Below are 125,326 nucleotides of genomic sequence, written 5' to 3' on the forward strand. Positions count from 1 at the left end.
TCGCCCTGACCCAGGCTCCCCGGGACCCTGAGACACCCAGGAGGACCCCCCAGCTGCTTCTGCTCGGGGCCCAGCACCCCCGAGTCTGTGGAGAGGTCACATCTGACTGCGTTTCCAGGTGGCTGCCCCGGCGTGGGTGCATGGTCGCTTCCGGTTTCCTCCACACACCTGCTCTGTCCTGGGCTTTCTGGAGGGGTTTTCCGAAGTGAGACCGTGGGCTCCCTCCAGGGCTGGGGGCGGGAGGACGCGTGGGGAATGTCAGCAAGCGGCCCTAGGCTGAGGGAGGCCTCCCCTGGGGAATGTCAGCAAGCGGCCCTGGGCTGAGGGAGGCCTCCCCTCTGCAGCGTCTGTTAAATCATTTGTTCGTCTCCAACACTGTCTTGGGCATCAGGGAGAACAGGTGTCTCTGGTCCATATGCAGAAGAGCCACCACTGTGGCATGACTGGGTGACTCAGACCCGGGGGGGCAGGGACGGTTTGGACACAGTCATTGTCCAGGGACACAACTTTGCCTGGACCAGAGCTTCGCACCCCAGGCCATTTTAAACCCCAGGGGACCCTTGACAAAGTCCAGAGACACTGGGTTGTCCCTCTCCAGCCCCAGCTATGGTGGGGACGTGTCTGTGTCTATGTCCCTCCTTTCACTCTCTCTGACCCGCTCCCTCCCTGGGGGCAGCTGCTGTCAGTCCTCCCTGCCCCCACCTCATCATCCTGCCTGTCCTTGTGGGTCTGCACATTTGCTGTGGTTGGAAGGAGCCTCTGAGGAGGAGGACGTGAATGTGCGTGTTCACAGGGAAGCGGCCGCCGCCTCCGTCAGTGTCTTCCGTCCCCAGGAAGAACCCAGGCCTGGGTGATTCATCGGGGCCTCAGGGCCGGGAGAGACTAAATCTTCTGCAGATGCGGTGAGATCCTATCACAGCGGAAAGGGAAGGGCTGGAGTCTCAGGGAAGGTTTTGCTGAGGAGACGGGCTTGGAGGGGGCTGAGGCTCACGGGAACTGCCAGGGTACAGGAGGGGAGGGGATCTCAGGGCAGGTGAATGGACACCTGGGGGGGTAAGAAAAGGGCCTTTCAGGGGGTCACGGAGGGCCAGGGAGGGAGCAGTGAGCCCTGACTGTACAAGCTTGACTGGCTGGCCTGGTCCTGCAGGCGGTGGGGGCTGTATGGATTTTGGATGTGGGCCCATAACATAGCTGTATTGCTGGAAGGCGAGTGAGGCTGAGGCAAGAAGAAGGCCCAACCTTGGGAGGCTAACCTGGAGGGCAGGCAGAGGCAGGTGGTAAGGACCTGCCCTACTTGTTGAGGTGAGAGTGGGGGACATATGGCAAGGAAGGAGGCTCTGGATCCTCAGGATGAGGATGGTGGGTATACGGGTGACAGCTAATGGATGTCCACCTCCACAAATGCCCATCTGCATGAGTGCCCACCGGTACCAATGTCCACCTGTACCAATGTCCACCTGTATAGATGCCCATCTGCACTGATATCCACCTGCACAGATGCCCACCTGCACTGATGTCCACCTGTGTCCACATGCACAGATGCCCACCTGTACCATCTGCATGGATGCCCCCCTGCACGAATGCCCACCTGCACAATTATCCATCTGAACAGCCCTCTGGTGCCCTCCTTTTGCTCACACATGGTCAAATCCTCCCAGTCTTACAGCCGGTTGTTCCTAGTGGGGTCATTCTGGGCATGTTATTCTAAAACTTGTTTTTTCGTGTCTCCACATCAAAGGAGAAAGGCCTAGCTTGTTTCTTTGCTATAGAGCAGGGCCTGAGTGAGGTCAGGACCACAGAGCAGACCCTGTGAGGGATGGTCAGGACACAGAGCAGGACCCCCTTAGGGTCTGGAAGAGGGTTCCCCAAGCTCCTGTTCAACCTGAGTGAGAGGCTCAGGCTGCCCCCCTCCACACTTCACAGAAAAATGGGCCATTGACTCAGAGCCACCCATGCCATGACCCACACTAACAGCAGCTCAGCTCCAGCCCTCCAGCAGGCAGTCCCTGGGAACACTAGGAACCTGAGACCCTGTCCCTTCCTGACAGTGGGACGTGGTGACATGAGGGGAGACAGAGTGCCTCCATTCTGCTCATGAAAGTCACAGAGGGCACCGGGGACCCCAGGCCCCTGACAATACCAGCACCCCACACAGTGCCTTTCTGGGCACACCCCACCAACACAGCCTGCCCAAGGAATCAGGAGCTTGTGTAGCGAAGTCAGCTGGGGGTGGCAGAGCCCCAGGGAACAATCATGGGTCGCTGGCAGATGAGCCAGGGGCCCACACAGCACAGGCCCTCACCCCTGCAGCTGGGGGAGCCCTCCTTGGGAGTGGGCCCAGGATCCGGGCAAAATGACACAGACCGGATCCAGGAGCAGACCGAGCAAGAGTGGCAAGCGTTCTCCAGGTTAAGGGAACATTTTCACCAACTGAGAGATGAGCTGGCCCTCCAGACCCGAGGGTTCCACATCCCTGGAGGCAACCAACCCAGACGCAAACTATTTGAAAAAGCAAAAAGGAAAAAAAAGAAGAATACAGCAATAAAAGAGAACACAAATAAGAAATACAGTATAGCTATTGACAGAGCATTGCGTTGTGTTAGGTCTGATGAGTGATCTAGCAATGGTTCACAGGATACAGGAAGACATGCGGGAGGCTGGGCACAGGTGCTGGGCAGACATTGCGCCATTTTATTCTGGGGACTTCAGTATCCACATGGGTCCTGGGACTTATCCTCAGAGGATACTGAGGGACAACTGGATGTTATTATTTTATTTTAGAAACAGGTCTTGCTGGCCGGGCGCGGTGGCTCAAGCCTGTAATCCCAGCACTTTGGGAAGCTGAGACGGGTGGATCACGAGGTCAGGAGATCGAGACCATCCTGGCTAACACGGTGAAACCCCATCTCTACTAAAAAATACAAAAAACTAGCCGGGCGAGGTGGCGGGCGCCTGTAGTCCCAGCTACTCAGGAGGCTGAGGCAGGAGAATGGCGTGAACCCGGGAGGCGGAGCTTGCAGTGAGCTGAGATCTGGCCACTGCACCCCAGCCTGGGCACAGAGCAAGACTCCGTCTCAAAAAAAAAAAAAAAAAAAAAAAAAAAAAAGAAACAGGTCTTGCTATATTGCTCAGGCGGGTCTCAAACTCCTGGGCTCATGTAATCCTCCTGCCTCTGCCTCCAGAGTAGCTGGGACTACCAGTATAAGCCACTATGCCTGACTTATGTTACAATTTTAAAAAGTAATCCATCAACCTGAAGAAAAGTCCACTGTCCTTCGCCTTTGGAAGTTCCTACCCACCATGGGTAAGATTTCTGCATGGACAGGCCCTGCTCCCCCAGTCTGTCTCCAGAGTCCACTGATCAGCTGTATTCCCCCACCCACTGTGGAAGAACATTCTGGGTTTCTCCATCAGCCCCAGACCCACCTCTTGGGGAGATGACTGGTGACTTACATGTGTCTGTCTCTCCAGCTAGGCATGGTGCCACAGCAGGGAGTGTGAACACTGCAGTCCACACATTCTCGGCACCCAGGACAGGAGCAAACAAAAGGATGGCTGGCTGGATGGATGGATGGATGAACGGAGGGAAGGAGGGAGGGATATAGGAATGGAGGGATGGAAGGAGGGATGATGGAGGGAGGGAGGGATGGAGGGGAGGGAGGGATAGGTGGCTGAGAGGAATGGAGAGATGGAGGGATGGAAGGAGGAGGGATGGATGGATGAAGGGAGGGAGGGATGGGTGGAGGGAGGGAGAGAGGGAGGGATGGACGAGAGAGAGGGAAGGACGGACGGGAGGGAAGGAGGGAGGGATGGATGGAGGGATGGAGGGAGGGATGGATAGATGGAGAGATGGAGGGATAGATGGAGGAAGGGATGGATGGAGGGAGGGAGGGATGAATGGGAGGGAAGGATGGAGGGATAGAAGGAGGGAGGGAGGGATGGATGGATGAAGGAATGGAGGGATAGAGGGAGGGAGGGATGGGAAGGAAGGATGGAGGGAGGGAGGGATGGAGGGAGGGAGGGATGGATGGAAGGATGGATGGATGGAGGGAGGGATGGATGGACAGATGAAGGGAAGGAGGGAGGGGGGGAGGGATGGATGAATGGATGGAAGGATAGAGGACACAGGGTCATAGGTTTGACAAATATCACCTCCTCAGAAGCCTCCCTAACACTCACAGAGTTTGATAAGTCCCCTGTTTGACTCTCTCCCAGAGCCCAGGTCACTCCAACACTGTCTTGCTTACCTGCCTTCTGCGTGGCTTGCCCTCTGTCTCCAATTCCTGGAACAGGTCCCACCACCTGCTCGGCCCTGCTGGACGGGGACAGATGAATGTGGAATGAATGGATGGATGCCTGTGAATGAATGTGGGATGAGTGACAAATGAGTGAATGTGGGATGAATGAATGAGTGAGTGAATGTGGGATGAATGAGTGAGTGAATGTGGGATGAATGTGTGAGTGAGTGAATGTGGGATGAATGAGTGAGTGAATGTGGGATGAATGAATGAATGAGTGAATTGGGGATGAAGGAGTGAGTGAATGTGAGATGAATGAATGAGCGAGTGAATTAGATGAATAAGTGAGTGGATGCAGAATGAATGAATGAGTGAATGCGGGATGAATGAATGAATAAATGAATGTGTGAGGAACGAATGAGTGAGTGAACGTGTGTTGAATGAATGAGTGAATGTGGGCTGCATGAATGAGTGAGTGAAGGTGGGATGAATGAATGAATACAAAGCCCCCCACCTCCCGTGTGCTTCAGCAGAACAGCTTCACAGGAAAGGAGATGTCCTGGGCCCTGGGCCTCACGAAGCCTACCTTGGGGCTTCAGCTGAGAGTGTTAAAAATAGAGACCGTTAAAAAAATGTTTTTAAAGAAACGAACGGAAATTCCCTTTATCAAAAGGAGTCACTGTCATTGAATTAACAAAAGTTACACGTTCAGGAGCTGAGGGCCGTGTCTTGAAAATATAACACACCTTTCTAGGGGCTGCCCTGGGGAGAGCCCAGGAGTGAGGCCAGCTGTTTGGGAAAGCCGAGGCTGATGTGGGGGTCTGTGTCCAGGGTGGGGCCTTCGGGAAACAGTCATCCAACAGTCACTAAGAAAGACACTGACAATTCATTCATGGATGTTGCAAATAAACTCTGGGCCCCACATAAAGGATTGTTACTTAAGGAAATGCCCTTGGCCGATTCGTCCTGAGGATTGTTTGGACAAAACAGCATTCATCAAGGTGGAACTTCGCAACAGGAAATGCAAAGATCCAGAAGATCCAGATAAATAATTTGGGCCGGGCACAGTGGCTCACACCTGTAATCCCAGCAGTTTGGAAGCCCATGGCAGGCCGATCACCTGAGGCCATTCTCCTGCCTCAGCCTCCCGAGTGGCTGGGACTACAAGCATGTGCCACAACGCCTGGCTAATTTTTTGTATTTTTAGTAGAGACAGGGTTTCACCGTGTTAGCCTGGATGGTCTCAATCTCCTGACCTCATGATCCACCCGCCTTGGCCTCCCAAAGTGCTGGGATTACAGGTGTGAGCCACCGCGCCCGGCCTTTTTTTTTTTTGAGACCTACTCTTGCTCTTGTTGCCCAGGCTGGAGTGCAATGGCACATTATCAGCTCACTGCAACCTCTGCCTCCTGGGTTCTAGCAATTCTCCTGCCTCCGCCTCCCAAGCAGCTGGGATTACAGGCACACGCCTCCATGCCTGGCTAATTTTTTGTATTTTAGTAGAGATGGGGTTTCACCATGTGGCCTAACCTCACTGCTCTTTATACGCTGATTATAATGTATTAGCATGCTAAGAGACACTCTCCCCAGCACCAGACAGTTTACAAATGCCAGCACAACATCAAGAAGTTACCCTATATTGTCTAAAAAGAGGAGGATGGCCGGAAGCAGTGGCTCATGCCTATAATCCCACCACTTTGGGAAGCTGAGATGGGCAGGTCACTTGAGACCAGGAGTTCGAGACCAGCCTGGTCAACATGGCAAAACCCCATCTCTACCGAAAATACAAAAATTAGCCAGGTGTGGTGGTGCACATCTGTAATCCCAGCTACTCGGGAGGCTGAGACATGAGAATCTTTTGAACCCAGGATTCGGAGGTTACAGTGAGCCGAGATCACACCGCTGCACTCCAGCCTGGGTGACAAAGTGAGACCTGTCTCAAACAATAAATAAATAAGTAAATAAAAGAGGAACCCTCAGTTTCAGGAATTGCCCACCCCTTTCCTGGAAAGCTCGTGAATAATTTGCCCCTTGATTAGCATATAATCAATAAATAACTATAAAAATAGCCAACCAGCAGCCCATACTTCTGCTCTGCCTATGGAGTAGCCATTTTTTTATTCCTTTACTTTCTTAATAAACTTGCTTTCACCTTATGGACTCTCCCCAGATTCTTTCTTGAAGGAGGTCCAAGTACCGTCTTGGAGTCTGGATTGGGATCCCTTTGTGGTTAATACCTTTCCATAACTGCTGTTAATGGGAAAAAACAGACTCTAAAATATTTCACAGAGGTTTATTCTGAGCCTGTACATGTGACTGTGGCCTGGAGAAAACACAAACCCAGGAAGCCTTGAGTGAGTGGCCCTGAGGCGGTTGGGTTACAGCTTGGTTTTACTCATTTCAGGAAGACACAAGTTACAGGCAAAGACATAAATCAGTGCGCGGAAGGTGCACACTGATTTGGCCTGAAAGGCAGGAGATCTTGGCTTGGAACGGGGTTTACAGGTCATAGGTAGGTTCCGTGATTCTTTGTTTTCTGAGACTGAGTCTCACTCTGTCACCCAGGCTGGAGTGCAATGGCGTGATCTCAGCTCACTGTAACCTCTGCCTCCTGGGTTCCAGTGACTCTCCTGCCTCAGCCTCCCAAGTAGCTGGGATTACAGGCGCCCATCACCACGCCTGGTGAATTCTTGTATTTTTAGTAGAGACGGGGTTTCACCATGTTGGCCAGGCTGGTCTCGACCTCCTGACCTCAAGTGATCCACCCGCCTCGGCCTCCCAGAGTGTTAGGATTACAGGCGTGAGCCACTGCACCCGCCGGTTCCACGATTCTTTAGTTGATGGTTGGTTGAAAGCGTGAAGCTTTATCTACAGAGGTGAAGTCGGAAGGAAGGCTGGAGTTAAGATGACCGGTGTGGGGGCCGAGGCCCTTGTTTTGCAGATGAAGCCTCGTAGGTTGCAGCCTCAGAGAGAATAGATGGCAAATGTCTCTTTTCAGACCTTAAAGATGTCAGGCTCTCAGTTAATCTCTCCTAGGTCCGGAAAGTCCTAGAAGGGGAAGTCCTGGCTGCATTCGTGGAGATTCTCTACAGGCGCTAATTTCCCTGAGAAAGGACGGCTCTGGGGGGCCATTTCAAAATATGTCAAATAAATATATTTTGAGGCAAAATATTCTAATTTCCTTCAGAGTCTGGTGATGCTATACACAGAGTCAGGCTGGAATTTGGTGTCTTATTGCCACACAGAGTGTGTTCCGTCCGTCTTAGGATCCCGATTTGAATGTCAGGGCCGGCCAGCTGTGCCTCAACTCTGAAAGGGAAGGTTGTGGCTGCAACGGCAAAGGTCAGGCTGTTCGCCGCTTAAAAAGAAGCCATGATGACAAGGGTGGGGTGTGGCAGAAAGAGAGTGAGCTGCTGGACGTGGTGGCTCACACCTGTAATCCCAGCACTTTGGGAGGCCAAGGCGGGTGGATCATGAGGTCAGGAGACCAAAACCATCCTCACTAACACGGTGAAACCCCATCTTTACTAAAAATACAAAAAATTAGCCAGGCGTGGTGGTGGGCGCCTGTAGTCCCAGCTACTCAGGAGGCTGAGGCAGGAGAATGGCGTGAACCTAGGAGGCAGAGCGTGCAGTGAGCCAAGATCACATCACTGCACTCCAGCCGGGGCGACAGAGCGAGACTCTGCCTCAAAAAAAAAAAAAGGAAAAAAGAAAGAGAGTGAGTTTTATTCTCCGTGCTAGCAAGGAGGAGATTGACCGGAATTCTTTCCAAAAATGGCGACTCTTCAATTTGTAGAGGGACGCATAGAGGGGTCTGGAATGCGGGAGAGGCAGGGGCTAGGAGGTGCCAGGTGACCTGCTCTGATGGCTTCTCTTGCGTTATTGTTCCATCTGTTACACTAGGCAGCTGGTCAGCCGTGAGCAGGGCAGGAGAGGACTCTCCCAACCAGGAATGTCAGGCGACCATCAGGGTTGGTCGGGTGGCTGTTAACCGTCTCTCTAAAATAATACTTGGTCACAGCCAACGCCAGGGAAAGGCAGTCTCCCAACAGACAGAAAAATCCTGAAACTGGTGATCAGCAGCTTCCCCATAAGACCTCAGGCACTGGGTGAGTGGGCTCAAGCATGTGGATTAAAAGGTAAAACTATGGAGTGTAACTGGCCTATGGCCTCCTAGGGACATTGACAGGTAAGGGAACAACGCCTCAGGTGAGCAGGTGCACAGCTCCAGTAAACACACAGTGCATGCTCCTCCCGAGTGCTGGCAGCCGCCGCACGTGTGGACAGCCCAGCCCAAGGGAAGAATCAGGGGAGAAAGCATGTCAGACCCCGGACGCGTGCCAACGTATAAACCCAAGTCGAAGGTCAAACCACACACTTGTCCCTCAAGTCACCCGCTCGGCGCCCTTCCAAGTGTCCTTTCCTTCCTTTCCTTCCTGCTCTGAAGCTTCTTAATAAATGTCACTCCTGCTGTAAAACTTGCTCAGTCTCTCCTTCTGCCTTCTGCTCCTTGGTCGAATGAATTCTTTCTTCTGAGGAGGTGAGAGCTTCGGTTGCCGCAGACCTGTACGGATTTGCCACCGATCACACACTTCGGTGCCGTGTCACTTGGATAACTTCCACCACAAACACATCTGGGGAAGGGGCCGTGCCATCGCAGGTCGCCCCCAGATTACAAATCAATCGCAGTCAATCTTGCAGTGAATCTTTAGCCAGGAGTGAGCTCCAGCCTCGAAGTAACCCGCCTGCTGGGGAGGGAATTCCAGAGGTGCCTAGTTTGTGCCAGGATCTGGCCCCCGAAGCTTCTAAGAAAATAGATGACCAGATAGGTGAGCATGGTGTGCACTTAACCAGCATCCAGATAACCAAATGTGCACAGGGCCCGGCAGCTGCAGGTGGCAGAGGGAGGGCAGTGGACTGACAGCTCACTCCCAGGCTGGCTTTCAAGATGAAAGGAAGCACATCTGTAGTTTGCTCAAAGCCACGTCTTGAGACCGGGGAGACAGGAGGAAAGAAAAACAGTGTTAAAACGCAGCTCGAGGCTGAGCTGCTCGGGGACATAACGAGGCCTGTGTGGCCACCCGTGAGGTTTTCCAGGCTTCTCTGGGGTGAACGTGGTCAAGCGGGGGTCACTTCAGTTGACTGAGGACTTTGGGTTTTATTTTTGGTTTACGCTGGCCTGGGATGGAACCGGGCAGTTCTAACGTGACCTGGGTGTGTACTGGTGGCTTCACTCACCCAGGGCAGGCAGGCGCCTGGAACTGGGACTCAGAAAGTGGCAGGAAGGTGGAGTGAGAAGATGGGGCTATTAGGGGCGTGGCAGGGGCAGGTCAATCACCCCGAGGCTTCAGGAGCTTCCGGCTTCTGGAAGGGCGGTGTGCTTGCCCTCCCCTGTGCACGGTGTTGATAACAGTGTTATCAGGAGTGTCCACTGAGCTGTGGCTTTGCCATGCCATGCACACACTCACAGGCAGCACTGCTGTCAGGAAGATGGAGGCTGGGCTGGGAGGCTTGTTTTCAAGGCCGTGAGTGTCAAACCCACAAACCGCAGAGCAGAACAGACTCAGCCGAGCAGATGAAGGCCTCATCCTCCATCTCCCACCTCCATCCTCTTCCCAGCTGAAGTCAGAGGCAGGGAAGTGGGAAGCCCTGTGGGAGGCCGGGGGTGGGAAGCCCTGTCGGAGGTGGGACGTGGGAAGCCCTGTCGGAGGCGGGAGGTGGGAAGCCCTGTCGGAGGCGGGAGGTGGGAAGCCCTGTCGGAGGCGGGGAGGTGGGAAGCCCTGTGGGAGGCGGGGGGTGGGAAGCCCTGTCGGAGGCGGGGAGGTGGGAAGCCCTGTCGGAGGCGGGAGGTGGGAAGCCCTGTCGGAGGCGGGAGGTGGGAAGCCCTGTCGGAGGCGGGAGGTGGGAAGCCCTGTCGGAGGCGGGAGGTGGGAAGCCCTGTCGGAGGCGGGGAGGTGGGAAGCCCTGTGGGAGGTGGGGGGTGGGAAGCCCTGTCGGAGGCGGGGAGGTGGGAAGCCCTGTCGGAGGTGAGGGGGTGGGAAGCCCTGTCGGAGGCGGGAGGTGGGAAGCCCTGTCGGAGGCCGGGCGGGGTGGGGGAGGTGGGAAGCCCTGTCGGAGGCGGGACGTGGGAAGCCCTGGGCCAGACAGATGATCCAAAGCCCTTGATTTTAGGTACCATCTCTTCAGTGTTTCTTGGCTGAGTAAACCAACCCAATCTCTTTTTTATAAAGTGAGATCAGAGGTTGGCCTGAGAGTGGAGAGGAGTGAGGAATCTAGCTGTTCTAGGGCCCCGGGCTGTTCAGAATCCATTGCAAACCATTGGAAAGCAGGTTTGTGTATTTATTTAACTGCATCTTGTGGCTGGCCATTGTCTCTGTCTAAGCTCTCACCCAGCCCGGCTGCCTCCCCCGGGTCCCCACCTGACCTGCACACATGCTGAGGATGAAAGCCTGTGTCCCCGACATGCATGGGAGAGCCGTGTCTTCCCAGGCCCTAGAGTGCCCGGCTGTGTGGGCAGCCCCAGGACATAGTCCTCTAAAGAACCTCATTGAGGGCCGGGGGTTGGAGGGGGTGGGGAGGGTGGGGCTCCAGGGTCTACTCCCAACCTTACAGCTTTTACCGCCGGAATCCCCAGGGTTCTGTCAGGAGGGTCCCTGAATGGCTTACAACAAAAACTTTGCCTATCCCTTTACCGTTTGGGATGGTGCAGAACACCATCCCAAAATCAAGCAATGTGGATTCCAAGTTTTGCCTTAGGCCACACGGGATGGAGTTGCCCCCGGCTGGCAGATAGGACCTTTATCCCCATTGCCACAGGAGGATTCCCCTCTGGGACCTCCCCACAGGCTGTGCCCTAAAATGGGTGCTATGTGCACAGCCCAGCAGCGGAGTCCAGGAGAGACTCCAGCAGGCAGGGGGCTGCTGCCCCAGGAGCACATTTCAGCATCTGGAAACTCCTCCCACTGCAGCTGCAGGGGAAGCGCCTGGAAGAGAAGGACAAGAAGGAGGAGGAGGAGGAGAAGGAGGAAGAGGAGGAGGGTCGTGCCCACGCTCACGGCAAGTGCCACCCTGGAGCTTTCTGTCTCGGTCCAAGCACATCTACCCGCCCTTCCTCACTGCATTCTCCCAGGGGCCCCTGGCCGCACACAGGCACTACCTGCATTTGCATAGAGGGACTGGGCCCTTGGTGGAGGGCCTGGCCTGCCCCATCTTGGGTCCTGGCCCAGTGCTGTGGCTGCCAACCTGCCCTCAGAGCTTCACGGGAACCGAGGGCCCAGGCTCTGAGTGGAGTCCGGGTGGGCCAGGGCAGCCCCTGCCAGAGAGGCTCCTTCCTGACGCGGCCCTGCAGGAGGAGAAAGTGTCAGTTCCTCTTTCAGGCCCTGTAGACAGGTGTCCAGGTAGACAGGAAGTTCCGGAGGTGATTTTAGTTCAAAGTCTGTTGCTTTTCTCCCAGCAGACTGGCTTTACTGTGGTTGTCCCTGCGGCCGTTGGCTGACGCTGCTGAAATTCCAGGCCTCCGGAGTGTCCACACATCCACGGCAGGGAAAGCCTGTTGCAGACCAGCCACCACGCCCCTGCGGCTCAGGACCACGCTCCTGAAGCCGAAGTCCTGCCCTGGGGGCAGTCCTCAGCCAGGACTCACTCCCGAGAAGAATGAGAGGGGAAGCGCCTCCAGGCCAGGATGCCAGCTAGCAGCGCCCTCCAGTAACGTCCTGGAGGAAGCATCGCATTCGTGCCAAACTCGCTAATTCTAATTCGTCATCATGATTCTTCACAATGAAGAAAAACTCCAAGCCAGTGCCTTCCTGGGGCATGGCAGGCCTCCCTCTGGCCTGAGCGGGCAGCCGTGCCCAGACCTGGGCTCTTCCAAAGGCGCGTGACGGTCCTGCACACAACTGGGTTGTGCTTGAGGCTTCATTTACGGTGGAGGCAGAGGGGTTCCTGGGGTTCCCCCATCATCGATCATTTCATCGTGGATACTCTCATCATCGCTAACTTCATCGTTGATACTTTTTTTTTTTTGAGATGGAATCTCGCTCTGTCGCCCAGGCTAGAGTGCAGTGGCTCGATCTCAGCTCACTGCAACCTCCGCCTCCTGGGTTCAAGTGATTCTCCTGCCTCAGCCTCCTGAGTAGCTGGGATTACAGGCATGCACCACCACATCTGGCTAATTTTGTACTTTTACTAGAGATGGGGTTTCTTCATGTTGGTCAGGCTGGTCTCGAACTCCTGACCTCAGGTGATCTGCCCACCTCCGCCTCCCAAAGTTGGTCAGTTTGAAACGAGCCTGACCAACATGGTGAAACCCTGTCTCTACTAAAAATACAAAAATTAGCCGGGCGTGGTGGTGCACACCTGTAATCCCAGCTACTCGGGAGGCTGAGGCAGGAGAATTGCTTGAGCCCAGGAGGCGGAGGTTGCAGTGAGCAGAGATTGCACTCCAGCCTGGGTGACAGAGCAAGACTGGCTCAGAAAAATAAAATAATAAAGTCTCTTGCCTTTGGAGTCGGGCATGAAATCTTCATCCGTGAGTTTTCCACCGGGGCAAGGCGGGCCACTGACCACCTTCAGCCTGGATGCATGCTGGCCCCCTGAGGGTCACCAAGCTTTGCCAGTGCTCCCTGGCCTGTGTGGGGCCTGGCTGAGGGCGAGGGTGACAGAAGTGCACTGTGTCTGGGGCTCAGCAGGACTTGCAGTGCCTGGGCCCTTTGAGCCTGGTGACTCCTGAGTCTGATGCCATCACCTGTGTGGGCCGACGCCAGCACCTTCTACGTTGTGCCCCTGTGTTTGCTGCTGGTCTCCAGGAGTGGCCGCTTCTCCATCAAAGAAGACTCCAGTCTTCACGCCCATGGCTTCCCCCAGACCCCAGCCTGGCCAGAGAACAAAGGCTCCATTTCCCCTCCCTTGCAGCTGCGGTAGTTGCCACCACATGGAAGGCCCAGAGGAAGGAGGTCTGGAGTTGCGGCCTCCCCAGGCTACGGCCAGGACCGCCAGGAGGAAGACCCTTGCAGGCTCTAAGGTTAACACCGCCAAAACAAGTCCTGCTCCTGACAGGTTGGGTCAGGATGAGGAGGAGCGGTGGTGTCACGCATGGGCACCTGAGGTCCTTGGCTGCTGCAGCACAGAGAGGCCCCCACAGAAGGACTCTGCAGGTGCTGGAGCTCGCCCCCTGCATGGACACCCGGCCCATCATGGAAACTCAGACCGGCAAGGCATGGAAGGACGTCACCAAGTCCATGTGGGGTATCCTGGGGACAGCATGGGGAGTGGGAGGGGGGACAGTGGGGAGGGGAGAGAGCTGGGGGAACCTGGGGACAGTGGGGAGGAGGGAGAGCTGGGGGAGCCTGGGGACAGGATGGGGAGTTGCTGGGGGGAGGGGAAGGTGGAGGGAGGGCAGTGCAGGGAGGACAGTGGAAGAGGGAGGCAGTGGTGACAGTGGAGAGGGAAGACGGTGGGGAGGTAGAAGGGAGGAGAGTAGGACAGTCCAGCCCCCATTGGCAGGGGCAGCTGGGGAGAGCAGACCCCACCTTTCTGTGCCCCAGGGCCTGGGCCTGCCTGGTTAAGAGTCCGCACACTCCCAGAGCTGGAGCTTCCCAATGTCGCTCTTGCAAGAGGAGCCCACACTCCGCTGGGGGCAACGCAGGGGACCCCGTGGTCCTCCCCGGGAAAAGTGTGCTTTGCCCTGCCACAGAATTTGTGGCAGAAGCCCCTCCCTTGAGCTCAGGCCACACCTCTGGCCACTTAAGACAAGGAGATGCAGAGAGGTCTCTGGAATCTTACCCCACAACCCCGCACCCCTACAGCAGGGGCAGGGCTTGGCAGCCTTCTTCAAGGTACCCAGGCCTGGACAGCTATTCCAAAGCCACAGCTGCTCTCCCCAGGGTGGGTCCCTTGGTCTTAGGAGCGTCCAAGCTGCAGAGCCCAGTAGACAGAACCTGGTTCCAGCGCCTCACTTTACAGGAGGGGAAACTGAGGCACAAGCACAGTGCTACCTGGCTCGGGGGCCAGCAGGCAGCCGTTTCCCTTCTGTCTCCTGCCCTAGGGATGGACCGCCCCATCTGCCAGCCTTGACTGGGGCCTCCCTGGTGGCTGTTTACTGCACACCTACTATGTGCAGGGTGGTGCAGCTGGCGAGAGTCCCCTCTCCTCTTCCACAGACCGGCAGGGTTCCCCTGAGCCCTGTGGCAGGCAGGACCTTTGGCTGGAGGAGGACGTGCAGGGCAGGGTCTCTGAGGGGAGACCTCAGACTGTGGACTTGCGGGTCGACGCGTCTCTGTGTTGGGGCCTCCTGTGTCCGGTAGGATGTTGAACAGCATCTGGGGCTTCCACCCACTGAAACCCAGGAACAGCCCCTAGCTGTGACAACCCAAGATGCCTCCAGACCTGGCCTCATGCCCCTCGTGGGGGGACAGAACAGCCTGGTGAGGGCAGGGCCCCCCGAGCAGGAGTGGCACCTGTTCCTGCTCAGACCACAGACAGCTGAGCTGGCGGTGCCCAAGACTCCCTGCACCCACCGAAGCCACAGGACACAGGCACCATTTGCATCTTACTCTCTTTTTTTTTTTTTTTGAGATGGAGTCTCACCCTGTCGCCCAGGCTGGAGTGCAGTGGCACGATCTTGGCTCACTGCAAGCTCCGCCTCCCGGGTTCACGCCATTCTCCCGCCTCAGCCTCCAGAGTAGCTGGGACTACAGGGGCCTGCCACCGCACCCGGCTAATTTTTTGTATTTTTAGTAGAGACGGGGTTTCACCGTGTTAGCCAGGATGGTCTCGATCTCCTGACCTCGTGATCCGCCCGTCTCGGCCTCCCAAAGTGCTGGGATTACAGGTGTGAGCCACCGCGCCCGGCGCATCTTACTCTCTTAAGTCCGGTTTCTGGAGACGGCTGTCACAGCACTGGAACTCAGCCTATCTACAGCACAGGAGAACGAGGAAGCTGATGTTTTGGGCTGAGAGGGGCAGGTGTTACAGGGTGAGTCTTACATATCCCACCATGCAGGACTTCTGAGGGGGGCTTCGGGGACCAGCAGGGAGGTGAGACTCAGGCACTAACCCACAGAGGGCATGGCCTTGGACGCGCAGTGGTGACAGCAGCCTCCAAGTGTCCCCTGGGCCCCAGGCATGAGGGGTAGAAGCCTCTGGGGCTCCTGCATCTTTCCTGCCCGTCCCCTGGTGAAGGAAAATCACCTCCAATGGGAAAAGCTGGAGCGAGACTCCCTCTCCCTGCAAGGATGTCGCCATCCTGCCCGTGAGGTCCCTGGGCCCAGGGCACCTCCTGGGACACCTGAGTGGTGATGCACCACCCTCAGTCCTGGGGCTTAGGACCTCTGGATGCCCCCGCAGCTCTGTCCTGGAGTCACTTCACAGTCATCGCAAATGGGCACCACACCCCGCTTTCCAACGCCCCAAATTTCCACACGCAAGCAGCTCCTTGTCCCTGCCAGTCAATGCCCGGTGATGACAACTGTTCTTTTACAAATACCACACATCTTCTAATGCTTTCATGTTAAAAGCAGGAGTGGATTCACTTAAAGGCCCAGGTAGGGACTTTTTTCATAGAAAATCAATTTCTTGTGACACGTACTAGAACCTCATTGTAACCATGAGCCCTCACTCCCCATTTTGTTGTAAGTCTGGGTCTGAGAAGTGCAGGCCTCACACAGCTGTCAGTGCCAAGTGACCAGGGCTGTAACAGGTGCTGGCTGCCCCCAGGAATGTCAGGGACTCTGGGAAGGAAGAAGGAGGGGCGTTTGCCCATAGCCCCGGGGTAGACACTGTGTCCCCAGGGCCAGGCCAGGCCGTCTACTCCATCTCCCTGGGGCAGGTGCACCCTGGGTCACCTGGTAGTGTCCTTTCCAGTCCTCCTGGAGACAGTCAGCAGCTGATTCATTCCAGGCACTGGCACGGTGCTGGGGCGTGTCAGGACCCAGGGCCACACCCCTCAGCACCGGCCCACCCTGTCTCCTGCGCCCTTGGGACTGTTGAGCTCCGAGGAGCCTGGTGCTGGGGTCAGATGTCTTCATCAGGACCCTGGGGACCCTCATGGTTGAGTGGGGTGGGGCTGCTGAGAGCAGTGGAGGACGGGGGGGCCACCCCTCACTTTGGGGATCACTGCTGCAGTGAGAAGGGGGACCATGGTCACCAGGTGATGCCCTCTCAACTTCTGCTCAGGACTCTGGGGATCGTGTTGCCAGGCCTGCACCTACTGGACATGGGCATCTCCAGCCCTGCTGGGCTGTGCCCGGGGCTGTGTCTCACTGCAGAGCGAAGAGCCCGGGCAGCCTCTGCAGCTGGCCAAACACGGCCCTGGCACAGCCTTTCTTCTGGCAAACTCCACCAGCGCCTCTTCCAAAGGCGGCTCAGCTTTTCACCAGAACAGCCGAGGGCCACTGTTCCTCCCGGGGAATGTGGCAGAGGACAACAAAGCCCAGTGGGGCCTTCCAGGGGCTCCTTGGTGTGGACGGCTGCCTACACTTGTGGACACGCACATGTGTGGGTCCTGTGGCCTCCGGGCAGGAGGTAGGTTGGGAGCATCCAGGGCAGAAGAGCTCCTGGGACCGTGCCTCCTGCAAACAGCCTCGCGTGACCCCAGCAGCACAGAGGCCGTCCTGGAAGAGTGGACACCCAGAGTCTTCTTTTGAAACCAAACACCCTTCAGTCTCAGGGCCCCGCATCCCACGGGAAGACCCACAGTAGGTCTGGGGTACTGGGAAGAGCCTGGCGTTGAATCCCGAATGCTCTGGGTGGGAAGAGCCCATCACCAGTCCCTTTCTGTGGGTGACTGGCAGTGATGGTGGGGATTTGCCTTTGGTGTGGATGACGATTTTGAAAGGGCCTCATTCCAGGATCACAGCCAACGCCAGCAGGTTCTCCCTGGGATCCAGCAGTGGTCCCTCTGGGGGCGGACCCAAGTGCTCCCCTGCAGTCTGGGAGGCACCTGTGCGAGTCCATTCTCAAGCTGCCACCTGGCCTCTCATGGTGGCGTCTCACGGAAGCCCTATCCACTCTCTGGGCGGTGAGCTCCGGTCAAACATGGCCTTGGAAGGGAAGTGAAGAAGAGAGAGGAACATGAAGCACCCCTTTCCATTCTGCAGGCAGACATCCGTTTTCTCAGGACTCAGCTTGGTGGAAACAAAGGGTTTAGAGCTTCGGAAACAGCCACCTGCACAAGGGGCTTCGACTGGCTCTGGTAGGAACAGGCTGGCCGTGTTTTCAGCAAGCTGTGTTCCTGTGTCATCTGGACGGGCTGACCTGGCCTTGGAAGTGAGTTTCTGCAGTCAGCCATCAGCTCGCCAGGGTCCACAGGTGACACCACAGTGTGGTGGCTGTGCACACCCTGAGCCCACTGTCCCTGGGGAACCCCTGCTCATGGATGGCAAACGGGGCTCAGAGGGGATCCTGGTCCATGGAGGGGAGCCCAGATGGCCTGCCTGCGAAGCCAAACGCCCCTTGCAGCCAGAGGCACCTGCCAGGTAGGTGACTGTGTGTGGACATTTTTCCCAAATTGGACAGGAATCCACATCTATGTTGCTCCTGGGACTGAGGGGCACACCTCCACCGGGAGACAGGGAGCCGCCCGAGAGCTGCAGGAGTGGCTGCCGCAGAGAGAAGCCAGCAGTGCCTGGACCCGCTCTGGACATCCTGGTAGGGATGGGCGCAAGTGCCTGGACCCCCTCTGAACACCCCATGGGGGCTGGGTGCCACTGGCTGGACCTGATCTGGACACCCCGGTGGGGGCTGGGTGCCAGTGCCTGGACCTGCTCTGGACACCCCGGTGGGGGCTGGGCACCAGTGCCTGGACCTGCTCTGGACACCCCGGTGGGGGCTGGGCACCAGTGCCTGGACCTGCTCTGGACACCCTGGTGGGGGCTGGGCGCTGGGGAACACAGGGATCCAGCACTCATCTCTCTGCTTCTGTGCATGTTGGGAAAATCCCATTGCAGTGTGAGAAAGTGCACACCAGGATGCCATCCCATGCCAAGGGGAGGCTGCAGGAAGTGCCAGGCGTGCCATCGAGGGCTTCACTGCGTCTCTGGGAGCAACAGTTGTTCAAGGCAAAGGACTTTTGCCTTTTGAAAGTTTTTTGACAATCTGAAAGACAGCTGCCAGCCAAGCCTCCCTCAGGCACCCCAGAACCTGCTGCTTCCCATGGCAGACTCACCAGCGAGCTCTGGCTCCGGCCTCATAGCCCAGACACCTGGGGGACAAACGAAAATGGTCAGGGCAGCAGCGGTGGGGGGTGTCCCTAAAGCCCCTGGTGCTCCTTAGCTCTCAGCAGCCCCCTAAACGCCCTGCTTGGAAGTCTCCCCGAGGCTCCCAACTCCAGGCGGGGAAAGCACTCATAGATGAGGGGCTCCCCAGGCTGCACGGCTTTTGAGGAAGATCCTCTTAAAGGAGCAAGTGCCTGGGAAGCACTTAAAATGCTGCGACCTGGCTCTGAGGCACGTCTGTGGCCTGGCCAGCCAGCAGTGGCATCACGGCCACAGAAGATGTTTCTGGGATGACTGAGATTGGCCACAAATGGGAGAGCCGGGGCAGCCCACAGGAGCTGCCCCTACTCCGTGGCCACTGTGCCTGCACCCCATTGACTGCCACCCTTGGGGGGGTCTGGGACGAGTCCCCCCGTCCCCGTCATCAGGACCATCACCGCAGCCAACGTTCGGGGCTTCCTGTGCTACTGCGTTCTGCTGCTGTGTCTTACGTGGCTGAAACACAGACCTCCGGGCTCTGTCGTGGAGCTGGTCGGAGTCACAGACCCATAGCGCAGGTGTGCTCGAGGCAGCCTCAGCGGCTTCCCCGGAAATGACCGCCGCCTGGCCTCTACATGCAGAAGCCGCCCTCCCCGCCCAACCTGCAGGGCGGACTCCGCAGCGCCCTTTGGGCTTGGCAGTGTCAGGAACGTCAGAGATGCTGGGTTTCAAAACCACTCCGTGGGAGAGCTCGGGTTGCTAAGGCTCATGAGTGCTGATGCTACCACAACAGTTTCAAGCTAAATCAGTATCAGTGAGGGAAGTTAAAGCAGGCAAACGTTCACACCAACAGAACAAACATTAACATCCACAATATGGGGCTGTCTCTACCTGCATAGCTGCGGCGGAGCCATCGGTCCCTGCACACCCAGCCTATGGCCACCGCCACAGCCACAAGCAGGCACAGGACAGCCAGGACGCTCCACGTGACCTTGGTCTTCTCGTGGGTACTGACTGGATTCTCTGTGATCTTGTCTCTCTCTCCGATGTTGTTTCCTATAAGAAAGAGGTAAATAACCCAACTTAAAGGATCTTAGAGGAAAGGGGTCTTTTTTTTCATCCTTGAGTAGAAAGTATTGCAGGGAAGTATTTATTCCAGAGAACTTTCCTGACGTTATTTTGAGGTTTTAAAAACACCAGGCTGATGAGAGGAGGGTTTTCTCCTGCAGAGGGGCTTCATTTCCTGCAGGGATCTTGTTCCTCCAGTCCTATGTGGGAGAGGCGATAACCCTAACCACAGTCAGGGGACCACAGGGCTGGGTGTGACGGGAAGCACAGGTTCTTACTGGATTTTTAAGAATCAAGGTGAGGCCAGGCACAGTGGCTCACGCCTGTAATCCCAGCACTTTGGGAGGCCAAGGCGGGCGGATCACCTGAGGTCAGGAGTTTGAGACACGCCTGGCCGACATGGAGAAACCCTATCTCTACTAAAAATACAAAATTAGCCAGGCATGGTGGCGCATGCCTGTAGTCCCAGCTACTCTGGAGGCTGAGGCAGGAGAATCGCTTGAACCCGGGAGGTGGAGGTTGCCATGAGCCAAGATCGGGCCACTGCACTCCAGCCTGGGCGATAAGAGCGAAACTCCCATCTCAAAAAAAAAAAGAAAGAAAAAATCAAGGTGAAAGTCACATAACATAAAATTAACCATTTCATTTTATTTATCTAGGTTTTGAGACAGGATCTTGCTCTGTTGCCCAGGCTGAAGTGCAGTGGTGTGATCATAAGTCACTGCAGCCTCAACCTCCTGGGCTCAGTCAGTCCTCCCACCTCGGCCTCCCAAGTAGCTAGGACTACAGGCGTGCACCACCAGGCCTGGCTAATTTTTTTTTTTTTTTTCTGTAGAGATGAGTTCTCACTATATTGCCCTGGTTGGTCTCAGGGCTCAAGTGATCCTCTTGCCTCAGCCTCCTAAGTAGCTGTAACTACAGGTGTGCACCACCGTGCCCAGCCAAAATGAGCCACGTTAAGCTTTTTTTTTTTAGAGTCTTGCTCTGTCGCCCAGTCTGAAGTGCAGTGGCGCGGTCTTGGCTCACTGCAGCCTACGCCTCCCAGGTTCCAGCGATTTTCCTGTCTCAGCCCCCCGGGTAGCTGGGATTACAGGCACACGCCACCACATCTGGCTAATTTTTGTATTTTTATTAGAGACAGGGTTTCGCCATGCTGTCTAGGCTGGTCTCAAACTCCTGACCTCAGATGGTCCACCCACCTCGGCCTCTCAAAGTGCTGGGATTAAGTGTGAGCCACTGCGCCCGGTCCAAAATGAACCATTTTAAAGTGAACAATTCAGGGCGCCAGTCCAGGCCGGGCACGGTGGCTCAAGCCTGTAATCCCAGCACTTTGGGAGGCCGAGACGGGCGGATCATGAGGTCAGGAGATCAAGACCATCCTGGCTAACATGGTGAAACCCCGTCTCTACTAAAAAATACAAAAAAAAACTAGCCGGATGAGGTGGCGGGCGCCTGTAGTCCCAGCTACTCGGGAGGCTGAGGCAGGAGAATGGCGTGAACCCGGGAGGTGGAGCTTGCAGTGAGCTGAGATCCGGCCACTGCACTCCAGCCCAGGCAACAGAGCAAGACTCCGTCTCAAAAAACAAAAACAAAAACAAAAACAGGGTGCCAGTGCAATCGTAACTGCTACCTAATTCCAGAGCCTGTAACCCTCGAAAGGAAACCGTGTCCATGAGCAGTCACTCCTGCCTCTTTCCCGTCCTCTGCTATCCTTCTGGGCAGTTCATTGGCGAGAATGTCCATTTCACGGACACGTGAGCCCCTGTGCCAGCAGCAAGAAGGACCAGATCCAAATGGGGGGGTCCCAGAACAGCCGGGGCCTCTAATTTTCGTCTTAAATTTTTTTTTTTTTCATTTAGTGCTTTATAGCACTCCCTTAAAATTTCACTTTTAAAACTCTAGTTTGGGTGTGGTGGCTCACACCTGTAATCCCAGCACTTTGAGAGGCTTAGGCAGGAGCCTCGCTCGTGTCCAGCAGTTTGAATCCAGCCTGGGCAACAGAGTGAGGCCCCATCGCTACAAATAATCAAACATCAGCCAGGCGAGGTGGCATGTGCCTGTAGTCCCAGATACCCAGGAGGCTGAGGCAGGAGAATTACTGTTGTCCTTCCCCTGGAAGCCTCTAGTTTGCTTTCTGTCTCAGTGGCTCACCCTATTCTGGACACTTTGCATAAACAGAGTCCCACAGGCTTGTCCTCAGGTATCTGGCTCTGTCACTCGCATAATGGCCTTGAGGTTCTCCATGCCACAGCGTGCACCAGGACAGCTGCTTCCTTCCTTTTTCAGGCTAATTCTCCCCTGCACGCATGGATCACTTATGGTGCATCGGTCCACCCACGAGGAACACTTGGGTGGTTCCTGCCTTCTGGCTGCCATGAACATTCACAGACAAGCATTTGTTTGAGTCCCTGTTTTGCATCCTCTTGGCGATAACCCTAGGAGAGAACTGCTGGGTCCTACAGTGTTTCCACGCTTAGCTTTTCGAGGAACTGCCACACCGTTCCCCACGGCAGCTGCACCCTTCTGCTCTTCCACCGTGATGCACAAAGGCACCAATGCCTCTGTCTCTATGTGCAATGACTTTGCCCCTCCGAGAGCCGTCCGCACTGGCCAACAAGCAGCAGCATCCCCCGGGAGAGTGTTCTGAATGCCTGGCACGTCTCCAAACACACCTGGAGAAACTACCTGGACGGTGCTCAACCTTGAACCTCTGAAGCTTTTAGACACTGTCCTGATGCCAGGTGCCAGCCCAGAGCTTCAGGTCCAATGTGTCTGGGCATGGGGGCTTTCATAGGCTGCTCAGATGACCCCACTGTGTAGCCGGCGTTGAGACGACGGGTCTGGGAGAAGCTTCTGCTGCCACCTGGGCTGCTCTGCGGGGAGTGTGCTGGCTGGAAGGCAGCGATCGGAGGCCGCTTTGGGAGCAGCCCCTCATCCTGCAGCTCACAGACTCTGAATGTTAAAGTCACAAGGGCTGAGCCCTGATTTCAAGGAGAATGTCCGGCTCTGCCGGGATCCTGGCGGCCAGGCTGGGCTTCGAGGGTGTGCACCTGTGCAGGCTTCTGGGGTTGGGTTCAGAAAGGCCGGCAGGAGGTGCAATGCTTGTGGTCACTGTCTGGAATTCTTAATGCTTCCAAAACAAGGAGCCCTGCGTCCTTGCTCTGTACGGGACCACACGGTGAGTCCTGCTGGCAGCTGCTTTCCTGTAGCCAGCAGGGCCCCAGGACCCCTCCTCGATCATCTCCTGCCTCCACCTTCTGCCTCTCATCCTGACACAGGAGATGGGGACACAAATGGGGAGGGCCTGTGGCCTCTAGGAAGGAGTCCCCGCAGAGGAACCCCTTCCACAGGGCACCCCTTCCACAGGGAGGAACTGGGCACCCTTTCCCCAGGGAGGGGCTGGGTCAGCAGTCACGCCCAGTGGGATTCCCGTGTGTGGGGGCTTCAGTCTTCTCAGGGGACACATGCCCAAGAGGCAGGGAGCTTGGGTGGGGGCTGCACGGGTGTGGCCTTCCGTCCTGGGCTGCGGCTGCCTAGTCCTGCGGCCTCTGAAGCGTTCCCCAGCCTCAGAGTTCGGCCCTCATCTGTAAAGCAGGTTTAACAAAACTGACTCCAGGTGAAGAAAATGGAGCAACGTGCTCCGGGCACGGTGCCCATTCCTGTTCCCGGAGACCGCGGTGGTTCTCACTGTGTGGCGTGTGCCTCCCGCCTCCTCTCCCTTCCAACCACCTTTCGGGTGCTGAGCCGGGTCGAAGGAACGTTTTGTCTCCTGCCTCAGAGGCTCTCCGAAGCCAGCCCTGGCCCCACTGTCTTGGGCTGGGCTCAGCTCAGCACGCAGGCACCGGGACCTTACCTGTTTGGCTGCCGACAGTCAGGTTCTGCCGCAGAAGCACATTCTCTATGCAGCAGCCAATGTTCACGTTGGGGGTCCTCGCGATCCTCAGCACACTGACCACGTCGTACAAGCCCCGCGTGTTCAAGAAGACAGTGTCATTCTGCAGAGCCTGGTCCAGCAGGCTGTTGTCCGTCTTGTTGATCCAGTACACGTTGGGCCTGGGGTAGCCGTTTATGGATGTACAGGTGAAGGTGAGCTCATCCTGGGAGGGGCTGTGGGGGGTGCTGACAACAGGCACGCTGAAGTTTGCTGCAGGGGAGGGAAACAGGTCGTGAGAAATGCCAGGCCCTGCTGGTCAAGAAACAGACGGTACACAGTGCCAAGGCTGGGTCAGAGGGGAGGCGGCCCATTGTGCCCCAACATGGGTGACAGGCCAGGACCAGGGCTGTGGTCTGAGCAGCAGGCTCGGCCCGCTGCTGCCCAAGAGTCATCCCCCAAGCCAGTACCAGTAGCCAGGGACCGCTGAGCCTGGCAGGGAGTGACTGGCACCCACAGACCCCCCACTCCACAGCCGCTGGCTGTGCCAGGACCCCCTCATTTGCATCTGGTCTTTCTCGCTGCTGATGCAGGGGCTTGCAGTCCAACTGAAATGGACACGGCTGTTCTCCCCGATGAACTGCCCAGAGCTCCTTGGTTGCCTCTAATTTTTCTCTTAAATTTCGTTCTCATTTAGTGCTTTATAGCACTCCCTTCAAATTTCACTTTTAAAACTCTAGTTTGGGCGTGGTGGCTCATGTTTGTAATCCCAGCACTTTAGGAGGGTGAGGCAGGAGGATCACTTGTGTCCAGGAATTTGAGACCAGCCTGGGCAACATAGTGAGACCCCATTTCTACAAATAATCGAAAATTAGCCAGGCGACGTGGCGTGTGCCTGTAGTCCCAGATACTCAGGAGGCAGAGGCAGGAGAATTGCTTGAGCTCAGGAAGTCAAGGCTGCAGCATGATCGTGCTACTGCACTCCAGCCTGGGCAACAGTGAGACCCTGTCTCAGAAAACAAACTAACTGGCCAGGCGCCGTGGTTCATGTCTGTAATCCCAGCACTTTGGGAGGCCGAGGCAGGCAGATCATGAGGCCAGGAGTTTGAGCCAGCTTGGCCAACATGGTGAAACCCTGTCTCTACTAAAAATACAAAAATTAGCTGGGTGTGGTGGCAGGCGCCTGTAGTCCCAGCTACTCAGGAGGCTGTGGAGGAGAATTGCTTGAACCCAGGAGGCGGAGGTTGCGGTGAGCCAAGATGGCGCCACTGCACTCCAGCCTGGGTGACAGAGCAAGACTCCGTCTCTAAATAAATAAATAAATAAATAAAAATTAAAAACAAAAACTAACTCAGAAGAGGCAATGACAGCCAGGGTAGGAGCTCTCCCGGGAAACCAAGCAGCCGCAGGTCACGCACTAAGGATTTTTCAGCTGTTTAGTTTCCCTCGAAGTTAGACAGAAGCCATTAACACAGAGGAGAATTTTCTTCCCTGGACAGTGAATGAACCAGGGAGGGGATTTCATGAATACTTTTCCACCATGCAAAGCTGGGACGGACCCAGCTCTCTCCGCCTGGACCGTCTTACCTGCCACATGCAGTGTGACCACAATGCTCAGCACCTCCTGGAATCCCAGGGATTGGCTCAACACCAGGCAGTGAAACTTCTGCTCATCCTGGGGGGTGACGTTGAACAAGCGCAGGGAGAAGTCGCCCTGCCGCATGCCGGCCGGTGACATCAGGGCCCGGTTCCGGTAGTGGCTGTCCACGTTGTCCAAGGAGCTGTTCTGCGGGATGTGATAAGTCACCACGGTTTTCGACTCTCTGGTTTGCCAGTATACGTAAACGTCATTTAAATCAAAACGGCTTCCTTCGGGGCAAGCGCAGCTGAGCTCCACGTCGCTGCCCACCATCGCTCTGACTTCCTTCTCCTGAGTATCTGCAATGACCCAACAGGTGTAAAATCTGTTTTCTGAGGCTGATGCCCAGGCCATGAAGCTACTCTACGAGGCAGGCTTTGGGTTTCAAGCCTCAAACACCAACTGTGGCTCAGAATTTATTAACAAGGCACGTGTAGGAATGCAGTCAAACTTGAAAAACGCGGACATTTCATGGTGAGGTCCGTGTCAGTCTTTGGCTTTGATGACACACTCCCGTTATGTAAGGAGCTGCCATGGGGAGCAGCGACTGGATGCGGCCTGGGCGCTCAGTGTTATTTGTGTTACTCAGCACTATTTTTACTACTTCTTGGGAGTCTATAATTAATGTAAAATAAAAAGCTCTTTAAAAATCAGGCATTTAAGGGAAAACAATTTCTCAGCAATTACATTATCACGCTGCTCACTCTTGCATCAGGAAAGGTCTCATAAATGTAACAGACACAGGGTGGCTTTACTGTTTGTGCAACCGCGTAAATGCCTGTGGGAAAATCTTCTCTTTTTGAGACGGAATTTTGCTCTTGTTGCCCAGGCTGGAGTGCAATGGCACGATTTTGGCTCACTGCAACCCCCAACTCTGGGGTTCAAGCGATTCTCCTGCCTCAGCCTCCCAAGTAGCTGGGATTACAGGTGCCCGCCACCACGCCCAGCTAACTTTTTGTATTTTTAGTAGAGATGGGGCTTCACTATGTTGGCCAGGCTGGTCTCGAACTCCTGACCTCAGGCAATCCACCTGCCTCGGCCTCCCAAGGTGCTGGGATTATAGGAGTGAGCCACTGCGCCCAGCACCTGCAGGGAAATCTGTGTGTGTCCCCTGCCCCCAAAGCCCTCCGGGCTGGAAGGCCCGGCAAGGTTTCGGGTTTGTGCTGCGGTGCCTTGTCCCTATTCCTGGCTCTTCCAGAGGCTGGTGGCCCTTAGGGCTCAGCAGGGCTGCTGCCTGGGACACGGAGACCAGGGGACCCAGGAAGCCCTGGCTCAGAGGAACTGCATTCTGCCCGCAACGAACACGAAATCAAAAAAGAACTCCGGAGTTTGCAGAAGTGTTTCTCTTTAAGGAAACGCTTCTATCCTGTGCAGCAACCTAGGTTTAGGGCCCACTTTTCTCCAAAGGGCCACTTGAGAAGCAAGAAGGAGCCTGGTGAGGCTGCTCCCAGCGCCCTGTAGCCGGCAGTCCACGCAGTCGGACAGCCTATCTCTGAGCTGGGCGCTCACACCCATGGCAAAGCACCCCCTGAACTTACCGGCTCGAAGGCTGCTGAAGAGCAGGAGGAGCAATCCAGGACTGGAAAAAACAACCAGAAAGGCAGGTGAGGCGGGGCCGCCGGTGAGTTACCTACATCTTCCAAACAGGAGCAAGCTGGTTCCAACGGGCAGGAGGCAGTTACGCCCATCACAGAAATGTGAAGGCAGAGCCAGGAGCCTGCCTGCCTCTGCTCTCCATGGGAATTCGGGGTCCGGGGCCAGGACCACCACCCCTCGGCTGAAGGCAGAGCCAGGAGCCTGCCTGCCTCTGCTCTCCATGGGAATTCGGGATCCGGGGCCAGGACGACCATCCCCCTGCCCAGCACAGCAAGTCTGAGGGGCTGGCAGCCTCTCGCCACTCTCTAGTTCTTGTGGTAACAAATCCCCGGAAACACAATGATGCCGGCGTGAGGATGAAGGGGAGCAAGGGACGACACCGAAACTGGTCTAACCTTCCTGGGGACAGATGCCAAGAAATTATAGGAAATCAGAGAGGAAAAAAAAAAAAAAAAGGCTTTCAGGGCACATATAGCAGGAGCGTCACTTAAAATGCTGGGGAGACTAAGAACATCGGGCATGCCTGTGACAGGGTCAGGTGAGTGAGGGGACAGCCCTGTGGGGAACGCGGATCATTTTGAAACCAAACCTGAGCTCCTCCTGTTTCAGATCCTGCTGCGGCTGGTGCCCCTGCCTTGGGCAGCAAATTCCCCTCAAGACTCCAGTGCTCCTGGCCATCTTGGGTCTGGGAGCCTTTGCACCGTGCACACCATAGGCTCACCACCCCCACCTGCCAGCCCCCAGGATGCCTTCCCCAGGTGGAGGCCCTTAGTGGTTGGGTCCACTTTGGTAGCCGTGCTTACCCCAGCCCCCAAAACCATCAGTTTCTGTGACCAGTTCCCCACAAAGTGGGAGTCCTGGGAGCAGGGATATCTCCTTCTCTGATGTCCCTGCACCTCCAAGGTCTGGGAGATGCTCATCCCTCTTCTCTGTGACCTCTGCCTGGGAAATCTTGGGGGCTTTATAAGCCAAAGGCTAGTCTCGTGGGAACCCTCAGTGGGCTGTCCCTGAGCCCTGGGGCCACAGAAACCCCTGCCCCACCCACGATGACCGTCATCTGAGTCCGCATGGAGGTGTGCCTGTGCCAAGTGAGCACACATGCACCAAAGCCAGCCTCAGGTCACCAGGGGCTCTTGAAGCCTGCAGGCGGCCCTTCCTCTCTCTCCCTCTCCTCCTGTTGGGGCCACTATTCTGGCTTGCAAGATGGCTGTGATGGCCTCCAGCAAGCCCCCTGAATCCACCTGGACCTCCCTGCCTCCAGCCTCAGCCCCTTCAGTCATCTCCCCAGAGCCACCATCTAAAAGACAGCTGTGAGAACCCCTCCGTGCCCCACAGGGCCTACGTTCATCACCGGCGCACAAGGCCCGTCCTGTCTACAGAGGCCTCCTCAGGACACCTGGGGGCTTCCTGGGCCGGGGTGTGCCTGCTCCAGGCTCCTTCTGGCTTGTCCCCTCCCTGGGTGCCGCCTACCCAGCGGCCTCTGTGTCCTCTCCTTGGACCCTCAGCACCCCTGCATCTAACCTACCCCCCACCCCGAGTTTTCATCAAGACCCAGCACAGACAGGGTAGCCTACTTGAAGGTGTGGGTGGCGGAGGGCTAAGACATTTGGGAGGGCTATGACATTCCGGGGCTTTTAAATTCCTTATCTGTAGGGCAGGATCATAACTGCATACATTTCTAACGGTGAGGGGTACTGGGGAGTGGGACACCGGTGTGGCCAGGCTCCGGGCTGTACGGGAGGCATCCCTGAGGTCAGGGGCCTCACAGGTTCACCCAGGGGAGCACGGGCTGCAGACCCTACAACGTGGGTTGCCAAGAGCATATTTTCGCAAAAATTGAGGAGGAAGCTGTCACTCCTGGTTCAGGCAGCCCTGCTTTCCTCAGTGCAGATCGGCTGCCGGGCTGCGGGGAATCCCACGTGTGTGGGGGAGGGCGTGTCGCCAGACCGTGGGCACCGGCAGGCCTTGGAGAGAGCTCGGCCGATCACCTCCCTCCTTCTCCCTTCTAGGAAATCAGCGGTGCCAGGGAGTGGAAGGGGCAGCGCCCGTACCCAGGCGTGCAGGGTGTGCCCGCCTTCCCTCCATAGTCTCAGCGTTCGCGCTCCCCCTTCCCCGGCAGGGACCCCGCCCCCAAGACCGCCCCCGCCCGGCTGCGCGTAGTCCAGTGGATGCCGGTGCCAGGCCCCGCCGCCCGCTGCCGTCCACGCCCCGCCAGCAGCCCCGGCGCCTCCGCCGCCCGCTCCTCGGACCCGCACTGCCCGCCCGGCGCCTCCAGGCGAGCCCCGCAGGCCCCGCGTCCGAGCCGAGCCACCCCGCCCCTCACCGCTGCGCCTCCGCTCCTTCCCGGGCTCACCTGCCCAGCCGCATGGTGCGGGCGGAGACCTCTGGCCGCGGAGACCTCGGGGCGCAGAGAACTTGGGGCGCGGGAGACCTCGGAGGGGAGCAACCTCGGGGCGCGGGAGATCGGCTTTAACTGCGCTCCCGCCGCGCCCGAGACTCTGAGCGCCCAGCGCGCGGCGGGCGGGAGGCAGCCGTGTCCCCGCCCCGTCCCCGCCCCGCCCCCGGCCTGGTTCCTCTGGCGATCGAGACCGCCCCGGGACGCAGGAGGAGGGGCGCGGCGGCTCCGGAAAGTTCAGCTCTGCCCAGGCGAGTGTGCCTGTGGGCCGGAGGAGGGACAGAGGCAGGTCGGCCTGTCTGCCTGGACGCGGACCTGGGCGCCGTAGGTGCCCCGGGAAGCGCAGGGGTGGGGGGTACCCGGGAGGAAGGTGGCCAGGGGTGCTGCGGGGGCCGGTGGCGGGGGAGGGGACCGTGGGAGGCAAGGGCCGTTCCCCGCGCGGCAGCAGATTGCGCGGGTCCTGCGGCCCTCCCGAAGGAGGAGTCTGGGGACCCAGGCCCCCACGCTGGGAGAGCGCCGGGCCCCTGGCCTGCTCCGCTCGGATGATCTCCAGGACTTAGGCGAGTGAGCTCAGCGACTGCTGAGGAATGAATGATTGAAGGAATGAATGCATGAATGGAAGAAGGGAGGGAAAGTGGGCGGGCTCTACCCTCTGGGCTAGCCCTAGCCCTCCCTGACCTGGCCTAGCTCCCCTAGCCTTCGAGGGGTCTGAAGGGCACTGGCGCAGCCTATTGCGTAACACTGGCCCTGAGGAGTCCCCGCCGAGAAACTGAGGCAGCCTTGCGGCCCAGGCCTGGTCAGCCTTGGCAGAGGCGTCTGACCTGGAGTCTGGGGCAGCTGGTCTGGGAAAGGCTGCGCCACGCAACCGAGGGTTGGACCCAGGGCCTCTGCTCCCTTCCCACCGCGCCCAGCCCACCCCGCCCTCCCTCCCTGATCCCCGCAAGCCAGGTGGGGCCCAGAGGGGACGTCACTCCCTTTCTGCAGAGGCAGCCCCGGAAGGGCCTAGGTGAGGCTGCTGGACAGGGCAGCGGGGCACCCTCCTCCCGGAGCCCCCGCTTCTGGTCTGAGGCTCGGATCCCCACTGCCTCCTGCGCGCGGAGGAGGTGAGAAGCGCCCGGAGACGGGGGCCACAGACGGCACCCCGCAGGCTGCCATTCCTTCAACCGAGATGTAGAGAACGCCGTGGACAAAAGCTTTTAAAAAAATTCTGAAACCTCTGCCCGTGGAAGTCAACATTTTTGCGGAGCAGAGAGCCCAGGCACAAAATAAGAAGGCGGAAGAGACGGACTGGGGGGGTAGGGGGACTGCGGCGGGGAAGAGCAGGGAGGGCGGCGGGAGGGCAGGTGGTGCGGCGGCGAGGGCGCAGGAAGCCCTGAAGCCGGGCGGCTTCCCCCTCCCAGGTCAAGCTGAGAGATGGGGGTTGGGGGGATTTAAAATCGTGCGCCTGGCAGGGGCGGGACGGGGGCCACCTGCCCTCCGGCGGGAAGAGCTGGGCAGGGCCCGCGGCGCGCAGGGTGGAGGCACCGACTTTCAGCACACGGGTGAGGTGGGGCGCGTAATCCCATCTGAGCCGGACTCTTTAGGACGAGTCCCGTCCCTGGAGCCAGAAAACCCGGTCCAGCGCCTGCGTGGACGTGCGCTTCCCGGAACGCGCTCAGGGACGCCTGCTAGGACCGGCGAGGCTGGAGGGGTCGCGATGTTGGGGGCTGAGGTTCCTCTCCCCCGGGCGGGCGGCTGCTGGTAGGGACCGCATCGCCCGGCAGGTGAGGAGGGCGCAGGTGAGCCGGGCGGGCGGGCTGCGGGCAGCGCCACCTCCTTCCGGAGGCCCTCCCTGGTTGACCGGCCGGGCTCCGTGCGCCTCTGGACCTGCGGCTGAGCTCCGGGGCGGCGCCGCGCTGATTAGCTGACGCCGGGCCAAGCGCTGCACCCCCGGGCCAGACGCACCTGAATCCCGCCGGATTGCGGGGAGGGGAACGGCCCCCGGATACCGCGTGGAGGCTGTGGGAGGATGGGAATGGGTCCTGGAGAAGCAGAGCTTCCCAAATTAAGGTCTCCCAAGAGCGCGGCCGGTCATCCGCGGCGGCGAAGGGTAGGTGCCCCGTCGGTGGGTCCAGACCCCGCAGCCCCCCAGTGCCGCCCGGGGACGGTGGGAGAGGGGCCGACAACGCAGGGCCCGCCGTGCTGTGGCCGAGAGGGCAGGTCCAGGCTCTGCTTCCCGGGCAGACGCCAGAGACCCCAGCAAGCCAAGTGCTGCGGGCAGGTCCCCCGAGAGAGGGGACTCCGCGTGGAGGGCACAGCCAGGCAGGGGGCAGGAATGCATCTGGGCCAGAAGGGGTGGCCGCGGGGGAGGGCGCCAGGACCAGCCCAGGAACCTTGGAGACAAAGGGAGACAACGGTAAGCGGTGGCTGGTTCAGATCCCAGCCCCGGAGCTGTGTGACCTCAGCAAGTTCCTTAGCCCCTTGGTGCCCGCATCCCCTGACCTGTAACATATACGTGAATGCGGGGTGGTTGTGAGTGAACACACACAGCACACGGGCACATGGGTCACGACACTCAGAGGAGTTTGGATGAAGAAACAGAAGAACCCTTGGGAAGTTTCCTGTAGTCAAAGGAAGGTTTTCATTTTCCCCCTCAACCGTGACTGTTTCTTGGACCGGCAGGATACGCTTTGGGCGTTCTAGGGGTGTGGAGAGAAGGCCCCTTGACAGTGTCCAGGGCCAACTGGGAACCAAGCAGGAATCGTATTTGTGCAGCCTGGGGTTTGAGGCTCCGGGTACAAGTCATAGTGCTTAAGCAGGAAGCAGCTGCCCGATGCCCCTAGCCCCAGGCCGAGGGGATCTTCTGATCTCTGCCTTGATGCACCTCCAGGCCCCGGTCCCTTTGGGGTCTGGCACAGCAACCTGCGTTTGACAGCATGGGCATCGGCTGATGCTGAGAGCTCCACTCTTGGTCCGAGGAAGATCTTTTCTCTTCGGGTGTACAGTCATATGTTCATACGTTTGATACAGTCATATGTATCAAAAGGATACATTCCTTCTGAGAAATGCGTCCTTAGGTGATTTTGTCCTTGTGTGAACACAGAGTGCACACACCGACTCTGGTGTCACAGCCTGCTGCTCCCGGGCCACAAGCCTACATGGCAGGTGACTGCGCTGAACAGCGTAGGCAGCTGTGACTCACTGGTATTTGTCTATCTAAAGCCATCTAAACATAGAACAGGTGCAGTAAAAATACTGCATTGTGATATGGGAGCACTGTGGCATTGCTTGTTGACCAAAGGTTGTTATGTGGTGCATGACAGTAGGTTCGTTTCCTGTGGGCGCTGGGAGCTAATGACCTCACACTTGATGGCTCAAAACAACCGCAATCTATTCTCTCTCAGCCCTGGAGGGTGGAAGCCTGCCTGGTGGAGGCGCTAGGGGAGCATCCGACCTGCCTATCCCAGATGCCAGCTCCGGGTGGCCCAGGCATCCCTGTGCTTTGCTCCAGTCTCTGCCTCAGTGGCCATGTGGCTTCTCCTCTGTGTAGTCAAGCCTCACTTTGCCCCTCTCTTATGAGGACCTTTGGGATGACAGGTAGAACCCACCTGGATGATCCAGGGAGGCCTCCCACCTCAATTTAATTCCATCAGCAAAGTCCTTCCTTTGCCACATGAGGTAACATTCACAGTATCTGGGAATGGGGGCATGGGCATCTTTTGGGGGTTATTGTTCGGCTGAGCACGGTGTAAAATTAAAATACCTGGAGGGCCAGGCACAGTGGCTCACATCTTCAATTCCAACACTTAGGGAGGCCAAGGTGGGAGGATCACTTGAGCCCAGGAGTTTGAGACCAGTCTGGGCAACAAAGCAAGACCCCATTTCTACAAATAATTTTTAAAAATTAGCCGGGCATGGCGGCGTGCACCTGTAGTCCCAGCTACTCCAGACGCTGATGCTGGAGGATCTCTTGAGACCAGGAGATGGAGGCTGCAGTGAGCTACGGTTGTGCCACTGCACTCCAGCCTGGGAGACGAGCTAGACCCTGTCTCAAAACATAAAGACTTAAAATACACAGAGAATCTCAAGGTGGTGTGGACAGTTGTGAGTGTTGGGGAGAGAACAAAAGAAGGAAAGTGCATTTTGGGTGGCAGAAGGCCTCTCCCAGCACCGTGGGCCCCTGCTTTGAAGCAACCCTCACAGAAACTGAGCATGAGTTATGTTGGGCCCGTGACACTGGCTCCCTGGGTGGGTGCAGCCTGAGCCCAGCCCGCCCTGTCTGGAGCTCTCACCACCTGCCTGGCCCATGCTCTTGGGCTCACGATGGCCTCAGCTAGAGCTCGTGTCAGCTCCAGCACGGCCTCCCCAGAGGCCTCATTTGCACTTGGATGCCCTCACCTGTTCTCCTTCTGTGGCTTCAGGAACCCCGGGTCATTACAGAGCTCGCTAAATTCATCCCTGGATGTGAGACCTGTGTCCTAGGCAGCCAGGACTGTCCCAAGATGGGAGAGGCATCCAGTCATGTTAATTGAAGTGAAGGCTTCTATTTACTTCCAGATACACATTCTTAACCTTCCTAAGGCCCCATTTTGACCTTTCTTCCACAAAGCATTTTACCTGCCCCAGTGCAGACCCCAAAGTTCCCCTGTAGGATTCATTTCCTGTGATTTGAGCCCAGCCTGAGGCAGAGCTTTCTGCTGGGTTGATCCTCACGCGGACTCAAACTGCAGAGGGCCAGAAGGAGCCCTGCTTTTTGCAATCAATACCACCTGGGGTAGGACCCAAACGTGACATCCTTTGTGTGTGGATCTGGCCTTGGCCTCCGCACCGTGTGTTCAGCAGGTCCCTCCTTTGCCTGCCAAAGCTGAGGTCCTGTACTTTGCAAAGGTCCAGGCCGTTTGGTGCAGCTACAATCAGGGTGCGTGGTTTTCTCTATGAAAGCAAACAGCAGTCTCGTGGGGAAGGCCCTGGCAGAAAGTGCATCATGCAGGACACGGTGCAGGCATTCCAAAGACGCCTCCTGCTCACTTCTGGCCTCCACCCCATGCCCTGCAGGATGACAGGTGGCTGTGCCTATACATAAAACACCAGATGTGACCAATAACTATCTTATAATAAATATACTTGAACTTCTCAACTAGAACACAGAAATGCTTTCGGGAAGTACAACGCGTACCACCACGTGTGGTCCTGTGCACAGCGGCGGGAGCCTCTGCCCCGTGAGCCAGCGTGGTGGGGGGGAGAGACCCTGAGTCTCCAGAACCCAACGGAATGTGGGTCTGCAGTGATGACGCAAAAACCGAAGACGAGCAATAAAATAATAATCCGAAGAGGAAAGAGACAATGTGAAGAAAGCTGCCTTTGTTCTAGGAAAAGTCTTTTTTTCCTTTTCACAGTATAGTGACTCATTTATAAAGAGGAAGTGAGTTCGGTTGAAAAATACTTGAAATATTCTTTTAGGGGGAGAAAGCAGTTCTTCACCAGCTTGGTGGGCCACTTGGCCGCGAGCTTCGATCTCTGCTTGTTCTGAGTCAGCAGGGACAATTCTTCTTCCGAAACCAGAGCCCACTGCCTGCTGCTGAGAGGAGGGAGGGAAGGCTGTGAGCAAGTGCAGTGCCCACCAGGCAGGCCTGGAGATGGGGCTGGGAAGGAATCGCTTCGAGGGGGTGAGAGGAACAGCCTGCCTCTCAGTTGTCCCAGGCGCCTAAGACACCCTGGAACCCCCACCCGATTCTGGGAGTTTTTCTCACGGAGGTGTACTGAGCAGCAGGAGACAACTCCCCTGCCTCCGGCCTCCCCCCGGCAGGGGGCTGGTCCCCTGGGAAGCAGGCTGGGGGTGACTCCGTGTGAACAGCGAGCTCCAGGGCCATCACTAGAGGATGTCACCATCCTGGGCAGCACCCCCGCAGAGGAAAGGACAGGACTCCAGGCAGAAGTTAGCCAAACCCTTGCAGAGTCAGCAACCATTCCCAGGGAATTGTATCACAAAGGCTGTCCCCTGGGTTCCTGGGGCTGCCTGTGCCAGAAGCCTGAGCCCTGAGCGCAGGTGGGGAGAGGAAAAGGTCCTGCCAGCCTGCGGTGTGAGGAGCCCTTGGGGAAGATGGGCTTTGCAGACTTGGCACCAACACCCCCTCTCGTGCTCCCAGCCACCCCACTGGAGGCCAGGAACATTTCTCAGTTTCTTTCGGGGTGAAGGCTGCGAGTGAAGTGCCAGATACAGTGTCCCCCTCCTCCTCGGGCACCCTCCCTATGGCAGTGGGGACTGTCCTTAACCATCCTGGGGGTGACGGTGGCCACCTCTGCAAAATGATTTCTCTTTCAGTGAGTGGGTGTCTCACGTCACTGTTGAGACACGCGGGAGCCTCGGAGGGAAACCCGTGGGAAGGAGCTGCCGGCCTCCTTCTGGGAACCAGGTGACCCCAGGATCACGGCTCAGGTGCATCCAGCCCTGGAAGCCCTGTGAGGAGCTCTGGGGCCTCGCTCAGAAAGGGGGCCTGGGAAGAAGCAGCTCCAGCCCATGGCCCAAGCCTGCAGGGGCCACAGGTGTGGCCACTGGAGTGGAGGGAGGTGCCTTTGGTGGAGGAGCCTTGCAATCCTGGGTCTGGCTACACCTGCCACATAAGAACCCTGCTGGCGTGCTGTTCTTTCGCTGCTGCGTGGACGCATGGAGCCTCTGGGGGCCAAGGAGCCTCCGGGAACAGGCAGCAGGTGAGGCATGGCCTGTAATGCACACAGGTGTTGCTGGGTCTGCCCCCACCTTCAGCCCCGCTCACCCAGCCTCACAGAGCCTGGTATGGCCTCCAAGGAAGTGACATGGGGGGAGCAGGCTTAGGGTGAGGGGGAAGTTGTGGGAAGTCCGGCATGCAAGTGAGAAGGCTTCTGAAGAGAAAGCATCTGGCAAAGTGCTTCAGCTCAGCCCCTCCCAAACTCAAATCCAGGGGAGGCCAGGCCAGCAGGACCTGCGGGTGCCACGCCTTGGCAGGTGCCAGGCAACAGGATCGTGCCATGGTGGTGACATGGGAGAATGTGGGAACCTGAGAGGTGAGAGGGAATAAGTTTCCAGAACTCTCTCTCAGGCAGGAGGAGACATGACTCAGCTGAGCCAGAAAGTGCTCATTCCACACGAATGCACGTATGAGCGAGGCACGCCAGGTAAGTGTGGGAGTGAGGGGATGGACGGGCGGTTGGCTGGAGGGTGTGAGGTCTGGGCCGCCTGGAAGGCTGTCGAGGGGTGGGGGCAGCTGGGAGAGGCCGTGGGGGCAGCAGGAGGGGGTGCTCAGCCGCAGAGGGCATGTGGGGCAGGGCCGTGTGTTCAAGGCCCCAAAAGGTGGAGAGGGCAGCCCAGGAGTGCACCATGGGGGGGGGGGTGTGCAAGCATGTGGGTGGGTGTGAGACTGATGCGTGTGTGCCTGTGTGATTGTGAGTACATGTGACATGCACGTGCTAGTTGTGTGTGTGCTTGTGTGAGCATGTGACTGACGGTGCATGTGGGCATGTGGATGAACATGACCTTGGGAATGACTATGTGTGTGCACATGAGTACACAGGCGTGTGGATGAGTGTGACCGTGGGAATGACTGTGTTTGCACATGAGTACACAGGCGTGTGGATGAGTGTGACCGTGGGAATGACTGTGTTTGCACATGAGTACACAGGCGTGTGGATGAGTGTGACCGTGGGAATGACTGTGTTTGCACATGAGTACACAGGCGTGTGGATGAGCGTGGCCGTGGGAATGACTCTGTGTGTGTGCACGAGTACACAGGTGTGTGGATGAGTGTGACCATGGGAATGACTGCGTGTGTGCACACAGGTGTGTGGATGAGCGTGCAAGTGAGTTGTGTGAGTGTGGCTGAGTGTGAGCACACATGAGCTTATGGGTGTGCAAGGGAGGTGGAGAGACCACACGGAGTGAAAGCCTGGAGGCTGTAGCCAGTCCAGGGCCAGGGCGCCGTGGCGCATATGGGTGTCCAGGGCCTGGACCCCGAGAAGCTGAGAGCCAGTGCTGGAGAAGGTCCCCAAGGGGAAAGGGGCGTCCTTGGGCTTCAGTGCCTTCAGGGTCTCAGAGTGGCCCTGGAGGCCGACCGCAGTCCCACTGGGGCACAGAGGCTGCTCTGGGTTTGGCTCTGCTAGGCAGACCCCATTTCCTCGGTGAACTCCGCTCTGGGTCCACGTCCTCCTTGACCCTGAACGCTTTTGGCTGCCCGGGAAATACCTCCTTATGGCCGGAATGTTGCTCCACACGCGGACAGCATTCTGTAGGGATCCGCCGCGGACATCTGGGATGGTGGTGGGCTCCATCTGGGGGTGGGAGGGTCGGCCGTGGGTCAAGGGTAAGCACCCCCCATGGGCCCCCTGGCCTCAGCCGCCAATGGCCCTGAATGATCAACGGACTTTCTAGCCCGACTGTTCCCTGTGTCCCTTTTTCTTATAAATCACCTTTGGAGAAAAAGCTGACGAATTATTTTAAACCGACAGAACAGACTCTGTGGCAATAAGATATCAAATTACAAACAGGCCCTCAGGCCACAGTAGGCAAGAGTCGAGCCACGTACCCTACACTGAGAGAACGGATTCTGCCCTCACGCCACAGCTGCTTTTTCTCCAGCAGCTAAACACACACTGGCCCGGCAACGAGCAAGATTCAAATGACTGCAGCTCATCCACCCACAGACGCCAACTGACCACATTCCACAGACTTGACCACAGCTCTGACTGGGCAGAAGCCTGACTTCAGGAACCTCCTCCTGATAAGGGACCCCCTACCATGGACCGGCTTTGGCCGATTTACAGAGGCTCCGCCTTGAGTGCCTTTGTGTTCCGAGAAGACCTCTGAGGTTTAGGGCCTCATTGCGACACACTGACATGTTAAGACTCTACCCCAGAGTGAACACAGGTGGTATGTTACATGCATGTTTGTTCAGTATGCGTGCAGCAGGACCCCCTTCATGAATAACTTGCTGCACAGGTTTAGCCAACCCGGTCAGCACGAAGCTCCTGCCCCAGCCACCCCTCCCCTTCGAAGTGCCTCCTCCTGGCTCCTCTGGTCTTGGCAGAGGCCGTGCTTCCCAGCCTGGGGGACAGGGCCTTGCAGGCTGTGTCCCTTTACAGAAACAAAGTCTCCTGTTCTAAAAGCACAGATCTTGTGATTTTCAGTTCATGGCATTTGCTCCCCTTCCCAATGGCTGGGTTTGCATTCCAGCCACTCCATGAGATTCCAGCACCAAGGGAACCTCGACCCCGCCTGGACCCCCAGCAAAGGCTCCAGCCCACAGGTGCTGCCCACTCGGTGGGTGGGGCCCCCGCTGGCTGTGGCCCCTCCATGGAACCTGAGAGCATGAGGAACTTCCCCCTCCCGAACCTCTCCCGCCTGTCTCCTGTGGCTGAGGTGTGGCCGTCCCTCCCCCACCCTGACCCGGCCCGTCAGACCCAGAGGGGACCCGTCAACTGAGCCCAAAAGTGGCTGCTCTGACAATCAGGATTCAGACGTGTGAAGAGAAGGCTGTGTGTACGTGTGTGTGGTGAGTGTCCGTGCATGTAGCGTGCCTGCGTGTGGTAAGTGTGTCCCTGTGTGTGGCACATGTGTACGGTGACTGTGTGCACATGTGCACTGTGGTGTGTGTTTCACCTGTGAGTGTGTGTGATGTGGACGTGTGTGTGTGTGGAGACTGAGGGGGCGGCGGCAGGAGGTGAGCCCCCAAGGCCGTGTTCTGTGAGCACAGGAGTAGTGTGAGGTGGGACTGCCCTCCAAGGCTGTCCTCAAAGGGGCTTCATGTCCCAGGCACCACGGGCCCTGCCTGGACTGCACAGCAGCTCTCCTGGGCCCGGTGCACACCTGGAAACCAGGGACCGCAGGGTTCCAGGCCTGGAGCCTGGGGTGTAGACTGAGCGCCACCCGAAGAGCCCCTCCCTCACGTGGGCAGGGGTAGAGGGAGGCCCACACGGCCCCGCACACACCTCCAGGAAGCGAGACGCGACGTCCTGGTCTTCTTTGTTCAGTACCAGATTGTCCACGAACATCCAGAAGAAGGGTCTGGGGCTGCCTGGTCCGGGCCGCGCGTACTGCAGGAGCCGGTGGAACTGGAACAGGTACCAGCCTGGAGGGGGTGAGGGGGCAGGGCTGGTAGTGGCGGGATGCTGTTCAGGTGCATCTGGGCAGGGGCCCAAGGAAACTGTGGCATGAGAGCAGCACCGAGGGGGTTTATGGGATGCACCGGCTTGGGTCTCAGGGGTCCCCTGACCCTGTTCCTCCAGCAGCAATGGACCCCTGCCCAGTGCCAGGGCCACAGAGGTGCGAGGACCCCTCCTCCCCCAGGCAGGCCCAGAGTTGGGAAGAGACAGACAGGCAACCCCGAGGGAGGCGCGGACGCAGAGCGTGTGCCGTGGCACAAATACCGCCTTTTAGAGGAAGCTCCAGAGGATACGTGAGCTGCAGTGACGTGGGCACGCTAGGGACTGCACGGGGTCAGCAGGAGGCTTGGGGGGCACAGGGAAGCCTAAGTGACGGGGACACTTACTCTGTTGCTCATGATGAGGGGTGCATGGGTGTGGAGCTAGCTCAGTGCCTCCTCCTTTATCGAGGCGCCACTGACACACAGTAAGTTGCACACATTCAGTTGGACACACTGTGTGTCAGTGGTGCCTCAATAAAGCTGCTTTTGAAAAATGCTGACAATTTGCAGTTTCTGCCCTGGCGTGGAGGGGTGGGGAGAGAGGAGAGGAGACAGGGGTGGTGGGGACAGGGTGTCAGGACGGAAGCGTCACTCACTGGGAGGATGGTCGCAGGTGTGGCCCAGGGGAGGTGTGGCGCCGTACAGGAGATCGAAGGGCCCCCACTCCTCCACCTGCAGGACAGACGGGCGTGGGCACCGAGAGGCAGCAGCAGTGGGCAAGGTCGCGTACGGTAGCACGAGATGTCCCCAGGGCTGACCCTGCTCAGCTCGCAGGGCCCACAGGCCAGGGCAAGCCGAGATGTGGAGCCCACTAGGGCAGAGCCATCCCCAGCCACCACCAGCCTCAGGGGCTGCCTGCCTGGAGCCCAGAGGAGAACGCTCCGAATCTGAGGTGAAGACTCTGTGCCACGCGTTTGGGGACTGAACTCTGCCTTTATCTTTTCTTGCTCAAATTCCTTTCTAAGGAGCGTGGGGGAATCACGGCTTACAAACCACAAAAGCTTGTGGAATGGGTGTTTTTGAGCCGGTATATTATGGCTCTGCCATGGCGTCACACGACAGACAGCAGACCTTATTTTAACTCAAGCATTCCTTTCTACTGAGTCCGAGTTTTCAGGCAAAGCTTAACTCTTTCATCCAACTGCCAACTAAAGAATCCCTAATGTAAGCTTCAAGATATCCCACCTTTTGGGGCTGAACCAATGCACACCTATGTATTGATTGATTGATTGACTGAATTTTTTGAGATGGGGTCTCATTCTGTCACCCAGGCTGGAGTGCAATGGTGAGATCTCGGCTCACTGCAACCTCCACCTCCTGGGCTCAAGCAATCCTCCAGCCTCAGCCCCCCGAGTAGCTGGGACCACAGGTGGTCTTGAACTCCTGAGCTCAAAGTGCTGGGATTACAGGAGTGGGCCACCGTGCCTGGCCCATGTACTGATTTCTGATTCTACCTGCAGTTCCCATCTCCCTGAAATGTATAAAACCAAAACTGTTACTGACCGCCTTGGGTGCACCTCCTCAGGACCTCTTAAGACTGTGTTTCCCAGGCCATGGTCACTCTTACTGGCTCAGAATAAACCTATGTAAATACTTTGGCAGAATTTGGTTTTTCTGTCTGTCATCCCATTGCCCTTGGAGAACCAGTCCCGGGAGGCCCCACCCAATGCACAGACTGTCATCCGTGAACACGGCAGGTGCCATCCGCAGCCCTCCAGGAACTAACAGCAAGGGCAGAGCCTTCCCTGCTGAACAGAAACAGCCCCCACAGAGCACCAGTGACCAGGCTGCTCCATGGCCAAGCTGGAAGAAGACAAAACACAGCCACCCAACAATCTTGCCTGAACACAGACATGACAAGGGTGCCCTTTAGTCCCAAAAAGTGACCAAGGGGAGGCTGTGAGCAACGCTGACTTCATTAACAGTGATGGCCCTCACTCTGTCATTCTTCTTAAATAAAAATTAATGGCCGGGCACGGTGGCTAATGCCTATAATCCCAGCACTTTAGGAGGCCAAGGCGGATGGATCATCTGAGGTCAGGAGTTCAAGACCAGCCTGACCAATATGGTGAAACCCCGTCTCTACTAAAAAATACAAAAAATTAGCTGGGCGTGGTGGCAGGTGCCTGTAAGCCCAGCCGAGAGGCCCCCGTGTGTTTGGGACTCCTCCCAGCCCCTGCCGCCGCCTCCTTGCCCACCTCATCCTTGACATTTCCTCTGAGGAAGCTCGCACCCCTGCTCCCAGTGCAGCGTCCGAGAGTGCGCGGCGGTACTCACATCCTTCCTCACTGTGTCTGTGACATCGTCCAGATGCTTCAGCTGTCCCGGCTCAGAACCGCTTTCCAAAAAGCCCAAACTCGTCAGCTCTGGATGGGGAGAGACCAGAAGGGCCCAGAGGGTGAGCGTGGATTGTGCCCCTGCAGGGACTTGAAAAGGCTGACGACTGATCAGAGGACCCAAGGCTGATGGCTGATCGAAGGACCCTCCTACCATTAAGGAGCCAACTTTATATTTTTGTTGTTGTTTTTGAGGTGGAGTCTTGTTCTGTCGCCCAGGCTGGAATGCAATGGTGCAATCTTGGCTCACTGCAACCTCCGCCTCCCAGGTTCAAGCGATTCCCCTGCCTCAGCCTCCCGAGTAGCTGGGACTACAGGCGCCGCCACCACGCCCAGCTAATTTTTTTGTATTTTTAGTAGAGATGGGTTTTCACCATTTTGGCCAGGCTTGTCTCCAACTCCTGACCTGAAATGATCCACCCACCTCAGCCTCCCAAAGTGTTGGGATTACAGGCGTGAGCCACTGCACCCCACCCAACTTTATCTTTTTAATGACGTGGCAGGAGGATTAAGGATGGAGGTTTTTGTCTTGTAACAAGCTGTTTAAACAAGCAAACATCGCCACGTATTGATTTAAGAACGTCAAGCGCGGCCAGGCACAGAGGCTCAAGCCTGTAATTCCAGCATTTTGGGATTCCAAGGCGGATGGATTAGCTGAGGTCAAGAGTTCTAGACCAGCGTGGCCAACATAGTGAAACCCCATCTCTACTAAAAATACAAAAATTAGCTGGGGGTGGTGGCAGGCACCTGTCATCCCAGCTACTCGGGAGGCTGAGGCAGGAGAATCGCTTGAACCCGAGGGGTAGAGGCTGCAGTGAGCAGATCGTGCCATTGCACTCCAGCCTGAGCAACAGAGTGAGACTTCATCTCAAACAAAACAAAACCAAAAAGGATGTCAAAGCACTGTGTTACAGCACCAGGCATTTCTGGGATGTGACATCACCTAGCCAGAGGTGTGAGCTGCAGAGCCCTGGAACGGCCTTGGAGGAGGCCCCGGCTCCCTCAGCCCCACCTGGGCAGCAAGGCCTTGGGCAGGCTGTGTGGGCGCTGTGAGATCAGGCTGCTGGTCAGCTGCCTGGGGCAGATAGGTGCTCCCGCACGAGGCCGCTCTGAGACACTGTGGGCATTAGTGGGTGTCCCGGGGGGACCCATCCCTTACGGACGCAGCCAGAGGAGAGAGAGTGTCTTCATGGATTCTGCTGTGCCTGCGAGGCCCAGAAGACAGTGGGATTTCCAGAGGCCCCAGTGCGGGGTCAGCATGGGCCCAGCGTGGGGAGGGGTGCAGGACACCAGCAGCTGGCCGGCCTGGGGGAGGGTGTGGGGAGCCCAGGGGGGGTGGCCTGAGGGGCAGTCCGGTGTGTGGAGGCATCCTTCCATGTGTGTCTTTGGGACATCACTGACTTACCCTTCTTTATGTCTTCAAAAAGAGACAGCACCCGGACCGGCTCTCTCCTCCACACAGGCACGGTTTCAAACATCTCAAGGGGACTCTCCTATTTATCAGAAAACCAAAACAGGGCATTGTGCCAGCTACTTGGTTACAGAGCCCTTGAGATGCAATGAAAATTATTCCCTGGATGAACACTCAAGGTGAGACTCACCGGAGACACACCTAAGATGCACCTGCCAAGGCCTGACTGGGCCTGTCCTGACCAGCACTGCCCCCGAGGAAGGCCAACTCCACCCCCTGCCCCAGCCTTGGTCTCCCGCTCTGACCTCCAGCTGTCTCCAGCCAACAGACAGTAGGTGTGGAGGGGTTTGCTGATTTATTTTTATTTTTATTTTTATTTTTGAGATGGAGTCTTGCTCTGTCACCCAGGCTGGAGTAAGGTAGTGCAATCTCAGCTCACTGCAACCTCCACCTCCCAGGTTCAAGCGATTCCCCTGCCTCAGCCTCCTGAGTAGCTGGGATTACAGGCACACGCCACCACGCCCGATTAATTTTTGTATTTTTAGTAGAGATGGGATTTCACCATGTTGGCCGGGCTGGTCTTGCTCACCCAGGCAGCTTCCAGAACGTCAGAGAAGAGAGCCCCAAGGCCAGAGATACCGGGGAGAGGTGAGCCTCGGGGACAGGTGAGGCCCTGTGGGTTGCCCTGCCCTTGCCAACCTGATGGACCAGGCGGGCAGCCAACTCTGGCTCACCTGCTCCCTGTTAAAGGGCCAGCCCCCCAGGGCCCAAAACTCAGGGACCTCAGCTTTCAGAGCGCTAGGCTCTGTTCCTACAAAACACCATCCCATCTGACCCTTTCCTTCGAATCGGAGCAGGCTGAAGCTTGCTAGGCAGGGAGAGATGACTTGGTTCAACCTTAACAAATGTGAGCTGGAGGCCAGTGCGGTTTCATGCTCAGCTCAGGGGTCCCTTGCTCCCCGCTGGCTGCCTCACCGGGGGCCACACCCCTTCTGTAGGAGCTTCCCATGGCTGGCCTGCAAATTAAAACAGAATGGAGGGGCTGGGCACAGTGGCTCATGCCTGTCATCCCAGCACTTTGGGAGGCCGAGGCAGGTGGATCACTTGAGGTCAGGAGTTGGAGACCAGCCTAGCCAACATGGTGAAACCCCATCTCTACTAAAAGTACAGAATTAGCCGGGTATGGTGGCGGGTGCCTGTAATCCCAGGTACTCGGGAAGCAGGAAGGAGAATTGCTTGAACCCGGGAGGCTGAGGTTGCAGTGAGCTAAGATGGTGCTACTGCACTCTGGGCTGGGTAACAAGAGCGAAACACTATCTCAAAAATAAAAAAACAAAAAACAGACCAGGGGACTTAGCACAGCAGAAATTATTCTCTCACAGCTCAGGAGGCCAGAGGTTTTGAAGTGAAGGTGTGCCGGCAGGCATGCCTCCCTCAGAAGGTGCCAGGCGAGGACATGCCAGGCCTTTCCCTCAGCTCCTGGGGTTGCTGGCACCCGTGGCTGGTGGATGCCTCACTCCAGTCTCTGCTTCCATCATCACGTGGCTGTCTTCCCCGTCTCCATTTCCTAAACCTCTTACAGTGACACTAGCCACTGCACTGAGGGCCCACCCTAGATCTGGAATCATCTCATCTCGCAACTCTTAACATCTGCAAAACGCTCTTTCCCAGTAAGATCACATTGACAGGTACGGGGCTGGGGACTTCGGTGTACCTCTCAGAGGGACACAATTCCATCTTCTCCGCCTTTGTCTGCGGTTCCTGCCAGGCCCCCCCCGGCTTCTCAGCTGGACTCCCAAAAGGGCCCACCCCTGGCCAGCATAGGCCCAGGCGTTTGCTCCTGAGAACTGGACTTTGAGACGTGCTGAGGACTTGCCAGCCACCCTCTCCTGGCCCCTCTCCTACTGCGACCAGGGCCTCGTTCCTAGGCTTAGAAGCAACAAAACTGCCATGCCAGTTTACCCAAAGCCACCATCGAGTGGAAGCCGCTATCGGAGAGGAAGCCAGCAAAGAGTGTTCGCTCCCAAGCCTGCAGCTGTGGTGCCCGTCGGCGCGCCTGCGTTCTGCAGCAGGAACCGAAGGAAGGCCGTAAGCCAGGGCCTGCTGCCGCCGGGTCCTGCCCCTCCGCGGGCTCCTTACCGACTCTCGGTCGTAGAAGGCCTTGAGCTGACCGCGCCACTTCCTCCGGCGTTGCAGCAGCCCGCTTCGGGAGAAGGGTAGGCACAGGAAGCACACCCAGTTGCTCATGGCATGCACCTTCCCCGAGGTCCCGGGGCCGACCAGGCTATCCACACACTCGAAGCAGTAGCACCTAGGGTCGAACAGAAAACCACAGCAGCAGACATGACAGCCTGCCTATGCCGAGGATGGCGGAGGTGGGGCTGAGCCCTGTTTTGGAGGGAAAAGTCACACTGGAGCTCCCTTTGGGAAGACCAGGTGGCGGACTGGGAAGGGGGACACGGTCCTTCCTAGGGACACAGAGTGACAGGAGCCGAGCCAGGTACAGAAGACAGGGAGATGGATTCGCAGGCAATGACAGATCCAAGGAAGCCCCTAAGGCACCTGTCTGCCCCCAAACTCGAGCCTGCAGAAACAGGGTGGGACTCCCAACAAAACCAAATGTAGTAACACCAGCTGGAGGAGAGAACTTGAGGCGGGGGGAGCCGTAAATACGAGGATGGCCCAGAAGGACCGAGGGGAGGAGCCCACGGAGGGAGTCGAGGCAGGGGAGTAACAAATGAGGGGTGAACATGCCCCTTGTCACCCCGGTCATGACTGGCAGCCTGGGCTGCGGGGTTTCCATCGCTCCCCTGCACAGTGATGTGGCAATACCAATACTGAAAACAAAAATCACAATTGCCAACCACAGACACCCGCCTCCCATCGCTGAGGGCTCTATGCCAAATGACACATTTGAGACAGAAATCAGAAGCTCTCAGGGAAATCATCCATTTGGGAGGAAAATCCACCCACGCTCCAGAATGAGTAGTTGAAAGGATGGGTGTGTCCTCAGCCCCTTCACCACCCTGGGCAGGCCCCTCGCCTCACCGGGTGCAGTCGGGGTTTCCGCAGATGAGCAGCGTCTCTCCGGAGCAGCAGATGGAGCAGTACGATTGGTACCCGTCATCGTCGTACAGGAAGAGGGCATCCAGGAACTTGTCCTTGGAAGGAGCAAAGCAAGGCTGGCTTGTGTCACCCCTGCTCTGAGGCCATGAGGGAGTCACACCCAGTCCCCTTGCCTACCTTACACGGGGCGCACATCCCTCCCTCAAACAGAGGGTGCTGCGTGTGAACCTGGAGACTTCCGCAGCAGAGACAGATGTCTAAAGGAAACATTCAAAACACAACGTGTTAGGCCGGGCGCGGTGGCTCAAGCCTGTAATCCCAGCACTTTGGGAGGCCGAGACGGGCGGATCACGAGGTCAAGAGATCGAGACCATCCTGGCTAACACAGTGAAACCCCGTCTCTACTAAAAACACAAAAAACTAGCCGGGCGAGGTGGCGGGCGCCTGTAGTCCCCGCTACTCGGGAGGCTGAGGCAGGAGAATGGCGTAAACCCGGGAGGCGGAGCTTGCAGTGAGCTGAGATCCGGCCACTGCACTCCAGCCCGGGTGACAGAGCAAGACTCCGTCTCAAAAAAAAAAAAAAAAAACAACACAACGTGTTTTCCCAGTGCCGTCAAATGCAGCGGATGACTTAGGAATAAATTCAGCCAAACAAGTATGAGGCTTACACACTGAAAACTGCAAAGCATTGTTGAAAGATGTTAAGGAAGATGGAACAAAATGGAAAGATATCCCATGTTCACGGATCAGAAGACTTAATATTGGCTGGGTATGGTGGCTCATGCTTGTAATCCCAGCACTTTGGGAGGCTGAGGTGGGCAGATCACCTGAGGTCAGGAGTTCAAGACCAGCCTGGCCAACATGGTGAAACCCTGTCTCTACTGAAAACACAAAAGTTAGTCCGGCATGGTGATGGGTGCCTGTATTCCCAGCTACTTGGGAGGCTGAGGCAGGAGAATTGCTTGAACCTGGTAGATAGAGGTTGCTATGAGCCAAGATCATGCCTCTGCACTCCAGCCTGGGGGACAGAGTGAGACTCTGTCTCAAAAAAAAGAAAACCACTAATATTGCTAACATAGCATGAGTCCCCAAATGGATCTGCAGACTCTTCTCAAAATCCCAGCTGGCTTTTTGGCAGGAGTTGACCCGCTGATCCTAATTCATATGGAAATGCAAGGGATCCAGAAAAGGTAAACCCATGTTGAAAGAAAGTCGAGGAGTGGTTGCCTAGAGTTAAAAGAAGGGAAGCAAGAAGGGGGAATTCAGAGTGACTGTTACTAGATATGGGTTTTCTTTTGGGGGTGATGAAAATCTTCTAAAATTAGATGGTGATGATGGTTGCTGACTCTGTAAATAAACTAAAATACTTTGAACTGTATGCTTTAAACAAAGCTACAGGGGCCTTGGGACGGGGAGAAGGGATACACGTGGCACAGTGGCGTCCACTGCCTTCTTCCAGGATCTCACTGTCACCCAGGCTGGAGTGCGTGGTATTATCATAGCTCATTGCAGCCTCGACCTCCCCAGCTCAAGCAATCCTCCCACCTCAGCCTCCTGAGTAGCTGGGACTACAGGTGCGCGCCACCATGCCTGGTTAATTTTTAATTTTTTTGTAGAGACAGAGTCTCACTATGCTGCCTAGGCTGGTCTCAAACTCCTGGGCTCAAATGCTCCTCCCACCTTGTTCTCCCAAAGTGCTGGGATTATAGGTGTGAGCCACTGTGCCCCACCTCTTTTGCCTGGTGGGGGCAAGCATGCAAATACTCACCTTCTATATTTCGATGGTTAACCTTGACTTCATATGCAATCAGATCTGGAAAAGAAGATAAGAAGTAGCCCCTTTCTTCTTCCTCTGATCTCTTCATTTAAAATCGGCCCAGAGGTGAGCATCACACATTCATTTTCCAAAGTCACAGGAGCCTGAGGTCCCCTGCCATCCCGCCCTCCCACCTTATCTTGGTGTGTTTAAATGACTATGCCTGGGGGAAGGCTGTGGGTGGGGAATCTCCTGCCCCAGTCTTGGTGTCTGAATAATGCATGAATACTACAGAAGCCTGGAACTCCAGACCCTGTCCAGGCCTGGGGTCATCATCCTAAGTGACTGGTCCAATAAGCAGATATGCCCTCACCTCTGCCTTCCCTGGGCGAAACGGGGCTTGAGAGCTCACTGGATCCCACCAAGATCACATCCATGCTGGGCTCGGCCTCTGGGTCCAAGGCTGGGATGGCCGCCATGGGGATGCCGCGTCAGGACACAGGACACGCGAACACAGGTGTGAGAAACCCATCAGCCCCTGCTCAGATCCCCGACGCACCCCAGCACGGGAAGCAGCTTGCTGAGCAGACCCTGCCTAGCTCAGGCCACCTGCACCTCCACAGTGACACCCACCTGCCCAACCCAGGGATGAGGGGCAGGACAGCCAAAGCCAGTGCCAGCCCTGAGAGGGGCTCCAGGGTCCCCTGAGGCGTGCCCCCAACCTGCCTGGCCCTGCTACAACATGGAAGACGGGTGGTTCAATTCACCCCAGAAAGGGGAGGGCAGGGGCCTCATGAGGACGGAGGGCCAATGGCCGCTGCAGCCCCTGCTTGCCTCTGGGGCCAGCCTTCGACCCCTCAGAGACCCCCATGCTCCAGCCACCCACAGTGTCCCCCAGGCTCAGCAGGGACCCCTGGGGATGGTCTTGGCCAGCCGCACCCTTGAAGGCAGGACAGTCAGGCAGTGGAAGAGAGACTCACAGGTTTCACAGGGCTGCTGCCACGGCTCCGGGTACAGCCAGCTGGTGGGCTCGAGGTTCCAGCGGTCCAGGGCCTCCAGGCTCAGGGTCCCCGGGGAGGACTGAGCCATGGAACAAGGGACGGCGCAGGCAAAGAATGAGCTGGAAGGATCCAGGCCCACCTGGGACAGCGGGAGGCCAGAGGGCACCAGGCTGTGGGGGCGAAGAATCTGGGCGTGTCCCGCGGGGGCGGGAGGGGCGCGGGGCGGGGCAGCCCTTCAGTGCCGGTGTGCAGTGGGAGGGGCGAGGAGCTGCTGGGGGTCACTTGGGGTGGGGAGCTAGGAAGCTGGGGGAGGGGCAGGGAAAGGGAATCCTCAGGTGGGGTGGGTTAAGAGCTCAGTGGGGCTGGGGGATTGGGGTGCAGAGGATGGGGCCCTCAGGGTGGAGTGAGGGGTGGGGTTTAGGGACCTCAGTGGGGACGGGGTTCAGGGGAGGGGTGGAGATGGGAGGACTGGGGATGGAGCAGATGAGGGGGGTTTCAGTAGAAGGGGGCCCTTGGGGTGGGGTGGAGGATGGGGTGGCTGTGGGGTTGGGGCAGGGTGCTCAGAGGTGGGGCTTAGGAAGGTCATGGGGTGGGCTTCGGGGCGGGGGTGGGGAAAGGGATGAGGGTGGAGGGGTGGAGGGGTGGAGTAGGGCAGGGCTGGGGGTTGGGTGGAGTTCGCCCCCTGGGGGGAGGTGGATGAGGATCAAGTGGAGGTGGCCCTCAGGGCAGGGTGGGTGGGTGGAGGGCAGGGCTTAGGGAGATCGGTTGGGGGATTAGGAAGGGAGTGGGGGTGGGGGTGGATGGTGAGTTGGAGATGGGGGCATTCAGGGGAAGTGGTCCTCTGGCGGGATGGGGGTGATGATAGGTTGGGGGTGGGCACTCAGGGGCAGGGGTTGGGGCGGGGTTCAGGGCTAGGGTAGGGACTGGGTGAAAGTAGGAATGGGGATGTGAGGCCGAGGATGGGGATTTCAGTGGAAGTGGCCTTTAGGGCAGGATAGGGGTGGAGAATGGGGTGGGGATGGGCCTTAGGGAGCTCAGGGTGGGGCGGGGATGTGAGTGGGGGTGGAGGTAGATGGTGAGGAGATGGGGGTGTTCAGGGGAGGTGGCCCTCTTGGCGGGATAGAGGGAGGGACGTTCAGGAGACGGGCTTGGGAGCTCAGTCTGGAGCCCCAGGTTTGGGGGGCAGCTGTGGGGGAGAGAAGGAAACCTGAGGGGTGGGGTAAGGGGTGTTGGGTGGGGAATGTCAGGGCAGGTCGGGGGTTGGGGATCTGGGTAGGGGTGGAAGGTGGAAGCAGGGAAGGGAGCAGGAAGATGGGGAGGGCAGAGGGGCACTGTTGGAGGTGCGGGGTGGGTTGGGAAGGGGGACTTTGCCGGGGGGAGGCTGGGGGCTTCAGAGCAGGGGACGGAGGGCCGCTGGGCAGGGCCAGAGCCACAGGACAATTATGGTGGTGCTGGAAAGTGGGAGAAGACCCTTGTGGGAGGTAACCCCCCTGAAGTGTGGGCTGGGCCTGGTGACTTCCTCTTGCAGGTACCACATGAGGGGTCACCACACAGGGGCAGCCTGATGGCCCCTTGGCCCCTGGCCCAGGCCGGCGCCTCAGGGAGGATTTGCCTGGGTGGGTGCCCCACACCGGGGCTTTCTCCCCCCACCCACAGCCCAGCCTCTCCAGGAGTGAACTGCTGGGTCCCAGCGGAGGCTGCCCAGTGCCTGAGCCCTCCTCCCGGGAGCTGTCAGGCCGCCCTACAGGGGGGTCTGAGAAACTCGCAGCCAGGAGGACCCTGAGGCACTTCGACCATGAAGTGTCACGTGGGACCCCGGTGGATCCCGGGACAGAGAGGGGCGGTAGCGAAAGGAAAATCTGAATAAAATCTGGCTGGTTGGCTGAAACTCTGCGTGTCTGCAGGTTTGTTGGCATAACCACGGTGTCCATGGCGGCCTGAGGGCTGGGTGGGGTTGCGGCAGTTCTGGACTAGCGCCTCAAGGTTTGTGTAACTTTAAAGCTGTTCCAACATAGTTTCTTTTTTTAATGAAAAAAAGTGAAGGGAGAGAATATTGATGATGACAATGAGATCACTTCCCTGTGTTTGAGTAAAATGATCTTGATTGTTTCCTCCTCCTTTTATTCCAAAGAGCTTTGATTTTTAAGGAGCTCACTGGATTGAAAGTGATTAGAAGGAGCCAGCGGGTACAGGCCCATCCGTCCCCTTACCCCAGCCCCACACCCAGCCTCTGCTGCCCTGTAGTGCTGTTTCCACCAGCACACGTGCAAAGGCGGGAATTCCTAGGGACTGGTTTTGTCTCCAAGGAAGGGCAGTTTTCTTTTTTCTTTTTTTTTTTTTTTGAGATGGAGTCTCACTGGTCACCCAGGCTGGAGTGCAGTGGCGTGATCTCAGCTCACTGCAAGCTCCGCCTCCCGGGTTCACGCCATTTTCCTCTCCAGCTGCTGGGACTACAGGCGCCCACCACCACGCCCGACTAATTTTTTGTAGTTTTCATGTTAGCCAGGATGGTCTCCATCTCCTCACCTCGTGATCCGCCTGCCTCGGCCTCCCAAAGTGCTGGAATTACAGGTGTGAGCCACCGTGCCTGGCCTCTTTTTTCTTTTTCTTTTCTTTTTTCTTTTTTCTTTTTGAGATGGAGTCTCGCTCTGTCGCACAGGCTGGAGTGCAGTGGCAAGATCTCGGCTCCCTGCAAGCTCCGCCTCCAGGGTTCACGCCATTCTGCCTCAATCTCCCGAGTAGCTGTGACTACAGGCGCCCGCTACCACGCCCAGCTTATTTTTTTTTTTTTAGTAGCGATGGGGTTTCACCGTGTTAGCCAGGATGGTCTTGATCTCCTGACCTCATGATTCACCTGCCTCAGCTTCCCAAAGTGCTGGGACTACAGGTGTGAGCCACTGTGCCCCGCTTCCAGAAGGGCAGTTTTCTAACTTCACACTCCAGAACCTCCTGCAGTAAAGGAAGGTTCTGTCCAGGGAGGGTGCTCTGGTGTAGGCCACAGGACAGGAAGCCCCTTGCGTCCATCAGAGCCCCCAGTCCCTGCGCACCCCACTGCAGCTCAGCAGAGACCAGAGCGGTCCCAGCAGGAGAGAGGCCCAGCAGGAGAGAGGCCGGGTGCTCTACAATGGGCCCCAGAAGAGCCGGCCTCTCATGGGAAGCTCTCTGGGAGCTCAGTCCCTGAGGCCCCCACTGGCACCAGCCCTGTGATATAGCCACCAGCACGCCGACCTCAGGTGCTGGGCACTGGGGGACCTCTGGCCTCACTCTCTGATGCCCCAGGAAGCCCCAAGGCCACAAACAGGGCAGGGTGCGTCTTAAAGCTCCCCAGGCAGGGCTACAGGGGCTGCTGGAACACAGTCCCCGCTGTGTGGCTGTCCTTCCCTGGCACTCATGGGTGCATCTGGCGCTTTCCTTCTGCATGAGCTCCCATGCCCTCACCCAGCCTGGAAGCCACCTGTGTGCTGGCTTGATGGGGTGACCCGCAGCTCACTACACATTGATTTCTGGTGCTGTTGACCCTAGGGCTCTGGAAAGGCCCTGTGACTCAACCTGGCCTTGGCCCGGGCCCAGCAGGACTCGCGGTGGCCACATACAGCCAGGGCCATGAGGGTCAGGAAGAAAGGACAGGACGGCAGCCTCCGTTGTGGAAGCCCCAGGGGCCTGGGGGCGGTCACTGAAGCCTCACCCAGACCTGCTGACTGATGCACTGACCCCAGCAGGAAGAGATTGCCTCACACAGCAGGAGCCAAAGCCCAGCATCTGGGGACACGCTCATGTCCTTGGGCCTCTGAGGGGCAGACTGAGGTGGTGATCACGGCAGGAGAAGGACGCGTGGTGACCCCTCCACATTCAGTGGCCACATCGAGTCACATGACCCACTCAGCTGTAATGGGGTGGGAGGTGGTGATGCTTCGTGTTTGTGGAGTGAATGAACGAATGAGCAAACATTCATTCTTCTCCTGAAGACGAACTGCCGAACTGCCGCTGGAGTTAGAGGTGACGTGAGCCCTTGTGTCCTTTGACCTAGAGAGAACTGCAAGAGCCCCAGGGCCCACGGGTCCCCAGACTGCTCTCCAGTGCCACACCCAGGCCTGCGGCTCTCTCAACGATAGACGAAGCTGATGCTTTGATATTGAGAAAGACAAGCCTGGGAGTGGACCCAGTACCCATAGCGAGGGCCTGGTTCTCTTTTGCAGATGTCAGCAGCCTCGCAGAGCAGACGTCAGACAAGGCTGTTCGAGACAAAAATAAGGCAAGTGAAAAAATAAGGCCACTTCCAAATCGTGGCTCCCACAAAAACAAGGTCCCGCGGCCACCTATAAAAATGACCAAGCATCCCCCTCTTCTGGCTGAAAGGGGTGCGTGCAGTCTCTTCCCGGACCCTAGTTGGGGTTCACCGAGGCTCCCCATTGAAGAACCGCAGCCCTCCTAGCGGAACCCGGTCCAGAGTTGCCACGGTGAGCACAGTCAGATCGTCAGGGACACGCTGCGGTCTGCAGTCACAGTTTGCATCTTTGTACTGGAGTCTCCGAGAATCCCGAAATACTACGTCTGCTTCATCCGTTAAATCACCCACCATTTCCCCCAAACGTACGAAGTAAAGGAAATTTCCCTTATGGTACCTTTGTAAAAGCTGTGTACGAAATTGTGTTCTGGAAAACACGAGTTTTATTATTTGTGCATGCGTCACATATTTTCGTAGCTCAATATTAAAAAGCCGCAAAGTGGAAACAGTGAAGAGGTGCCAGACTGTGCAGCCCTGATACTACTGAGCTGTGACATAAAATCTCTGGCAAAGCTTAAGTCTCTCTTCTCTGTCCCTTTCATTTTTTTTGTAATCTTTGGTTGTTTTTTCTTATTAATTTGAAAGCCTCTTTGTGTGTAAAAGATATCGACTCATATAATCCTTGATATATGTCACAAATATTTTCTTCATTTTGTTAACCTATTTTAATGTTTAATGGTATTATTCTGTGCAAGCATATTACATTATCATTTAGTCAGGTCTATGAGTCTTTTTTTTTTTTTTTTTTTTGAGGAGTCTCACTCTGTTGCCCAGGCTGGAGTACAATGGTGTGATCTTCACTCACGGCAACGTCCGCCTTCTAGGTTCAAGCAATTCTCTGCTCAGCCTCCCGAGTAGCTGGGATTACAGGTATGTACCACCACACCCAGCTATTTTTAGTGGAGATGGGGTTTCACCATGTTGGTCAGGCTGGTCTTGAACTCCTGACCTCGTGATCTGCCTGCCTCGGCCTCCCAAAGTGCTGGGATTACAGGCGTGAGCCACTGTGGCCTGCCCTGTCTATGAGTCTTGTTTTAGATGTCCATTCTTCCTAACACATTTAAAAAGTTCCTCTTCACCCCAAGATGGTAGAAGCATGCACCTTTATTTTCTTTGGGTATTTTATTTCATTTTTTCCATTTCATCTTTTCATGTCTTCATTTAAGTCATTTTATATATTAATTCTAATTGGAATAGTTTTAATGTTTGCCATGGCTTTTGCAAATTACTATCCAGTTCTGTCAAGACCACTTATTGAATACACCCTCCATTCTCTGATGCATTCAAAACCATGTGTCAGTCACCTGCGTCTCTGAACGCCTGGGTCTCAGGCTTTGCATTTCCCTCCAGGGGTGTGTCAGTGTCTGCCTCGGTACTCCTGCCGCACTGGCTGTAGCTTTACACATTTAAACACCCTGTGCCGTGTGACAGTCTTGGAAGTGTCTCGTCTCCTGTTCACTCACCTTCCAAAAGAACATTAAATCAAGTTATTTGAAAAATCCCGTTGGTAATTTGATTGGAATGGTATTAGATTTACACACTAATTAAGGAGTTAAATCCAGGCCGGGCACGGTGGCTCACGCATGTAATCTCAGCATTTTGGGAAGCCGAGGCAGATGGATCACCTAAGGTCAGGAGTTCAAGACCAGCCTGGCCAAAATGGTGAAACCCCATCTGTACTAAAAATACAAAAATTAGCCGGGCGTGGTTGTGGGCACCTGTCGTCGCAGTTACGTGGGAGGCTGAAGCAGAAGAATCATTTGAACCTGGGAGGCGGAGGTTGCAGTGAGCCAAGATTGTGCCATTGCACTACAGCCTGGGCAACAAGAGCAAAACTCTGTCCCAAAAAACAAACAAACAATAAACAAACAAAAAGTTAAATCCAGCCAGGTACAGGGGCTCACACCTGTAATCCCAGAACTTTAGGAGGCTGAGCTGGAAGGATTTCTTGAGGCCAAGAGTTGGAGACCAGCTTGGGCAACATAACGAGACCCCACCTCTGCCCAGAATGAGGCGGGAGGATCACTGAGCCCAGGAGTCACTGCTCCCAGCCCAGAATCCCAGCAAGATTTTTTTAATAGATAGAAACAAAATTATTCTAAACTTTGTATGAAAAAACCAAAGAAACTAGAATAGCTAAAACAATTCTGAAAGATAAGAATGGGCTGGGTATGGTGGTTCACGTTTGTAATCCCAGCACTCTGGGAGGCCCAGGCAGGCTGATCTCCTGAGGTCGGGAGTTCAAGACCAGCCTGACCAATATGGTGAAATCCCGTCTCTACTAAAAATACAAAAATTAGCCGGGTGTGGTGGTGTGCACCTGTAGTCCCAGCTACTTGGGAGGCCGAGACAGGAGAATAGCTTGAACCTGGGAGGCGGAGGTTGCAGTGAGCCGAGATTGCACCACTGCACGCCAGCCTGGGTGACAGAGAGAGACTCAAATAAAAAAAAAAAAAAGAAAAAGAAGAATGAAGTGAAGAATCAGTTTACTAGGTCTCAAGATTTATTATACAGCTACAGTAATCAAGACTATGTGATATTGGTAAACAGACACATAGATCAATAGAACCAAAGCAGAGAACCCAGAAATAGATCCTTACAAATATGCCCAAATGCTTTTTAATTAATTAGTTTGTATTACAAATTCACATAACATGAAATGTACCATTTTAACCATTCAAAAGTTTAAAATTCTGTGGGAATTAGTACATCATGATATTGTACAACAGTCATCACTGTCTTAGTTCCAGAACTTTTTCATCCACTCTAAGTGAAAACCCCATACTCATTAAACAGTCACTCCTCGGCCGGGCGCGGTGGCTCACGCCTGTAATCCCAGCACTTTGGGAGGCCGAGGCGGGCGGATCACAAGGTCAGGAGATCGAGATCATGGTGAAACCCCGTCTCTACTAAAAATAGAAAAAATTAGCCGGGCGCAGTGGCGGGCGCCTGTAGTCCCAGCTACTCGGGAGGCTGAGGCAGGAGAATGGCGTGAACTCGGGAGGCGGAGCTTGCAGTGAGCCGAGATTGCACAACTGCACTCCAGCCTGGGCGACAGAGTGAGACTCCGTCTCAAAAAAAAAAAAAAAAAAAAAAAAAAAAAAACAGTCACTCCTCATTTCCCCTTCTCTCCAGCCCCTGGAAACCACCAATCTGTTTTCTGTCTCTACAGATCTGCCTATTCTGTGTATGTCATATAAATAAATCATAAGGCCGGGCGCGGTGGCTCAAGCCTGTAATCCCAGCACTTTGGGAGGCCGAGACGGGCGGATCACGAGGTCAGGAGATCGAGACCATCCTGGCTAACACGGTGAAACCCCGTCTCTACTAAAAATACAAAAAACTAGCCGGGCGAGGTGGCGGGCGCCTGTAGTCCCAGCTACTCGGGAGGCTGAGGCAGGAGAATGGCGTAAACCCGGGAGGCGGAGCTTGCAGTGAGCTGAGATCCGGCCACTGCAGTCCAGCCCGGGCTACAGAGCAAGACTCCGTCTCAAAAAATAAATAAATAAATAAATAAATAAATAAATAAATAAATAAATCATACAATGTGTGGCTCTTTCATGTCTGGCTTACTTAGCATAGTGTTTTTGAGGTTCATCCACATTGCAACAAGCATCAGTACCTTATTCCTATTTACAGCTGAGTGATATTCCATCATATGGCTATATCACATTCTACGTATCCATTCTTCTGTTGATGGACTTTTGGCTTGCTTCTACCCTTTAGCTGTTGCCAGTGGTGCTGCTGTGAACATTTGTGTACAAGTTTTGCTTGAATACCTGCTTTCATTTCTTTTTGGTGTATCCGCAGAAGTGAAATTGCTAGTTCATAAAATGATGCTATATTTAATTTTTTGAGGGACTGCCAAACTGTTTTCTGCGGTGGCTGCACCACTTTCTGTTTCCATCAGCAACTGTGGGGATTCCAATTTTTCTACATTCTCACCAACACGTGTTATTTTCTGTTCTTTGATAATAGCCATCCTGGTGGGGGTAAAGTGGTATCTCATTTTATTAAATCGGCATTTCCCTAACGATTGATGATGTTGGGCGTCTTTTCATGTGCTTGTTGGCCGTTTGCCTATCTTCTTTGGAGAAATGTCTATTTTAGTCCTTTGCCTAGTTTTCAATTGGATTGTGTAAGAGTTTTCCATATGTTCTGAATGTTAGACCCTTATCAGATATGTGATTTTTCAAATATTCGCCGGGGGGATTTTAACTCTCCTGACAGTGTGCTTTATTGTATAAATATTTTATCATATTGTATTTTATTCTGAGATGGAGTTTCACTCTTGTTGCCCAGGCTGGAGCGCAATGGCGAGATCTTGGCTCACTGCAACATCTGCCTCCCGGGTTCAGGCGAATCTCCTGCCTCAGCCTCCCGAGTAGCTGGGATTACAGGTGCCCACCACCACGTCTGGCTGATTTCTTGTAGTTTTAGTAGAGATGGGGTTTCATCATGTTGGCCAGCCTGGTCTCCAACTCCTGACCCCAGGTGATCCACCTGCCTTGGCCTCCCAAAGTGCTGGGATGACAAGTATGAGCCACTGTGCCTGGCCTACAGAAACATTTTAATTTTGATGAAGTTCAGTTTATTTATCTGATGTTTTTGGCATCATATCTAAGAAAATACTAACAAATCCATGTCATGAAGATTTCTCTCAATGTTTCCTTCTAAGAGTTCTGTAGCTTTTGCTTTTCTATGTAGGTCTTGAATCCATTTGATTTACTGCCTAAGTAACTTTTGACAAAGATATAAAAGAAATGTAATGGAAGAAAGACAATCTTTCAACAAACTGGACACCCATGGAGTGGGGGCAAAGAACCTCAGCCTAGGTCTCACATCTTCTATAAATTTAACTTGGAAGGGATCACAAAGATTTAAATGTAAACGTAAAATTATAAAACATTTAGAAAAAAACATAGGAGAAAATCTTCAGGATCCAGGGCCAGGCAAAGAATTTTTAGAGTTGACTCCAAAGCACAAGAAAATAAATGTAAAAGGAAAAGTTGATAAATTGAATTTCTTCCAAATTGAAGGCCGGCCTCGTAACTGAAGCATATGGTCCTGCTACACCCAACACTGGGCTGGTGGGCTAACCAGATGGAAAAATACGTTTATCCAAGTATGGCCTGAGGTCTCCAAGGGCCATTCTGTGCCCTGCTGCAGTCAGCACTTGTTGTCATCCCTTCCTCCTAATTTTAGGCTTCCTGCTATTTACAATCCCTGGTCGATGGGCTGTTGACTCTGGGATCAAAACAGAAAAGCAGGTGGGCCCCACGGTGGGCTGTGCAGTTCCAGATGGGTGTCCTTCCCAACCCCAGAGCACTGCACTGTCCAGGGCGTTTGACCTAGTGCCCCTGGTGACTTCATGTCCTGCTGCCGACAGCGCACCGACCCCCAGAGTCACTCTTTGCATCTGTAGGAGCTTTGGTCCGTTCAGCATGACCAGACTGGAGAGGGAGGAGAGAGGCAGGCAGGGCAGCAAAACCAGAGTGACTCAGGGTGTGTGACTCTCAGCGTGAGAGGTGTCTCGGTCCACTGTGCTGCTGCAAGAGAGTCCTTAGACCAGGCAATTATAAACAGTAGAAAGTGGCCAGGTGCGGTGGCTCACACCTGTAATCCCAGCACCTTGGGAGGCCGAGGTGGACAGATCACGAGGGAGGCTGAGGCAGGAGAATCACTTGAACCCGGGATGCGGAGGTTGCAGTGAGCCGAGATCGCGCCACTGCACTCCAGCCTGGGCAACAGGGTGAGACCCCATCTCAAAAAGAAAAAGAAAAAAATTGAAATTTATCATTCACAGTTCTGGAAGCTGGGAAGTTCAAGATCAAGGCACCATGTCTGTTGAGGTCCTGTTGCCTTTTTCCTGGTTCCTAGATGGCACCTTCTACATATCCTCACACGGAGAAAGGGGCACAGGGGCTGCCTCAGGCCCACCTCCTTTGTTTTGAGACAGAGTCTTGCTCTTTCGCCCAGGCTGGAGTGCAGTGGCGTGATCTCAGCTCACTGCAACTTCCGCTCCCGGGTTCAAGTGATTCTCCTGCCTCAGCCTCCTGAGTAGCTGGGATTCCAGTTGTGCCACCACGCCCAGCTAATTTTTGTATTTTTACTAGAGATGGGGTTTCACCATGTTGGCCCGGCTGGTCTCGAACTCCTGACCTCAGATGATTCACCAGCCTCGGCCTCCCAAAGTGCTGGGCTCAGAGGCATGAGCCACTGTGCCCAGCCATCAGGCCCCTTTTATACAGGCAGTCATTCGTTCCTGAGGGCAGAGTCCTCACGACCTAATGACCTCCCAAAGGTCCCACCCCCTACTACTATCACCTTGGGAGTGAGACTATGACGTAAGAATGCTGGGGGGAGTCCAACATTCAGTACATAGCTGGTGGGCTTCGCGGGGGCAGAGGGCAGGGCTCTGTTCTCCCAGGGCCTGTCCACTGAGAAGGCCCCGGCCCTCCCACTGGGCCATTTGGTAAGACTGCAAGGCAGATGGTCAATTCTGCAAAAAAAGAAGAAAAAATCTGGCACCACAGCCAGCTAGTTCACTGAGAAAAGTGACCCTGTCTGGACACATACCCACAGTGGGATGCAGTGGAGAGGCCAGACCAGGGAACCTGAGGCCCAACCAGCGGGGCAGGTTTGAGACAAGACTAGTAGGAGGGGAGGGGGCAGGAGGTTCCCCCCCACCCAACGCCCTTGGCTGAGCAGGGGTGCTTCTGAGCTTGCTGGTGCTCGGACCTGCCTCCCCGGCTTGGACACCTGTGTGGAACGGCGGTCCTGCCCTCAACAAGCAGAGGCAACTTCCTCTCTACAGTGAGGAAATTGAGGCCTGGTGAGGAAGCTGGTGGCCAGGAGTGTGCTAGGGTCCTTGCAAAGTGTCCTGAGGAGACCCACACCTCCCCTGATGCCAGACCACCCGCCCAGGCTGCAGGAGCAGGGCCCTGGGCCTCCAAGAACCAAGGCCTGGCCCAGGCTCCACATCTCCCGAGTTCATCCTGACTCAGACTCCTGGCCTCTGGGAGCCTGGCCCTTCCAGGGAGCTCCAGGGGATGGAACCTCCAGCTAGAGCAGGAGAGCAGGCATGGAGTCCAGGCTTGTCTGAGGGGCCAAGGCCAAGCCCCCTCCAGCCCCTTCCCTGCTCTGCCATTAGGACCTGGCTCCTCCCGACTTCTGTACACATCACATAGGCAGCGTCCCCCCTCTTCGCAGGCTGAGAACATCTGACGTGACCTGGGCACCTGAGGGGCACCCAGCACAGCCGGAGCATGGACCTGGAAAACCTCTGTTCTTCCGTGCATCAAGGTCTGAGTCATGGTTCTTAGCAGCTGCGTAACTCCAGCCAAGCTCCTCCCTGCAATGGGCCTCAGTTTCCATATCGTGATGGCACTAATCACGATGAAACGACCTGAGGAGACTGTTCTGCTGATGGAGTGAGCAGAATCATGAAGCTCTCAAGGCCTAGCCCAGGGCGTGGCAGGCCCGCAGGCGTCCAGGGGAAAAGCACAGATGTGGGAGAAAGGGCTGCCGGGCGCTCCCCGCTCCAGCCGAGGACATGGGGCTCAGGGATAGAGCCCAATACTGTCCCAGAGCTCTGCCCAGGCGCCTCTTGGGGAAAGTGAGACTCAGTCTCACAAAGGCATCAGCCCCACTGAAGACAGGGCCAATCCCCCAGCTCCTCACTCCGTTCCAGGGGTCTATGTCACCAGGGCCTCCTCCAGGGAGCCTTGGCAGCTCCAGATCACCCACGGGCAAGGGGCTGGGACGGAAAGCCCCACGGCATGGTGGAAAGTCCAGAATTCTACAGGGGCCTCTTTGTTAACCTCCATGCAAGAGGCTGGGTGACGCCTGCCCACAGGGGTCAGGCCCCAGCCCGATGACACAGGTGCACCCGCAAAGATTTCAGGTCTTTTTAAAAAAGTGAAGTGCAGACTTGGATCGTGCTTTGCAGTTTTTAATTCCCCTTTAACTATCTCTCGGCTAAGGCATCCATTGACTCACTTAACCATCTGGGGAGAGAAAGGCCACCAGGGAGTGACTTCAGGGCAGGATGGCCTCAAAGGAGAGAAGAAAGCCGAGTTGCCGGGAGCAACAGTTACTGGTCATCCCAAAGCTGCGTGCACTGGTTCCCTGGCACCCCACGGACTTTTATGCATGAACGGTGGAGCCCGTGGGCCCGAGGGTTGCCATTGAACTTGATGTTAGTGAGCTCTCCCCACGTGAGAGCCTGCCCGTGGATGAGCAAGGAGAATGGGGGTGTTGCAGGAGCAGGCAGGGATCCCGTGCAGAGCTGGCCTTCTGTACGACTTCCGCTTGCGCTTACTTAAATATTTTTGCTGTAAATACAGAACTACAGGGGAGAGGGCAGGAAACCCAGCGAGCAGCAGCCCGGCCTGGCTGGGGACAGGATGTGCCTGTTGGAGCGGGGACCCGCAAGGCAGGCAGGCAGGCAGGCAGGGGGCTCCCCTCCCGGGGTCTTCAGAAGGCGAAGTGCAGGGAGTGAGAGCACACTCCACACGCCCAGGCATGGGCAGCGAGAGGGCCCTGCTCCCAGCTCAGAGCTCCCACAACATTCCACACAGGAGCCAGCCTGTTCCCCCGCTGCACTGCCTGATACTCCACAGCTACCCCTGGCTTTTTGATGGACCCCCTCCCCCACAGCTCCCCACGACGTCCCCAGCACCTGACCCCAGGCTGACCACCTCAGTCACCACCTCTGGCCCCACTTTCCTCCCCAGGTTTGTTCCCAAACACCCCCAGAGTCTTTTCCAGACATGCAGAACGCTCAGGGGGACCCTGGGCCTGGAGGCGGTAGGAGAAACCGAGACCGACCTCCGGTCTGGAGAAGAGGTGCCCGCCACTCCCCATCCTGGACTCTGGCTGCCCAACAGCAAATGGCACGCCTGCCCACTTGGGACCCTTGGTGACATCTCTCACTGCATCAGCTATCCCCTCAGCCCAGTACTGCCCGGATTCAGCCTTCCTGGTACCTTCGTCCACCCTTCAGCCCTAACCCTGCTGGCCAGGTCATTCCCTTCTCCCACTCAGTGGGAACACTCGTGCCCAGAGTCCTCTCGTGGTTCTCTGCAGCCTGCACACAGGGCCTGCCTCCCTGGCTTGACCGCAAAGACTAGGGGACTGTGTTACCAAGGCCTTCCACTAAGGCCACCCTACTCCAGGCCATGCCTGCGAGGCTGCCACAGCCTCGGCATCATTGCAGGCCCCGGGCCTCTGCACCTGCTCCTGCTTTACTGGGGGCACTGTCCCCACCCCTGTCCACCTGGGACCTTTGGCTCCTGCCCACTGCAGCTCCCCTCCAGGACACCTTCCCGGATGCCCCTGGAAGCTCCTGTCCAGGCCACAGCATCCCTCAGCCTCTGTCGCTGGTCCTAGGAAGATCTCTAGGGAGCCCTCCCTCAGGGCCACACTCAGGGGCCCCGTTGTGGGGCCGGCCATCTTCCTTCTAAAGCAGCTGGAGGAGGGAAGTAGGGGGTCAGTGCGAGCCTCAGTCCCCAGGCGAATGCGCCCTTTTTAAAGATCAGGGAACTGAGGCTCAGAGAAGGAAAGGACTTGCCTGGCATCACACAGCCAGCCTAAGATGGTGAAGTCAGGAGCCTCCCCGGGAACGCCCAGGGCTGCGGTACCGTCTCCTCCATCAGACTGGGCCTCCACTCGGCTCCTCCCACAGCCCCAGGCGGGCCCCTGAGTAGGGGCTTTCAGCTTGTGTGGAGGTCCCCCAGGGACACCACCCCGATCCAGCCTCCATGGAGACTCTTGCCGGCCACTGGGAGGGGCCGTTGCACCCCGGGCAGCCCCTGCCAGGGCCCTGAGGCCCGAGCTCCCCGCCGAGGGCACCTGTCCCGGCTTTGCCCCATTCGAGCAGGGCCCTGGGAGGCAGGACGGGGCCACACTGGGAAGTGAGAGGCCTCTGAGTCCCGCGCAGAGCAAGTCTCCGTCCCCAGCCCCCAAAGCAGCTGCCCTGGTGGGTGAGTCAGGCCGGTGCGGAGACTTCCCAGGAGCGAGGGAGGGAGCGCAGCGCCTTCATCACAGGGATGCGCCCCGCGGGAGGCTCTGGCCCTGATTGGGCGCCGGGGCGGAGCGGCCTTTGCTCTTTGCGTGGTCGCGGGGGTATAACAGCGGCGCGCTTGGCTCGCAGACCCAGGGAGACGGGCGGGCGCACAGCCGGCGCGGACGCCCCACAGCCCCTCCCCGGACCCGAGGCCAGGCGAGGGCCTGCCAGTGTCCCGGGACCCACCGCGCCCGCCCCAGCCCCGGGTCCCCGCGCTGACCCCATGGCGGCGGACGCAGCCCTGCGCCGGCTTCTGAGGCTGCACCGCACGGAGATCGCGGTGGCCGTGGACAGCGCCTTCCCCCTGCTGCACGCGCTGGCCGACCACGACGTGGTCCCCGAGGACAAGTTCCAGGTGGGCCCCCAGGCCTTGTGAGCCAGGGATAGTCCCCAGGGAAGTTCCAGGAGGACCCCGCCCCATGCCTCCCGCCCCTGCAGATCCCCAGGCCCCTCCAGCCTTCGCCAACTCCCTCCCGGCAAGGAGCCAGGGCGTCCCTGAGGACAAGTTAGAAGTTAGTCCCCTTCCCCCAGCCGTCCCCACACCTCACCCCCAAGCCAAGGGAATGACCTCCAGGTTCCCCCAGTCCCACCCTCAACAGCCTACACCACCACCTGACCCCACCACAAGCCAAGGAGATGGGCACGGAGCTGCCCAGGTCCCCAGCACCTCTGCCTGGGAGCTCCACCCTCTAGTCAAGGTGGAGATGGGCAGGCCGCAGGGTGTGGGGGACCACGGCAGGGACCCTCATGCCACCCCACTGCAGGAGACGCTTCATCTGAAGGAAAAGGAGGGCTGCCCCCAGGCCTTCCACGCCCTCCTGTCCTGGCTGCTGACCCAGGACTCCACAGTCATCCTGGACTTCTGGAGAGTTCTGTTCAAGGACTACAACCTGGAGCGCTATGGCCGGCTGCAGCCCATCCTGGATAGCTTCCCCAAAGGTGGGTCCTGGTGGGCTCAGCCATGCTGGGGGCCTGGGGCAGCTGCTGTCACCTGCTCAGCCCAGCTGGACTGGAACCAGAGTGGTGTTTGAGGAGCCCGTGGGTGATGTCCCAGGACGATCTTGGATCCTAAGAGGCAAAGGGGCCAGACTCACCCACCTGGCCAGGGTGTCCAGTTTCTGGGGCCCATCCTTCTCCTGGAGAAAACCCTGAGGTTGGGACCCTGCTCCTGCCCCTGAGCTGCAGATGTGGACCTCAGCCAATCCCGGAAGGGGAGGAAGCTCCCGACCATCCCCAAGGCTTTGGTACTACCACCCAGACACCCCACCAAGAGGAAGGCCTCAGAAGAACCTCGAGCTGCCGCACCAGCAGCCCTGACTCCAAGGGGCACTTCCAGCCCAGGTACCCCACAGGGGAAGCCAGCCGGGGTCTCCAGTCTTCCCCGGGAGCCCATGCCCCCTCCCCACCCGGGCTCCCACCCACTGGGCGTGGAGCCAGCCTGCCTGGGGCTGTGGGGGTCTCCTCTGGGTACTAGACCAACACACTGGACCAGCCTCTCAGCTCCCTCCTACCTGAAGGGTGACCTCCCCAGGGCTGGCAAAGTAGGCAGGCGGGTTTCCTTTTACTGATGAGAAACCAGAGCCCGGCAAAGGGAATACCCAGCACTGGGCCCCCTCCACCCCTCCCTCCTCCGGCCCCTGCTCACCAGCACTCACCCCCACCGAGAGGGGAGGCCAGGCTGCCCCCAGCTCCCCCGTTCAGGCTCTCAACTGAAGGCCAAGCCCCCCAGGAAGGCGGAGAGCAGCGCAGAGCAGCAGCGTCTTCCACTTGGGAACGGTGAGTGGGGCCCAGTGGGAGCGCCTCCCTTCTGCCTGGCCAGGGGCAAGGGGTCAGGGGTCAGAGCAGGGCCTGCCCTCTGAGACCCTGTCCTAGGGGCTCCCCATGCTGGCCTGGCGTGTCATTCCAAGGGCCTAAGCTGCACCACCAGACCCAGGAAGGGGACGCCTTGGGTCCATGCACGATCTTGCCAGTCGCCCCTGCCCCCACCACACCCTGGTTCTGGGACCCCCTTCTCAGGCACTTCTCTGCCTGTCCACTCCCTGTCCTTCAGGACCAGTCCAGACATGGCTTCCTCCAGAAAATCATCCCTGGCCCCCAGCTGCATGCAGGCTGAACCCTTCCTGTCCCCTTCTCCTTCCTTCCCAGGGCACTGGACTCCAGAGACCCCCTATGCCCACTGCTGCCCTCCCTGAGGGCAGAGCCTAGGAACTCTGTGTCCCTCCCAGCACAATGCAGGGCCCATGTCATGGTGGGGGCTGGTCATTGGGCATTCCTTCCTCTCCATTGTGCCAGCTCTGCTGACACTGCCACCCCCAGCACATGCACACACGGGTGCACACACGAACACACACGTTCTCATGTCTCTGCCCTTACCTGTGGGCTGTCTGCACAAGGCGGGGCTGGGCTCCATCCTCGGCCTGCCCTGGCTGGAAGGAAAGGGCTCTGCAGCCCCGTACTGCCTGCTCCTGGCACAGAGTTTGTGCTCGGGAACTGTCTTCCCCATGGGTGACCCCAATGGGTGCTCCCTTTCCCAGGGATTCAGACCATGTCAGCTTCAGTCCAGAGAGCTGTGACCATGTCCTCTGGGGACGTCCCGGGAGCCCGAGGGGCCGTGGAGGGAATTCTCATCCAGCAGGTGTTTGAGTCAGGTAGATGCTGTGGCGGGGAGACGGGACTGACGGGGAGACCCAGGCTCCAAGATGGAAGGAGGATTGCGCCCCTGTGTGCCCCTCCGCGCCCCTCTCCACGCCCCTCCACGTCCCTCCACGCCCCTTTGCACCCTGGTGGTCCCACAGCAGGCAGGGCTGTCGCTCATGTAGCCAGAGTTGCTGCCTGTGGTTCTGATGACTTTGGAGGAGGAGAGTGGGCACTGAAGTCTCCCTATCGGGGGACCTTCTTCAAGGCCGGTGGTCTAGGCCCACATCCCAGCCCAGGATGCGTTGCACCCCCAGTCATCTCCATCCATGTGCATGGGCCCTCCTGGGCCATGGGGCTGCATCCTTAGAAAGTTCTGTCTGTGCTGCCGAGACCCTCCAGGGTGTCTGCATTCTTCAACCAGGACAGCCTGCAGCGTCCTCGCCCCCCATTCCCTGGCCAGCCACTGACCCCATGCAATCACCAGTGCCATCTGACCAGGGCACAGCAGGGCTGCTGGTGGCAGACCCACCGTGCCATCAGGCGTTCCATCTACAGTCCCTGCCACGGCGTCTCCTCGGTGCTGGGCATGGGCTGGGAACACGAGGCACAGCCAGGGCCCTGGTCTTGCACTTCTGGGTGGTCCCAAGGCCCACTGTGTTACTTCCTAAGGCTGTTGGATCAAATGGCACAAACTGGGAAGCTTGAAATGACAGAAATGCCAACATCAAGGTGTCCCGGGGCCACACTCCCTCTGCAGGTTGCAGGGAAGAATCTTTCCTTGTCCCTCCCAGCTGCTGGTCGTTATGGGGGTATCCCTGTGCCCCTTGTTCCTGGGCTCGGGGTCCCACCACTCCAGTCTCTGCGTCTGCGGTCTCACAGCCGTCTCCCATGTGTCTTCTTTACAACGGCACCAGTCATTGAACTTATGGTCCAGTGTGACCGCATCTTAACTAATCACATCTATAATGACCCCAATTGGTTCTAGGTGGACGTGAACTTTGGGGGACACTATTGAACACCCTGGTGTAGACCCGGAACAATCCCCGGGCCCCAGACTGGGGTGGGGGTGGGCTGGAGGAATGCAGGCTGTGGGAACTCCACCTGTCTCTGCTAGACCCCAGTCTGGGGCCTACACGACTGCCAAGGCAGGTCCTGCTGGGTAGGGGAGCCAGGACCAGCCGGTATCTCCTCCCAGGGGGCTCCAAGAAGTGCATCCAGGTCGGGGGGGAGTTCTACACTCCTAGCAAGTTCGAAGACCCCGGTGGTGGGAAGAACAAGGCCCGCAGCAGCGGTGGCCTGAAGCCTCTGGTTCGAGCCAAGGGAGCCCAGGGCGCTGCCGCCGTAAGCACCTGACCGTCCCTGGGGAGCCCGGCTCTTGATGCACCCCCACCCCAGGAACAGCATTGCCTCTGGGGGAGTGGCTCTGCTGGGGGGCTGGCGGCTGCTGCCGAGAGACGCCTGGTGCCACAGCTGTGTGCACCCTCGCTGTTCAGGCTGCCCCCATTGCTGACGCCCCTCTTCCTTGCAGGGTGGAGGTGAGGCTAGGCTGGGCCAGCAGGGCAGGGCTCCCGCCCCTCCAGCCCTCCCCAGTGACCCCCAGCTCCACCAGGTAATGCCCTAGACCACAGGAGGGGCCCCTGTTTGTCCTCGCTCCCCTCGGCTGGGTCCTGCCGCCTCTGCCTTGACCTGGGCACTCAGGGATGAGCACTGGGGCCTGAGCCCCTCCCACAGGGCAGAGCTCTTTTTCTTTAACAGACAGTATTTTCTCCTGATAATATACAATTGTAATATTTAAATAATTCAGAGAAAGTGAGGTCTTCTCAGGCTCTTAAAAGCACAGCGTTTGGTCCCGGCTGTACGCACTGCTCTCAGCTGGGCCCGTGGGTGGGCCGGGCGCCCCTGCTACAGCCAGGAGCTTGAGGGGCCACTGGGAATGCCAAGCTCGTCCTTGGTCCCCAGCATAGTTTCCTAATGGGGTGGAAGCAGTGTGGTGGGTGCCTGCCGTGGTGAGTTACAGATCTTGACCACTTGGCACCAGGGGCTCTGTGGGGCCTTGGCACTTAGGAGTGACAGGGCCCAGTCCTGCCCTGCAGGGGCACCCAGGCTGGCAGGCCTCTGGCGGATTGTTAGAATAAGTAAGGTCGTTGCTGTGCAGGACCAGCCTAGTCTGGCTGACTGGAGGGATTCTGGAGGAGGTGGTATCTGGGAGACCCCTGAAGGCACAGCAGGCACCATCCAGGCAGGGCACAAGGAGGGTGGCGGCTGCGGGTGGAGGGTTCAGCAGGTGCTGAGGTCAGGAGAGACCTCCCTGGGCCTGGCCCCACTTCCCTGTGAGGAAGGGTGCCTGTGGTGGGTGTACAGTTCCAGCCCCTGGAACACAGCAGCCCATGAGAAACCGGTTTTCTTCCCAATAGGGACGGCCCCGAGGGGTGTCCGTTAGAGACCAGATGGATGGGGAACAGGTGGTCAGGGCGGAATTTCGGGCCCTAGCAGCATGGGAGCAGGGCAGAGACTGGGGAGTTCAGGTACCCAGAGATGCTGGGGGAGCCGTTTGGGAAGGAGGTGGCTCTCGGGAGGGTGCTGCACCCCAGCCCAGTCTGCATGGGCATCTCTTGCCTGTGCCAGAAGAACGAGGACGAGTGTGCTGTGTGCCGGGACGGCGGGGAGCTCATCTGCTGTGATGGCTGCCCTCGGGCCTTCCACCTGGCCTGCCTGTCCCCGCCACTCCAGGAGATCCCCAGGTGAGCCTGCACCTCTGCCAGCGCAACCAGGTCACCCCAGTTCACAGCCACCTCCACCCACTGACCCTGAAGGGAAGCCTCCCCAGGCTCTCCCATCCCTGACGGAAGGGGGCTCTGAGTCAGGTCACTGGGCCATGGGGCCAGGGCCTGGGGTTTTCCCACCCTGCCACCTGCCTCCCAGCCTGGCCACACCGGCTGCCCAGCTGGGCCCCTGAGGGCAGCAAAGCAGAACAGAGGACCTGGGTGAAGATGCCACCCTGTCCAAGCTCATCCCAGGCTGCAGCCCCCACCCCCAAGCCCCGCCCCAGAGTCCCACCCCAGACAGGGCTGGGGAGCACAGAGGCCACAGAGCTGTGCCCCCAAGGGCAGGTGGGAGCTTGTCCATCAATGCACAGGACCCCGGGCTTAGTGGGGGTGGGAGGCCTCCTCTGTGTTCACATCCCAGCACTCCCTCCGCACAGGCCACCGAGCCCTGCCCTCACTCCAACCCCACAGGACGTGGCAGTCTGTGGGAGGAAGAGCTCTGGGAGGAGTGGGGACCCACGTTCAGGCGAGGCTCTGCCCCAGCCCCTGAGTGGCCGTCACCAGGCCCCCTCTCAGCCTCTTGCGTCATCACTAGAATAAGGGGCACAGCCAGGGGCCTCGCTCGGCTCCTTCTGAAGCCGTCCTCCTTGCTGTCTCTTCCTGCCCTTGATCGCCTCCCATTCTGCTGGGTGCCATTCCCCTTAAGGAAACAGGGTGGGTCCCAGGACATAAACAGTCAGCTTAGGGAGGCCACTGGCAGGGCCCAGCCCTGAGAGGCAGGCAAAGCCACTGTGGGCTCGCAGGCGTTGGGGATTCCTGGGGTTCATCAGAGAGCACACCAAGGGGACCCTGATCGTGCTGGCCAGGGCCACCCCACTAAGGGTAAATGTCCCCCTGGAGGCTCTCCCTTCCTGTGTCTCTGCCCATCTTCCTGCTGTGCCTCGGTTCCCCCTCCGTAAAAGGACATGGTGTGGCGGAGCCCTCGAGCCCCACCCGTGGGTTTGGGGATCTGTCACCCGCTGTCTTGTTCCGCATGTCTCTGACTGGTAAACGCACGAGCAGTGGGACCTGGAGGTGCTCCGGCTGCCTGCAGGTGACAGTCCAGGAGATGCAGCCCCGGGCAGAGGAGCCCCGGCCCCAGGAGCCACCCGTGGAGACCCCGGTATGGCCACGCCCACTTCTAGGCCGGGCCACCCCTCCTGTCTGTCCCCTGGAGTCCTGTGGGACAGGCCTGCCCCAGCCGTAGCACTGTGCCCCTCATGCCCAAGCCTGGTCCTTGTGGTCCCCTGCGGTGGAGCCCCCATCATGGTTCCTATGGGCCGAAACCCAGCTCTCCTGGCTGCGGATCCACCCTGGGGAGGCACTATGAACGTTGATAACGGCCCTGGAAGATGTGCTCGTCGTTCTGCTGCTGTGAACACAGGAGAGCTACTGTGCACAGGCCCAGTGTTCCCTCTGACAGCCCTGAGGGCCAGGGGGCCCTCGTGTGTAGACGGGGGAAAAGGGAGGACCACAGAACCAGGAACTACCACAGGCCTTTCCCACTCAGTGTGGACGCCTTCCACCACGCCGGCCCTCGCCCCCACCCTGCTGCCCCGGGTTTCAGGGTCCCAGCAGTCACTGACTCCCGGGTGGTGCTCGGCAGGTGCCCACGGCCCCTCTGATGCTGACCCTTGGGTTCCAGCTCCCTCCGGGGCTTAGGTCGGTGGGAGAGGAGGTGAGAGGTCCACCTGGGGAGCCCCTAACTGGCATGGACACGGCTCTTGTCTGCAAGCACCTGCCAGCCCCACCTTCTGCAGACCCCCTGCCAGGGCTGGACTCCTCGGCCCTGCACCCCCTACTGTGTGTGGGTCCTGAGGGGCAGCAGGTGAGCGGGGAGTGCAGGCCAGGGTGGGCTCTTCAGAGAGCCCAGGATCTACATGGCGGATGAATTCACCTGAAACAGGAGGAGAGGGAGGCCAGGCGGGACAGGGTCTGGGAGGCACAGGGCCTGGGGCTGTGGGGGAGCGTGGGGGGCTTCAGGGAAAAGGGGAGGCTCCTAGACCTCCACTCCAGCTCCTGGCTCTGGGCATTACTGCTCCCCCCACAAGGCAGGACAATGAAGGGGGGGATGGCCCAGCGCACATGGGAGCCCGCCCCGCCCTGCCTCAATTCCCCTCACTGCAGTCCTGTGGGCACCGCCCTTCAGGAGACTCCTGCACTCAGCCCCAAAGGAGGCCGGGCCGGCAAGTGGGAGAGAGGTCTCCCCTGCATCCTGGGGATGGGACTGGTCCCACTGTCCTGCAGCCTCGGCCGCACCGTGAGGCTTCCCACTTGCGCCCAGACCCGCTGTCTAGTCCTGGGTGGTCCCAGGGGAGAGCACGGAGGGCTTGGGTTCAGCTATGTTTCCCCCCGGCCCCCTGTGTCACCCCATGGGGTCACCTCCCACAGAGTCCAGCTCCTGGCGCGCGGTGCGGGGTGTGCGGAGATGGTATGGATGTGCTGCGGTGTGCTCACTGCGCTGCTGCCTTCCACTGGCACTGCCACTTCCCGGCGGGCGCCTCCCGGCCTGGGTGAGTGCGGTTGGCATGGAGGCCCAAACCCACACCCACACCATACAGCTCAAACCACACCCCATCCACACCCTACACCCTATACTCATCCCACACCCCCCACCCACCCCACACCCACACCCTACACCCCACCCTATAACCTGCACCCCACTCCCACCCACACCCCCCACCCACACCCTATACCCCACCCACACCCTGCACCCCACCCACACCCGACACCCGACCCCACATCACACCCTATACCCCACCCACACCCTATACCCCACCCACACCCTACACCCGACCCCACATCACACCCTATACCCCACCCACACCCTATACCCCACCCACACCCTACACCCGATCCCACATCCACACCCTATACCCCACCCACACCCTATACCCCACCCACACCCTACACCTGACCCCACATCCACACCCTATACCCCACCCACACCTGACACCCCACCCCACATCCACACCCCCCACTCCAACCCACAGCCCCCACCCCCACCCACAACCCCCACCCTGCACCCACACCCGACACCCACATCCCACACTTCAAACCCACATCCTATACCCCACACCCACATCCTACACCCCACACACCATACCCACACCCTACACTCCACAGTCACACTCCACTACACTCCCACTCATACCCTACACCCCATCTCATATCCTGCACCTCACTCACACCCCACAGCCACACCCTACTCCACACCCCACACCTCCCACTCCCACCCCATAGCCCCCACTGACAGCCTGCGCCCCACTCCCACCCCACACTCCCACCCACACCCTACACCCACCCCATACCCTACACCCATCCCACACCCTACACCCCACCCAAACCCACCACTCCCACTCTCCACCCACACCCCTTCCTCACACCCCACACTCCATCCCCCACTCACCACCCATGCCCACATCCCACACCCAACACCACCTCCCAGCACCCCACACTCCATACCACAGAGGTGGCACTCCTGCTACCCCCAAGCCTGGCAGCCCCTCATCCTCTGCTGCAGGACGGGCCTGCGCTGCAGATCCTGCTCAGGAGACATGACCCCGGCCCCTGTGGAGGGGGTGCTGGCCCCCAGCCCCGCCCACCTGGCCCCCGGGCCTGCCAAGGTCAGTGCCACAGGAACCCTCCATGAGTGTTGTTGGTGGGGGTGGGGGACCCCTCGGGTTGGGGTGGGGGCAGCACATCTCAGGGCAAACCCTTGGTGCCAGCTTCGAGGGTTTGCACCATACACACTGACCATGAGCTCATTATCTGTAGACAATAATTTCCCTTTAAACCTAATTCTTTTTGGCAACTTAAATATAGTTAAAAGGAAGCTCCCTCCAGGGTTGGTGACTGACATCACGGTTGGTTGTGTGGCTGCCTCACAGCACAGGCCTGAGAGTCTCACCAGGGTGCCCTGGTGGGGTGAGGGGAGAGCAGGAGCGCCAGGCCTGCAGGAGCAAACCCCCACCCGTCTGACCCCTCCAGGCTGTCTCACCCGCAGTCCTCCCTGGGGCCGGGATCCACCCCATTGTGTGGCCTGAGCCTCTCAGAGAGGCAAAGCAACCCTGGGTCCAGCCAGTAGCTCTTCCTTTCCTCCTGCTCCGCTGTCAGAGAGGACCCGGGCGGTGGGGGGACCCCTGACTGCTGGGGCAGCCTGAGTCACTGCTGCAGGAGCCTCAGGGGTGGTGGCCTCTTGCCCTGACTGTCCCCAGCAGAGGCCTCCTGAGCACATCCCAGCCACCAAGGAGCCTTTAGGGATCCTGGGGTGATTACATGTCCCACCTGCTCCACTGGCCCACGCACTTTCCCAGCTCTGCCTCCACCCCATATACACCGTGTGGTGACAGGCCACCCCGGCATGGTACTCCCTGGGCAGGTGACGGGCCACCCTGGCACGGTACTCCCTGGGCAGGTGACAGCCTGCCCCAGCATGGTGCTCCCCAGGAGGGTGACAGCCTGCCCCAGTATGGTGCTCCCCAGGAGGGTAAGAGCTCACCCCAGCATGGTACTCCCCAGGCACGTGACAGGCTGCCCCAGCATGCAGGCTCTGGCCTGGCATGGCACAAGCCTCAGACCAAGCCCTACCCTTGGGGCTTTTGTGGAACAGTGGCGTGGCCCACAGCTGTTGCTGTCCCCTTCCTTCTAGAAGCCTCCCTCCTCATACCACCCACTTGGAGTCGGGGCCCAGCCAGGCCTATGCAGATGCCCCTCCCCAACCCCAGGCAGCTTTCTTGCAGCTGCTCCTGCAGCGCGTACCTCGTCATTAACCTACTGGGTTCTGTCTTTGAACAGCACAGACCTCTGTGTTTTCATTGCGGTGTGAAATGTGACGCCATGTTAGAGGAAAAGTTCTGGCTGGCCTTGGCCCCTCCCCAGCCTGCCCCCTTCCCCCCGGGTGGTTGGGTGTACCCCCAGCCTGCCCCCTTCCCCCAGGGTGGTTGGGTGTGCCCCCAGCCTGCCCCCTTCCCCCCGGGTGGTTGGGTGTGCCCCCAGCCTGCCCCCTTCCCCCAGGGTGGTTGGGTGTGCCCCCAGTCTGCCCCCTTCCCCCAGGGTGGTTGGGTGTGCCCCCAGACCCCGTCCTGAGCAGGTCTCCCACCCAGTGGTAGCATCCTTAGGACCAGGGGGCATCCAGGGGCTTTCCCCTCCGGACTGAACAGCGCCTCCCTCAGCCACGCAGGGCTGCAGGGCCTTGCAGCGCCAGTGTTCACCCGAGTGGAGGAGCTGGGATGTGGCTGTTTGGGGCTACAAATGGGCAGTTCCACAGGGTTCAATTTAATATGGTCTCCTCTCTGCTGGGGGTGCCCGCCTGGGGACGTCCCCCCACTCTGGCCGCTCACCCATGGCGTGGGCTGGCCCTGGTGGTGCTTGTCGGGGGCGGGGGTGGCATGGACCAGACACTTTCCTCTCTGGGCCTCAGACTTCCCCTCTCAGAGTGGGGCTTCCTTGCTGGTTCCCTGAGCCCTCTCGTTTTCCCCAGGAGGCCACAGTGTGGAGGCTGTCTGGGGGCCGTGGGCAGCTGGCCGTGGGCAGCGAGCAGGACCCTGGGCAGGCAGCCCAGCCCCAGCATGCCCACATAGCCCTGTGCCCCCACCCCCAGTGGAGCTGGGTGTAAGAATTCCCGTCTCAGTGTGGGGGGAAATATCCCCGCCGCCCGTAGGCCCTGCGGCCTCTGTGTCTCCGCCAGGGCTGTGGGAGTTGGGTTGACCTCTTCTCTTTCCTGGGTTCCAGGATGACACTGCCAGTCACGAGCCCACTCTGCACAGGGAGGACCTGGAGTCCCTTCTGAGCGAGGTAATGCCTCCCCTGGCCTCGGCTGCACCTGCTGCTCCTCCACTCCCCCTCCCCTGCCTCAGCCGGCACCCAGGCCCCCCACCCTGGGCACACTGAGGACTGCCAGCCCCCGCTGCTCCTGAGCCATGGAAACTCAGGCTGTCCCTGCGCCACCAACCAGGAGCCCCAGTGCTTGAGCCCCTGGCATCCCCCCACAGGAGCCCCCCAGTCCCCCACAGGAGCCTCAATGCTGCTGGGCCCCTGGCACCCCCCAACAGGAGCCCCCCCCGCCCCTGCCCCGGCAGGAGTCCAGTGCTGCTGAGCACCCCCAGCCCCTCCCCGACAAGAGCTCCCACATGGCCCCTTGCCCAAGGGCCTAGACCCTGGCAGGCAAGGCTCGAGCACCAGGCTCAAGATCCACTTTCCCAGGGAGGGTGGGGTGTGGGAGTGGGGGGGTCTCGGGCCCCATCCCTCTGAGAGTTGCTTGCCCCTCCCAACTCAGGCCTCTCTATGCTAAGATGGGCAGGTAGAATCTGTGGGCAAAATGTGACTTTTAAAGCCTCTGTTTTTGGCAAGAGGATAAGCTCCTCCAGCCTCCACAGCTTCTCCTGTGTCTGGTGTGGCACCTGGGGGTCCCAGCTGACCATGGGGCAGGGGTCCTGCCCTGTGCAGTGGCCATGCCCCACACGCCCTGACTGTGCAGATGTCTGTAGAACCTCAGGGTCTGAGAGTGGGCCAGGGGACCCAGCGCTGGGTAATGGAGCTGCCCCTCTGGACGGGGTCCCCGGATATAGCTGGAGAAATAAGGGTCAGGCTTACAGCCTCTCCAGGGTGGCGGCCTTATTCTGCTGGCATTGTGGGGCCTGTGGGAATATCCTGTGGGAACATCAGGCTCCTGAACAGAATGAGAAGCAGCCAGCCCTGACCCGTGACCCCGAAGGAGCCACCCGAGGAGGCAGAACTGCCATGAACTGCCATGGGGCTGTGCCCTGGGCTTACAGGATGCGGTGAAATGCACAGGACGGGGTCCTCCTCTGACTGGCCTGTGCCGTGGGGCCTTGGGCCTCAGTTTCCCCACCTTGGATGGAATTCAGTGAAGTGCACAGGATGGGGTCCTACCCAGATGGGCCTGTGCCATGGGGCCTCAGGCCTCAGTTTCCCCTCCTTTGAATTAGAGGGAAGGTTGGAGGATTCTGTGGCCATGGCGGGGCGCCCCTGGAGGTTCTCACAGTTGCTCCGTCCCGCAGCACACCTTTGACGGCATCCTGCAGTGGGCCATCCAGAGCATGGCCCGCCCGCTGGCCGAGGCGGCCCCCTTCCCCTCCTGACCCTGGACGGCCGGGACACGCAGCTCTGATGGGAGGGCGCCGAGAAAGACACCTCCTCCCTCAGCCCTGGAAGCCGGCCGGCTGGGACCAAGAAGGGGACAGTGCCACGTCTTGTCAGTCCTCAGCTGTAAACACAGCCCTGTGTTTGTGGGGACACCAGCCATCATGTGCCTGGAAATTAAAATCTGTGGTTTCGAGGTGCTTGTCAGTGGGGGCATTTGTTTGGGGCGTTCGTGTACCGTGTGCCTGGTGCCTGACGTGTTGGCCAAGCTGGCTGGAAGGGAGCTCGCCGTAAGGGAATGGGGTGCCTGTGGGCAGGAGTTCACCAACAAAACCACGAGGCTCTGTTCCATGCCCCCCACTGCCCCCCAGCAAAACCCGAGTCCTTGCTGTACACCCCGCAAGACCCTGCGTGGTCCGGTCCCCAACCCCGGCCTCCACCCCTTACTGTGCTCTTGGCTTCCCTCCGTTCCCCCAGCAGCCAGGCTCGTTCCTACCTGCCGGCCTTCGATAGGCGTTCCCTCTGCCTGGACGCTCCTTCCCCTGGGGCTCTGAGTCTGGCTTCTCATCATTGACATCTCAGCTCCAATGTCACCTCCTCATTCATTCATTCAAGAAACCTTTATCATACATCTTCCATATGCTGAGTATTTTCCTGGGACTTAGGGGGGCCCCAAGGAACATTTTGGTGGGAGGGGTGGATCATGTAAAGAAGGAGGGTGGCCCTGGATGGGGTAACTGCTGCAAAGCAGGAAACAGGCAGAGCAGGGCTGGGCATGTGATGGTGTCACAGGGACCCTCCTCGGAGGAGGAAAGGAGCTTCGGGGCGCGCCTGGCAAGTGCAAAGCTGTGGGAGCAGGGTGCATGCCAGGGTACGCCAGCGCTCGTGCAGACACAGGCAGGTGCCCACAGATTGGGCTCCGGCTGCCGCGCCTGTGTGCACGCGCCGGGGAGCAGGGAGTGGGGGGCTGCGGGGGGCGGGTGCTCCCTGAGGCTTGGCCCCTGACTACCTGAGAGGTGGACCTCCCTGCCTGGCCCCTGCATTGCTGGGCCCTTGTGCCCCGAGCTGCTGCCCCTCTCCCTGTCCCTGGCCAGGGCCTCTGGTGGGGGTTAGTTGCTGATAGGATGACGGGGCTGGAGCTTGCCAAAGCCCCCCTCTTCAGAAGCCACTGGGGCTCTGACCCATGAAGGCTGAAAACACAAAGTGGCTCCCAAATGCTGAAGAAGGGGCCCAGAAACAAAGAACGAGGCCGACAAATCCTAAAAATTAAACAAAATTAGCAGGGTGTAGTGGCATCCTCCTGTGGTCCCAGCTACTCAGGAGGCTGAGGTGGGAGGATCACTTGAGGCTAGGAGGCCGAGGCTGCAGTGAGCTATGATTATGCCACTGGAATCCAACCTGGGCGACAGAGTGAGACTCTGCCTCAAAAACAACACCCCACAGAGGAAATCCATTTTTGGCCGGGCGCGGTGGCTCAAGCCTGTAATCCCAGCACTTTGGGAGGCCGAGACGGGCGGATCACGAGGTCAAGAGATCGAGACCATCCTGGCTAACACGGTGAAACCCCGTCTCTACTAAAAAATACAAAAAACTAGCTGGGCGAGGTGGCGGGCGCCTGTAGTCCCAGCTACTCGGGAGGCTGAGGCAGGAGAATGGTGTAAACCAGGGAGGCGGAGCTTGCAGTGAGCTGAGATCCGGCCACTGCACTCCAGCCTGGGCAACGAAGCGAGACACCGTCTCAAAAAAAAAAAAAAAAAAATCCACTTTCAAGTTCAGTGGCATTCACATCTCACGTAACCATGCCACCGCCATCTGCAGAGCTGTTCCAGCTTCCTGAATGGAAACTCTGGCCCCACGAAACACTCACTCCCCATTCCCCTCCCAACCCCTGGTACCCTCCACTCTACTTTCTGTCTCTGTGAATCTGAATCCTCCAGGGATCTCATGGAAGTGGAATCACACAGTATCTGTCCTTTTGTGTCCATCTTACTTAACTCAGCATGGGGGCCCCAAGGTTCATCCATGTTGTAGCATGTGCTGGAATCTGCTTCCTTTTTAAGGCTGTGTAATATTCCAGCACATGGATCGACCACATTGTGTTCATCCAATGCTTTCCTCAGCAGACACCTGGGTGCTTCCACCTTCTGGCTGTTGTGAATAACGCTGCTATGAATATGTGTGTGCAAATATCTGTGTGAGTCTTTGCTTTGAATTCTTTAGGTATATACCCAGAGTAAAATCGCTGGATCACATGGTAATTCTATTTTTAATTTTTTGAAGAACTGCCATCCTGTTTTCCATAGCAGCTACACCGTTTCACATCCCCAGCAACACTGCACGAGGGTTCCAGCCTCCCTATATCCTTGGAACAGTGATTATTTTCTGCATTTTTCTTTCCTTTTTTTTTTTTTTTGAGATGGAGTTTCGCTCTTGTTGCCCAGGCTGGAGTGCAACGGCACAGTCTCCACTCAGTGCAACCTCCACCTCCCGAGTTCAGGTGATTCTCATGCCTCAGCCTCCCTTGTAGCTGGGATTACAGGCACCCACCACCACACCCAGCTGATTTTTATATTTTTACTAGAGATGAGGTTTCGCCACATTGGCTGGGCTGGTCTCGAACTCCTGACCTCAGGTGATCCGCCCCTCTAGGCCTCCCAAAGTTCTGGGATTATGGGCGTGAGCCACTGCGCCCAGCCTGTGTTTTTCTTTTATAGTAGCCATCCTAATGGGTATCAGGTGGTATCTCATTGTGGCTAAACCACGTTATGTTTAAGACACACACACACGATGAAGCTGTAAGAAAAGGGAGAGAATAATGACCCTAAATGTCAGCCCAAGGCTGCCTCAGGGTTAGACACAGGTGTCTTCTTAGCGCCTTTTAGCCCACGCATATGTGCTTGCGCAGTCTTTCGGCGTGTTTTCTAACATTTCACAATTAAATAAGGAGTAGTCGATATTCACAGCCACCACGTCCACCGTATATGTAGAGAAAAATGCACAAATCCTAGTGATCTGCCCGCTGAGCTTTCACAAACCGAACACACCGTGCGGTCAGGAGGCGGCTCTCCTGACCACCAGCTCTGCACCCCCGGACCCGGGGACCAAGACTTTCCCAAGGGCCCAGCAAATGTGAGGAAGGAAGGAAGGAAAGGAGGGAGAGGGAGGGAGGAATGCTGGCTGCTTTCCAGCGCCCCGTTTGGGTTTGGCCTCTGCCGAGGCCTGAAGGCAGCCCTGAGGGCTCCTGGGTGGCAGGGAGGGGTGGTGGCTGCGGCCGACAGCAAGGAACCTCCGGAGACGCAAAGCTGGGCCAGATGTGCCACCCGGGCCCCAGCACTGGCGAAGGGACGCGTGCGGCCGCGCTGGATGCAGCCCCGCCCTGGTCCCCGGCCACATCCTCGAGACCACCGGGGTGTGGCGCTCTGCCCCGGGTCTCACTGCTCAGGGCCCGCGTTACATCGCACAGGCTTAGAAACGCACAGCGGAAAGGCGGCCCCGGCGGGCAGAGGGCGCAAGATCCCTGCTCCATCCGCGGTCCGTCCTGCGAGGAGGCGCCAGGGGCGGGCCCGGGGCGGGGCGGGCGCAGGGCGCGCGCGGGGCGGGGACGGGGACGGGGCGGGGACGGCGGCGCGGCGCAGGCGGCGGGAGTGCGAGCTGGGCCCGGGTCTCGGCCGCCGCCATGGCCGCGGTGGACCTGGAGAAGCTGCGGGCGTCGGGCGCGGGCAAGGCCATCGGCGTCCTGACCAGCGGCGGCGACGCGCAAGGTGGGCGGGGGTCCCGGCCGCGTCGCGGTGCAGGGGGTGGGGGGCGCCTCCGTCCCGGCCTCTCCGGAGCGCCCGCCGAGCCCTGGGACCCGGGTCTCGGGCCGGCCCGGCCTCCCTACAGCCCCGGCCTCCAGCCCCGGCCTCCCTCCTGCCCCGGGTCCGTCCCCCGCTCCGCCCCAGCGCGGTCTCTGGCCTACGTGCGGCCGGCCACGTTCTCGGCCTCCGCCTGGGTCTTGGCGCCGCCCGCGCCCTGCCTGGGGGGTGTGTCTGACTCTGGGCTGCGGGGCAAGACCCCTCGAGGATTCCCCAAGGCCACGTGAGCGGAGGGTGCCGGTCCCGCCGCCCCCAGAGCCTGGTCCTTCCTGGTTCTGAAGCGACCTGGGGACCCGGTGCCTCCCGAGAGCTGGCGCCAGGCTGCGGGTTTCCGGGACCTCCTCCCGGCTGGGCGGCGGGGGCGGGCTCACCCCCGGACCGCGCTGCCTCCTCGGGGCCCTCACGGCCGCCTTCCGTATGGGTCTAGCTGGGGAAGAGGGCGGTGGGGAGATGAGCTGCCCGGGGCTTTGAGCAAAGCCCCGTTGTCACTCTTTTTGCAGAGGTACTGGGGAGGCCCCAGGTGGTGGGGACTGGGAGTCGGCAGAGCTGGGTGGGGGTCCGGCCTGGGGGCGTGGTATCCTGGCACTCTCCCTCCTGGATGCCTGGTCCTGCCCACTGCCGGCCTCCAGTGTCTCTGGCCTGACATGTCCAGTGTGGCACCTGTGGCACAGGACACCACTTACCCTGACCCTCAGGAGGAGAGAGGAGAGGATTTAGGAGACCAGAAGTGAGGTGCTGGGTTGGGAAGGGGCCCAGCTAGCACCCCAAAGCTGTGCAGCGGGGCCTGGTCTGTCTTTTAGAGTTCAGAAAATGGTTGAGAAAATGCAGACACACCCCCCTTAGCCAGCTTCAGGCACCTGACCCTCCTTTTCCCTATCTGGAAGCCAGGAAGAGGGAGGAGGAAGCTGGCCTTGACCAGGACCGAGTCAGGGAGGCAGGAGTGGCCCGTGGGTGTCGCTGTCTGAACCCCGGCCTGCAGAGGGCGCTCCTTCGGACCTGGCTGAGCCATGCCTGTTGTGAACCTCCTCACTGCTGTGGCTCGAGCGGGAGCTGCTGCTTGTTGCCGGCCACTGGCAGTGTCCTGGGGTGTGGCCTGCTGGGTTGTGGGCCCAGGTGGGAGAGGAGGTCCACGGCCTTGGAGGGCCACTGGCAGTGTCCTGGGGTGTGGCCTGCTGGGTTGTGGGCCCAGGTGGGAGAGGAGGTCCACGGCCTTGGAGGGCCACTGGCAGTGTCCTGGAGCGTGGCCTGGTGTGTGGTGGGTCCAGGTGGGAGAGGAGGTCCACGGCCTTGGAGGGCCACTGGCAGTGTCCTGGAGTGTGGCCTGGTGGGTTGTGGGTTCAGGTGGGAGAGGAGGTCCACGGCCTTGGAGGGTGGACTCAGGAAACTCCATCCCATGATATTAGACCCAGAAAGGCCTGAGTCTGGAGGGCAGACGGTTGCTGCAGGGCTGGCCCTACTTGCCCACCAGGGAGGCGCTTTCTTGGTGAGGCTGGCGAAGCCCCAAAGGCCACCCTGTGGCTCCCTGAAACACAGAGGGTCCCCAGCCAGCTTCCTTGTCTGCAAAGTGGGAGCATCAGCAGCAGAGGGTTGGGAAGGTTCAGAGCCCGGGGTGGCACCCGTCCCCCCATCCCCCGCCGCCCCGCGCACAGACTAAACAGAGAACGGGGGCCCGCTGGAGGTCGCTGAAGGGCAAGCCTGGCAGGTGGTTCTTGGGCCAGCGGGGCGGGGGGGGCACACCCAGAGTGGCAGACAGGCAGTTCTGGATGCTGGTGGAGGATCTGGAGATGGGAGGCCCCTCCTGACCCTGTGGGCAGGCCGGCTGGGTGGGCCTCCCGTCTCCATCTGAGCTGGGAGTTCTGAATGCCCAGCGTGGCCCCAGTGCCTGGTATGGGGTGGGCAGCGCTTCCTGGCTGCAGCTGGGAGGGTGCCCACAGTGCACCTGCTGGCTGATCATGGCATCCCAGCTGGGCCTGTGTCTTCCTCTGTAAATGTCCTCCCTTCCCAAGCCCCTGGCAACTGCAGCGTCTCTGTGTGCGGGCTCCCACGCGTGGACAGGGAACAGGTGGTTTTCTGCAAGGGAGGAGGACTCCACACGCTTCCCCAGTTGAGAGCTGGGGCTGATTCAGGGAGGAGGATGGGGGCGAGTAGGATGAGAGGAGCTGGCATTCTGGGCAGAACCAGAGTCCTTCTGTTTCATGAGTTCCTAAAAGCCGTCTGCGGGGCTCTCCCCGGCCACCGCTGCCGCCGCAGTGTGGCTCCCCATGGTGGGTGCCCTGTTTTCCTTCTTGGGGCCCCACTGCCTTCCTAGAAAGGCTGACCGTGGGCGAGGGGAAGCCCATGGCCGAGTGTGCCCTTCTCTATGCCCTGTGTCAGCCGGGCAGCAGGAGAGTGGGGACTGGGAGGCACTTTCCGCCCCGATGCTGAAGTCTACGTTTGTTGGATGTATGAGAACAGCCAGTCTCACCATCTGCCAGTGTTGCCCAGCCCTGGGACTTCTCAGGCCTCAGTTTCCCCTTCTGTGAAAAAGGGGGTTGGGGACAAGACAGGCCACCTTGCAAGTTCCTTCCAGCCAGCCCAGAAGTCCTGTTCTGTGTGGCTCTGGGTCATGCCTTTCCTATTGAACAGGGGTCCGTGTTGTCGAGCAGGGGAGGGTGTTGTTCAAGGATGTCTATTTGCACAATAACCCGTGCAAAGGTAGCTAGAAGATTTGAATTAGGCCGGGTGTGGTGTCTCATGCCTGTAATCCCAGCACTTTGGGAGGCTGAGGTGGGCGGATCACCTGAGGTCAGGAGTTCAAGACCATCTTGGCTAACATGATGAAACCTCTACTAAAAATACAAAAAATCAGCTGGGTGTGGTGGCACGCATCTGTAATCCCAGCTACTCAGGAGGCTGAGGCAGGAGAATCGCTTGAACCAGGAGGTGGAGGTTGCAGTGAGCTGAGATCGAGCCACTGCACTCCAGCCTGGGCAACAGAATGAGACTCTGTTTCAAAAATAAACAAAGAAAATACCCCCAAAATCAGCCAGGCATGGTGATGTGTGCCTGTAGTCCCAGCTACTCAGAAGGCAGAGGCAGGAGATTCACTTGAACCTGGGAGGCAGAAGTTGCAGTGAGCCAAGATCATGCCACTGCACTCCAGCCTGAGTGACAGAACGAGACTGTCTAAAAAAAAAAAAAAAAAAAAAGACGACAAAAAACAGCCTGGCCTGCCTGTGCCCACCTTCATCTTGCCTTGGCCTGGGCACTTTTAATTCTCTGGGCCGTTTGTCTCTGCCCTGGCCCTGCAGAGGATACCACGCCCTGCCTTTCCCTGGCCGGGGTGTTTGGACGTTGGTTTCCTGTTATCGCAGGTGAGGACTTAGCTCCCTGGCCCGCACGCCTCCCCGACATCGTGGCGTCCTGTTTGGAGCCTTCAGGCTCATGCTTACATCCTTAGCTGATCATTAAACTTTGCGACCATTTCATGCTGTTTTCTTGCCCGGGAGCTAATGGTGAGGAAAGGTCACTGGGAACCAGCACACCAACCTCAGACATCAATTTTGTTCCAGCCTTTTTTCCTGGGCAGGGGTGGCTGTCACCTGCTGGTAGGCAGCGGCAGGCCCACCGTCCTTCCTGCCCTCTGACTGCGTGGTGCTGACGACTGCTGCCCGGGGTTTATTTTGAGAAAGAAAAGCCGATTAAAGGACCACTAAAAAGGCCTTTTGAAGATTACAGCTTCCAGTGAGGTTGACAGAGAAACCCACTCCAGTCCCGTTCTAAAATCCAGAGTTTCCTCCTTCAGGCCGCAGCCAGTCCCGTTCTAAAATCCAGAGTTTCCTCCTTCAGGCCGCAGCCAGTCCCGTTCTGAAATCCAGTTTCCTGTGACATGGCCACTTTGTTCTCCTCCCAAGGGCTCAGCACAAAGCTGGGTTTTGGCAGCTTCATTGTGTCTGGGCGTCAAAGCAGGTTTTATTTTTCGGAGTGCCCTGAAGACATTTGGAAGCGAGGGGTAGTCTTGCCGACCCCTGATCCTGGAGCCCCTTTGCTATGCGCAGGCCCCCTGACAAACCCACCAGGCCAGCTGCTGAGATGGCTGTGACCCTGGGCTGAGCCGCCCAGTGGCACACAGACTCCGCCTGGAGCTGGGGAGACCAGAGAGGCCGTGTGGTTGGACGGCGTCCTGGGTGCGCTGCTCCCTCCCTCTCCTTGCCCTGCCTGAGCTGCCGCCTGCCAGAGGTGGGCTTGGGCCTGTGGTGGGACCAGGTCTCTAGGGAGGGCGAGGGAGGGGCGGAGGCTTAGCTTTGGCCAGCTGTGGCTGAGTGGATCTCCCTCACTGCCCCCGACTCTGGTGAGGGTGGGGGACGGGGAGCCTGCAGTCACAGCACCGCCTTGGACGCCCAGCCTGGGGCAGCAGGACTTGGCTCTGCCGGCTGTTTTTGGTTGTCGGGTGCTTGGGGTGGCTCAGCTGTCTGGGGTAGGGGGCTCGGCTGTCTGGGGGTGGCTCAGCTGTCTGGGGTAGGAGGCTCGGCTGTCTGGGGGGGCTCAGCTGTCTGGGACGGGTAGGGGGGCTTGGCTGTCTGGGGTGGCTCAGCTGTCTGGGATGGGGTGGCTCAGCTGTCTGGGATGGGGGGCTCGGCTGTCTGGGGTGGCTTAGCTGTCTGGCGGCGGGGCTCGGCTGTCTGGGGTAGGGGGCTCGGCTGTCTGGGGGGGCTCAGCTGTCTGGGATGGGTAGGGGGGCTTGGCTGTCTGGGATGGCTCAGCTGTCTGGGATGGGGGGGCTCGGCTGTCTGGGGTGGCTAAGCTGTCTGGTGGCGGGGCTCGGCTGTCTGGGGGGGCTCGGCTGTCTGGGGGGGCTCAGCTGTCTGGGGTAGGGGGCTCGGCTGTCTGGGATGGGGGGGCTCGGCTGTCTGGGGGGGCTCAGCTGTCTGTGGGGGACTCAGCTGTCTGGCGGGGGGGGCTCGGCTGTCTGTGGGGGGCTCGGCTGTCTGGGGGGGCTCGGCTGTCGGGGGGGGCTCAGCTGTCGGGTAGGGGGCTCGGCTGTCTGGGATGGGGGGCTTGGCTGTCTGGGATGGGGTGCTCGGCTGTCTGGGGGGACTCAGCTGTCTGGCGGGGGGGCTCGGCTGTCTGGGGGAGGGGGACCTCGGCTGTCTGGGGGGACGGGGCTCGGCTGTCTGGGTGTGTGTGGGATGCTTGCTGGGCTCCCATCCCCGTTTCAGCTGTAGCAGCCCCGTGCCTATCTGTGCCTATCTGTGTGGGGATGTGAGGGAGGCGCTGTTCCTTTAGAGACGGGGTTGCTTGCTCAAGTGGAGAAGCTGCCAGTGTGGGCAGCTGCAGCTCCCTGCAGGCTCTGTGTTCCGCCCGTTCTGACGTCTGTGTCGCTTCCTCCTGGACGGCTGCCGGGGTTGGCTCTAGCCCTCCTCCCCGTCGGGATCCCCTGGCCGCTGGGTGGGGAGAGGGGGGAGAGGGCCACCTGCTGAACCTGAGGATGGGTCTGGGTGAGTCCTGCCACTGCTGCCACCTGCTGGCCTCTGGAAGGTCCCTCACCCTCCCTCTGGGACCTTGTTGGATCCCTGTAGTGTGGGGATGGTGGCAGATATTGTGGCTGCTACATGGGAACCCTGCACAGTGTGCCAATCCCTGGGGTTTCTCAAGGCGTGGGGCCTCACCTCACACCTGCTCCCTCCTGCTGAGCCCCAGGTCGAGCTGGAGAGCGGATGAGAAGCGTGTGTAACCAGGGTAGAGGTCGAGAGGCCTCTCGTGGGGTCTCCATGTTTGAGGGAACTGCTGAGGCTTGGGCAGGAGCTTCCAGCAAGTCAGCAGCTCCACCTCTGCGAGTGCAGAGAAGGGAGGAGGGCAGGGGATTTTGAGGGGCACGAGGCTTGGGGACAGAGGACCCGCATGGCTTAGGGATAGATGGCATGGTATGGGTGCCGGGAGGGAGGCAGGAAGAGCAGGGCTGGTCCCAGGGGAAAGGGCACGCTTAGGTGTGTGACCCGGCTCCAGACCCCACTCAGTGGGGGGACCCCGGCCGCTGGCTTGGGGTTCTTCCTCTCTGAAGATTAGGTGGTCTTGGCTGCCCCTTTTGTATGAAGTCATGGATATCTTTTGAGTTGGGGGCTGTCAGGAAGAAGGTGTGGGGTACATTAGCAACAGTGTTTCCTGTATGCCCCTCTCCCGCCAATGTCCCTGTCCGGGAAACCGGCTTTGTCAAGGCCCCCACCAGGATGGGGGCTTTCACTGCAGTCCCGGGAGCCCAGGGCAAGGGGACAGGAAAGAGGAGGTGACCTCAGAGCCTGGTGGCACCAGCGTCATGTTCAGGCTGGGGGGTAAGGGTGCCTGAGGCCCTGGGGCAGGGCAGTGCTGTCCCCAGGGTGGCTGAGGTTGGAGGGCCTCCGTATAGTCCCCCATCTCATTGCGGAGGAAGGAGCCCATGCCCATTCCAGCGAGCGCCTTCCTCAGTGCTCAGAGGTGCTCCCTGCGCCCCTCCATCCCCGTGCCGAAGTCTGAATGTCTGGGGTGAGGGCTGGTGTGGGAGGTGCTGGCCTCTTTTCCACTGCCCACTTTTTATCCTGCTTTGTGGTCAATACCTGACCCCGTGGCCTGTGAGTGTGGGGGCTCCGTGGCAGAGGTTGGGGCGGTGGGGTGTGTTCGGGACAGCCACACACGCCTGGTTGCCACGCCCTGCATGGGATGTACCCAGTTTATCTGGGCACCATACTCCAGGTGCTCGGAAGCTGAAGCCTAGAGCCTGCTGGGTTCGCCCGAGCCTCCCCCCGGGGCCCAGGGCTGGTCCTCAGGTTTCCTAGCCTGGCGCCTTCTGAGATGGGGAGGGTGTCCAGGCCTCCCCACCCCCTGCCCTCTGAGATGGGAAGGGTGTCTGGGGCCTCCCCACCCCCTGTCCTCTGAGATGTAAGGGTGTCTGGGGCCTCCCCACCCCCTGTCCTCTGAGATGTAAGGGTGTCTGGGGCCTCCCCACCCCCTGTCCTCTGAGATGGGGAGGGTGTCCAGGGCCTTGCATCTCAGCGTGGGACTGACAGGTTTGCTCTGACCTCCACAGGCATGAACGCTGCTGTCCGGGCTGTGACGCGCATGGGCATTTATGTGGGTGCCAAAGTCTTCCTCATCTATGAGGTAAGGCCAAGGTGGGCTGTGTGTGTGCAGGGAGTGGGGGCCTCCTGAGGCACAGGCCGAGGTGTGTTCTGTGTGGGTCACGGAACAGTGTGGGTCTGGGAGACGGGGTGGTCCTGGCCTGGAGGAGCTGATGGGTACTTGGTCTTGGGGAGTGCGAGGGGGAGCTTGGGGCCAGGCCAAAGGCATCTGCAGAAAGAGACCTGCTGATTCGGGGATTCAGCCTGGCTGGAGGCTCAGAGGCTGCAGGGGGCGGGCCTGGGGGCAGGGAAGGAGCTGGGTGGAGAGGGAGCCCAGGCCCTGCCTACAGTGATTGGGCCAGGCCCCACCCACCACACCCGTAGCCTGGGCCCTTGTCCTGCCCCGAGGCCTCTGAGTGGGGGCCAGGGACCTCACCATCGCTGCCCTTGTCCTCCCCAGCCTCCTGCCTCTCCACCCAAACCTGAGGAGCAGCCCCTGGCAGCAGCTCTGCTGTGTCCATGTTCATTGTGTTCCCGTAGGAGCAGCGGATGCCCCCCTGCCTCAGCCCCAGTCCCCGTGGGAGATTTGGGGCTCGCCCTCCATCCTGGGTATTTACACACGCACACTTGCACTCACACGTACGCACACACAGGCGCATTCACACACTTGGGCCACACCACGCAGGCACAGGCTGCACTCTTGCCTTGTCTGATGGTTTTGCACAAGGCCTTTTGCTATTTTGTTACCATTTTTTACATAATATGTAGCTGTTTATATAAAATGTAGCAGCCCCAGCTCTACAGCTCCAGGCGCTCAGCCCCACTCCGCTCACTGCTCACCGCTCACCGCTCACCGCCCTGGGTCCCAGTTCCCCACCTTGGCCCCCACCTGGGCCCCACCTGCCCAGCCCTTCCTCTGTGGGACTGTGTGAGTGGATGAGTGAGTGGGCAGTCTGTGCTGGCCCGTCCTCTCCCTGTGGCCAGGCTGGGGTCCCTGCCCGTGTCGATTGGGAAGCAGGTCTCAGAGCCCTGGGGAGCTGGGTGTGGGGGCCCCTCCAGGCAGGCTGGGCTGTGTCCCTACGAAGCTTCCTGCCACCTGCTCGACCTCCAGTTTCTTCTAAGTGGCAAAGGGCAGAAATTAGGGTTTTCCTGACCCCCATACATTCGTGGTTGGGGCAGACTCCTGTGGCAAAAGACAGAAAACAGGTTCATCAGTGCAGGGTATGTCCTGGAAAAGGGGAGAAGAGGCACTTGGCCGTGCCTAGAGTCCTGGCTTCTGCAGAGCCCCAGCAGAGACCAGTGCACCTGGAGAAGCCGAGGGGTACAGGCACGCAGTGTGAGGGCCCCCGGAGGTGGGGGAATGCGGGAGGGTGAATTTATGGGAAAAGGAATGAAGGGGGTGGGTGCGGGTCCTGGGGCTGTCTCTGGGTGCGGAGGGTTCTGAGGGGCATTTACGTCCCGTCCAGGCGGCAACAGGAGGAGCCTTAGTCTTGGGATGCTGTGTGCTGCTTTCCTCTGGAAGGGAGGCGAGGCTGAGAGCTTCCCTGCACCTGCTGCCTAGTGGGCTTTAGGTCAGAAACATCCACATCTAAGAGGAGGATTTTGAGGTGAGACATTCTGGTATAGCGGCCCGGGGAAGACTTCCCCTCCATCCTGCGAAGGTTCTTGGAAAAATCTACTTGCGAAAGGCGGTTTAATAGAGCAAAGGTGCTGGCATTCACTGTGAACAGGCGTGGAGAGGTGGGGCGAAGACGCTGACCTGCCCTCCTCCCAGGGCAAGGGGACATGGGCAGCCTGGATGATTCTAGAGGGGGAGGAAATTTTTTTTTTTTTTTCTTCGAGACAGAGTCTCACTCTGTTCCCCAGGCCGGAGTGCACTGGCACAATCTTGGCTCACTGCAACCTCCGCCTCCCGGGTTCAAGCGATTCTCCTGCCTCAGCCTCCCGAGTAGCTGGGATTATAAGCACCCGCCACCACACCCGGCTGTTTTTTGTGTTTTTAGTAGAGACGGGGTTTCACCATGTTGGCCAGGATGGTCTCGAACTCCTGACCTCTGGTGATCCACCTGCCTCTGCCTCCCAAAGTGTTGGGATTACAGGCGTGAGCTGCCGCGCACGGCCATAAATGGTTTTTAGGGGATTCAATGGGCTTGGACAGCGTCTGTTGGCCCTGGTGACTACCTGCCCAGGTGTGTTGGCAGACACAGGTCTTTCTTCCTGTGATGACCTCAGTGCATGGAAACTCAGGGAGGGGGACTGGCAGTCACTGTTCCTTTCCCCAGCAGCTGTGGGCTTTAGGCAGATTCGAGGGCTTCAGGGAGCAGCTGCATCCCGAGCTTGGAGGAGGCAGAGGGTCAAGAGGCAGGAGGGGGAGGTCAGGGAGACCTGTGGCTGCGCCCGTTCACATCAGACTGCATTTTGGGTTTCTGAACCCCAGCACTGGTTTCCTTCAGCAAGGAGACTGATCCCTTCTTCTTGGGGATATTGTTAGGGCAGAAAAGAAGGGTGGCCTTGGAGGTGAAAACCCTTCTCAGTTCTGACACAAAGGAGGGCTCATAACCAGGCTGCTCTTATCCTCCCAGGCACAGCCCAGAGCACAGTGGGGAGGGCCCTGAGCCTGGGTCCAGGCCTGCAGGGGTGAGAGGAGGGGACGGGACGAGAGGGGAAGGAGGGGTAAGGTGAGTTGGGCCTAGGAGGACAGATATGGAGAAGTAGTGGGTGGAGAGGGGCAAACCTCTTCTAGAAGGTTCCAAGGGTAAGAGGAGGTTGTGTCTGAGACTGATTCCAGCAGACCTGAACCACTGACCTTGTGGGGTCTCTGGGGACTGCTGGGCTGGCCACACCTGCCTGCCCCTCTGCCCAGTGGAGCAGGGGCCTGGCTGGCACCTGGGCTCTGTATTGGGTCCTGAGTTTTACAGACAGATCTGTGTTTGGTGGCCTCCTGCTCAGGTGGGGCTGTGGGTTTGGAATCATTTTCCTATTTTCCTTGTGCCTGGCTCAGGGCTGGTACAGCCACAGGGGCCAGGCTGGCCTGGCCTGAGCCAGAGGAAGTAGCTCTGTGGTCCCTCAGATCAGCCCCTGAGATGGGGTGGAGCACCTGTCCCCCAACCCAGCTGGTGGGGAAGGGAGGCTGCCAGGCTGCGAGCCCGCCATGGCCAGAGTGGGGATGTTTGCATGCCCCGCAGCGTGCACTGTCCCTTGACCCCCTGCCTGGTTGAGGCACTTGCCCTCCTGGCCCCCAGGGCCCTGACACCCGGTTGGGGAGGAGGCGGAGGGAGGAGCAGAAGCCCCGGCAGAGGAATGGCTGCTTCACTGCTTCACCTCACGGCCCGGAGAAGGCTGCTGATGCCATGGAGGGACCGGAGGCTGCACTGAGGAGGCCGCCCTTCTCCTCTCCATACCCTTAGTGAAACACAGTCATGAGGGCCCCTCCCCTCAAACAACAAGAAAGGGCTGGCCGTGCAGTAGGAAACGGGCACGTGGCATGGAGGCTGTGCAGGTCCAGTCTGGGAAACCCCAGGTAGAACCAAACGGGGGGCAGATCCGTGGCACCAGATGGAAGACCCAGTGCGGCCAGCGTGGCGGGACGCGGAGCCTGAGCCCCTGCCCGGGGTGTTGCCGGCCCTGCGGGCAATGGCCACTCGGGTCCACTGGACCCAGCAGCCCCCTCAGGCGGGGACCTGCCTGAAACACGGGCGCATCCCTGTAGGGAGGTGTGTGTGTTCTCAGCTGCCCACTGTGGTGGGCAGATGGTAGCCCGGGCTGTTCACACGGCCGCCACACAGCGGGAGCACCCCGCTGGCCACACGCCCAGGAGAACTCCAGTGGGGACAGAAGGAGCTACACACAGCAGCCTCTGCGGTGTCGTTTCTAGGACGTTCAGAACAGGCAGACCTAGGATGCACCCTCAGGAGCTGGATGGCGGGCTCTGCTGGGGCCTTAGGGGCGCTGAACTTGCCTGTGTGGATCCGGGTGGGGTGAGGGAGCTCAGACAGGCCCCTGCACCAAAGCGCTCACCAGCTCACCACAGGAGTCACATCCCGGGACACACGGGCTCACCAGTCGTGCAGAGGGTGTCGAGCCCCCTGTGGGGCACCCAGACCCCATTACCCCAGGCCCTGGGAGTGGTGGGGCCTCACAGTCAGCCCCCTGGGCCAGCTTTCTGTTGGTGGGGTGAAAGTCCTGCTCCCACACCACATGCTGCCGGCCACCATGGGGTCCCCTATCTCATGCCTGCCCCACTCTGATTTCAGGGTTACGAGGGCCTCGTGGAGGGAGGTGAGAACATCCAGCAGGCCAACTGGTTGAGCGTCTCCAACATCATCCAGCTGGTGAGGCCCGGGAACGCGGATGCATGTGTGCACACGGACTTGTAGACACATAGAGACAGACCTGCACACACAGACACACAGACATGCACACAGACACACACACAGATGCGTGCACACACAGACACACAGACGCACACACAGATGCGTGCACACACACAGACGCACACACACACAGATGCGCGCACACACAGACGCGCACAGACCCGTGCACACACTGGCATACACAGACGTGTGCGCACACACAGATGTGCACACACAGAGACACACAGGCGGTTGCACACATACACAGATGCGTGCACATACACACAGACACGTGCACACACATGCGTGCACACACAGACACAGATGCCCACAGACATGGAGACAGACACAGGGATAGACACATGCAGACACGTAAATAAGAGATACACACATAGATACACAGATGCACACACAGGGACACAGATACAGGAACATACAGACATATGTACTCAGAGTCACACACACACACGTGCTGCACCCCACGGGGCTCCGGTTCAGGCTGACCCTGTCATCTGCTGCCATGGAGTTGTTGGGTCACAGGGTCCTGGGGTTGCCAGGGGCCAGGAGGGCCTGGAGATATGGCGGTGCTGGGTCCTGGAGGAGCCCTGGCTGAGGCTGGCTTTAAGGGGCTGCGTGAGCACACCTGGAGCTGCTGCGGCTGCGGCTCGTGCCCTGGAGGCCCCAGCCAGTTCCCTGAGTTGGTGCAGGCCCTGTGTGTGCACATGGGCACACACGTGTGTGGCAGTCTATGCGTGTGAGTGTGTACTGTGCTTTCTGGTCTCCAAAGCCTTCTACTCTATTACTTTGAGGCTTCCTGAGCCCAGGGCCGGAGGAACATCGTCCTCCTCTTTGTCTGTCCAAGGAGAAAGGCCCAGGGAGGTGGGGCCACTTCAGGTTTCCAGGGACCCTGGGCTTCTGCCTCACTCTGCAGGGTCCGCCAGTCCCCTTGCTGCCCAGTCCTGGGGTCCCTCCGATGATCCCCAGGGGCTGTCTGCCGCCTGCCAGGTCCCTGAAGTTTCTGCCCTCTTCTGTGCAGGGCGGCACTATCATTGGCAGTGCCCGTTGCAAGGCCTTTACCACCCGGGAGGGGCGCCGGACAGCGGCCTACAACCTGGTCCAGCGTGGCATCACTAACCTGTGCGTCATCGGTGGGGACGGCAGCCTCACGGGTGCCAACATCTTCCGCAGCGAGTGGGGCAGCCTGCTGGAGGAGCTGGTGGCGGAAGGTGGGTCTGTGCCTGGCGCACTGGAGGCCTCGGGGTTTTGTTTGGCCGCTGCTGCCAGGTGTGGGAATGGGCAGGACAGAGGGAGGAGGGAGCCCTGGGTACCCCGAGGCAGATGAGGGGCTGTCTGGCCGCTGCCAGGGCGGAGTGGCGCCCGCCAGTGCAAGCTGGGACGTCTCCCAGAGATGGAGGTCAGGGCTCAAGCCTCAGGGAGGTGACCCGGGCAGTGCCTGGGGCTGGTGGAGGCCAGCGTGGCTCACCCTGTGTCGCGTGGACAAGTCTCTGTGATTGATCCGAGGGAGATTCTGGACAGGCGTGGTCACAGTTTGCAGAAATAGAGTTAAAGTTGGGGTGACATCAAGACACAGAGTCCTGACTGAGATTGCCGCTTGGAAAGTGGCCACTTGGAGCCTTGTCTGTTCCATGTCCCTCACATGGAGGACCCTGAGGTGAGGCCTTGGCCATTCTGCGAGGCACCCCAGAGGTCCCCCGTCTGCACTCGGCTCCAGCGGATCCAGCCGTGCTGCTGCAGGGTTCCGGATGGGAGGAGGCTGAGCTTGGAACTCTGGGGCCCTGCCAGGCTGCACGCCTGGGATGCGGGAGGAAGGGTGGCAGGAGAGGGGTCTCTGGCCCTGTGGTGGGGCTAGTGGAGCCTCAGCCAGGCCCTCCTGCTTCTCCTGGCCCAGGTAAGATCTCAGAGACCACAGCCCAGACCTACTCGCACCTGAACATCGCGGGCCTGGTGGGCTCCATTGATAACGACTTCTGCGGCACCGACATGACCATTGGCACGGACTCGGCCCTCCACCGCATCATGGAGGTCATCGATGCCATCACCACCACTGCCCAGAGGTGAGTGAGGCTGGCGCCAGCTGCCAGCTCAGGGCCCCTCCTCCCCGCACGGTGGTGAGGTGGCCTCGGGGTGATGGCCATCTGCAAGGGCAGTGGACTCTGGTAGCCCCAGCCTCCAGGCCAGCTACCCTCAGCCCCCAGCTCGGGGGATGCATAGTGGGTTCCACTCCCACTCTGCCAGGCTGCGGGGGGCCTTTGTGCAGCCCCTTCTGAGGGGCAGCTGCTTGCCCTGGGGTGTGATGCCCCCCCAGAGGAAGTCCTGGGCTGGCCAGGCCTGGGCTCAGCAAATGACCCTCAGCTTTGGAGCAGATCAGTCGAAACCAGCCCAAAGGCTGGAAGGAGGCCAAGGTATCTTTTAGCTCAGAGCCTGGGCACGAGAAGGGGCTGTGCCCTGCCTGCCTCTCCATCCACCGGGTCCCTTGGGCACCCCCGCAGGGAATCGGGCTGGCAGGGCCGTGTGGCTGGCACTGATGCCTCCTCCTGTTCCATCTCCGCAGCCACCAGAGGACCTTCGTGCTGGAGGTGATGGGCCGGCACTGCGGGTGAGGAGGGTCTTCCTGGCCTGCAGGGGCGGGCCGGGTGCTGCTGGGGACCGCAGCGACAGGTGTGGCATATTCAGGGCTCAGTTAACACCATGGGTGTGAGAGAGCCGGGCGGGGGCCGGGAGAGACAGAGAAGCTGTGGCCCAGAGTTGGGCCTCCGGGGACGGTGAAGCTGCCCTCAATGACTGGGCGGGGGTCCTGAGCAGGTGGGCACTCACTCCTCCAGGTACCTGGCACTGGTATCGGCACTGGCCTCGGGGGCCGACTGGCTGTTCATTCCTGAGGCTCCGCCCGAGGACGGCTGGGAGAACTTCATGTGCGAGAGGCTGGGTGAGGTGGGTGCTGTCCAGCCTGCTGGGGGCCGCAGGTGTCCTGGGCCCTGGGTAGTGTCCCTGGGGTTTTGGAACCAACTTTGACCAACTCATGCATCACTCATGGGTTCAACAGCAGCTGCAGGTGCCTCTCGGGGCAGGACGCACAAGGAGTGGGGGCTACGGGGCTGACCTCCGTGAGGCACCTGTGATCCTGCCCTTGGTGGGCAGGAGGCAGAGGGGGTCACTCAGGCCACCACCGCCTCAGGCTCAGCTCCGTGGTCAGTGTGGGGAACTCGGTGAGGCTGCTTCCTGGGGTGGGATGGCTGAGCCTGGGCCGGCGGGAGATGGTTGGTTGTGAGGATGAGTGGCCCTAGCAAGGTCCAGACAGCAGGGCCCTGGGGGTGGCAAGGCCAGGAGCTGGGCCAGGTGGGGAGCAGGGCCTTCCCCTGAGGGCGGTCAGGGCCCAGGGATGGGTTCTAGGCTGGAGAGATGTATCCGAAAGTGGCTGTAGTCACAGTGGACAGAAGGTCCTGGAGACAGGAGAGGGTAGGGAGGCTGCTGGGAGGCCACGACCTCCTCTGGGAGGGATGGGGGGTACCTGGCCGGGAGAGGTGTGCCTGGAGTTGGGGTGCCTGGAGTTGGGGTGCCTGGAGTGGGCGTGCCTGGAATGCTACCCTCTGGTCCCTTGGGGTGGAATTGGGGGCTCTGGCCTAGAACAGGCTGACACTGCCCTGTGGACCCTGAGACCCCTCAACTAGGACAGGTCGGCCCCTTGGTGGGGTGGGGCTCGGCTCAGTGGTGGACCAGAGGCATGGGCCATTCAGGCTGTCCTCCGCTCACGCCTGACCGTGCAGGGCAAGCCCAGGGGCCCCGTGGCTCTAGCTCTGTCCTCTGTGCTCTGAGGCTGAGGCAGGACCACTGGAACCAGCCCTGGGGGCACAGGGTGGGTCTGAGGCTGACAGGGTATCCCTGTCCCCATGTGAAGGTGGCAGCGTCACTGCCATCTGTGTGGACACTGGTTCCACCTCCGCGTGGCTCTACAGCGCTGCCGAGGGCAGTGGGAGAGACCGTGGGTCATGACCTGGCTTCTGGAACCTTCCCCAGTGGAGCCCAGGGGCTGGGCGGAGATAGAACCCTACAGGCGAGGCTGGCCCGAGGTGCGGGTCCTGCGAGGGGCCTCTTCTCCTAGGGCAGAGACTTCACCCCGGGGGGCCCGGCTGCAGTGGCGACCTCGGTCTTGGCTTATGTCTGTGACTCAGGTTGGGCCCTCCTGGAAGTGGCCTGGATGCGAGGTCGGCCCACCTGGTTCCTTCCTGCTCTCTCGCTGAGAGCCTGTTTTCCCCTATAACATGCGGGTGCCCGCCTTGCCCACCACCCAGGGTGCACTGGGGCAGGGAGGGTGGTGCAGCTCTCCTGCTGTACCTGCAGCCCATCTTCCAGGTGTCTGACCTCACCTGCACCGGCGCCACCTCCTCCAGGGAGCCCTCCACTCCCACCGCACCCGGGCCCTGTCTGAGCTGCTCCCACCCTGTTCCTGGTCGGAGGCTCTGTGGCCTGTGGTAGGGCAAACAAGGGGCTTGTGGCTCAGAATGAGTCCCACAAATGTTTGTTGGGTCATTGAAGTGGATGCTGGAAGCCCTTTCAGTTCCCAGAGAGCTGGGCCACGGCCGGCGTGTGGTGCTGAGGCAGCAGCCTGAGGCTGGCAGAGGCGATGGTGTGTCCCATGTGCACCAGCGTGGACCCACAGTGGCTTCAGGGTGCAGGGTGTCCGGGGACCCCTGGCTGGTGGCAGCGACGTGAGGCCCCCGGTTTTAAGATGAGCAGATGGAGGCTCACAGGAGTCACAAGCAGCCCAGGCTACCCCGGGCAGGCCCCTCTGCCCTGTGCCCCACGGAGCTGCAGCCCTGTGTGTCTTCCCTCCTGGAAGGCTTCACCAGACACAAGGGCCCAGTCCCAGCTGTGTGTGTGCTGGACCCAGCCCCGAGGGTCCCCTTCCTCCCCTGCTGCCCTTCCCAGGCTTTCGGGCAGAGTCCTCTTGTTCACCGCCTCCAGGAGGGCGGGGGTCCCAGTGGGCCCAGCGTGGTCTCTGCCCTGACGCTCCAGGCCTCCTTTCCTCCTGCTGGGTGGGGGTTATGCCCTGGCCCACGTGGGTTGGGGATGGTGGCCCCAGGGAGGGCTCCTGGCGCCTGGGGGCTGTGCCCGGGGCAGGTTTCCCACCTGGCAGCTGAGCCCTGTCGTGTCTTTGACCCAGACTCGGAGCCGCGGGTCCCGACTGAACATCATCATCATCGCTGAGGGTGCCATCGACCGCAACGGGAAGCCCATCTCGTCCAGCTACGTGAAGGATGTGCGTGGGCCTGGGGGCGGCCACTGGGCAGACCCCCTGCTCCTCTAGCCCACGTGGGCTGGGGCTCAGGGCTGGTCCTTCGCACTCTCCTGCAGCTGGTGGTTCAGAGGCTGGGCTTCGACACCCGTGTGACTGTGCTGGGCCATGTGCAGCGGGGAGGGACGCCCTCTGCCTTCGACCGAGTCCTGGTAAGTGGCCATCACCCTGCCCTGTGTATGTGCGTGGGTGAGCGTGGTCTGTGCGTGTGAGCAGTGTGCACGCAAGTGTGGCATGTGCACTGTGTCCATGTGGCTGTGGGTGAGTCTGTGTCCATGTGGCTGTGGGTGAGTGTCCATGTCTGTGTGGGGGGGTATGCAGGGGGATGCGTGGTCCTCGTGGGTGTGTGTTTCAGTGTGTGTGGGTGTGTGTCAGTGTGGGTGTGTGGGGTGGGTGGTCCCTCAAGTTGTTGCTCCTCCTGGGGGAAACTGAGGCCTGACTTCTCCGTTCCCCTGCAGGTGTAGGGAACTCAGACCTGGGGACCATGGGAGGCCCCCCGCCAGCCTGTGCCTCCTGGCCGTTCTACCCCCCCACCCCCTTCCAGCCCCACGTGGCAGCAGTCAGGGCCACAGACCTTCCTGGTGGCCAGGGACAGGCCCTGGGAGAGGGGCTGGGTGGGCAGAGGGTGGTGCCCATGTTGCCTGCGGCGTCACGGTCTGGGAGGCTGGTGCTGGGAGGGAGCATTTGGGGTCTGGCGTGGCCTCGCCGTCCTTGGTTCTGATCACTGCTGGGTCTCACTTTGTCCTCTGCAAAATGGGAATCAAGTTGGTGCCAAATGCAATGAGTCTGGGGCCAGGAAGGCCCCATGGAAGGCAAAATGCCTGTGTGTGAGGGTGGTCACCATGCAGGGCCATAGACTGTCAGGCAGGTGGGACTTGTGCTGAGGGAGACCAGATGGCTGCGCCCAGCTCTGTGACTGCACCTGGCCCTGTGACTCCTGTGCTGAGCTGAGCCTTCCCAGGCAACCCATGGAGCTGGACGGGGGCCGCTGTACAGAGGGGACGCTTCCTCAGAGAGAGACCCCGCCGACCTAGCCAGGCAGCTGCTGTCCCCTCTGTGTGGGCTCAGGCTCACTCAGAAGAACCTCTTGAGGGGCCTGGGACATCAGGGCAAGCCAGCCGCGGCTGCCGAGCCTGGGTGGCGGAAATGCTGCTGCCATGACCGGGCCAGCCAAGCGCTCCCAGCCTGCAGGCTGCAGGGTTTTCCAGCCAGTGTCTTGGATGCCCGATGCCAGCTCTGAAACAAAGGACAGTTGATCACCCGCAGTCCCAGCAGCTGTCACCCAGAGCATCAGCGTTTTTGAGCTCCCTGAGCCTGTATTCCCACTGGGTGACATGGAGGGGCCGGGGAACCGAGCATGTGCAGTGGTAACCTGGACTTTTCCAAGGAGCCTCAGCCTGCATGGGGGGTGTCTCCGAGGCTGCTCCCTAAACAGCATCCCGGAGAGACCGCCCGGAATAAGGTGCCGCCTGTGCCTCACGTGCAAGATGAAGAAACCTGTGTGGACCCCGGAGGGCTGTCTGTGGCCCCAGGAGGCCAGCTGCTGGGCTGCTATAGGGCCGGCCACTGGTGGTCATGGCACGGCCACGGCGACTGCAGGCCTGACTTTCTTGTCCACTGTGGCCAGTTCCCGGGGTGGGGCTGGGGCCTGCCTTTGCAGTGTGTCCCTAGCGGGCAGCTCCTGGATGTGTCCACTGCCCATCCCCTTGGCTGGCGCGGACACACACCAGGGAAGTCACGACATGAGGGCCTCCATGGGAGGAACCATCGCAGCGGACGGGGCCCTGGGGACATGGCCTGTGTGCCCAGCCATGACACTGAGCGACAGCGGGTGGGTTGCATCACATGGCATGCTGCAGCCCACAGTGCAGGCTGGGCCTCCCGGCAGGGCAGCGAAGACCCTGAAACGGGGTCCAGCATGCCGTCGTGAACGCTGGTCAGACACGTTTCCATCTCTAGTGCCACCTGTTCTGGAAGCTTCCATCAGCGTGGGGGGCTCTGGAAGCTGGGGTTTGCACATCTGCAGAGGATAGGCATGTAGCTTGGGGTAGAGGGACCAAGTGGGTGTGCCAGCCTGAACCCTTCCCCACAGAGCAGCAAGATGGGCATGGAGGCGGTGATGGCGCTGCTGGAGGCCACCCCTGACACGCCGGCCTGCGTGGTCAGCCTCTCAGGGAACCAGTCAGTGCGGCTGCCCCTCATGGAGTGCGTGCAGATGGTAAGCCCTGGGTCCCCCCATCAGAACCGCCTGGGCCCTCCCTAATCCCCACTCGCAGGCCCCACTGCTCTCTGGGGATCTCAGCACCATAAGCACCGGAAGGCAGGGCCTCGTGGCTGGCCCAGGGCATCCCAGGCCTCCAGGGAGGGAAGGGGATGTGAGCACATCCCCGGGTGGGACGTGGGAGCTGGGACGGTCCCCAAGAGGTGTGTTGGAGCTGCAGGGAGTCTGGTGAGCAGGGGAAGTTGTGGGTCCTCAGCCACTGAGCTTCTGTGGGCAGTGGTGGGAGTTGGGGTTAGGATGGGATGGAGGAGGAGGGGCTGGTGATCAGAGTGGAGCCCTGGGAGGAGCTTGGGCCGTTGATGGGGGACACGGGTGGCTGGAGCAGGGACCCCGGGAGGGGAGGCGCGGGGAGCAGGGACCCCGGGAGGGGAGGCGCGGGGAGCAGGGACCCCGGGAGGGTAGGTGTGGGGAGCAGGGACCCCGGGAGGGTAGGTATGGGGAGGGCAGAGGCCAGGAGGCTGGGTGTGGGTGCTGGTCAAGCCCCGGCTCAGTGGGTTTGGAGGCCTGCAACGGGGGCAGAGTGGCCCTGCCTGGAGCTGGGACTGCTGGGAGGAGGAGAGGGCAGCTGGGGGCAGGGTAGGGCCTCTTGGCCTCAACCAGCCCCAGAAGAGCTGGCCTTGGTGGTGACCACTGTTCCCAGGAAGAGGCTGCCAGGCCTGGGCCAGGGTCAGGAGATGCCGGCCAGATCTGCCCTTGTCGGTCCCACCGGACAGGGCAGTAGCCATGGGTGTTCTGGCCGGGCCCTCCATAGCCTGTGTTCTGTTTCTCTTCCTTAAGACCAAGGAAGTGCAGAAAGCCATGGATGATAAGAGGTTTGACGAGGCCATCCAGCTCCGTGGCGGGTAAGCCCCCTCAGCAGACCCCTGCACTCTTACTTGGCTGGGTCCCGGTGCCAGGCAGCACGTGCTGCGGTGGTGCTGCGCACTCCTGGCCTGGTTCGTCCTTCTGGGCACCGCATCTGAAGATGGAGGGAGGAACGGGCCTGCGGGGTGGTACAGGAGGCGGGCTGGGAGGTGTGGTGCTGCAGGAGACCCTGGGCGGCAGCATGGGCAGGGCCCAGTGCACAGGGATCTGGGCATGGTGAGGGGATGAGAAGCTGTGGGCGCAAGCCCAGGATGTGGGGTGGCCCCGTGGGGGCTGGGAAGGCTGGCAGATGTGGGGTGTGGGTGCGGCCCTCCTGCAGGTGTCCTGGTGGCCGGGTCAGGCTGGACTGGACGTCTGGTTTCCCATCCATGCCCCCACCTGCTACCAAGGTGGTCAACCTTCCCTTGAGCTGGATGCCGGCCACGGGCTTTGCTACACGGGTGGTGCAGCCTCGTGTTGTGTTGGGGGATCCTGCACCGTCTGTGGAAGGTGCCCTGTCTGCCATACGTGGTGTCTGCTGCCTCATGGCTGAGCTTCCGTCAGGCCGTGTGCCTGTGACCAGCCTCCTGGGCTGTCACGGCTGTGCTGTGGCTGTACGCTGCAGGGCTGCAGGGCTGTGCATGGCGTGACCCGAATCCTTTCCAGGAGCTTCGAGAACAACTGGAACATTTACAAGCTCCTCGCCCACCAGAAGCCCCCCAAGGAGAAGGTAAGGCAGGGAGTGGCACCCACAGAGGGAGGAACGGGCTGTGTTATTCTGCAGCCTCTTCACGCTGGCCCCTGTGGCTGGGCCTGCCTGCCCCTGCCTTCCCTCTTGCTGGGGGCTGAGCTGGAAGCTGGGAGGGTGGGCTCGGCCTCTGCCTAGGCTCAGGCACCACTGTGACTGGCAGGTCCCTGCTGCTGGGAGCCTGGCTGCAGGGCTGGCTGTCGCTTCTCAATGGTTGATGGAAATGAAGTCAGGCCCACAGGCTTAACTCAGGAGAGGAGGAGCCACTGTGTAGAAAATGTCCCCAGCGGCCACGCGTTGTGGCTCACACCTGTAATCCCAGCACTTTGGGAGACTGAGGTGGCCGGATCACCTGAGGTCAGGATTTCGAGACCAGCGTGGCCAACATGGCAAAACTCTGTCATTACTAAAAATACAAAAATTAGCTGGGCGTGGTGGTGGCAGACGCCTATAATCCCAGCTACTCAGAAGGCTGAGGCAGGAGAATCACTTGAACCTGGGAGGCAGAGGGTGCAGTGAGCCGAGATCGTGCCATTGTACTCCAGCCCGGGCGATAAGAGTGAAACTCTGAACATAAAAAGAAAATGTCCCCAAACAGCTGAAAACCTCAGGAAATGGGATCTCTCCGAAATAAGGATGAAATGGCTTGTTTCTCAAGTCCTGGGGGACAACGAGAGTCCTGTAGAGAGTCATGGTCAGTGAGGTCCTGGCTCCCAAGCCCCTTGAGCCACAACTGGAGCTGCAGGCTGGGGCGGACAGCGTGGCCCAGCCTGGGTCTGGTCCTCCCATCTGTGGTCATCTTTGGGTGTCCCTGCTGCTCCAGCTTCCTGCTTATCCCCACAGCTAGTCAGTGGGCTGCACCCTTCGAGGTGGGGCAACATGGTCTCCATGAACCACCCAGAACCTGGCTGGGGTGTGACTGACTTTGTGGGCAGCGGGGCTGGCTCGTACCAGGACCAGGTGGGGCCATGTGGCTATGGAGCCCTTGGGTGTGGCTGCTGCCAAGTCGGGTGTGCCACACGTGACAGGTGCACGCCAGGTTCAGAGTCTCAGCACGGGGGCTGCAGGGAGGTGGTGGCAGCCGTCACTGGATTCACATGGACATAGTGGGGTTTTGGTCTATCAGGTTAAATTAACTGTAGTCCTCACGGGTCTGTCTCCATGTGTTTGTCCCTTCCCTTAACGTGGCTACTAGGAAACAGGATAGTCAGGGCCCCTACCTTCCTCGTGGCTGTGCCCCTTCCTCTCCCCCCACTGCTGGCCCCTTGTGTGGGCTCTGACCTGTGCTCCTGTCCCCAGGCCTGGCTTCACAATGGTGCTCGCCCCCTCTGCCTCCTCTGCTGCCTGTGTGCCGGGCTTGCACCGTGTCTCTTTTGGTCTTCACCAGAAACTTCTGGAATTAGAACAGATACCGTATTCCCAGGGCAGTCGGTGTGCTGGGCAGTGTCCAGGCTGGTGGCAGGGCCTGGCCCCTTTTTCCAGAACCTGCTGGCCTGCTGACCTCCTGTGCAGGTTGGAGGTCCCCTCCCTGGCCGTGCCTCATGCTCGTCTCCCCTTCTCTCTGAAGTCTAACTTCTCCCTGGCCATCCTGAATGTGGGCGCCCCAGCGGCTGGCATGAACGCGGCCGTGCGCTCGGCGGTGCGGACTGGCATCTCCCAGGGCCACACGGTGTACGTCGTGCACGACGGCTTTGAAGGCCTAGCCAAGGGTCAGGTGGGTCCGGCAGGGGCAAACAAGTGAGGACTTGGGCCCTCTGTGTGCAGACTTGGGGCGTCTCCTGTGGAGGGCCGGCTGCTAGAGGTGGAGGCCGAGGCCTGGGTCCATGAGTCGGTGCCCACCCAGGCCTGGGTGCTCAGCTCTGCCTGCAGCGTGATGCCCAGCACTGGCTGGCCCCCGGGCACAGGCCCACCCCTGGGGGAAATTGGCCAGAGGCTCAGACTGGCCCCTGAAGCTGCATGTCCTCCTGACAGGTGCAAGCAGTAGGCTGGCACAACGTGGCCGGCTGGTTGGGGCGTGGTGGCTCCATGCTGGGGACCAAGAGGTGAGCTGCCTGCTGTGGGTACCTGTGGGCAGGAGGGCCAAGGCGCAGTCTCCAGGCCCTGCAGGTGGGGGCGGCAAGGGGAACCCAGCCCAGGGCCCTGGGCTCGGCCCCTCTTCCGGCTGGTGATCTGTGCAGAGCAGGCTTCACGCCTCCTGCCTGGGGCTTCCAGGCCTGAGCTCAGCTGTGTAGGGCAGGCTGCTCTGGCAGCCCCATGCCCACGGTGGGCTCTCTGTGGCAGGGAAGCTGGCCCAGTGTCTGTCACTGCCTGGCCAGGCCAGGCAGCCTGAACTGTCACCACTCTGGTTGTGGCTATGGGCCTGTCTGATGGCTTTTGTCCCAGGGCCTGAGACCCTTCTGTGGGCATGGGGAGGGCACAGTCACCCTGTGCGCTACAGGGGAAGTCGCTGAGTCCTGAGCCACTGAGCGGCTGCGAGGGCCGGAGGAGGCGTCCCCTCCCGCTGCTGAGTGTTGGACGAGAAAGCCTCGGGCGGGAAGGGGTGCCCATGGGGAGCCCAGGGGGGTGGGGGGTTCACTTGGTTGCCTGGTCCATGCCTGGTGATGCTGAGTGGTGCCCAGGCAGCTCACGCTGGGCCCGTGTGCCCCTCTCCATGTGAAGCCACAGAGTCACATCCAGGGCGTTGCAGTGACTGCTGACTGGCTCGGGGAACGGCCAAGGCAATGCCTTTCTGTGATTAGATGCAATGTGGACATGCGTCCCTGGGCGTTGCATGTTCACACGGATGTGTCTCTGACTGCAGGACCCTGCCCAAGGGCCAGCTGGAGTCCATCGTGGAGAACATCCGCATCTATGGTATCCATGCCCTGCTGGTGGTCGGCGGGTTTGAGGTGAGGGCTGCCCGCGGATGAAAAAGTCCTGGGGCGCAGGGGACCCGAGGTGTCCTCCCGCTGAGGGGCCCGTCCTGAAAACCTGTGTGCCGGCTGGGGTGATGCAGGGGCCAAGAGGATCAGGGTTTTAAGTGTGGTGTGTGGGCTCGGGAGGGTTCTTTACTTTCTCCAGAAAGTTTCCCAAGGTTCCAATTAACCCTGGTGCTGAGGAGGGGCAGGGGAGGAAGGGGGCTTGGAAGCGGGAGGACGAGGAAGAAGGGAGGCAGAGGAGGCAAAAGTGTAGGTGCGGGATGGCATTGCTTACGTGGTGTCCTGGCACTGGGCAAGCTGTCCCTAAATAATAAATGAATGACAGCCCTTCCCCCTTGCCCTCCAAAGCCAAGCCCACTGCAGGCTTCATGGAGTGGATCCGGGGTCAGAGTGGGTTGGAGGGGCCTCCTGACCCTCGTTAGAGTCCAGTTTCCCTGGGAGGTGTCCTGAGGTGACACCAGGCTGACTGCCTGGCCCAGCCCCAGGGGATTGAGCAGGTGGGTCCTGGAGTCTGGCACGGGGCACGTGACAGGTCAGCAGGGAGCAGGGCTGGGCGGCTGCCGGCAGAGCCTGTCCCTGGCCCACCCTGGCCTCGGTGCTGCCCTTGACCTGCCCCCTGTCCCTATTGCTGCAGGCCTATGAAGGGGTGCTGCAGTTGGTGGAGGCTCGCGGGCGCTACGAGGAGCTCTGCATCGTCATGTGCGTCATCCCAGCCACCATCAGCAACAACGTCCCTGGCACCGACTTCAGCCTGGGCTCTGACACTGCTGTAAACGCTGCCATGGAGGTACGGGGCTCCTGGACCCCTGCCTGCCATGCCCAGGCCCTTGTGGGGTGGGGCTGAGCCTACGGAGGCTGCTGGAGGGGACAGTGCGCGGTGAGCACCCGGGAGGGCTGCCAGGGTTGGGGTTGGTGGGGCACAGGTCCGGGTGAAGGGGCTCAGCTCCCTGCCATAGCCACTTCTAGGGCCAGGGGGCCCTGCGTTGTTCCTCGCTACTCTGATGAACTCAGACGGGGAGACCGAGGCAGGAGTGTCCCTGCCCCAGTGCTGGGTAGCCTAAGAGCAGTGCCTGGCCTCTGTCCATAGGGCCGGGGACACCCCTGCCTGCCCACAGAGAGTGTGTGTGCAGGCCACTGTCCCCTGTGCCCTGAGACTGGGGTCACCTGGTTGAGAACCCCTGGTCCTGTGGGGCCCAGGTGGGAGGTGGGTCCAAGCCTGGTGCTGCTGACTCCGTGGGTGCATCAGCCACAGGCTGCCTCTGGAGACACAGGACTCCCTGCAGGGTAGCCATGCCCACAGCCTGCAGGGAAGGGTGGGCACGTGGAGGACCCCTGACCCCCCTTGGCCCCCAGAGCTGTGACCGCATCAAACAGTCCGCCTCGGGGACCAAGCGCCGCGTGTTCATCGTGGAGACCATGGGGGGTTACTGTGGCTACCTGGCCACCGTGACTGGCATCGCTGTGGGGGCCGACGCCGCCTACGTCTTCGAGGACCCTTTCAACATCCATGACTTAAAGGTGAGCCCAGCGTGGCCCCTGCTGTGACAGACCCGCCGGCACGCCAGCCTGGGCCCCAGACACTCAGGCCGGCCAGCGCAGGGCAGGGCCCGGGGAGGCGGGACTCATAGCCCAGTGCTCCTGCTGGCCCTGGGTCGCTGGTCAGCCTGGAATTCCCTCCCCACAGTCCTCTGGCTCATCCGGCCCCTCCCGCAGGTCAACGTGGAGCACATGACGGAGAAGATGAAGACGGACATTCAGAGGGGCCTGGTGCTGCGGTGAGGCTGCTGTGGGTCCCCGGCCACAGCTAGGGGCTAGGGGCGGGGCTGCTGAGGAGTGGCTGGGCAGGAGAAGGCACGAGGGGTCCTTGGAGAGGGTGGGTGAGGGCGGCTTTCCTGGGAGCTGGCACTCCCTCTCCCAGGCCTGGCCCAGCGGGGACTCAGGATTTGGGGGAGACCTGAACTCGCTCCCCGCTGACTCAGGCCCTGCCGTCTCTCTCAGGAACGAGAAGTGCCATGACTACTACACCACGGAGTTCCTGTACAACCTGTACTCATCGGAGGGCAAGGGCGTCTTCGACTGCAGGACCAACGTCCTGGGCCACCTGCAGCAGGTGTGGGGCAGGGGTGAGGCTCTGAAAGGCTTGCCCCTCTTCCCTGCCACCATCTGTCCCCGGGCCCAGGGGTCCCAGGCCTCACAGGCACCCACGGGCACTCCCGGCAGGTCCTCGGGCATGTGTGCCCTTCCCCAGTGAGGGGACCGAGGCCCGTATCTGGGTGAGGTCTCATTCCAAGAAGGGCTGGGGCTGGGGCCAGGCCCGGGCCAATCCAGGACATTCACATGCTGAGCCCGGCCCCCACCCCTCCAGGCCTCCTGCGGCCACATCCGCCGAGCCCCTCACCTAGATCCCGGCATGCTCCCTGCCCTATGGTGGCCCTGCAGGAAGCCTGTGTCCTGGGGTTTTCTGAGCCAGAGAGGGGGAGTCAGGGTGGCTGGGGATGGGGCCCAAGGTGGGGCCACTGGCTGCCAATGCAGGAGCCCAGGGGTCACTTGACTTGGCCAGGGGCAGCCGACTGCCGGCCTCGGGAGGCAGCTTCTGGCCTGGACTTGGAGCTGGAGAGAGCAGGCAGAGTCCTCGATGTGGGAACAGATGGAAACTGTGCAGGGGTTGGAAGGAATGGGTGTTTAGAAGCTGCCTGGGAGGCTCCCCGTGGGGACCCTGTCTGCACTGGGGTTGGGCCTCCCCTCTCCTTGGCCCAGGCAGCCCAGGGCAGCTCCAGGAACCGGGCCTTGCCTGTTTCTAGGGCGGTGCCCCAACCCCCTTTGACCGGAACTACGGGACCAAGCTGGGGGTGAAGGCCATGCTTTGGCTGTCGGAGAAGCTGCATGAGGTTTACCGCAAGGGTAGGTGGTGGGTGCGACCTGAGGCCTCACTTCGCCCTCCCCTGGCTCCCTGGGGCAGGGCCCGGCCTTGGAGGGCTCCCACGTGCCTCTGTTTGCAGGACGGGTGTTCGCCAATGCCCCAGACTCGGCCTGCGTGATCGGCCTGAAGAAGAAGGCGGTGGCCTTCAGCCCCGTCACTGAGCTCAAGAAAGACACTGATTTCGAGTGAGTTCCACTGAAGCCTCGTGGAGGCGCGTGGGGCTGAGGGGTGGCCCAGACTGTCCCCCAGGCAGGTGTGCCAGGCCCCGCCCCGCTCGCACCCTGACCCTGCAAGTCCTCCTGGGCCCCCATGCCCCGGTCCCCGCCAGGCCATGGAGAGCAGGGACCATGCCCAAGTCTTCTGAGCGTGACACTGGGCAATGCTTTTGGGTGGGCATGGGGGCACAGCGTGGCAGCCAGGATTGGGCACGCCCGAGGGCGGCTGTGGCTGACTGTGCTGTGCCTCCGAGGGATGGGGACCCCAGACCCGTCCCAGAGGCCGCAGGGCTCCATGGATATCGAGATGTTCAGAGGGAGGGGCATGCACAGGCCGCCGGGTTGGGAGGTGGGGGGGGTTGGGGGCATGGCCTGAAGAGCTGCCCTGACCCCTGACTCCCCATCATTCCCCCATCCCCGTCCCGCACAGGCACCGCATGCCGCGGGAGCAGTGGTGGCTGAGCCTGCGGCTCATGCTGAAGATGCTGGCACAGTACCGTATCAGCATGGCTGCCTACGTGTCAGGGGAGCTGGAGCACGTGACCCGTCGCACCCTGAGCATGGACAAGGGCTTCTGAGGCCATGCCCACGCCCCTCCCCAGCCCGCACCCATGCCAGCTGCAGCGCCAGGGCTCAGATGGGGCCTGGGCTGTTGTGTCTGGAGCCTGCAGACAGGTGGGGGCTGTGTCCTTGCTCAGCCCAGCCCCTGCCTCTATCCCTGGCCACCTGCCAGGCCTCCTTGGGGCTGGTCTTGAGACCAGCCTGCCAGGCCCTGCAGCAGGAGGACAGAGCGTCCTGGGGCATCCACCTTCCTGCCCAGGGGACGTGGGGCTGTCGGTGTTTGCAGGCCGATGTCCCCTGGCTTTGGCGCCCCATGGGCCCCAGCCTCTCCCCACTCTGGGCTCACTCACAGGGGCCAGCCCTCGCCCTACCCGGCCTGTAGGCTGCCGGTGCCTGGGTTGTGTTGAGAGGGGGATGCCCTTGGCCCTGCCTCACTGTGACCTGCTCCTGCCCACGTGCAGCACCTGTCACCTTTTCTAGAAATAAATCACCCTGACCGTGGGGTGCATCGGTCTCTGGAGAGCACAGCCTGCGGAACTCTTGGAGGGAGAGAGGGAGAGGAGCAGCACCACATGGCCAGCCCGGTGGGCAGCGGCCCCCAGGGGTGGAGGGCCCTCTGGCCAGTGCCTGGGCCAGGCCAAAGGGACATGTGCCCTGGGAGGCCACAGGCGCTCTCCAGGACTCCCTGGGGGCCACCAAGGTGACCTGAGCCCCCTCCTGGTCCTCCCCTGGGGGTAGAAGGGTACAGTCTCACTCCTCTGTCTCCCCAACCTCAGCCTGAATGGGGGTCTCCAACCTGCAGGCTGGTGGCTGGCTTGAGCCAGCATCCAGGAGACACCAATGGTGGACACGTGAGAGGGGAAGAGAAGGCGGCACAAAGCTGCGCCCACCAGGGGCTAGGGCTGAGTCCCGCAGGTGGTTTGGGGTGGTGGACGCCCTGCTCGCAGGATGCCCGTTAACCTTGGCGTGGAAGCCCATGCTCTGCACCACCCGCGGCTCTGCACCACCCGTGGCTCTGCACCACCCACGGTTCTGCAGCACCAACGTGGCAGGTGCTTGCCGAGAGGGCTGCTTCCTTCCCGCAGTGCCACCCTGCGGATGTGGTTTTGGGACACACGTGTCTCAAGGGAGACCCTGGCTTGGAGGGGCCTAAAGGCCACATTGAGGGTCCCTGGGCAGTCTCCTGGTTGAGCTCAGGCCAGAGGGGTGGCTCTGGGGACCTGGTGAGGAGGCTGGGGACCTTCCTGCCCTCAGGCACCTTGATATTCCCAAGAGCCCCTCGCTGTGTTGGCCCTAGTGCCAGAGACCTCCAGATTGCTTAACTCTGGAGCTGGGGTGGAGGGGCCCACACCTAGGGGCCTTCTAGTTCATTCTGAGTGGGGCCGTCCTGGGGCCAGGCCCAGGAGGGGACAGTTGTCCAAGGACAGTGCTCCCGGGTCTGCAACTCTGTCTCAAAGGAACAGAGAAACAGGTTCACAGGCCCGGGGAACCACGTGCATGTTTTGGGGGGCTCCGTTGTGTCACACCATCTGGGATCAGGACTCAGTTCTGAGTAGACCCCCCTTGGCCTGCCCTGCCTGATGAGGTGTTAGAACCTGTTCAGCTGCTGTACCCAGGTGGTGGCCTGTGGTGATGTCCGGGACAGTGGCTGCCTCCCTCCTGGGCGACGTGCCGTGGCCAGCACCTGCCACAGGCCCACTTCTGGCTGCATGGAGGTGGCGTTTCCGGCATTTCGGGCGGAGTGATGCGGCCTCCTGGGCCCTTGGTCCTCTCCTGTGAACTGGGTGAATGGGACACAGTGTGATGCCCGTGCCTGCTCGGCTTGAGAATCCACTTCTGGGGTGACTTGGGGAGCAGTGGAGTGGGACTGTGGGGTGCCCCAGGCTGGACGTGCTTCTGGCCATCTTCCATGGCTGGGGGCATTGGGTGAGGAGGCGACAGGAGGGGGAGCGACAGGAGGCTGAGGGTGGAGGCAGCAATGGTGGGGATGGGGACGGGTGGGGGGAACTGCGGGGCTGAAGGCAGGCAGCTGCCCCCACGGTCCCACCCAACTGTCCCAACCAACATGTGCACGGTGTGGGGCAGGAGGGCACCGGTGTAAGCCCTGCATGCCCACAGCAGCCCACGTCAGGGGGAGTGGAAGGGGACTCAATTTAAAACGACCTCAGTCATTCCAAGGAAGCACTTGACTGAGGACGCCGGGTGCCCATCCCACAGTACCAGGGAGGCAGACACAGGCCTGAACTGTCCACCCTCCATGTCCCAAGTAGTGACTCCACTCCCCACGGCTCAGAGATCACACCCCTTCTGGAGGGATCGCACCTCTTGTGGAGAGCTTGCACGGATGAGTGACTGACTTCACCCTGGGCTTCCCCAAGTCCAGTGACAGTGACTGCCCCAGTGCTGCCGCTGGCTCTGGTGACGATCACACTGCATGGCCTTGAGCTTGGGAGAGCAGTGGCCTGCACACGTGGGCACGCATCACCGCTTGGCGGAGGATGGGCACATCTCACGGAGATCTGGGTCCCAACCCCACACAGGACAAGGGCCCAGGGAGCTGGCTTTCCTACACACCAGCTGGAAGGCTGACTCCCCATCTCACGTGAATGTTTCCTTGGTTTTGGGGGTACTAGGAAGGTCCCCAGGGCCGCGGGTCACTGCCCAGATTGTGGCATCCTCGTAAGACTTTAACTTCCCAGAGGAAAGAAAAGCCCTCTCAGATGCTCCAAGGACTCCCCTAGTCCAGCTGCTTCCTGTGCCAGGCCCAGACCCCAGAGCAAACAGGCCTGTTCATCCACAGCCTCCCAGCTGAGGCCCCTGCAGTTCTTCACAGAAGAGGGAAGGGAAGGCGCACCTGCCCAACCTGGCCAAGAAAACAAAACCCTCTCCCGTGGATGCGGGAGGCTGCTGCCTTCCTGCGGAGAGCAGCTCAGGGCAGATGTCCCTGTGGACACCGGCATTCTGGAAGTCTCCCTTGCTCAACGGAAATCTATCCAAGGACCAAGGGCTGGAATCAGCAAAACCATTCGTGAATACCTCCTCATTCTGCCGAGAAACGGCCCTTGCTTTCAGAAAGACTGTCACGACCATTGGGAAATGTCACCTCCAGATCAACCTTGGGAAAATCTTTTATTAGGGAGGACAGCCTGCAAAATCCTCCCTTTAAGAGCCCAGGCCAGCCCAGAACCTCCAGACCACAGAGGGGGAGTCCTGGGGACATTGTGGTGTGGACAGGCATCTCCACCGCTCCAGCTAGCCAGCACTTAATACCCACTGCTGCTCTCGGCCGATGCGGCAAACCGGAGAGGCTTTTGTGTGGGGCCAGGGCTGTGGCAGCCACCCTTCAGCTCCTGGGGGCTGGGGAAGACACTGGGGTCCCCGTGGACGGTGGAGCGGCGCTCAGGTCCTGTGGTCACTCGGCGTGCTCCTGCACCTCCTCCTGACGCAGGGCCTGCAGCCGGCTGCCCACAGTCAGCTGCACGGCCTCCAGCCCCTCTGCGTCCAGCTCCCGCAGCAGCAGCAGGATGGCAGTCAGGACGTTCTGGGGCAGAGAGGGGTGCGGACTAAGCCCACCAAGCACTGTGAGGCTGCTTCCCTCCACAAGGGCTGGGGCCTGGCCAGCGGCACCCCACCACAGAGCGCCTGGTCCCGGGGCGTGGGCCGTCCAAGCAAATGACCATCCGGCACATACCGAGAATCTGAGCAGAGGAGGAGCCCTGCCTGTGAACACACGTGTGACGCTTCTTCCACGGGACTCCTGTTGCCCTCAGCCCAGCAGGGCCTGGACAGCTCCGTGCGGGGCACGTGTGACACGTCTGTGCGCGTTCGCGGACCCACACACGCAGCTTCCCCCTGGGGCGCAGCTCTTCGAGGCCCGGTGAGGCTCCATCCTCCCTCCCCATGATTTCTGTGCAGTGGGCAGAGGCAGCAGTGGCCGCCTAGCAGCCCCTGTCACTCACCCTGCTCCTGTGGCTGCTCGAAGCATCCCTGGGTGAGAAGGAAGGAAACGGGTCCCGGGAAGGGGGCTTCAGGGCAAGTTCACCCTGGGCGCTGCTGGTGAGAGGGAGACAAAGGTGTGTGAGGGTCAGGGAGCTCGTGGCACTGGAGGCCTCTGCAAACCCTGTCTGCAGGTCACCTCCAAGCAAAGGACAGGCGCATACAAATCCCACCTGGCACATGGGGGGAAGAGAAGGGAGGTGACTCTCATGAGGTCAGGGGCTACAGATGGCAGCTCCTGGACAGCCCAGCACTTACTTCACCTGTGGGGCGTCCTCCCTGAACCCTGGGGCTCCCCAGCTGTAATACCTTCCACTGGGGCCTCGGGGGCAGGGTGGGGGGCACCTGTACACAAACGCCAGGGAAGAGCTTCTGACCATGGGGTCAAGCCCTGTGCCAGACAGCAGATGCCCAACGGAGATCACATCCCAATGCCCCTACCACAGGCACCAGCAGTGGGTGTGATCTGCCAAGCAGGAGAGAAGTGCCCAGCTTCTATCACACACGTTTGTGACGCACAGCCAACTGCCCTGGGAGGCACTGGAATCTCACTGCAGAGTCAGCCCTGTGGCCCCTCCACGGCCCCTGGGCCCAAGGCTGTACAGGCACTGATGGCTGTGCCCACAAACCATTCCAGTGACTGTGGCCCTGGGCCACACCCCCCACCAGGGGCTCCCTGCACCTCACAAGCTCCGGTGCCGCGAGCCTTCTCTGTGCCAGGGCATGGGGCCTGGCTCACCCCCCGTCCTGCTCCCTGGAACATCCGCTGTTGGGCAAAACATGGACCTGCCACTGAAATCACTACCTGGGCACTGAGTCACTCCCAGAGAATACGGATGAGAACGGACACTCGCCCCGGATAATCCCTCTCCCTCACTTCCCAGAGAGGCAGCTCACTGGAAACCCCATTCGCTCCCCGTGGGAGGACCCTGGGGGCCAGGGATGGGCGGAGGCCCCGCTGCCCTCCAGCCTCACATTGCCTCCTCCTCGCTGTCCAGCGGGTCCCGGCCGGTCTCAGCAGCGGAGCTGAAGGAGCTCAGTGTGAAGCATGGCTTGGGGCCGCCGTGGCCTGTGCCCTCTCTCTCCGGGGCGGCGGTGATCTCCTCTCCCTCGCTCAGTGCACGGGACAGCTCCTCCTCCGTCACAGCTTCGGGATGAAGGACAGAACACAGCATGAGTGGCCTCACCCACATGCAGGCCACACGCGCTGCAGCTCCCGTCCTCACTGCAGCCTCAGGCACAGTCTGCTTGTGAAATGCATGCACGTGTATCCACCTCCAGGGCCAGCTCCCAGAATAGGAGCCGATCCGCAGCCCGGCACAGGCCGATACACAACAGATGGTAGACGGCTGCTCAGGAATCTAAACACCAGCCTTGGCCAGAAGCAAATACTCATCAGAACCTCAACTAAGACACAACAGAAAAAGGAACAGACCATACTGAATTTATTCCATTTCACTCACATATCAATTTCCCTGAAGTTACTAATATTAATAAAATTCTCTGGGAGACAATATTAGTGCCCGTATAGCTGATAAGGATGAGAAACTAGCATGCTGAGAATGCCAAGGATTAACAAACAGCATGAAACCGCGGCCTGGAAAACTGCACTGGTGCTGGCGCTGGCCAGAGGAGGCATGAGCGCCTCCAATAGGTGGAGCGCAGCAGCGGGCACTGTGGTGCTGGGACAGCCCCTCCCCACGGCGGGAACACGACGGCACAGCCACCCGAGGGTCACAGTGGCCCGTGGAGCCTGCCCAGTCCCTGTGGACCAGTGCAACGCTGCTTGCCAGATCCTGACGCCCCGCTCGCTATGGCGCCTGGCACTGGTCAGAGCAGCACTGCTCCTCACAGAAGCAAAAGAAGGAACCCTTTTGCTTTGCTACCAGGTCCTGCAGTCGCTGGGGGATACACAAACTGTCACAGTCACAGGAGGGACCCTATGCTGCGCTGCTGCATTCAGGTGGTGGGATCAAGAGACAGAAGCAGGGGAAGGGCCTCTGGAGGAGACTTCACAGGGCACATCTGTGTCCCGCCAGACCAGGCACTTGCAGAAAAGGAGAAGAGAAAAGAGGGCTGGGGAAATGCCCTGCCAGGGATTATTTTGTGAGGGCCGGTGACCCCGCTGCGGCCACCTACCCTGGTTGTCCAGCTTCTGTAGGCGCGGCAGGGTGCGCAGCACGGTCATGCGGTAGCGGTGGGGGCTGGTGCCGCAGCACGGGTTCTCTGCCAGCCACAGCACCCTCAGACGCGGCAGCCCCTTCAGGTAGAAGAGCTCAGCCAGGCTGGGGATACGGTTCCTCCGCAGGTACAGCTCGCTCAGGCGCTGGCACCGGCTCACAGGCTCCAGGGTGGAGATGCTGTTGACACTGCACGGAGACCAGCAGTCAGTGAGGGACGTGGACGGGGCCCCCAGGGCCACCTCTCAATCTCGAGCCCCAAGAACAGGCACTCACGGGATCTGTGTCCCTGCCCTCACCTGAGAAGCCCAAATTGGATGTCGTGAGTCATGTGAAGCAGGACCTGGGCCGAGGAGAGAGCTATAGGAAGGCCAGGTCCTGAACTCAAAGGCGGACTGGGGTGGACCCTGCCAGCAACAGCCCCTTGGCCCCATGCTCCACATCAGCTCTTCAGGGCGCTAGAGTGGGAGGTGCGGGATGTGGCCCTCCTTCACGGGCCAGGAAAACTAAGGCCTCTCAAGGGACATATCATGTTGCGCCAAAGCACGGAGTGCCCAGAAAAACTCATGGCAAAAAACACAAGCCAGCTCCATGTGACATAGAAGTGAGCACGGACCTTCCAAACCCCCACGTGAAAGCGACAACACTGGGGATGGGCCTCATTTCCATTCTACAGAACGTGGACGCGTCAGAGAAGTAGAGAAACACAGGAGGCCTGGAGCGGCGACCTAAAGGCTTCACCTGACAGTGTGGGGTCTGTTCCTTCCACAAGTGAACACGTGGAGGCGCTCTCGCAGGCCCTCAAAGGTGCGGAGTGTCCGCCAGCCGAGAGCCAAGGCTCCCTGCCTGGAGGGTTGCACTCAAGTCCCGCAGGCGCCTGGGAAGGGGGTGGTCACCAGGCTGGTGCTGAGCCCACCTCCCCATGCCACCCGTTCACTGGGTGTTTCCCAGGTATCCTTTCACGCAGCTCCTAGCTATGAGGCCGCCCCATTTTACCAAGAGGAAAACTCAGGCTGTGGGACCCTTTCCAGGATGGAGTCTGATTCCTGGCACAGGCAGCAGCGTGGTGTGCGGACCACACCCGCGGCCTCAAGCTACCTGTTCCGCTCCAGTTCAGTCGAGCCTGGTGTGCAGTCGGCGTGCAGGCACCACACACCTGAACTCAGTGAACACCCTCCGGGTCCTGTCCTTCCTGAGACGACAGAAATGGCCCCGCACATGAGAGGCCTGATGCTCGGAGGCCCTGCGGCCCCTGGGCAACTCAATGCACTGCGGGCATAGGGCTGGATCCACAGCCCCGCCCCAAGCTTCCTGCCATCGTGGGAACCACAAGCTCCACCTTTCCCTGTCAGGTAAGGCTTTTGGAGGCAGAGCTGAAATCCCAGCCTCACCGTAAACGTCGCCTGACTAGTGAAACGAGCCCCGTGGCAGGCATGGACACCCCTGTTCAACCTCTGGACTCAGGCTCCATCTCCTCCTCGTCTCCCTGTGGGGTGGGCACTTATAATGCCTCTATGTTACAGGAAGGAAACTGAGGCACAGAGAGGGCCACGCCTTGCCCGAGGTTAGCCAGCTGATGGGTGGGAGGGCTGAGATTTGGCCCAGGAGCATGCCTCCAAGCCCATTTCATTCATTGGTTCATTCAGCAAGACTCGGGCAGGACAGGCTGATGCCCGCGCTGGGGATGCCTGAATACCACATGGACTGGCCTCAACCCCTGGCGGGCAGCAGGCTGGGCGCTGGCCAACCTCGGAGGGTGTTACAGAGGATGGGCAGGGGCTGGCCTAGCCTGTGGCTGCCTGTGAAATCAAGAAGGTAGGTCACAGGGACCAGGGGCCTGCAACAGCTACTCTCAGAGGGCAAGCCCTGGAGCCTTCCGAGCTGCCAAACAGAAGGGTGGGCCTTCCCCACAGGGTTTATACCCTTGTGAGCTTTTAAATGCGGAAACCCAGAGAAGGCTCCCACCCAGCGTCTGGTGGGCAGCGGTGAGCCATGAGCGTCCGCTCCCTCCCTGGGTCACACAGTAGGCAGGAGGGAATTCAGGGATAAAGGAAGCTCTTCTCTTCCCCAGAGCCCCCAAATACACCCCAGCTGCCTAAAAGTCCAGTAACATTTGTTCATTCAAGGTTCCCTTAGTCTGTTGGGAGGGCAGTGACCACAGTAGGGGGGCACAGGTCATGGGGTGCAGAGAAACTAGTGAGCAGTGGTGGCACTGGGGGGAGAAAAGGCCAGGACCCTGGGGGTCTCGGGGCAGATGTGGCCACCGTGAGGGTGGCCAGGGCAGGCCACTGTGCATCCTTAGGCGGGCTCCACCACCGACTGGCCCAGTGAACACAGCGATGGCTTATCGGAGCACACAGGCCAAGGGTGGGCAGGGGTACAGCGGGGCAGGCAGGGAACAGGAGCTATCAGGAGGCCCAGGTGAGGCTCTGAGGAAGGAGGGCGGACATGGGGCCATGGAGTAGACCCAGCTCTCGCTGTCCCGGCCCCTCCCCTTCTGGAAGCCACCCTCAGTCTGTGCTGAAAGTTTCTACATTATCTCACAGCACTGGGTCCCACGGGAGGGACGTGAGGCTCTGCCCCAGCTTCCAGGCCCCAGGCTGAGCATGACGGCAGGAGCGAGGTACCTGAGCGTGATCACCTCCAGGCTGGGCATCTCCCGGCAAATGGAAATCTAGGAGGAAAAGAGCATGACTAGCAAGCACGACCCAGCAGGGCATCACGGCCGCACTGCCGTCAGCCACAGAGAACTGTCGCAGCCATGGCCAACCCACTTCCCAGGCCTGAGGGGCACAGCCCTGCTCAGCCAGTGTGCCCAGGGTGAATGCCCACGAGCATGCCAGGCTCCCCTGATGCCACCTTGCAGCCCAGACACCCCACAGACTGAAGGAGAAATGTGAGGCTCCTCCTTTCACGCACTCTCTCTTTATTACATTTTACAACAGCATCGTTGCTGTCAGATGCTGCCAGCAGTGGAGACAGAGCACTCATTACTTTAGATGTCCTCAAAGGACATCAGGTAAGGGGACCCCAGTGTCTCCTATGCAGGGACAGAAAGCAAGGAAAGGATGGAAATCCCTTCTTGATAACAGGTCTGGGCCAAAAGGAAGACAGGCTTAAAGCTGGATCTCAGATCACATTGGTACTGTCAATTCAGGGGTGAGGTGCCCAGGGTGGTCCACAAAGCCTTCACAACCTGCAAAGCTCCCACATATGTGAGAGCCCACCATACGCCAGGCATGGCACCAGCAGATTGGGTGACTGGCAGGGCCCCAACCTCAGCGAACTCACAGCCTGGTGAGATGCATCCCATGTATAAGTGACTCGTGTCTACGACCATGGTGTGTTTATAAAGTCACTGCTAAACATGCAGTATTTCAGTTACAGCACAAAACAGATTACATCCAGGTGCCATGTGTCCAGGCTTTTTTTTTTTTTTTGTCTTTAAGGAAAGGTACAGTTCAAATTTAAAAAACAGAGAATAAAGAGATAAATAATAATTGGGCTGGACATGGTGGTTCACGCCTGTAATTCCAACACTTTGGTAGGCTGAGGCAGGTGGATCACCTGAACTCAGGGGCTTCGAGACCAGCCTGGCCGACACAGTGAAACCCCATCTCTACCAAAAAGTACAAATATTAGCCAGGCATGGTGGTGGGCGCCTGTAGTCCCAGCTACTCAAAGGCTGAGGCAGGAGAATCGCTTGAACCTGGGAGGTGGAGGTTGTAGTGAGCCAAGATCGCGCCACTGCACTCCAGCCTAGGCCACAGAGCGAGACTCCGTGTCAAAAAAAAAAAAAAAAAAAAAAAAAAAACGGAAAGAAAGAAACAAACAATTGGTATGCAATCCTTGTGTAAGTTGGAAGTTGGGGACATTTTGGACTGAGAAAGAGAATGAGGGAAGAGAAGAAAGAAATCTTTTCACAGACGCACACGCTCAAGTTCTCCCAGCAGGGCTTGTTCTCTGCCGCCTTTGGGGTAGCGATGGGGGGCACAAGGCTAGATGTGACCAAGAAGAGGGGGTGCAGACCTTCAACTTCCCCTTAACAAAGTAAAACAAACCCTCCTGGGATTCCTTTCCAGGTGAGAGCAAGTTCCAAACCATTGCTCCCCTCCTCTGTGGCCAAGTGACAAACAGCGTTTCATTTATGTTGACGGGAACAGCAAAATCAGCCTGGCACCGGAGAATTGTTTTTCCATTAGCGGTTCTGCATAACGAAACCCGCTAAGAGAACAAAGTACCAAGTGTGGGACTGAACTGATGGGGGCAGTTTTGTCAACTTAAAAATTCTCTTATGCCGGGCGCGGTGGCTCAAGCCTGTAATCCCAGCACTTTGGGAGGCCGAGACGGGCGGATCACGAGGTCAAGAGATTGAGACCATCCTGGCTAACACGGTGAAACCCCGTCTCTACTAAAAATACAAAAAACTAGCCGGGCGAGGTGGCGGGCGCCTGTAGTCCCAGCTACTCGGGAGGCTGAGGCAGGAGAATGGCGTGAACCCGGGAGGCGGAGCTTGCAGTGAGCTGAGATCCGGCCACTGCACTCCAGCCCCGGCTACAGAGCAAGACTCCGTCTCAAAAAAAAAAAAAAAAATTCTCTTGGGGAAGAAGCTACAACATTTGGGACTGAGGCCATTTGGAGATGATCAACGCAATACTTACATCTGTGAGGCGGCTGCCCCTGGGGAGAGAAAAGATACTTTAATTTTGTTAAAGTTGAATAAAAAACACTGAAGACAAAAATTCCAAAAATTACCGATGACTCCCTACAAACCTTAAGATTCTAGGATTTTAATGGCATGGCAAAAAAGGAAGGTTGCCCAGATAACCGGCAAAGGTGTAAACAATTGTTTTACTTGATTTTCAACTACACTGTATGACGTTGGGGCGGTACCTTTTACATAAGGAGCAGCAGAGCCATTTGTAAGACACGACAAGATGAACTGTTCCTCATGGTCCTTAAATAGCAGAAGGTTAATTTCTCTCACTGACAGACATCAACAAGGGCATCTTTATAAGAGGCTAAGTTCAAAGGGTGAACAGGCAACTTATGAAGCAAACTTTAAAAGCCTGAAATCGGGTTGTTGTTTCTTCCAGCTTAGTGAGAGTACTGACTACCCCGTGCAAAACAAAGAAATGCATTATTGAAAGCAAATGACACAGGGGAATTGTAGCCAAAACACCAGATGTGCCGGGGCAGACAGAAAAGCTTTTTAATTAACAGGGAAGAGCTCGCTCTGGGCAGTATGGGGATACCCCTGGGAGGAAGCGTCTGCTCTGGCTGACCCCCACGCCCGCCTGCACGGTGCGGCCAGTTGACAGGGCGCAGCGACTCCGCTGAGTCCCCAGGGATCCCTGGAGATCGTGCGGGCCTCAACTCCAGGCTGCCTCCTCTGGAAGCTCCTGGTCTTCCTTGGCCCAGTGAGACGGAGCCTTTGAGCCTTCATGGGTCCCACCGCACCCACGTCCCTTCCTATCACCTGCCAGGAGTACCCTTGGCACGGCCGCCCCCAGTACTGATTACCAACGTGTTTCCTGACTCAGTCCTCGAGAGCTCAGTTCTCTCTCCTATTCGACTTGGTCCCAGTGACTGCTGGCAACCCCAGACATCAGATCTGGCCCACAGGGCAGCCGGGGCAAAGGCGGGCCGGGAAAGGGGGGGCCCCGGCGACCCCGACCCGTGGTCTCCTCTCCTCCCCTCCCTGACCCCTGACTCCTTCGCCGCCCTGGCCCCTGCACCTGCCCCCGTTCCACCCCCCCGCCCCCGGCCCCGCCCTCACCCCAGTCCCCGCCCAGTCCCCGCCCCCTCCCCAGCTCCTCCCCCGGCCCCGGGGCGGCCGCGGCCAGGCCCCGCCTCACCAGCAGTTGAGCTTGCGCACGCTGTGTAGCTCCGAGGCCTTGGCCCGGGTCAGGACCATCTTCCGCGTCAGCTTCATGGCGACCGCCCAGGCCCGGCCGGCCGGCGCCCCCGGCCTCCTGCTCCCGGGCGGGTGACGACTGCGCGGCGCGTGTCTCCAGGGGCGGGGCCCACGTCGTCAGGGGCGGATCCTGAGCCCATTGGCGGCTTGGCGAGGGGAGTGCCCTGGGGCCGCTTGGGCGCCGCTGACACGTTGGCTCTGCTCCTGCGCATGGGCGGCCTGGGGCGCCCGGCTCTGACGCGATTCTAACGCGACCCCGGAAGCGCGCGGCGAGCCGTGGGTGGGTGCCGGTGGCGGTCCCGGAGGCGGCCTTGTGAGGGCTGAGCTGCCGCTCCCAGGAACCGAGCGGGGTGAGCTCGATCCCACGCACACCATGGCCCTGTGCCTAGGCCTGTCTCCGAGCGCGGGCCTAGCGTGGATGGGATGGGCGCTACACAGCTCCAAGTTACGCGATTCAAACTCTTGGAATAAACCCAGGGCAGCCCTGGGGCTGTGTTGATTCCCTGTCTCGCTCCCTCCCAGCATTTACAGAAAAGATGCGTTTATAGGAAAGACGTACGGGCAGGTCCAGCAGAGCCCTTACAAGCATTTCAGCCTTTTAGAAATCAGGTAAGACCCCCTAAACATCGTTACATGGGCCACAGTTACATTAAGACGGGCATTCTGAAACCGCGTTTGCCAAAAGTTGTATCAGTGAGAGAATGATGGCCCTGAAGGAGATCTGGCCAATCCCCATCTTTCCTTTGTCCTTGAAGCGGCCCTTAATTATTCCTGGATAAGCAAAGCTAATTTTGGGAGATATTTATAGTTTAAATGATAGCAACCCTTCCTCAAAACTAAACAGCCTTTGTAAAGCTAATGAGACCACGGAAACCGCCTTTGCAAAAATCGTAACTGAAAAAATTATGACAGGGAAAGATCTCCTAACCCACCCCATCTTCCTGCTATCCTCTAAACTGCCTTTGTTCATTGGTGGGTGTAGACCAGACTAGCCTTGGGAAGGAATTTAGTTTATAGATTAAACTCTGAAACAAAATTGATAATAGCCCTTTCCCAAAAAAACCCTTCTTGCCTGGGGACCAGTCTGCCTTTGTAGGACTAACAAATTAAGCTATGAGATGAAAAATTACAGTTTAGGGGCCGTGCAACCTCTGGCGGCAATAGTCTGAACCTCCCCAAATTGCTCCTGGGAATAACATCACTGTTGCAAAACTTAAGATCAGTGCTTGAAATGTTTTGTAGACCCTGCGTTCAGACACCACTTAGACAGAAAATCTGGCTCAACCATTTGTGCGATCCCACCCAGGAACAGAAGTCAGCCAGAACTCATTTCGAACCCCTATGATTTAATGTTCAACCTGACCAATCAGTACTCACCACTTTCTGAGCCCTACCCGCCAAATTATCCTTAAAAACGCTGATCCCTGTGTAGGAACCTAGTTTTTAGATTCCTTCCTGGGCAGGGGTCGTCGCGAGAGACCACTCGACACGGAAGTCACAGCGGAGAGATTTATTGCTAGCGCGCTAGGGTCCTATGTCCGAAGTTGGCCACAGGACCCCGAATGCCTAGTACAGACAGTTTATAACGGCAAAAACCACAGAAACTCACAAAGCTTGAGGCGCAAGATGATTGGAGCAGGTTATGGCCTGAGCAGGGTGTCTTACTCTGATTAGTTGGTTTGAACCCGCGCGGGGTATTTCTCAGACTATTTTTTCTGTTTGAGTTCCGGGAATTTTGGGTGGGTGTTCTGGATAGCCACATGGATGTTGGGTGGGTGCCTTAGATGGCCACCTGGTCATTGGGCGGGTGCTTTAGAGCCTGGTGTGGCTTTTCTAAGCTTTCTAAGTTTCTAAGTCTCTAAGTCTCCAAGTTTCTAAGTCTATAAGTTTCTAAGTCTCTAAGTTTCTAAGTCTCTAAGTTTCTAAGTCTGTGAGTTTCTAAGTTTTTGTGGCCTGTTTTCACCTGAATGCTGGGGGAGACTGATTTGAGTCATAAAACTCCATTCCTGCACAGCCAGCTCTGCGTGAATTACTCCTTCTCCACTGCAATTCCCTTGTCTTGATAAATCGGTTCTGTCTAGGCAGTGGACAAGGTGAACCCATTGGGCACTTACACCACCAGGCTAGAAGGATAGAGGAGCCTGAATTCCACTAAGGTGCAGGCGTAAACTTTCGTCAGCCATTATTCTGGAGGTCACAAGACAAGCTACTTCCCCAATTACTCCTGCAGATAACATCACTATTGTAGAACATCACTATTGTATCTTTTCAGGTTTATTGCACGTCTGACATGGATGGACCCAGCTAGATGTCTTCCCAACGGCTCCTGTGGCCCCACCCAGAAGCCATGCAGCACAAAAGGACCAAAAGGACAGCTAGATTTCATCTCGCACCCCACCAATCAGCACTCCCCATACCTTAGCCCCCTGCTCACCAAAGTACCTTTGAAAAGCCCCTAACCTGTGAGCCTTCAGTTGTAACCGAGCAGCTTAGCAGCTGTGAATCCAAAATATCTGAGACAGGTCTCCATCAGTTTAGAAAGTTTATTCTGTCAAAGTTAAGGACGAGCCCATGACATGGCCTCAGGGGGTCCTGACAACACGTGCCCGAGGTGACTAGGGCACAGCTTGCTTTCAGACATTTTTAGGGAGACATGAGACATCAATCAATATGTGTAAGATGGAAAAAGAAGAGAAAAAGAAAAAATGTATGTATAAGATGTACATTAGTTCGGTGCAGAAACGCAGGACAACTTGAAGGCTGGGGGGGGGCAGGGGGAGCTTCCCGCTTCCAGGTCATCGGTAGATAAGAGACAAAAGATTGCATTCTTGGCCGGGCGCGGTGGCTCACACCTGTAATCCCAACACTTTTGGAGGCCGAGGCAGGTGGATCACAAGGTCAGCAGATCGAGACCATCCTGGCTAATACGGTAAAACCCCATCTCTACCAATAATAATAATAATAAAAATTAACCGGGCGTGGTGGCGGGCGCCTGTAGTCCCAGCTACTTGGGAGGTTGAGGCAGGAGAATGGTGTGAACCCAGGGGGTGGAGCTTGCAGTTAGCTGAGATTGCGCCTCTGCACTCCAGCCTGGGCGACGGGAGACAACGTCTCAAAAAAAAAAAAAAAAAAAAAAAAAGAGCTTAGTCCTCAGGTTGGTATAAGATGTGGGATGACAGAAAAGTCTCAGAGCAGTGTCTTCTGAGCGCTTTGCCTCCGAGCAGGCAGAATGTTCAGTGCGAGCTGGACCCCAGCAGAGTGGTAGGGAGCTTCCAGCAGGCTCAGGCTGCAGGCGCTTGCGGGCGCACAGTGTGACGGCCACAGGCCTCAGCACTCTGGTGGGCTCACGAAGGCTCAGCTGGACCTACGTCACACTACGTCACAGCCTTGGCCCTCTGCCCAGCCCTGGGCCTCCCTTCTTTACGGGGGGTGAGTTAGGCACGCTGCTCCCCAATAAATTTCAGGGGGCCGCACACAGAGCCTGTTTCCCAGAGACATGGAGGGTGGGGGGACACGGGAGCTGCCTGTCTTTGAAGCAAGGCCACCACCGCTGTCACCAGGCACACGGGGCTGACACCCGCTTTGTGGTTTCAGCTAGTGGGTCAGGGTTTCTGGCTCGCAGCCGGGGGTACTGCTGAGGACAAGGTACCATGGATCAACCGCTGCTCCCTCCTGCCCTGACAGCTGGGGCTCTGCAGGGCTCAGCAGGGCAGGCTGACCCCCAACCCAGGGCAAATGCTATCCTGACACCTGGCGCTGAGTCCCAAGCAACCCAGGCCCCGTCCTTGTGTCTCCTTTCCTCCACCACCTTCGCCCCGTAGGTGACACCCCCAGTCCAGACCCCCTCCAGCCCGATGTCCTCGTCACCTGCGCTGCGTAACAAATCACCCCCAGACTTAGCAGCTCACAGTAGACGCTGCTGTCTCCCAGTTTCTGAGGCTCAGGCGTCTGGAGCAGCTGAGCTGTGTGGCTGGGCTGGGCCTCCTGGGAGGGAGGTGGGGCCCTCTCTGAGGACCTGGCTGGGGTCTCCCAGCTGCCCCACAAGGTGTCGGTGGTTGGCTTCGCTCTCTGCAACATGGCCTGTCACAACATGCCCTCCCGAGGAGTGAGGGATGAGCGGGGCCGGGAGAAGGGGAGAGGAGGAGAGAGACAAATGGAGAGTCAGCAAACGTGCTCCGGAGCTGAAGTTTTCATGATCTCAGAGCAACCACCTCTTCCCTGCCCATGCTGCTGGCCTCACCACCCACCTGGCACCACTTGGGGGCAGAATCTGGTCCACTCCACAACATGTCCCTCAGGCAAACTATGGAACTGCTTGGGTGGCAGGTGTGGCGCACCCCTCCCAGATCCCCTTGGGAACTCCAGACTTCTCCCTTGGCCTCAGGAGCCAGTGCAGTGGGTAGCCTGCCTGACCCCTGGCTGACCGAGGACCCCCGGCTGGTGCTGCAGATGGTTCAGATTCCTGTGGCAGGTCAGAGCCAGGCCTAGGCGAAGGGACAGGCAGCGCGTGTTGCTTTATAATTTTTCAGTGTCCTGAGAGGTCTTCAGGCCTTGTGGTCATTGCTGCTCTGGGAGCCGTCGGGGCAAGGGTGCCAGCATGGAGGGTTCATGGTGGCCACGCTGGCTGCAGTCTTCACCCTGGAGTGACATCCATTGTAGGAACCCAGTTTTCAGATTCCTTCCTGGGCTGGGGTCGCCGCGAGAGACCACTCGACACGGAAGTCACAGCGGAGAGATTTATTGCTAGCGCGCTAGGGTCCTATGTCCAAAGTTGGCCACAGGACCCCGAATGCTTGTTACAGACAGTTTATAAAGGAAAAAAACCACAAAATTTTACAAAGCTTGAGGCGCAAGATGATTGGAGCAGGTTATGGCCTGAGCGAGATGTCTTACTTTAATTGGTTGGTTTGAACCTGGTTTGAACCCGCGCGGGGTATTTCCCGGACTTGTTCTTCTGTTTGAGTTCCAGGAATATGGGTGGGTGTTTTAGATAGCCACACGGACATCAGGCGGGTGCTTTAGATGGCCACCTGGTCGTTGGGTGGGTGCTTTTAGATAACCACCTGGTGTGGCTTTTCTAAGCTTCTAAGTTTCTAAGTCTCTAAGTTTCTAAGCTTCTAAGTCTATAAATTTCTAAGTCTCTAAGTTTCTAAGCTTCTAAGTTTATAAATTTCTAAGTCTCTAAGTTTCTAAGCTTCTAAGTTTAAAGGTTTTTAAGTTTCTAAATCTATTTTCACCATCACTGTCCTTTCACATTTTAAGAGCAGTTCTGTTGTATAAGATGTTTCCGGAATGCAGATGACTCTGTGGACTCCAGAGATAAAAAGAAACATGTCTGTTCCCTCAGCCTGAAGCCCACTGCTCTAGACCAGGTATCCGCAAACTGCAGCCCGCTGGCCAGATTGGGCCTACCACCTGTTTGCAAATAAAGGTTAAGTGATTCTCCTCCCTCAGGCTCCTGAGTAGCTAGGACTATAGGTGTCAGGCCTCTGAGCCCAAGCTAAGCCGTCATATCCCCTATGATCTGCATGTGTACATCCAGATGCCCTGAAGTAACTGAAGAATCACAAAAGGAGTGAAAATGGCCGATTCCTGCCTTAACTGATGACATTACTTTGTGAAATTCCTTCTCCTGGCTCAGAAGCTCCCCCACTGAGCACCTTGTGACCCCCGCCCCCGCCCGCAAGAGAACAACCCCTTTGACTGTAATTTTCCTTTACCTACCCAAATCCTATAAGACAGCCCCACCCCATCTCCCTTCGCTGACTATTTGCACCCAGTGTGCAAAGTTGAATTAATACTAGTGCACAGCTATACTGTATTTGTTCATTTGTGCATTGCTATTTAAAAAACCCCTCAGATTGGGTAATTTATAAAGAGAGAGGCCTAACTGGCTCACAGTTCTGCAGGCTGTACAGGTGGCTTCTGCTTCTGGGGAGGCGTCAGGAAGCTTCCAATCATGATAGAAGGCAAAGTGGGCAGGCGTCTTACATGGCAGGAGTAAGAGAGAGAGACAGGCAGGTGCCACACACTTAAACGACCAGATCTCGCAAGGACTCACTCACTGTTAGGGGAGCAGCACCAAGAGGACGGTGTTCAGTCATTCATGAGAAACACCTCCTTGATCTAATACCTTCCACACCGGGGATCACAATTTTTTTGACACAGAGTCTCGCTCTGTTGCCCAGGCTGGAGTGCAGTGGCATGATCTCTGCTCACAGCAACCTCCCCTTCCTGGGTTCAAGTGATTCTCCTGCCTCAGCCTCCGAGTAGCTGGGATTACAGGCGCATACCACCACGCCTGGCTAAGTTTTGTATTTTTAGTAGAGATGGGGTTTCACCATTTGACAAGGCTGGTCTTGAACTCCTGACCTCAAGTGATCTGCCTGCCTCGGCCTCCCAAAGTGCTGGGATTACAGGTGTGAGCCACTGTGCCCGGCCTGGGGATTATGATTTGAAATGACATTTGGGTGGGGCACAGAGCCAAACCACATAACATACTGATTCATTTATGTAGTTGACCCTTGAGCCACTCAAG

General features: G+C 58.9%; 5 protein-coding genes and 3 long non-coding RNA genes across 17 annotated transcripts; 5 read left to right on the forward strand and 3 right to left on the reverse strand.

The window, feature by feature from the left end:
- Positions 1-16,852: 16,852 nt before the first annotated feature.
- ICOSLG (inducible T cell costimulator ligand) lies at positions 16,853-29,133 on the reverse strand. The gene is made up of 7 exons (XM_007969748.3): positions 28,958-29,133; positions 26,547-26,587; positions 24,957-25,307; positions 23,352-23,642; positions 19,322-19,486; positions 18,403-18,438; positions 16,853-17,278 (listed from the first exon to the last, which is right to left on the reverse strand). Exons 1-7 carry the CDS (start codon positions 28,969-28,971, stop codon positions 17,268-17,270), a joined length of 909 nt encoding a protein of 302 aa, XP_007967939.2. The 5' UTR covers positions 28,972-29,133; the 3' UTR covers positions 16,853-17,267.
- On the forward strand, positions 17,286-18,267 carry LOC140710094 (uncharacterized). The gene is made up of 3 exons (XR_012090966.1): positions 17,286-17,504; positions 17,754-17,885; positions 18,185-18,267. It is a non-coding gene; the product is annotated as an uncharacterized lncRNA (long non-coding RNA).
- A 4,981-nt stretch (positions 29,134-34,114) lies between the features above and the next one.
- Positions 34,115-48,198, reverse strand: DNMT3L (DNA methyltransferase 3 like). Of its 2 annotated transcripts, none has more exons than XM_073010999.1 (11): positions 48,093-48,198; positions 47,732-47,776; positions 46,141-46,220; positions 45,946-46,058; positions 45,037-45,208; positions 42,892-42,979; positions 41,428-41,516; positions 39,747-39,822; positions 38,936-39,075; positions 37,194-37,279; positions 34,115-34,553 (listed from the first exon to the last, which is right to left on the reverse strand). In XM_073010999.1, exons 1-11 carry the CDS (start codon positions 48,196-48,198, stop codon positions 34,388-34,390), a joined length of 1,161 nt encoding a protein of 386 aa, XP_072867100.1. In that variant the 3' UTR covers positions 34,115-34,387. The 2 variants fall into 2 exon arrangements, with proteins under 2 accessions (XP_072867100.1, XP_007967899.1); XM_007969708.3 differs by having other exon boundaries at positions 34,115-34,556.
- LOC103219733 (uncharacterized) lies at positions 34,547-41,649 on the forward strand. Of its 5 annotated transcripts, none has more exons than XR_012090963.1 (4): positions 34,547-36,130; positions 37,457-39,067; positions 39,829-40,042; positions 40,422-41,649. It is a non-coding gene; the product is annotated as an uncharacterized lncRNA (long non-coding RNA). The 5 variants fall into 5 exon arrangements; XR_012090965.1 differs by having other exon boundaries at positions 34,547-35,686; positions 35,917-36,130; positions 39,829-41,649; XR_005235719.2 differs by having other exon boundaries at positions 39,829-41,649.
- Positions 48,199-63,124: 14,926 nt separating the features above from the next.
- On the forward strand, positions 63,125-75,890 carry AIRE (autoimmune regulator). The gene is made up of 14 exons (XM_007969822.3): positions 63,125-63,429; positions 63,839-64,013; positions 64,260-64,415; positions 64,776-64,850; positions 65,609-65,722; positions 66,907-67,052; positions 67,240-67,320; positions 68,337-68,452; positions 69,539-69,638; positions 70,161-70,343; positions 70,907-71,028; positions 72,039-72,141; positions 74,249-74,311; positions 75,538-75,890. Exons 1-14 carry the CDS (start codon positions 63,298-63,300, stop codon positions 75,616-75,618), a joined length of 1,647 nt encoding a protein of 548 aa, XP_007968013.3. The 5' UTR covers positions 63,125-63,297; the 3' UTR covers positions 75,619-75,890.
- Positions 75,891-79,234: 3,344 nt separating this feature from the next.
- Positions 79,235-107,215, forward strand: PFKL (phosphofructokinase, liver type). The gene is made up of 22 exons (XM_007969848.3): positions 79,235-79,380; positions 86,513-86,586; positions 90,797-90,874; positions 91,932-92,121; positions 92,805-92,970; positions 93,468-93,512; positions 93,739-93,847; positions 96,078-96,173; positions 96,269-96,361; positions 98,302-98,427; positions 99,268-99,332; positions 100,000-100,063; positions 101,649-101,795; positions 102,053-102,123; positions 102,882-102,969; positions 103,634-103,786; positions 104,353-104,517; positions 104,713-104,774; positions 104,998-105,109; positions 105,801-105,900; positions 105,999-106,104; positions 106,565-107,215. Exons 1-22 carry the CDS (start codon positions 79,296-79,298, stop codon positions 106,710-106,712), a joined length of 2,343 nt encoding a protein of 780 aa, XP_007968039.3. The 5' UTR covers positions 79,235-79,295; the 3' UTR covers positions 106,713-107,215.
- Positions 107,216-109,807: 2,592 nt separating this feature from the next.
- On the reverse strand, positions 109,808-118,992 carry CFAP410 (cilia and flagella associated protein 410). Of its 5 annotated transcripts, XM_037984892.2 has the most exons (8): positions 118,730-118,837; positions 117,765-117,828; positions 117,533-117,551; positions 115,499-115,545; positions 112,831-113,060; positions 111,667-111,838; positions 110,655-110,748; positions 109,808-110,236 (listed from the first exon to the last, which is right to left on the reverse strand). In XM_037984892.2, exons 4-8 carry the CDS (start codon positions 115,525-115,527, stop codon positions 110,108-110,110), a joined length of 654 nt encoding a protein of 217 aa, XP_037840820.2. In that variant the 5' UTR covers positions 115,528-115,545; positions 117,533-117,551; positions 117,765-117,828; positions 118,730-118,837; the 3' UTR covers positions 109,808-110,107. The 5 variants fall into 5 exon arrangements, with proteins under 5 accessions (XP_037840820.2, XP_072867138.1, XP_007968050.3 ...); XM_073011037.1 differs by lacking the exon at positions 117,765-117,828 and having other exon boundaries at positions 118,734-118,992; XM_007969859.3 differs by lacking the exon at positions 117,765-117,828 and having other exon boundaries at positions 118,730-118,988.
- Positions 118,993-119,033: 41 nt separating this feature from the next.
- LOC119619320 (uncharacterized) lies at positions 119,034-121,166 on the forward strand. The gene is made up of 3 exons (XR_012090971.1): positions 119,034-119,138; positions 119,311-119,397; positions 121,061-121,166. It is a non-coding gene; the product is annotated as an uncharacterized lncRNA (long non-coding RNA).
- Positions 121,167-125,326: the final 4,160 nt, after the last annotated feature.

Source organism: Chlorocebus sabaeus, chromosome 2 (genome assembly GCF_047675955.1).
Source record: "Chlorocebus sabaeus isolate Y175 chromosome 2, mChlSab1.0.hap1, whole genome shotgun sequence".
Taxonomy (NCBI): Eukaryota; Metazoa; Chordata; class Mammalia; order Primates; family Cercopithecidae; genus Chlorocebus; species Chlorocebus sabaeus.

What these genes read in the sequence shown, in the direction of transcription:
- AIRE (XM_007969822.3), top strand. Translation starts at nt 63,298, where the DNA reads ATGGCGGCGGACGCAGCCCTGCGCCGGCTTCTGAGGCTGCACCGCACG. An exon ending in TCCCCGAGGACAAGTTCCAG is followed by an intron (nt 63,430 to 63,838) that starts GTGGGCCCCCAG and finishes ACCCCACTGCAG; the next exon opens with GAGACGCTTCATCTGAAGGA. An exon ending in CCTGGATAGCTTCCCCAAAG is followed by an intron (nt 64,014 to 64,259) that starts GTGGGTCCTGGT and finishes CCTGAGCTGCAG; the next exon opens with ATGTGGACCTCAGCCAATCC.
- ICOSLG (XM_007969748.3), bottom strand. An exon ending in GGTCACACTGCATGTGGCAG is followed by an intron (nt 23,643 to 24,956) that starts GTAAGACGGTCC and finishes CCTCCCCTGCAG; the next exon opens with CAAACTTCAGCGTGCCTGTT. An exon ending in GACTGTCGGCAGCCAAACAG is followed by an intron (nt 19,487 to 23,351) that starts GTAAGGTCCCGG and finishes TCTTTCTTATAG; the next exon opens with GAAACAACATCGGAGAGAGA.
- CFAP410 (XM_007969859.3), bottom strand. Translation starts at nt 118,806, where the DNA reads ATGAAGCTGACGCGGAAGATGGTCCTGACCCGGGCCAAGGCCTCGGAG. An exon ending in ACAGAAGCTGGACAACCAGG is followed by an intron (nt 111,839 to 112,830) that starts GTAGGTGGCCGC and finishes TTCATCCCGAAG; the next exon opens with CTGTGACGGAGGAGGAGCTG. An exon ending in GACAGCGAGGAGGAGGCAAT is followed by an intron (nt 110,749 to 111,666) that starts GTGAGGCTGGAG and finishes CCCTCTCACCAG; the next exon opens with CAGCGCCCAGGGTGAACTTG.
- DNMT3L (XM_007969708.3), bottom strand. Translation starts at nt 48,198, where the DNA reads ATGGCGGCCATCCCAGCCTTGGACCCAGAGGCCGAGCCCAGCATGGAT. An exon ending in GGAAACCCCGACTGCACCCG is followed by an intron (nt 45,209 to 45,945) that starts GTGAGGCGAGGG and finishes GTTCGACCCTAG; the next exon opens with GTGCTACTGCTTCGAGTGTG. An exon ending in CACCTGCGACCATCCTCCCA is followed by an intron (nt 39,076 to 39,746) that starts GTGAGTGACGCT and finishes CACCCCCTCCAG; the next exon opens with GCTGGTACCTGTTCCAGTTC.
- PFKL (XM_007969848.3), top strand. Translation starts at nt 79,296, where the DNA reads ATGGCCGCGGTGGACCTGGAGAAGCTGCGGGCGTCGGGCGCGGGCAAG. An exon ending in GGAGGAGCTGGTGGCGGAAG is followed by an intron (nt 92,122 to 92,804) that starts GTGGGTCTGTGC and finishes CTCCTGGCCCAG; the next exon opens with GTAAGATCTCAGAGACCACA. An exon ending in GTGATGGGCCGGCACTGCGG is followed by an intron (nt 93,513 to 93,738) that starts GTGAGGAGGGTC and finishes TCACTCCTCCAG; the next exon opens with GTACCTGGCACTGGTATCGG.